Below are 140,947 nucleotides of genomic sequence, written 5' to 3' on the forward strand. Positions count from 1 at the left end.
CAATAAAGACTTGAAATATCTGATTGTAAACGTTTTAACAGCAGTTAGAATCTTATCTGCAAAAAACTGGAAAAATGAAACAATACCAAAACAGGAGGAAGTTATTCGAAAAATAATGGAGTGAGTAAATTGACATATGATGTCATGCACTGGTGAGCAGAAGCGGCGAACCCCAGTAGCTGCCGCAAAATTACAGCGAAGCGCCTGTGCGCCGAGGCTGCCGAAACCGGGTAACCTTTACAATCGGGGCCGAAGAGAAAAAAAAGCAGAAAAAAAGCACCAAGTAAGCTTCATGCAGTCTCGCTGGAGACTTTATCCGGATGAAAAGCAAAAGAAGAGTCTCGGCTCTCTTCTTCATCATCTCCCCCCCACCTCCAAGCAAAACTACAGCTCCTTCTTAAGTACTTTTGCGAGCCGCTGCGGTAGACGCTTCCAAGCCTTCGGAAGAGGCAGAAAACGAGGTGGTGACTTTGGACTTTGGGCTCCGCCGAGAAATTGGAGCCCGAAGGGGAAAGGCGCGGTGTTTGCGCTCTTCTTTCATCTCACGAGAATGGAGTTAGGCTAGACTGCTGTAGCCCGCCTCTCCGTCACCTTTCTGTGGCCATCTGGGGATAGAGACCCCTCCACCCCTGCTAGGAAGCGCTGCTGGTTGGCAGCTTTGGAACTTTGGAGAACCCCTGGCTAGGAATGCCTTGTCAAGTTGCTGAATCAGAGCGGAGCCATCGCGGGAGGGAGCGGCCGGGAGGGGGAGGCGATTCAAACCACCGCGCAGCCTCCTCCAGTGCCAGGACTAGCAGCAGCCAAACCACCGCTGCGGCCCCTACCGTCCCGCCCACCCCGTCCTCGTCTTCGCTCCTCTTGGCCCCTGGCCTTGGCTTGCCAGCAGGGGTGACTCTGGCAGGTGAGCCGCCTGGCTCCAGCGACTATAAGTCTCTGCTGGTGAGTGGCCTAGGCCCAGCCTTACCTGACCAGTTGCTGGAGGATGGCCTCTTTTGCCAGTTCCAGAGATTCGCTAGTGGTGGTGCCAGTGACATTAGCGTCAAGCTGTCCCACATACCTGAACTTGCTAACAGGGTATCTAAGATCCTGGTATTTTATGATCTTCCTTGATATAGACCTCGGACTGCTGTAGACCTCGGACGCCGGACACCCCAGGCAGGCCTACATATATGTTTCCATCGGGTACTCGGACATGGACGTCTCTACCATGTACTCAAGGGCAGACCTAATCCTCTTGCAGGAGTCCCCCCTCTCGCAGGTCTGCCCCTCTGCTCTTACGAGGGCCCACCTCGATGAGGGATACATCAATCCAGAGAGGTGAGCGAGGTGTGGCCTCAGGGGGTTTTTAGTCAAATTTTTAATTCGTCTTTTAGGGGGTTCTAGGGTGGGGGGAGGGGTAAGCCAGGCCGAGGGAGGGGCCAGCGCCAAGCCGGCAGGTGGAGTTAGTAAGGAAGTGAGTGGAGCCATTAAGGGGGGGAGTAGCGATACTCCAGAAGAGGGTCTTTTCATTCCAACGGTCGTGGGGAGGGCAGTTGCGAGGGTAGACAGAGATCACATCACCGGTTGGGAGACCGCGGTCGTTGGGTACGGCCGGTCATATGTCCCAACCCCCGCAATCTAGGTGGTCAGGATCTACAGAGCCAGGGCCTGAGGCTGATGCTATGCAATGCCAGGTCCGTTGTCAACAAAGCCCCCCTCATTAACGACCTGGTGTCGGAGGGGGAGCCGGACCTGGCAGGAATTACAGAGACCTGGCTGGGCCATGAGGGAGGTCTCCCTCTCGTGGAAATGTGCCCGCCAGGTTACCGCGCATTTCATCAGTCACGGGCACTAGGCAGGGGTGGTGGGGTAGCGGTCATTGTGAGGGAAGGTCTTGAGCCGAGACAGACCACTGGGCCACAGATAGCCGGTTGTGAGTCCCTGTGCGTGAAGTGGGGCCCAGGGAAGCAGTTGGGCTTGCTGATTGTACACCTAGCTCCTCGCTATGCATCAGCAGCCCTGCCCGAGCTCCTTGGGGTGATCGCTGAGATGGCAGTTGAAACCCCCAGACTGTTGGTCATGGGGGACTTTAACTTGCCGTCGGTAGGGGAGACATCCGAAGTAGCTCGGGAGTTCATGGCTTCCATGACAGCCATGGACCTGACCCAAATAATTCAGGGTCCCACACATGAGGGTGGACACACACTGGATCTTATTTTTGTCTCTGGCCAATGGAGGAGTGATCTGGGAGTAGGGGATTTAGCTATCACCACCCTGTCATGGTCTGATCACTCACTGCTCCGGCTCGACTTTCCAGCCGCTTCTCCCCACCGCGGGGCGGCGGAACCGGATTGCCCAAGATGGTTCCGCCCCAGGTGCCTGATGGAACCTGACAGGTTCCAGATGGAGCTCGGGCCATTTCCTGTAGCCCTGACCCACACCCAGTTGGAGGACCTAGTGGCTGCATGGAACAGTGCGGCCACTGGGGCCTTGGACCGGGTGGCGCCTTTGCGGCCTCTCTTGCGGCAGTGAACCACCCAGGTCCCCTGGTTTACCGAGGGGCTGAGGGTGATGAAGCGCCACAAGAGACGCCTAGAGAGCAGATGGAGATCGTCACGCTCTGAATCTGACCGAACTCAGGTGAGAGCCCATTTACGGACTTACCTTGTGGCATTAAGAGTGGGCAAGCGTCAGTATTGTGCCACTCTTATTGCGTCCACAGATAACCGCCCTGCCGCCCTATTTAGGGTGACCCGTTCCCTCCTCCAACAGAGGCTGCGGGAAGCCCCCTTGCAGGGCAGAGCAGAGGAATTTGGGGAGTATCTGCAGGACAAAATCGCTCAGATTCGAAGCGAGCTGGTCCCTGCTAGTGGTCTGGAAGAGACGTCGGAGGCGGGTCGTGAGGTACCATTCTGGGAGGAGTTTGACTCTGTTACTTCCGATGATATGGACAGGCTGCGTAGGCGACTGCGAGCCACCACATGTTTATTGGACCCGTGTCCCTCCTGGCTTGTACTGGCATCCTGGGAGGTCATACAAGGCTGGCTCCAGGAGTTAGTCAACGCTTCTTTGAGTGAAGGGTTCCTGCCAGCCGCCCTGAAAGAGGCGGTGGTGAGGCCCCTCCTCAAGAAGCCTTCCCTGGACCCAGCTTTATTAGCCAACTACAGTCCTGTCTCCAACCTTTGCTTTCTGGCGAAGGTTGTAGAGAGTGTGGTGGCACAACAGTTTCCACGCCACCTGGAGGAAACTGATTATCTGGACCCGCGCCAGTCCGGTTTCCGGCCTGGCCACAGCACGGAGACGGCATTGGTCTCGTTGGTGGATGATCTCTGGAGGGCCAGAGATGGGGGCTGCTCCTCCATCCTGGTCCTATTAGATCTCTCGGCGGCTTTCGATACCATCGACCATGGTATCTTGTTGCATTGATTGGAGGGGTTGGGGGTGAGGGGCACCGTTTTGCGGTGGTTCTCCTCCTACCTCTCCGGCCGAGTGCAATTTGTATTGGCAGGGGGGCAGAGGTCGACCTCGAGGCCGCTCACTTGTGGGGTGCCGCAAGGGTCGGTCCTCTCGCCTCTCCTGTTCAATGCATACATGAAGCCGCTGGGCGAGATCATTTGTGGGTTTGGGGTAGACTATCATCTGTACGCGGATGACACCCAGCTGTACATCTCTACCCCAAACCACCCCAACGATGCTATCGAAGTGATGTCCCGGTGTCTGGAAGCCGTACGGATCTGGATGGGAAGTAACAGACTCAAGCTCAACCCGTCCAAGACTGAGTGGCTGTGGCTACCGGCGCCCCGGTTCAACCAGTTTATTCCATCACTGGCCATTGGGGGCGAACATCTGGCCCCCATGGATTGGGTGTGCAATTTGGGCGTCCTTCTGGATGCCCGGCTGTCCATGGACGACCATGTGACAGCCGTGGCCAGGGGGGCCTTCCACCAGGTTCGCCTGGTGTGCCAATTGCGTCCCCTATTAGACTGGAGCGCCCTTCGCACAGTCACTCATGCGCTTGTGACGTCCCGGCTAGACTACTGCAACGCTCTCTACATGGGGCTCCCCTTGAGATGCACCCGAAGGCTGCAGCTGGTTCAGAATGCGGCCGCGCGGGCAATTTCGGGAGTCTTTAGCTACTCCCACGTAACACCTCTCCTGCGCGGGCTACAGTGGCTGCCTGTGGCTTTTCGGGTGCGTTTCAAGGTGTTGACCATCATTTTCAAGGCGCTCCATGGCACAGGACCTAGTTATTTGCGGGATCGTATCCTGCCCCATACATCCCTTCGGCCTATCCGCTCACACAGAGAGGGACTCCTCCGGGTGCCGTCCACTAGGCTGTGCCAGCGGGCGACGCCTGGGGGAAGAGCCTTCTCTGTGATGGGCCCGACCCTCTGGAATGACCTTCCCCCTGATATTAGAATGACTACTGATCTCCGCTCCTTCCGTCAGAAACTCAAAACCCACCTGTTCTAGCTAGCCGGCCTGGCCTAATTCCAGCCTTCCCACCTCAGTTTTGGTTTTAAATTTTATGATTGGTTTTATGGATTAGTTTTAACTTTTATAAATTGTACAGGGGTTATTTAATTTAATTTAATTTTAATGATGTATATTGTTGTTTGGATGGGTTTTTTTTAAATTTATACCTGTACACCACCCCGAGTCCCTCTGGGGAGAGGGGGCGGTCTAGAAATCCAATAAATAAATAAATAAATAAATAAATTTGAAATTAGAGAACAAGAAGTTGAGCAATTCTATAAGATATGGGATTTGTTTTATCAGTGGCTTAATAAAAAAAACCTGGAAATGAAAAATGTTTTATTTATGTTTCAATTGAATGAGATAAGTGATAATACAATCATGTTGTTAAATAGATTAATAACGATACAATGAAAAACTGACATATATATGAATTGAATAATTTAGAATATATTGTTTTAAAATGAAGGATAAGGATAATAATGAATCTATGTATATTTGATAGATGATTGGTGATATTATGCATAACTCTAAGTAGTGATGTATATTATAAAGATATCTTGTTGATAAATAGTTTAATAAGGAAGTAATGAAAGATTGCTACATGTATGAAGTGAGTATTTAGAATACTCTGTTTAAAAATGAAGGAATAATATTTTTGCTTGAATGTATGATGTACAAGGACAACAATGAACTTAAGCATACTTGATGGATGACTGGTGGGATTATGTATAAGATGCAGTTTGGAGAGTATTTCACACAATCTATCAAGGCAATATACCAGAAACAGACAGCACATATTACAGTTAATGGTAGCTTAACAGAATCCTTTAAAATTGAAAAAGGAACAAGGCAGCGGTGTCCCCTGTCTCCATTATTGTTTATCTTAACATTGGAGTTATTGTTGAATAGAATACGTGGGTCAGATGACCTACAGGGAATTAAGATTAGGCATTATGAATATAGAGTACGAGCATTTGCGGATGACTTGGTTGTAACTTTAACCCAACCAGGGAAATCAGTTATAGGTTTAATGAACATAATTAATCAGTATGGTCAAGTATCCAGGTTCAAAATAAATCTAGGGAAAACAAAGATGATAGTTAAAAATATGACTACATATCAAAAAGAAGAATTAGAAAGAGTAACAGGATACAAGATAGTAGAAAAGGTTAAATATTTAGGAATTTACATTACAACCTCAAATGGGAAATTATATAAGTATAATTATGAACCATTATGGCATAAAATACAGAGATGAATAAATGGAAAAAACTACAATTGTCATTGTTGGGAAGGATAGCAGCAGTAAAAATGAATGTTTTGCCTAAGTTTCTATTCTCTTTCAAATGATACCAATACTTTAAAAAGATGCAAATTTGGAAGAATGGCAGAAAGGTATTAATAACTTTGTCTGGGCGGGAAAGAAACCAAGAATAAAAGTTAAAATGATGCAATACATACGGGAAAGAGGAGGATTGAAAATGCCCAATTTAAAATTATACTATGAAGTAGTAGTTTTATCAACAATTAGTGATTGGATTAATCTAACAGAGGATAGAATACTGAATATTGAGGGATATGATTTGGTATATGGTTGGCACGCTTATTTAATATATGATAAGAAGGTGGATAAGATTTTTAAAAGCCATATATTAAGGAATGCCCTATTGCGTGTCTGGAAAAAATACCAATATAGGCTAAATGATAAGATACCTATGTGGGTAGTACCCAGACACGCGATAGAGAATATAAGTATAGAACAAAAAAAAAGGATGTAATTACATATAGAGAACTTCTTAATATAGAAAGAGGTGTACTACAGTTAAAGCATTTGAATGTATTAAGAGAGGAAAAGGTAATTCAAACCTGGCTCCAGTATGGACAGTTACAAGCTAGATGGAAAAAAGACCAGACAATTGGTATCACGCAAAATGAGGATAGTTTGGTAAAACAAATTAGGGACCAGAGTCAATATAAAAAGGTTGTATAATATACTGATAGAAGCAGATTCTGAAACAGAGTTAGTTAAAGGCTGCATGATAAAATGGGCACAAAGCTTTGAAGAACCAATAATGATGGAAACATGGGAAAAGCTTTGGGTAAGAAATGTAAAATTTACGCAAGCTCAAAACTTGAGCGAGAATTTCTATAACATGTTCTATAGATGGCATTTAGATCCCCAAAAGTTAGCTTGTATATATGCGAATTTACAATCTAAACGTTGGAGATGTGATTGTGTTGACGCTACGTATTATCTTGTATGGTGGACTTGTAAAAAAGTTAAAGCAATTAAAAAAAAAGCAAGTGAGGTACTTAGTTATATTAGACGGAAATTTTGTGATTGTATACATAATTGAAAATATGGATGCACAAACGCTTGTAACCAAACGTCATGCTGTATGTAATGGATGATAGTTTTAAATGTTGTCTTTTATGTTTAAAAATAAAAATTAAAAAAAAGAAGCCCCACCTGGATCTCTGAGCTGGAGGAAAAGGGGGGCGCAGGTGCTTCAGGCCAGGCGCTTCCTCTGAGGTCCTAGCCCTCATAACCAAGAGGCGAAGATGGTGTGGGAGGCCACCTTTCTTCCCCCCTGGGGGCCACACAGCCCCACACCTGACAGGGCTCCTGCGGGAGGGACGTCCCAGCAGAATGGTCTCCAGAGAATCTCCATCCTCCAGGCCACAGTTGGCCCAAAGGTGCTTCTTCCAAAAGGCAACTGGAATGTCTTCATATTTTTCCTTGAAAACATTTCTGTTGGATTCGGGCAACGAGAGGACAGACTCCAGACGGTTGTGACAACAGCTCTTTATTAGTTAGGTAGTAGTGATCCAGCTGAATACGGGGTCGTGCAGCTCCCCTTTTATGGGGAGCTGGCAGACCTCCCGTCCAATCAGAACAACCCCTTGTTCCCGCCCTAGTGGCAGACCTGAGTGGAGACTACAGCAGTTTATGCAAATATCTAACACCCCTCCCCTCTTAGATGGAGTGTTCCTGTTAGTTACAAAGTCCTGTAAGTATGCGGGTTTCTGCCTTGCTCGGGTGGGCCTGCGTAATTCTGGTTGTGCCTGAACGGGTGCAGGATCAGAGTGTTCTTTTTGTTCCTCCGTCCTGGTTGGGGATTGTTGATTCCCTTCACTCGGGGACTGCTCCGTTCTTACGCCGGCCTCTTGTTCCACCCTTGGTCCCGCTGTGCCGTAGTCGTCTGCGATGGGTGTGTCGGGTTGTTGTGTCAGCAATCTTTCCGATGGTATAAGCTCTTCGTTGGATGATCTTAGGTTGGAGTGTGTCAGGCGGCCTCAGAGTTGGTCGATGTGTCTTTTCCAGTTCCTACCGTCTTCCAATTCTAACAAGTAGGAACGAGGCCCGGTGATGCCTATTACCTTTGCTGGAATCCACAACAAAACTAAATAGAAAAACACTCCCAAAGTCCTTCTTCAGGATGATGGATGAAATAAACCTAAAAGATGTTTGGAGAGAAAGGAACCCCACTAAAAAACAATACACCTTCTACTCAAATAGACACTCATCGCTCTCCAGAATTGACATGATTTGGGCCTCAACGGACATATCCAGCAGCGCACTAGACGTGGAGATTGAGTCGAGCACTTGGGCGGACCACAATCCAACGACAATAGGATGGAGACAACAAAGAATAAGATCTAGATGGACACTAAATAACATGATATTGAAAGAGAAAGAATTTGTAAAGAAAATGGAAAAAGAATTGACTTTCTTCTTTAAAGAAAACAAAAAAGAAGATACGTCCTTACAGAATCTCTGGGATACAATGAAGGCCTTTTCTAGAGGCTGGATAATAGACTATGAAAGAAAGAGAAATTTAAAGGAAAGACAAGGGTCTAAGGATCTAGAAAAAGTTTACAGCACACTGGAAAAAGAACTACAGAAATTTCCACAAAAGAAAGAGATTAAAAAAGTGATGAACATAATAAAAAACAAAATGGACCTACTGGAAAAGGAGGAACTGGCACAAAAAATCAGAGGCGCTAAACAGAACTATTTTGAAAATGCAAATAAACCAGGCAGATGGCTGGCATATAAACTGAGAAAAGAAAGAGAGATCAAGAAAATATTACAACTAAGAGATGAACAAGGACAATTGCATTATGGAAATATAGAAAAAAAGAAAATTATACAAGATTACTATGCCAAGTTGTGTGAACAAGAGAACATAAAAGAGGAAGAAGTGAAACAATATCTACAAAATGCCAAACTCCCCCAAATACCAAATGATACTAGAACTATACTAGAAGATAAAATAACAATGATGGAACTAACCGAGGCCCTTAAAAGACAAAATAATGGGAAGACCCCAGGACCGGATGGCCTCCCTGTGGAATTCTATAGAACACTAGAAAAATCTTTGGCCATTCCATTACTAGAAGTCATGAATGAAGTAATGATTGAAAGTAAAATACCTAATTCATGGTTGGAGGCATATATTACATTGCTACCCGAAGAGGAGGCAGACCATACGCAAATTAAGAACTATAGACCTATTTCTTTGTTGAATTCAGATTATAAGCTATTTGCTTCTATACTGGCGGAGAGACTGAAAAAATACTTAAATGGGTTCATTCACTCGGACCAAAATGGCTTTTTACCAAAGAGGCAAATTGGAGACAACATAAGGACAATCTTGGATACCTTGGAATATTATCAGGTCTACTCTGGGAAGCAAATGGCTTTGATGTTTCTGAATGCGCAGAAAGCCTTCGATAATGTGAACTGGATGTTTATGATACAACAAATGGAACAAATGAATTTTGGTAAGAACTTTATTCAAGCCATACAAACGATATACCACAAGCAAACAGCCAAGATAATGATAAATGGAGAACTGATGGATCCAATTGAAATTAAAAGAGGCACGAGACAAGGCTGTCCATTATCACCATTGCTTTTTGTTTTAACATTAGAAGTACTAAATAGAAAGATTAGAGAAGAGGAAGAAATAAAGGGAATGACCATTAAAAAGGAAGAATACAAGCTGCAAGCATTTGCTGACGATCTAGTCTTCATTCTTGAGGAGCCATTTCAATCTGCACCAAAATTGATAGGAGAAATTGAGGCATACGGGGAAGTTGCAGGTTTGAAAATAAATAAAGGCAAAACAAAGATCTTGACAAAAAATATACCCTGAAAACAAAAAGAAGAATTGGCGGAAATTTTGGAAATGCAAATTACAAATAAAGTTAAATATTTGGAGATTCACCTAACAGCCAAATGTAGCACTCTTAAAGAAGATAATTATTTTAAATTGAAGCAACAAATTGCAATAGATTTGGCGAAATGGGAAATTCCCTAGTGGCGGACCTGAGTGGAGACTACAGCAGTTTATGCAAATATCTAACAATTTCACTTCTCATCCAAGATGTTTCTCCAGTTCTTCAGAACTGAAGGGCTCCAAGGAAAGAGACGAAGAAAGTCCAGCTGTCTTTTAAGAAGCCCATCCTGGCAGCAAGATGGTTCCCCGTTGGTCAACAGCTGGGAGGGGGGCAGTTTCCTCCACACCCACCCAACAATGCACGACTTTTGCAACTTCCGGCCGAGGCAGCCAGAGAGCAGGACAGAGGGAGAGTTCCAGGCCAGGGCTGCTCTTCAGCTCTGAAACTCCGAAGAGGGAGAGGTGGGTGGCAGCCGCTGCTCGCTCCTCATCTGCAGGCCTCGCCCTGCCCTTCCTAACCGGGAAGCTCCCCATCCCCTCTCTGACTCACAGCGGGAAATCTCTCCGGGCTGCGCTGGCAGAAGAACCTGCTGAGGCCACGTTAGCTGGAGGCCCAAGGTGGCACGTGCCCAGCCCCAGCCTTTAGGGGATGGATGCCAGGCGAAAGGAAGGCTTACCCTCCGCCTATTCTCCAGAATAAGGCAGGAGAAGAGAAGCCTCGGATGGACAGAGAAGCCACCTGGCACTAAGGAGAAGTTTCCTGACAGTGAGGGCAATCAATCCCTTGTCCTCAGAGGTCATGGATGCTCCACCACCACAAGAAGAGACTGGGCAGCCATTTGCCTGAAAAGTCTCCTGCTTGAGCAAAGGGTTGGACTAGAAGACCTCCAAGGTCCCTCCCAACTCTGCTTTCCTGTCACTGTATACTTCTGGGGGGGGGGATTCCACCCCGATGGCCGTTTTCCAGAGGGAGTGGCCCTGGCCCACGCAGGAAGATGCTTGGAGAAGGGGAGGAGGGCTTGATGGGGGGGGGGAAGGCCCCTCTGTCCCCAACACCCAGGGGGGAGAGTCTGCCTATTGTGGGAAGAAGTGCTGGGGGTGAAGGGTGGCGAGGTCTCTGTGCACAGAGATGCCATCCCAGCCTGGGTGACTCAGGTTTGAGTACCAGGATCCTGATTCTGGGTTGAGTAAGATGGGGCTGCTCCTTATTGGTGTGATGTGATCAACATTATGTGATCAACTCAACCCCTGTGACTCCAGGAGGAATAAACCTCAGGGAGAACTCACTCAACCCAGGGGAATTCTGGAAGTTGAAATCCACAAGTCATTAGAGTCCTTGAGCTGTAACATGGTGGTCAGGGAAGGTCAGCCAATAAGCCCCACATCTCTCTCTCTCTCTCTCTCTCTCTCTCTCTCTCCTTCCCTCCCTCCCTCCCTCCCTCCCTCTCTCTCTCTCTCTCTCTCTCTCTCATAGGATAGAAAAGAGAAGACAATAGAGAACAGAATAGAAAATAGAGTAGAGAATTAGAATAGAACAGAATAATAGAATTAGAATAGAATCATAGAATAGAACATAACAGAATAACAGAACAGGATAGGATAGAATAGAATAGAAAACAGAACAGAACAGAACACAGCTGGAAGGGACTTGGAGGTCTTCTAGTCCACCCCCTGCTCAAGCAGAAGAACCTATACTATTTCAGATAAGTGACTGTCCAGTCTCTTTTTAAAAACCTACAGTGATGAAGCACCCACAACTTCTTGTGGCAAGCTGTTCCACTGGTTAATTGTCTTCATTGTCAGGAAGTTCCTCCTCAATTCCAGGTTGCTTCTCTCCTTGATGAGTTTCCATCCATTGGTTCTTGTCCTGCTTTCAGGTGCTTTGGAGAAGAGGTTGACCCCCTCCTCTTCTTTGTGGCAGCCCCTCAAACACTGGGAGACTGATGTCATGTCCCCCCTGGTCCTTCTTTTCTCTGGACTGGCCAGACCCAAATCCTGCAGCCGTCCTTCGTGGGTTTCTGTCTCCAGGCCTTTGATCGTCTTACTTGCTCTTCCCTGCAGTTTCCCCAAAGTTATCCTCCTCAAATCTTCCCTTGTACTTTTTAAATAGGGGAGGGGGAGGTGGGGAGGGGAGGAAGATTATCCATTTGTATCCAAGGACCAGGCCCCACCTAAGAGGAGCTGCTGGAGGCCTCTCATTCCTGCCCAGCCAAAGACAAATGCCCAGGTGTTATGGGCATGGAAGTCCATGCGCACAGGTGCAACGGGGCTCCGAGTGGCAGGTTGGCAAATGCACCCACTCGCTGAAACTTAGGACATTTCCTCGTGTGACTCAGGTCTGCACCCGCACACACACACACACACACACGCACACACACAGAGGCTTATCTGGAGGTTGGCCCATCGGAACAGGTTTTCTCAGCTCAGATGATTGCAAAAAATAGAAAAGTACATTCCACAACCCCGGGATCAACATTATGTGCGAGGAGGTGATCCTGTCCGGAGATCAAATTTTGGCAACTGAACTGGCGATCGGCTTTCCTCCATCCGAGGCAGGGAGGCCGGACGGCTTCTCTGGGGAGGAAGCTTCCAATGGACTCCCAACATGCCCTGCTCAACCAGGGGGAGGACGATGAGATGGTAAGCGCAGCTCCCCTCCCCACAGTGGCCCCCTGGCTTCTGCTATCCTGATGCTGCCCCCCCCCCACAGTCCCCCAGCTCCCCTGGAGAAAAGGAGCACAAGGTCAGGGGCCGTTGGTTAGGGATGCTCGGCCACCCCATCACCCAGCCACCCCTTATAGCAGGAAGGCTGGCAGGCGTACTTTGCCAGGGGTTGGGTGGGGGTGGCAACGGGAAGGGAGGTTGGCATCGTCCAGGTCTGGCCTCCTTCCCAAGCAAATGCCCCTTCCCCTTCCAGGCCTCTTCCCTTCATTTCCCTGGTTCAGGCTGCTCATCCTTTGAGTAAATCCTTCAAAAGTCCCCCACCCCAAACCCCACTTGCTGCCTTTCAGCTGCATCCAGGCCCCCTTCGGTTCTTAAAAACCCCTCCCTGCCCCACTGCAGCTGCCAGAAGCAACTTGGGGGGGGGGATCTGCTCTTGGGGTGACCCATGCCTCTGTGCCCATGGGGGGGAAGGGGGCTTTTCTGCAGATGGATCTTGCGTGTCTCCCCAGGACTAGTTCTGTCTCTCTCCTTCTGGATCAGGGACGGGGCGGGGGGGGGGGGGGCTCATCTGGGAGGGGATGATTATTCTGGAGCCTGCAGGCAAGACCCAGACTGCCAGGGGATGCAGTGCAAGAGATGCTCGGCAGCTCAGGGGGGAACTGGGGGGCCTCCAGGGCTCCCTGAGCAGGGCTGTTTTCCTGCAGACGTTTTCTGACCCAACTAGGGAACCTCATCAGGGCTGGAAGGGAGTGAGATTTGCACAGAGAAAGAGGAGGAGGAGGATAGGAGGAGCAAGAGGACTGTGGGCTCTTTGCTGCTCTCTGAACCTGGTGGTTTTCTGAAAGACGTTTCATGACCCAACTAGGGAACATCTTTGGTGCTGGAAGGGAAGAGGTGGGGGGGGGGGGGGGAGGAAGAGGAAGAAGAAGAGGAAAAGGACTGGAATTCTTGGTGCTCTCTGAGCTTCGGGTTTTTTCTTGCAGATGTTTCATGACCCAACTAGGTAACATCATCAATGCTACAAGGGGGCTTGGGTGGGGGGAGAGGAGGAAGAGGAAGAGGAAAAGGACTGTGGGGTCCTGGGTGCTCTCTGAGCCTGGTGGTTTTCTTGAAGACATTTCATGACCCAACTAGGTAACATCATCAATGCTACAAAGGGGCTTGGGGGGGGGGGGAGGAAGAGGGAGAGGAGGGGGACTGTGGGGTCCTTAGTGCTCTCTGAGCTTGTTTTCTTGCAGACGTTTCATGACCCAACTAGGGAACATCATTGGTGCTAGATGAAAGGGGGGTTTGTGGAGAGGAGGAGGAGGACATTTCATGACCCAACTAGGTAACATCATCAGTGCTAGAAAGAGGAGAGCTTTACAGGGGGGTTGGACTAGATGACCTACAGTACAAGGTCCCTTCCCACTCTGTTGATCTGTATCTGATAGGCAGCTTCTCATTTGCTCAGCAACCCTCCAAAATTACAAAGGGACTGAAAAAGACGCCCTACAACAACCCAGTTTTCGCCCCTATGATTATTGCCGGTCACGTGAAAATGTGTGTGCTTGGCAACCGCTACGTACTTACGACGGCTGCTGCTTCCGAGGGTCCCTGCTGCATCCCTGGCCTTTTGCAACCTTCCCAGGCAGCCCCTGACAAGCAAAGTCAGTGTGGGAAGCTGGATCCACATAATGTCCTTGTGGTGCACTTAACAACTGCCAGGAGTTGCTTAATAAGCATGGCAAAGAAAGGTTGCAAAATCAGATATGACTCACTTAATGACTGCCTTGCTTAGCAGCAGAAATTCTGATCCCAATTGTGGTCTTAGGTTGGGGATGAACTGTACAGACAGTTATTTGCCCCGTCAGGGTTGGTGGGGGGCTTCAGGGGGTTCCTGGATTGGGTGGTTGATTGTTTGTCTGAGTTGGTAACGCCTGGATTAGGGCATTGTTTATCACTTGACTCTTTGCCAGATGTTAATCCTTGCTAATCTGGGTGTTGCCAACTCAGACACCCAATTGAAGCGCCAAGCCTAATGGGGGAGAGAACACTGAGAGGGTCTGGGGAAGTTCTCGGCCCTCCGGGGCTTCTTCAGAGGGGAAACTGGACCCCTTCTTTTTCCTCCAAGACCTTCCGCTTCTCATCCAAGCAGCTGGATGCAGAACTAAAGGAGCTTCTTGGGTGGGAAGTGAAATGTCTTCAAGGAAAAAGCAGTTGCCTTTGGAAAAAGCACTTTTGGGTATGACAGGATATATAAACAGAGAAAGCCCCCTCCCCCCCCCCACTGCTGAAGATGTTCTCTAGTTGGATCATGAAACGTCTGATCAGAGGAAACAATGAAGCTCAGAGACCAAGAAAAGTTCCCCAAACAAGGATATTTCCCCCCCCTCCCCTTCCTATAAACAGTGGTTTGAAATTGTAACAAACCCTCCTGCTTTCTTGGGGCACATAAATCATAGAACCCTAGGGCAGGAAGGGACCTCGGAGGTCTTCTAGTCTAGCCCACTGCTCAAGGCAGGAGACCCTATACCATTTCAAATTAATGGGTGTCCAGTCTCTTCTTGAAATCCTCCAGTGATAGAGCACCTACAACTTCTGGTGGCAAGCTGTTCCACTGGCTAATTGACCTCCCTGTTAGGAAGTTTCTCTTTAATTCCAGGTTGCATCTCTCCTGGGTTAGTTTCCATCCATTGTTTCTTGTCCTGCCTTCAGGCGCTTTGGAGACTAGCTTGTCCCCCTCTTCTTTGTAGATGTTTGTGGCTACCTGTTCTCTTGGGGGGCGGGGGCGGGCAGGCTGCCAAGTTCCTTCTGGATCTTCAGCTCATCTTCTGAAATGTTGGGTGATGTCAAACAGACACACAAATAAGCACTAAGCAACAGTCTTATCAAGGAACAACAATATTATTGCATTATTAATATGGATGAGGAATTATAACAACAAAAATGTATAATATGATTACTTAATATCCAGAACACACACTGTTTGATGAAAATTGGATGTTATATAAATAAAAGAAATAAAACTTGGGGGAAAAAGGAGCAACCAAGCAACTATCTATTCCTGCCAGCTTAGTGTCATCAGCAAACAGGATGCGTTCCCCTTCTACTCCCTCATCTAAGTCCTTCATGAAGACGTTGAAGAGTCCTGGGCCTAAGAGGGAGCCTTGTGTTACTCCCCCTGCTCACTTCCCTCCATGTAGACCTACCACCATTAAGGACTACTCTTTGGGCACGGCTGGGCAGCCAGTTACGGATCCACCTGGTGGCAAGGCTGTCTTCCATCCCACGTTTTTCTCCTTCTCTTCTCAGGCCGTCTTGTTACACTTAGGATGGAGTTTGCTTTGGGTGGCTCTGCCTATGACCACAGGAATGGAGTCCGGCTGCTACCCCGGCCCAGCGTGTTGTGCGATTCTCTGTTGCACTTTGTATTTAAAAATGTCGGTTTGGGCTGAATAAAATCTCCTTTGCTGAGATCCCTCTGAAATAAGTCCCTCTGGCACCAGGATGGTGTGTCTGTCAGCATTTACACCCCACCTTTACTCAGTGAGTAAGTCTGTGGCAGCTCCTCCAGCTCTGTGCTCTCTATGAAGGACTCGCTCTGCAGTGGATCTCTGCCCCCCCCTTCAATCATGGTCACTCGTCATCTCTTCCACCCTGGAGTCCCCACCCTGAGGATTTTGATTTCTGTTGCACAAAATGTCATCTTTTGTGGTTACAGAAGAATTCCCGTTTGCACAAAGTCCTAGGGAAGAAAGCAAACAGTCTGAATATTATCATATGTCTTAGAACAGAGCTCCTGAGCATAGCAAGAGTACACTAGCAAATATTTAGCAAGCGAAAGTGCTTTAAGGGAAAATCTCTTCTTCATCTGAGGTGAAATGAGGGTGGCTAGATAGATTGTCAGGTCAAGATGCCAGTGGAAAGTTTTGCCCCTCTGCAGTGCCAGTCTGACCCCTTTATTTTTGCCTTGGAGTTTTTCCCGCAATCTCACTTTGATATCTCAGCTTCTTGACCCTTAATTACAGAGCAGCGTATTCTCTTAATTCGGAGTTCCTGCCCTGGAATGCTACCGGACGTGTCCCCCATGTGCTTGGCCCTCCAGCGCATCGCAAACCTTCCGCGGACTGAGTTACTCCACTGTCCCGCTTAAGTGGAGGCGTTGAACGCCACCTGGTCCCTGTGGGGCTGGGTGGGAAGGGAGAGAAAAGGGACGTAGAGGAAGCCCTCCACATACGACCACAACTGAGCTCAACATTTCCCTAGCTAAGCGAGACCACAGCTTTGCCCCATTTTACGATCTTTCTTGCCATGGTTGTTAAGTAAATCATTACGGTTGTGACGTTAATAACATGGTTGTTAAATGAATCCGGCCTCCCCAATTCTTCTTGGAAGGTGACCAAAGGGGATCCCAGGACCCCGGGACATGGCGACCGTCATAACTATGAGCCAGTTGCTGAGTGGCTGAATTCTGATCACATGATCATGGGGCTGTTGCAACGGTCGTAAGTGTGAGAACCGGTCATAAGTGTTTTTTTTCAGTGCTGCTTTAACTTCAAACAGTCACTAGAAGAACGGCTGTTAGCCATTTCCTAAGAGTGAGCAATCAGCTCGTGGAAGGGCTGATCTTCCAAGAAATCCCTCCTTTCCTCATGACGGAGGTTCCTAAGAAGAGGCTGGAACGGAAGGGAACAGTGGGGGGCCAACCTTCTTTTGGCCCTCGGGGGCCAAAAGCAAACCCGTGCGCGCTTATCCCAGGCCACTCCCATAATTTAATGCCCCCCTGCACCGTGCCCCCTGCTGCTCTTCGTGCGGCTTTCTTGGAGAAAAAACGCCCCCCCAGAGGCCGGAAACAGCCCGTTTTCTAACTTCTGGTGGGACTGGTAGGTCCTTTTTTTGCCCTCCCCAGGCTTCAGAGGCTTTCTAGGAGCCTGGGGAGGGCGAAAAACAGACCAACACGCAAACCGGACGTTCAGGAATGAACTTCCGGGTTGCCCATTGGGCCATTTTTCTCCCTCCGGAGGCTTCAGGAGCCTTCCCTGAAGCCTCCGGAGGGCAATGAACAGCCCAACGTGCAAACTGGAAATCTATTCCCGAAAACGTCCGGTTTCGCATTGGGCGGTTTTTCTCTCTCTGGTGGCTTCAGGAAAGCCTCAGGATGGCGAAAAATGGCTTTGCGTGTCCTCAGAAATGGCTCCACGTGCCACCTGTGGCATACGTGCCATAGGTTCGCCATCACGGGTATATAAGGTCTCCTGCTTGAGCAGGGGGTGGACTAGAAGACCTCCAAGGTCCTTTCCAACTCTATTCCGATCGATTGAGGGTGCTCAGGAGTGTGCAAATGAATGTGTGCACAGATGGGGGAAACTTACTAGAGCAAGTAGTGGCCTCCCTGCCAGTTTCCCCACTGACTGTCTGTCTGCCAACTTCCCACAAGGAAACTCAATGGGGAAGCCAGCAGGAAGTTGGAAGCCGCTCCTGCTTCCGTTGCCTGTGGCCGTCCCGTCAATCTTTTTAGGTCAGGAACTCTCTCTGAAATGATGTCCCAACGGATGAGGGGTTATCTAGCTTCCCTCTGTTTCTCAACTTCCTTGCTTGGGGTCTCTTTCTGGCCTGGTGGCGAAAGTCTTGTGGCCGGAGGCTGTCAGGTCCTGGCTCAAAGCCCATCCCGCCTCTGAGCTTCCTGGAGGTTATGCTCTTATGGCCTCTTCCGCAGTCTCCAGGTTGCCCTGCTCCCTCTCTCCCTGGCTCCTCTTGAGATCCTGAGGTGGTGAGTCGGGCGATGCCACGGGCACCGCTGCCTTCGCCTTCCCTGGAGCCTCTGTGGCTTCTCTTCTCTTAGCCTCTCCGCCTCTTTCTGCAGTGGGGGGGGGGAGGGAGTTGATCCTGGGCTCCTGTTTTTCTCCCTCCCCATCACCCACCAGTAGCTCTGCATCCTTCCTTGACCTGGTGCCATTTGTCTTCCTGTCTGGGGAGATTGTCCATCATCCAAGGTCATGGTTGTCCCAAGTGGGTTTCCCCCTCCCCCAAAAGGCAACTGGACTTCCTTGGGGGGAGGTTCCCTTTGAAAATCTTTCCCTTCCCATCCAAGAAGCTTCTTCTTGGCTTCTTGGGAAAGAAGGGAAAGATTTGCAAAGGGGAAAAAGACACAAAGAAAGTCCAGCTGCCTTTGGGACAACGTGTGCTGTCAAGAGCTCTCTGAAGCAGCATTGAAGTGCTATTGCTGTTCTGAAGAAGCTGAACTGAAGAAGCCTCTTGGATGAGAAGCGAAATGTTTTCAAGGAAAAACAAAGTCTAGTTGCCTTTTGAAAAGGCACTTTTGGGAGTTTCTGTGCTGATAACTTTCCCGTACACAGAAATCCAAAACTAACTAATCAGCCAGGATTTGCACAAAGCTCTAAGCCTCTAATTCTACTCTGTGACCGTCATGGAAGACGGATTGATTAAGCCCCATAAAAGCCTAACTGAGGCCAGCAATAGCCTCCGGCCTCTCACTCACCTGGCCAAGCCGGTTGGGTGGCCGTATCAGTTACTAGCCTGATCTCCGGTTCCTCTTTGTGGTTCCCTGAGTGAATTCAGCTGCTGGGTGGGCTCTGAGTTCAGATCCAGGGTCGGTTGGCGAATAGCAGTCACCTAAAGGCACCGCAGCTTAACCGCTGATCCTTGGCAATCACTGATAGCAAATACAGTGGCCAATTTCTGGCTAGATTTGCAGCCAGCACAGCCCAGACGCAAATCGGAGGAGGCTCACCTGCGGTTCAGCACAGCCAGCAAGGAGGGGCCTCCAGGTGCATTGACTGGACTCCAGCAGAGGCCAAAGTGGCTTCCTATTGAAATGCTTGTGATGCAGAGATTTTTTGGGGGGTGGGTGGGGGGGTCGTGGGGACAAGCCAGGGGCCACCAGCCTGGACAGTGGGAGGGGCCCCAGTGGGAGGGGCCTGTGGTAGTCCCAGCCTTGGCCTTCGGTAGACATCATGGCACAACAATAGAGGTGGAAAGGAGGAGACCAGGTGACCTTCTTTTTTGCACCACGAAGGGAAGAATTTGGTTTCCGAGGACGATGCATCCAGAAATATTCCACCTGAAGGTGATCAAGGTGAGAAGCAGGTGCATCTAATGGAAAAACCAAACAGGAGAGTCGGAGGCCCAGTCTCAGATTGGAGAACCCTGCAGCAGCATTAGTACAACATGCAAAGCTGGATTGAGCTTAACCCTGGTTAGGTTGGGTGCTGTCGTGTATTGTACAAATCCAGTCCAATGCCTGATTCCGTGAATTCCACATGGAAATTAAGCTTCCTGTTCCAGAATCAGACCCAACGGCCACACAGTATGAAAGGCCCTGTGAGCTCCCAGATCTATTTTAGGCTGCTGGGAAATCTAGTTGTTGGATATACACAGGCAGTGGTGCCAAGCACGAACAAGCAGGTCCACACGTGGAGGAGGCCCAATCAAACTGAATGATTGCAAAAAGCCTCGCGCAGGAACCTTCCCAACTAATGGTCAGCCCTGGCCAGAGACAGAGGAGACTACGTGGAATTCAAGGGAGGGGGGGGACTTCATTTGTTAGAGATTCTAGGCTGATTGCCCTCTTTCGTTCCCCCCCCCTCGGGTTCTGCCGCCTCTCCTCCTGCAGGTGGACTGTCTTGAGAGTGGCCCCGAGACGCCTTTTCCCTTCTTGGGAAGGTCGGAGCCTGGACGGTGAGTGGGTGGGAAGGGCTCCCTTCACGCAAAGCCTTTCTCCCCAGGAGATCTTTGGCTACAAGAGCCGGGGCCTCCGGAGGGCCCTGTGCCTGGCCGGCTACGTCCTCTCCTGTGGGGGCCTCCTGCTTCTCTTCCACTGGAAACCCGAGTGGGGCGTCTGGGCCAACTGCCAGCCCTGCAGCCTGGAAGAGGCCGACGTGGTGCTGCTCCGGACCACGGTAGGTGCCTCCCTCCCTGCTTTCTTCTGAAGCAACCTGGCCAATTCCCTTCGTATCGGTCTGTGGAAGTCATAGCTGAGAATCCCTGCTCCTTCTGGGCAAGCCTTGCTTAGGTTTCATGCATTCTGGAGGGCTTCCCCCCCCTCTTCAGAGGAAATCTACGGCTTCTGCAATTCACAGCTACTTTCTTTGTTTGGCAAGAGATTCCTCCGTTGGGCCACCAGATCACACTGTGTTTGATTGATAGAAATCCAAAGATTGGGCTGGGGGGAAACTGAATCCCCCCCAGCATTCAAGAATGGGGGTTTCTTCCTTGTTTTTAGTACTGGGCAATAATGCTGGGTACTGGAGCCCTTCCTCCTCCTCCTCCTCCTCCTCCTCCTCCTCCTCCTCTCTTTCCCTGGCTTCCATGGGAAAAGGCACCGGCATAAATGTAATGTAAATAAATAGATAAGTAAGCAAGTGAGAGGCTCTGGATCTCCTGCTGGAGGGATTGAACCAGTCCTGCTCTAACCAAGAGAAATGTCCCTGCTGGGTCTCCCTCCTTTCCCCCTTTCCCTTCCCCAGGATGAGAGCAGGAGGCAGACTCGGAAGCAGGTGGTCAGCCTTGACTTCCGGGCCCTCTGGGGCACCAAAAAGCCCTGCTGGAGCTTCAGAGGAGAGAAGCAGTCGGTCCTACGGAAAGCCATCAAGATGCCCGACATGAAAGTGAGCCGGGGGGGGAGGGAGGATGAGGGGTGACCTGGGAGCAAGTGGGGAGGGGCTGCTGGTGCTGGGGGGGGGACACTACCAAGAGCCTCCTGCTCCTGCTGAGCAAGTCCCATGTGGCACAGCCTGAGGCAAGAGCGAGGCGCAAGGGAGCCGTTTGCAGCATTTTCCCACCCATGCCCCCAAACCCCGGAGGCTCCTGCCAACTTTGCCTGCCTTCCCTTCCCAGTTTAAGACCTCCAGGTGCCCCACTGGCTGAGGACCCAGCCAGGGTCACCACGGGGGCCTTGCCCGGGAAGAACATGGGCTGCCCCGCGTTGCCTTGTGGGGGGGCACATTGCCAGTGACCTCTGGACCCCCTGGCATTTCCTGGTGCCCTGCAGGGTGGCGGAAGGGGCAGCAGGAGCTCAGCCTTGAGGGTGGGTGTGAAGGGGGTCTGTCTCCCTGCCCCCTTGACTCCCCCAGGGGTCCTGAACCCTCTGTGTGTCCCTGAAGGACACAGACGGCCTTCTGCTCCCTGGCCTGGCTGAAGGGAGGGGAGGGGAGGCCGGCCGGGACCCCTCCCCTCCTAACGCTTTCCTGGTGTGTTGTTCTTGTAGGGGAGATATATCCAGGTACAAAAAATACGCTATATCTGGGATTTCTCTGAGAAACACTTTGCCCGAGTTGGGTGAGTTCTCCGCTTCTTGAGAGGAGGAGGAGGAGGAGGAGGAGGGGCCCCCCTCCTGCCCAGTGCCTGCATGGTCCCCTGTGGCTCCTTTCCTAGGTCGCTTCAGGACAGCAACACCTGCTACCAAATCCACCACCGATTTGGGGAAGGGCTGGAGAGGAGGGAAAAGGCGCTCAGGTAAACCCCCCTCCCCCCACCCTTCCTCCTTTGCTTGTGACTTCAAACAACGGCAGTGCTAGAAATCTTCCCCAGAAGCTTCTACGAGGTTGGATGTTGTAAATGTTGCATTTAAATATTTTCTCAAACTTGAGTCTGGCCAAACATCACACCTGCAAGCAGACACAGAGAATGAAGCATGGATGGACAGACATTTCCTCCCTCCCTCCCTCCTTCCTTCCTTCCTGTCCAGAGTGGGGGCCGGAGGAAGGACCCTCGCCCTGATCTGGGTTTGGGTCTTGGGGGGGGGCGTTCCTCCCTCTGAGCCCTTCTCCTCCCCGCCTGGGCTGTCTGGGAGGGGTCCCTCTGTCTCACCCCTCCTCCCTGGCTGCGGCTGCTGGGTGGGCTGAGGCGGCTTCCCCTCCCGTCTTTCAGGAGCTCCATCTGTGGCCCCAACGCCATCGAGATAGAAATCCGCCCCGTCTGGAAACTGCTCTTCCGAGAGGTAACCGGGCAATGTCTGTCCGTTTCTTGGGGGACCCTAGGGAGGGGCCTTGGGGGTCTCGGGGCTTTGCTCTGGGAGGTCTCAGGCAAGAGCAAAGAGGGTGAAGAGCAGAGTCGGACAATCCAAGGGGCTCCTCCTTCAGGGGACGGGCAACAGACCTTCTTCTCCAGAAGCCGGGCGCTCCCTTGGGAACTGCAGGGAGAGGACGGTGCCCACCACTTGTGATGCCCAAGGGCAGCTCTGGGTCCCTCAGAGCAGAGGCCGCTCAGCCTTGGGTTCTGGGCAGCAGGAAGGGGCTTCCCAGCACCTGAGGCCTGGCAAGGAGGTTGGCACCTCAGGTGCCTGGCGGAGGGCTAAACATCTGCCAGCAACTGGGGGGCTGGCACAGGGCTGGCTTGCTGCTGCTCCGGGTGCAGTTCAAACCGGGTTTGCAGGGCCTCGGGCGCCCCGGGACGGCCATGGGTGACTTGGGGATGCCAGCGTGCCCTGCCAACGTCACGGCTGCTCCTGCTCTTCTCCCAGAGGGTGGCTGGTCCAAGGGGCAGCGTCTGTGGGTGCTTTGAGTGCCCCACAGCTGCCCTGGCATCCCGCCTGTCTTCTCTGCCGGCAGATCCTGAACCCCTTCTACGTCTTCCAATGCTTCACCCTGATCCTCTGGTACACTCAAGGCTACGTGGAGTATTCCTCGGCCATCGTCATCCTCTCCATCATCTCCATCGGCCTCACCATCTACGACCTCCGGCAGGTGAGTCCTCCTCTGCCCCGGCCCTTGGACGGAAGAGCCCCCCCCCCATGGCTGCCCCCCGCCTGCTTAGTTCGCTCGTTTGATCAACGCCTTGCCCCCCCTCCTCCAGACCCTCCAGGCCATGCATGCAGCACCCCTCCCTCCCCCCACAACAACCCTGTGAGGGAGGCAGAGGGGCTGCTGGCTCTTCCTTTGGCTTTCTCCGGAGGTGGACTGAGCTGATGAGGGGACTCTGTGCTTCCTGGGCAGCAAAGCTTCCTTTGGAGGGATGAGCCCATTTTGGGACCATGCCCAGTTGGGGGGATCCTGCAGACCTTCTCTCCTTGGGGATCAGTGAGGGGAGGGGCTCTCCGTCTTTCTGCTTTCCCACAAGGGCCCAGCAGCATCTTCTTCCTGGGGCTGGGGTCTTTGGGGGGGGAGGCTTTTTGCATTCTTGTCTTAACTCACTTGCCTCCAATTTGCTTTGGGGGGGGTGTGTGTGTTTCTTGTATGGATAGCTAAGAGACCCACAACCTGTCCCTGGGTCCTCATGCCTCATGGAGTTGAGCAAGACCCCCGGGGGAGCCCAGGGAGCGCCTGAGGGGCCAATGCCCCCCCCACCCACAGCTTGGCTGGTGGTGAGAGGGGGAGTCTGGCCCCTTGTTTGGGTGCCTTGCAGGGGGCGGGAGGGGCAGAGATTGGTAAAATGTGGTCAATCTGATGCCCCTCAGGACCAGGAAGTGACCTTCTCTTTCTGGGGGGGGGGGCGGAAGGGAAGAAAGAGCCAGCCGTAGATTTCTTGTCCCAGGACTTTAACCTTCTCCCCCCTACACCCTCCCCCCTCCCCCCTCCCCCCTCCCCCCCAGCAATCCGTCAAGCTGCACAATCTGGTGAAGGAGCACAACCAGGTGAAAGTCACTGCCTGGACGAAAGGCGAAGGTGGGTGTGGAGACACTGCCCCCCCCAATATCCCTGCCCCTCTCCAGCCCCCCCCCCAGTCCAGCCCTTTAGAATGACTGCTGGCCCCTCGGGGGGGGGGGAGGGGGCTTCCACAGTCACTGCCTGGTCACAGTAAGAGCGAGCCCGTCCTGCCTGCCCAGAAGGCCCTTCAAGAAAGACCTCCCCCACCCTCCTTTCCTTCCCAACCTCCGGCCCTTCCTGGACCAAGTAGCCTCTCCTGGCCTCCCCCGGGTGCCCCAAGGGCCTGGAGTGGAGGCTCCGGTGCTTTCGGTCCAGGGCTGCATCCATCCCGGCTTTCTCATCCTTGCCAGGGAGTTCCACCACGGAGTCCCGCCACTTAGTTCCCGGGGACCTCCTCCTCCTGGAAGGCCAGCGCTTCTCCCTGCCCTGTGATGCCATCCTGCTGGAGGGAAGCTGCGTGGTCAACGAGGGGATGCTCACAGGTGGGTATCTAGGGGCGGTTCTGCTCCCCCCCAACATGTGGGCAGAGCAAGGAGTCTGGTGGGAGCCCCACAGGTGCTTTTACAAAAGGCAGCTGGGCTTCCTTAATTTTTTCTTGAAAACATTTTGCTTCTCACCCAAGAAGCTTCTTCGGTTCTAGAACTAGTTCAGAAGTGTAGAAGCTTCTTGGAGGAGAAGCGAAACGTCTTCGGAGGACAAAGCCAGGAAACCCTGTTGCCTTGAGCCCCTCTGGGACAGCCATGGCCTTGGAGGGCCCAGAGTCTCTGGAGACTCCGGTAGGACAGACACCGGGAGAGTCCCTGGGGGTTGGTGTCAATGCAGACGCTGTGGGGACGGAAGGCTGGAGGTCTCGGGATGGGAAGGACTGGTTGCCCAAGGGGGCACTGCACAGCTGCGGCTATCCCACCAGGAGACCCTTCCCCACTCGGGCTGCCTCTCCGCTTTGGGAGCCCCTCCTGCCTGAGACCCCTTCTGGCCTTCTTGGCTTCCTGCTTGCTTGGAGACCCACCTGCAGACAGGCAGGGGCAGAGGGTGGAGAAACAGAGCCAAGATGCCCCCTCCCCCCCCAACCTGCGGGTCTGGTGGGCAGAGCTTCACATCCCCCGCCCTTGAGTGAAGGGAGGCGCTTCTCTGCTGCCCCCTCCGCCCCTTTCCCCATCTTTTCTTCGCCTGGGTCAGACTTCGGCTCATAGGTTCCTTGGGGTAACTGCTGGTACATTGTCACACGGCCCCCATCGGCTCCGTATTGAGGAGGGGTCCTGAACTGTGTGGCTTTTCCATGGCCTTTAGGTGAGAGCGTCCCAGTCTCCAAGACCCCCCTGCCTCACTCCGACAACACCCTGCCCTGGAAGGTGTACGGGATGGGCGATTATCGGCGCCACGTCCTCTTCTGTGGCACGGAGGTCATCCAGACCAGGCGGGCAGGCCCAGGGCCGGTTCGGGCAGTGGTTCTGCAAACAGGTGAGGCCAGAAGTCCAGTCGCTCTGCTCTTCTTGGCACCGGTGGTGCGGGTCCCTGGTAGCCCCTGTGTGCATGTGTGGGATGGAGAGAAGGAGCCACCCACCACCTCTTGGAGGGGATTCTCGGTGCTGCTCAACCTTGAGAGTGTAAATAGAGCATTTGTGGGCAGTTATGGCAACTATATGACCTGTGGACTTCATTTCCCAGAATTCCTGAGCCAACTGTGCTCAGGAATTCTGGGAGTTGAAGTCCGCAGGCTGTAAAGTTGCCATAGGGAAGCAGAGTGACAGATTCTTGGACTTCAGGACCAGCAGAAAGAGATCTATGGCCTTTTGCTTTTACATTCACAACATTCCTGATGACAGATTTGGCTGGCCTTGGAGGTCTCAGGTAGATGAGAGGTTTAAATCTTGACTTTTACTCACAATTTCTTGATGAAGCCCACTCCCCAAAAATTCAGAACTCTTTTCAGTTAAGGAGAAAGTTGGATATGGGGCACATGATTATTTTTTCCAAATATTTTTATTTTTAGACAAACAAACACAAACAAAACATAAAACCACCTTCCAGTTACATACAGTGTGTTGATTGGTTACAAAGCTTTTGTGCATCTTCTCCATAGTCCTCACTTACAATTTATATAAAATCTCATATTATCAATCTAGTATATATGTATACATTATTATCATTATTAATTATTTATTGGACTATAACTATTATTACTTCATTTTATGCGAGATATTCTAAATTTTGAATTAATTTATATTATCGCATTTCATTACATCATTCTAAATCCATGCAATAGTAGTACATCTTTATATTGTATTCTGTATCATTCCATTATTCATGTTCTGTAAAATTCTCTAGCATATTTCATTTCCATATTTTTTTGCCTAACCATTGATAAAATAAATCCCATATTTTGTAGAATTGTTTATCTTCTTGTTCTCTAATTTCAAATGTCAATTTGCTCATTTCGACACATTTCATTATTTTCTGAATAACTTCCTCCTGCGTTGGGGTTTTCTCATTTTTCCAATTTACACATTTACAATCAAATATTTCAATTCTCTACTATACTGTATATTTCCAGTAAAATCCCCCATAAAAAAATCTCTGGTTTAAAGTCTATGTGTTTTTCTATCATTTTTTCCAATCATGTGTGAATTTTAGTCCAGTATCTTTTAGTTTCTGCACACATCCACCACATATGGTAATATGAGCCCGGCATCTGATGACATTTCCAACATTTTTCGTATTTATTCTCAAACATTCTTCCTATTCTCGTTGGGGGTAGGTGCCACCTGTAAAACATCTTATACAAATTTTCTTTATATGCTGTTGACATTGTCATTTTATAATTTTGAGACCAAATTTTTGCCATTTCTCTAAATCAATCCAATGTCCAAAATTCTCCCCCAAGCAATCATTGTTTCTTTAACTTGTTCTTCCTCTAGCTCAGTGCTTCTCAATTATTTTCTGTCATGCCCCCCCTAGGAAGAAGAAAACATTTCGCGCCCCCCCCCCGCGCGACTGTAAATAGTATAATTTGTCTATAAAATTGTTATAAGTACACCTCTGCATAACATAGCACACCGGTCTTTCCTCGACTCCCACCGTAGTCACATGCTTTCTTTCCTCTTTCCCTCTTACTTGTCTATCCTTCCTTCCACCCTTCCTTCCTGCCTCCCTTCCAGTTCCCTCCTTCCTCTTTCCCCCTGCCTGCCTGCCTTCTTTCCTCTTTCCCTATCCTCCTATCCTTCCTTTCTCCCTCCCTCCTTCCCTGCCTCCCTTCCAGTTCCATTCTTCCCTCCTTCCTTCTGCCTCCTTCCTGCCTGCTTGCCTTCTTTCCTCTTTCCCTCTTGCTTGTCTATCCTTACTCCCTCCTCCCTTTCTTCCCTCCCTCCCTGCCAGCAGCTCCTCCAGCATCCCAGCTGGAAGCAGCAGCACAACAGTCGCCGTTACCAGGGGCGAAGGGGTGGCGGTGGCAAGATCGGGCGACCGCCGCCCCTTTGTCCCTTCCCCAACAGACGGAATGTTGGCGGTGGAGCTGCTGGCGGGGAGGCGAGCTACCTGCATAAAGACGCCGCCGAGGGCATGGCAGAATATATCCCGGCTTGAAGTGGCAGCGCTGGGGACTGCTCAGAGACTCATCAGAGCCGCGGGCTGGAGCTGTGCAAAAAGTCTGCTTGGGCTGGGGGGGGGGGAGGGAGGGAAGCCTGGGACAGCCATGCTTCCCTCCCTCCCACCCCCGCCCGAGCAGGCTTCTTGCACAGCTCCAGCCCGCGGCTCTGATGAGTCTCTGAGCAGTCCCCAGCGCTGCCACTTCAAGCCGGGATATATTATGCCTCGCCCACGCCGCCGCCGTTGCACCCAGATGGAAAGGGAGCCTTCGCGCCCCCCTTTACGGAGCCTCGCCCCCCCCAGGGGGGCGCGCCCCACTATTTGAGAACCGCTGCTCTAGCTATACCTCTAGTAAAGATCCATATAGTTTTTAAATCACCTTTTCATCAGTACCTGTGAGGAGTTTATCTAAATCAGTCAATTTGTCATAAAAGCCTTCTATTTTAAAATCTTTATCATATCTAGAATGCATTTGCGCATATGAAAACCAATTCATCCGTATACCTGGTTCTTTCAGTTCTTTAGATTTAAGTTCACCCTTTGCATTCAATATTTCACCATATCTAACTGTTTGTTCCTTTTTATATGTTATTGGATATGAAAAAGCTTCAATAGTTGATAACCAGACTGGAATTTTAAAATAATGATGCCTTTTAATCTTCTCCCAGCTTAATAATAAAGCCTCACGTATATAATGTCTTCTGTACCCCTGTGTTTTAGCTCCCTTTTTTTAAATTAAAATTTTAAAATAAGTTTTACAATTATCACCCCCCTTACCCTTCCCTCTTCCCACGTTTCCATCACTATTGGTTCTTCAAAATTTTGTGCCCATTTTATCATACAATCTTTAACTAATTCTGTTTCTGAATCTATTTCTATCAATACATTATACAACCTTTTTATGTGCATTTGACCCTGGTCTCTGAATTGTTTTATCAAATTATCCTCATTTTGGATAATACCGGATTTCTGGTCTTTTTTCCATCTAGCCTGTAACTGACCATATTGGAACCAGGTTTGAATTACCCTTTCGTCTCTTAATGCATTCAAAGATTTCAACTGCAGTGCACCTCTAGCCATACTAAGGAGTTCTGCATATGTAGTTCGATCTTGTTTTTGTTCTATACTTATGTTCTCTATAGCATGTCTGGGCACCCCCCACATAGGTATCTTGTCGTTTAACCTATATTGATATTTTTTCCAAACACGCAGTAAGGCATTCCTTAAAATATGACTTTTAAAGATCTTGTCGGCCTTCTTGTCGTATATTAAGTAAGCATGCCAGCCATATACCAAATCATAACCCTCAATATTCAATATTCTATCCTTTGTTAGGTTAATCCAATCGCTAATTGTTGTTAAAACTGCTGCTTCATAGTATAATTTTAAGTTGGGCATTTTTAAGCCTCCTCTTTTGCGTATGTCTTGCATTATTTTAAGTTTTATTCTCGGTTTCTTTCCTGCCCAAACAAAGTTGTTAATACCTTTTTGCCATTCTTCCAAATTTGCGTCTTTTTAAAGTATTGGTATCATTTGAAAGAAGAATAGAGTGTGTTTTAGTTCCCTTGTTCCGCAAGGAAGCATGCCATCCCAACCACAAATCATGTCCTTCTAGCGTCAATAATCTAGAATTTATTAGCATTATCCATTCCTTAATCCACATCAAGATTGTTGCCTGATAATATAATTCCCAATTACGCAGGCCAAATCCTCCTCTTGTTCTAGCATCTTACAACAGTTTTAATTTTATTCTCACTTTCTTTCCCTCCTAAATATACTTCAACACTATTTTGTTTAGATCTTCAAAATAATATTTCCCTAATCTAATTGGAATTGTCTGGAAGACGTATAAAATCCTGGGTAATATATTCATCTTGATTGTTGATATTCTCCCAATTAGTGATAAGTGTAAATTTTCCCATTTTGCCAGGTCCGTCACAATCTGTTGTTTAAGTTTATGATAATTAGTCTCTTTAAGTGTACTGCGTCTTGCTGTCAAATATATCCCCAAATACTTAACCTTATTTGTGACCTGTATCTTCAAAGCTTCTGCCAATTCTTCCTTTTGTCTTACTAACATATTCCTTGTCAGATTCTTCGTTTTATCTTTATTTATTTTCAGTCCTGCTACTTTTCCATATTCCTCTTATCTTTTCTACCAATTTAAGTGCTGTTTCTAATGGATCCTCTACAATGAAAACCAGATAATCTGCGAATGCCTGAAGTTTGTATTCTTCCTTTTTAATTTTCATTCCTGTTATATCTTTTTCTTCTCTAATATTTATATTTAAGACTTCTAATGTTAACACAAACAACAGAGGTGACAGTGGGCAGCCTTGTCTTGTCCTTTCCTTATATCAATAGAATCTGTCAGTTCACCATTTACCATTACCTTTGCTGTTTGTTTATGATATATAGCTTCTATGGCTTGAATAAATTTCTTGCCAAAGCCCATCTGCTCCAACTGTAATAACATAAATTGCCAATTCACATTGTCAAAGGCTTTCTGTGCATCTAAAAATATCAAGACCCTTTGTTTTTCAGGATGAGCCTCGTAATATTCCAAAGTGTCCAAAATTATTCTCATATTGTCCTTAATTTGTCTCTTTGGCAGAAACCCATTTTGATCAGAATGAATAAAGTTATTTAAATATCTTTTAAGTCTTTCTGCCAATATTGAAGCAAAGATTTTATAGTCTGAATTTAACAGAGAAATAAGTCTATAGTTCTGAATTTGTTGTGGGTTGGCTTCCTCCTTTGGCACAAGTATAATGTATGCTTCTGACGACGATTTGGGTGACCTCATCTTTAACATGACTTGCTTCAGTTAGCTACATCATCATTATATTCCCTTCTAGCATTATTTCAATTTCTTTAGATATCTGGGGTAGATTCACTTTCTGCAAGTATTGTTTAATTCTCCCCTCATCTATATTCTCTTGTTCATACAGTTTTCCATAGTAATCTTGTATAATCTTTTTCTTTTCTCTTTCAATAATAATAATAATAATAATAATAATAATAATAATAATAATAATAATAATAATAATAATAATAATAATAATAATAATAATAATAATTTAATTTGTTGGCTGCTCCCTCTCCGCAAGGGACTCGGGGCGGCATACAATAAAAACATACATACATACATACATATAAGAATACAGATACACACATATACATACATATACATACACATACACGGAGGAGGTAACAGTTAAATATACATCACATTAATACTAATAAAAAATTAGCCATTAAAATACCCCATAGTAATAATACAATTTAAAAAGGACTGTCAGGAGGAATAGGATAAACTACGGTTGAGCCAGGCCAGATAATTGAAAAAGGTGGGTCTTGAGCTTTACACGGAAGGAGCGGAGATCGGAAGTAATCCTGATGTCAAGTGGGAGGTCATTCCACAGGGCTGGCCCCATCACAGAGAAGGCCCTGCTCCTGGGTGTCGCCCCCCGACACGGTTTAGCGGACGGCACCCGGAGAAGTCCCTCTCTGTGTGAGCGGATTGGTCATAGGGATGTATGGGGCAGGATGCGATCCCGCAAGTAACTAGGTCCTGTGCCATGGAGCGCTTTAAAGATCGTAATCAAAACCTTGAAACGCACCCGATAGACCACAGGAAGCCAGTGCAGCTCACTGCAGCTCACGCAGGAGAGGTGTTACATGGGAGTACCTAGTCCTCCCCATAATCACCCGCGCGGCCGCATTCTGGACCAACTGTAGTCTCCGAGTGCATCTCAAGGGAAGCCCCATGTAGAGAGCATTGCAGTAGTCCAGGCGAGACGTCACCAGCGCATGGGTGACTGTGCGTAAGGCGTCCCGGTCCAATAAGGGGCGCAATTGGCGCACCAGGCGAACCTGGTGGAACGCCCCCCTTGCCACGGCTGTTACATGGTCATCCATGGACAGCCGGGCATCCAGGAGGATGCCCAAATTGCGGGCCCGTTCCACGGGGGCCAGTTGCTCGCCCCCGATGGCCAGAGATGGAAGCAACTGGTTGAACCGGGGGGCCGGAAGCCACAGCCACTCCGTCTTGGAGGGGTTGAGTTTGAGTCGGTTGTCATCCATCCAGACCCGTACGGCTTCCAAGCACCGGGACATCATTTCGACGGCCTCGTTGGGGTGGTTCGGGGTGGAGATGTACAGCTGAGTGTCATCAGCATACAGATGATATCCCACCCCAAAGCCACGGATGATCTCGCCCAGCAGTTTCATGTATGTGTTGAACAGGAGTGGTGAGAGAACCGACCCCTGTGGCACCCCACAAGTGAGGGGGCTCAGGGTCGATCTCTGCTCCCCTGCCAACACACGTTGCATCCGGCCGGAGAGGTAGGAGCCGAATCACCGCAAGACGGTGCCCCTGACTCCCAACCCCTCCAGGCGGTGCAACAGGATACCATGGTCGATGGTATCGAAAGCCGCTGAGAGATCTAATAGGACCAGGATAGAGGAACAACCCCTATCTCTGGCCCTCCAGAGATCATCAACCAACGCGACCAAGGCCGTCTCCGTGCTGTGCCCGGGTCGGAAGCTGGACTGGCGCGGGTCTAGATAGTCATTTTCCTCCAGGTGACGTGGAAACTGTTGGGCCACCACACTCTCTACAACCTTCGCTAAGAAGGGAAGGTTGGAGACTGGACGATAATTAGCTAGCTCCGTTGGGTCCAGGGAAGGCTTCTTGAGTAGGGGTCTCACAACCGCCTCTTTCAAGGCAGCCGGCAGAGACCCCTCGCCCAACGAAGCATTCACTAGGCCCAGGAGCCAGTCACGTGTAACCTCCCAGGATGCCAGTACAAGCCAGGAGGGACACGGGTCCAATAAACATGTGGTAGGTCGCAGACGTCCACGCAACCTGTCCAAATCCTCAATGGCAACCGAGTCAAACTCCTCCCAGAATGGTCTCTCAAGACTCACCTCGGGCGCCTCCACTGGACCACTGAAAGGGGCCCATCCCATCCGGATTTGAGCGACTTTGTCCTGCAGATATTTCCCAAATTCCTCTGCTCTGCCCTGTAGAGGGGCTTCCCGCGGCCTCTGAAACAAGAGGGAGCGGGTCACCCGGAACAGGGCAGCAGGGCGGTTATCTGCGGATGCAATAAGAGCGGCACAATGTTGACGTTTGGCCGCTCTTAATGCCACAAGGTACGTCCTTAAATAGGTTCGTGCCTGTGCTCGGTCAAATTCGGAGCGGGAGGATCTCCAACGACTCTCTAGGCGTCTCTTGTGGCGTTTCATCACCCTTAGCTCCTCGGTAAACCAAGGGGCCAGGGTGGTTCGTTGTCGCAGGAGAGGCCGCAGAGGCGCCACTCGGTCTAGGGCCCCGGCAGTCGCATTATTCCATGCGGCTACCAGGTCCTCCACCCGGGGGCGGGTCAGGTCTACAGGAGGTGGCCCAAGCTCTGTCTGGAACTTATCTGGTTCCATCAGGCGCTTGGGGTGGAACCATCTAATACTTTCCGGTTCCGCCTCCCCGCAACGGGGGCTAGCACCAGGGAAGTCAAGTCGGAGAAGTGAGTGATCTGACCATGACAGGGGAGTGATAGTTAAATCCCCTATTCCCAGATCACTCGTCCACTGGCCAGAGACAAAGACAAGGTCCAACGTTGTGGCCCCCTTCGTGGGTAGGGCCCTGAATTAATTGGGTCAGGTCCATGGCTGTCATGGAAGCTATGAACTCCCGAACCCCCTCAGACGCTTCTCCCATCGACGGCAGGTTGAAATCCCCCATCACTAAAAGTTTGGGGGTCTCAACCGCCACCGATGCGATCAGCTCGAGGAGTTCAGGCAGGGCCGCTGATGTATAGCGAGGAGCCAGGTATACTATCAGCAGGCCCAACTGCCTCCCTGGGCCCCATCTCACGACAAGGGACTCACACCCGGATGTCTGCGGCACAGTGAACTCTCTCGGCTCTAGGTCTTCCCGGATAATCACTGCTACCCCACCGCCCCTTCCCTGGGCCCGAGGCTGGTGAAATGCTCGATAACCTGGTGGGCACATTTCCACGAGGGGTAGATCTCCCTCGTGGCCCAACCAGGTCTCAGTTATTCCTGCGAGGTCCAGCTCCCCCTCCAGAATTAGATCATTGATGAGGGGGGCCTTGTTGACAACGGACCTCACATTGCATAACAACAGCCTCAGGCCTTGGGTCTGTAGATCCTGACCACCTAGTATGCGGGGGTTGGTACAAGTGACCGGGTATGACCAATAACCCCGGTCTCCCAACCGACTTCACGTTCTTAATCTGTCCTCGCACCTGCCCCTCCCTACGACCGTTGCCCTTGATCATCTATTAGTTGTATTTTTCTCGATTCTCTTTCTTTTTTCAGTTTATACGCTAATCATCTGCCTGGTTTATTTGCATCCTCAAAGTAGTTCTGTTTAGCACCTCTAATTTTTTGTGCTAGTTCCTCCTTTTCCATTAGTCCCATTTTATGTTTAATTGTGTCCATTTTTATTTTGATGTCCTTTTTTTGTGGATATTTCTGTAGCTCTTTTTCAGGGCTCTTGTAATTATCCTCTAATGTTTTAAGAGCTTGTCTTTTCTTGATATTTCTTTTCCTTGTATAATCTATTATCAAGACTCTAGCATAGGCCTTCATTGTATTCCAAAGATTCTGCATTGAGGTGTCCTCTTTTCTGTTTTCTTTAAAAAAGAAAGCCAATTCTTTCTCCATTTTCTGTACAAAGTCCTTTTCTTTTAATATAGTATTGTTTAAAGTCCTTCTAGATCTTCTCCTTTGTTCTATCCATTTAATTGTCATTGGACTGTGGTCTGCCCAAGTACTTGTTTCTATATCAATTTCCTGTATGTTAGAGATCAATTCTGTTGACATCCAAAACATATCTATTCTAGACCATGATGAGTGTCTATTTCAGCTATGGAGAACCTTTTTTGGCTCGCGTGCCATAAGTGGGGGAGCACAGGGGGGGTTGTGCGTGGCCATGCCGCACCCATAATGCAATGTGCAACCCCCCAGTGTGCATATGTACACTACAGGTGCTCCCCTCATTTTTTGCATACTTTTTTCGCCCTCCCCAGGCTCCAGAGACTTTATAGGAGCCGGGGGGGTGAAAACAGCCTCCCCCACCCCCCAGAGGCCCTCTGGAGGCTTCAGGGGCCTTCAGGAGGCTTCCCTGAAGCCTCTGGAGGGCAAAAAAAGACCCTACGAGCAAACCAGAAGTAACTTCCGTTTTGCTTGGAGGGTCATTTTGACTGCTCCAGAGGCTTCAGGGAAGCCTCCTGAAGGTCCCTGAAGTCTCCGGAGTGCTGAAAACGACCCTCCGAGCAAATTGGAAGTCCATTCCGAACTTCCGGTTTGCCCATAGGGCCGGTTTTTTGCGCTCCGGAGGCTTCAGGGATGCTCATGAAGCCTCTGGAGGGCCTCCGGGGTGGGGGGGCAGGGAGGCTCTATTCACCCTCCCCAGGCTCCTCTAAAGCCTCTGGAGTCTGGGGAGGGCAAAAATGGCTTTAAAAAAGGGTGAACTCAGCTGGCCAGTGCGCGCACATGCACACTGGCCAGCTGACAGGGCAGCGCCTCGCATGCCCTGACAAATGGCTCCACATGCCACCTGTGGCATGCGTGCCATAGGTTCACCATCCCGGGTCTATTTGAATAGAAAGTACATTTTCTATTTTTTGCATTTCTTTCTCTCCATGCATCTTTTAAGTCTATTCATCTATCATTTAAAAAAAAGATTTTGGAAGAGTCTTTCTACTTTGCTTTATTGTTTTTTGTATTTTATAGTCCAATTTCTCATCTACTATTACATTAAAATCTCCCATCATACAAATATTAATATAGTCCAATTCAATTATTTTCATGTGTAATTTTCTATAAAATTCTTCCTGATTGTCATTTGGAGCATAAATTGCTATTAAAAGCATTTTCATATTATTGTTGATAATTTCCACCATCAAGATTCTTCCATCATCTTCTGTATAAATTTGTTCTGCTGGAATTGTATCTTTAATATATAAAACCACTTCTTTTTTCTTACTGTGTGTCAATGCTGTAAATATTTTCCCTACTTTTGGCTGTATCAATATTTGTTCATGTTGCTTTTTAATATGTACTTCTTGTAGGCAGATTATATCAATTTTTAGTTTCTCTAATTTATGAAATGTTTTCCTTCTTTTAATAGCTGAATTAAGTCCATTTATATTAATTGTAATCAAATTTTTCTCTTCCATATTTATACTGTATAAGAAGGGTTTATTGCTCTAGTAGATCTCAGTTCTTGTTGTTCTCTAGGCTCCACAATGCCACCTACCGCACCTTCTTCTTTTTCAGTCACTACTAGGCATTCCTCTTGAAGTTCAATTAATGATTCATTTTTTCCTGTCTCCTCTTCTTTCCCTCTCAAATATTCTGCATAGAATAGTTCTGCTTTCTCAATTGAATCTATTTTGTGTCTTTGTCCTTGCCATATAAACATGATATCTTCTGGTATCAGCCATCTGTAATTAACACATTTTTAAAGTAGAATTTTAGTCAAAAATTGATATACTTTTCTTATCTCTCTCACTCTTCTTGGTACTTGTTTCAGAACCACAAACTCCTTATCTTTATATTTCAATCTTTTATCTCTTGCCATCTGTAGTATTTGTGTTCTGATTGTTTCTTGGTAAATCTTATATGGACTTCTCTTGGCAGCTTATTTTTCACTGCATATCTTGTAAAAACTCGAAACACCTCGGCTATTCCTTCCATCATCTTCTCTTTGGTTGTCACCAATGCTTCTGCCAGGATTTCTACCATTATTTCTGCCAAATTTTCTCCCTTTTCTTCTATATTTTGAAATCTGAGATAAAATTCTGATCTATCGATCTCATCCCAATATTCCACTCTTGTCTTTTTCTACCACGCTCAGTCTGCTGTCAATATCTCCAATTTTCTTATCTCTTTGTTCATCCTTTTCTTCAATTTTTTGAAATTGGTGGATATACTCAATTTTTTCATCTGTTTTTCCTGTTCTTTGTTCAATACTCTCTGTTCTTTGTTCAATATTCTCTGTTCTTTGTTCAATATTCTCTGTTCTTACTTGTGTTTTTTGAATTCTTTGCATAATCATCTCCAATGTCACTTCCTTTTCTTTTTCCTGCTGCAACATCGTATGTATTGATCTTTGTCCTCCAGATGGTGAAGAAGAAGGAGTTGGTATTGAAGAGCCAATGGCCGTTATTTTTTACTCATTTCCAAACAATTGGTATACTATATGATAGCTGAGAAATACAAGGTCTTCAGGTTCTTCTATACCTTAATCTGCTTATGTGAAGAGTAAATATACTCCCAAATAACCATAAAAAGAGAAAAAGGAACAAAAAAGAGGGGGGAAAAGAACCATCAGGCCCTTGTATGCCTTAATCCAATTGATTCCAGTTCTTTAAAAAGGAGAAAAAGGAAAAAAAAACAGGTCAATTGCATTAAAAAAATATTAAAAATGAAAAAAAATGAAAATAAACATCTTCACGTTCTTCTTTACCTTAATCCAATTAAGTGGAATGAAATGACAACTTCCAGCAAAAGAAAAGGGGTGTGTGTGTGTGTGTGTGTGTGTGCATGTGTTTTATATCCAAAAGAAAGCAGAAAAGAAATACACTTTCTTTAAGAGAGAAAGAGAAAAGAATTAAAAAAACCAGGCTTCTTCTCCAAAAGGCCTCAATCCAATTAAAAATAGCTAAGTGGAGGGGGGGGGGAGTAGAAAAGTAACACCAAAGAAAAAAAAGAGTAAAATAAAAATAAAAATAAAACAAGCTTCCTGTCAAAGAGAGAAAAAAAAAAGAGAAAAACACTGCCACTATATAGAATCCAAGCTCTTTTGTTAAGTTCCAAACAAAGTTAACAATTCTCTTTCCAAGGTCACTGCAATCTTTTTTCTTTCAACTCCAAGCTTTCTTTTAGTTCCGACTCCAACCACTGATAGTATCCCAGAGGAGCACCTGTATAAACAATCTTCCATGCTCATCCCACTATCATTTTCAATACACAAGCTCGGAGTCCTTGAAATGTAACACCAGCTCTTACTTTGCTCAAAATTGTCAAACGCTCAAACAAAGAAAAGAAAAACAATGTTTCCAAGCTTCTAGGTGGCAGTATTACTTATTTTCTTCTACTTTCACTTCCCTCCGTTATATTCCAAACTAAAGGAAAAAAGAGTTTCAAAAAAACCAATAGGGCGTTGGAAAAAGAAAAAGAAAGTAAGTCTTGAACAATAAAAATTATTCCGTAAGTATTAGAAAAAGAAAAAATAAAGAGAAAAGAGAAAAGGGGAAAAAAAAACAGTCCAGTTTAAAAAATAAAAAGCGTTTGTAAAAGTTCCAGCAATGGAAGAATTAAAGAAAAATAAGACACTAAGTTTGACTCAGGCTTAAACTTGCCGCTTGACCTCTTCTGTCTTCGATTTTAACTTTACTTTTAATCTTTTAGGGTGTTCTATTAACTAATAATGAATAAAAATTATCTCACCAAATCAACACACTTTCTTTCCAGCTTTTCTTCCATTCCAGAGCTGTCCCAACTTCACCAGCTTTAATGGCTGCTCTCTGCCACCAGAAAAAAGGGCTTCTCCTGGATCTACCAAGGACTTTGCAGTGTCCCTGTGATCAGCAGGATGTGCCCTTCTCTATCACCAACTCTACGGGATAGTTTAGGCCTGAAAGGACCATCCAGCAGCAGAGATATCAACAGCAATCTTGGAGCTTTAAGATCGCACGTCGTACTATTGCGACACCAGGCCCACCCCCCCCCCACCTGGTTTTTTTTAACCATCCAGTCTGGACCCCAATCCCTCCAATCCATTGGCCAACAATTGGCTGTCCAATTTCTTCTTTAGAATAGAATTCTTTATTGGCCAAGTGTGATTGGACACACAAGGAATTTGTCTTTGGTGCAGAAGATGCTCTCAGTGGACATAAACAGACAAGATACATTCACCAGGAATCATAAGGAACACCACTTAATGACAGTCATAGGGTACAGATAAGCAATCAGGAAACAATCAATATAAATATAAACCTTAAGGATATAAGCAAAAAAGTTACAGTCCTGCAGTCATAAGTGGGAGGAGATAGGTGATAGGAACAATGAGAAGATTTAAAACTTCCAGTGTTGGAGCTCCCACAACTTTTGGAGGAAACTTCGGTTCCACTGATTAATTGTTCTCACTGTCAGGAAATTCTTCCTTAATTCCAGGTTGCTTCTCTCCTTGATTAGTTTCCATTCATTGTTTCTTGTCCTGCCATTTGGCACTTTGGAGAACAGGTTGACCTCCCTCTTCTTTGTGGCAGCTCCTCAAATATTGGATCCCTGCTATCATGCCATCCCTAGTCCTTTTCTCTGTGGGAGTATACATACTCAATTCCTGCAACCGTCTTTCATATGTTTTAGTCAAGCATCTGAAGGCCAGACAAGAAGCGACGGGTGGAAACTAATCAAGGAAGTTTTAAAGAAGAGATTATACAACCATTTATCTGAAACTCTGCTCTTCTGTTCCTCACCCTTGCTGGCTGCCTCTTTCCATGCAGGCTTCAACACCGCCAAGGGAGACCTGGTGAGGTCCATCCTTTACCCCAAGCCCTTCAACTTCCGGCTCTACCAGCAAGCCTTCCAGTTCATCTTGGGCCTGGCTGTGATTGGCATCCTGGGCATGATCTATACCATCTGCATGTACGTGATCCAGAAGGTGGGTCCCAGAAGCAGCCCCCCCTCCAAATGCAAAGCTTCACCGGCCAGCAGGAGACACGAGGCTGCCGTTGCTTCTGTTGGTGGTCTCCTCCCTCCAGCTGGCCGGCTGGGCTCTGCAGCAGCTTCTCCAGGCACACAGAGAGAGGCACAGCTCAAGCGGCAGCGTGGAGGATGGATGGAGGCACCTCCTCCGGAAGAGCCTTCCCTGCCACCCCCCATTTGGTCCTGCCCACATTCTGCTCTCTGTGGGCTTTTCCCCCTGAAAAAGAGGCCTGTGGCTGGCACAGCTGGGTTTGCCCGGATCCCCGAGGACGGGAAGGATGACGGGCATTTTCCTGGGATGCAGCTAGAGCAGGGTTGGCCAACTAAGGCAGGGGTCTCCGACCTTAAGCCTGGCGGACTTCAACTCCCAGAATTCCTCAGCCAGCTTTGCTGGGAGTTGAAGTCTGCCAGGCTTCAAGTTGCCACAGTTGGAGACCTCTGAACTAAGGCAGCCTCCCCACCTGTGGGCTTCAACTCCCAGAATTCATGCTGGCTGGCGCAGGAGTTCTGGGCCTAAAGTTGTCTTAGTTGCCCACCGTCCGTCCAGAGGACCTTCTGCCCCTGAAGTGGGGGGGTGGGGGTGGGGGGGCAGACCGGCTGAGCCCAAGCAGAGAGGCTGAATGGAAGCAGCTGCTCCTGTTCGCAATGGCTGCTTGTGTAGGGAAGCGGAGGGCTGTGTTGGGGGCCACGACAAGCCCACCAGCCACGGATCCTCCCGAGGAGTGGCCTTGGCCCCTGGCTCAGCTGCTGGGGGGCTTCTTTTCCGACAGGGTCCCTGCTGCTGGGAAGCCTGGGGTGGGGGTCTGTTCCCCCAGCTCAGCCAGAATTACAGGCAGTGCTCGACTTACAACCGTCCACTTAGTGACCGTTCGAAGTTGCAAGGGACTTATGACCATTTTTCATACCCACCACAGTTGCAGCACCTCCAGGATCACGTGATCCAAACTGGTTCACATTTATGATGGTTGCAGCATCCTGGAGTCACGTGATCTCCTTTTGCGACCTTCTGATAAGCAGACTCAATCAGGAAGCCAGATTCACTTAACAACCACATTGCTAACTGAACGGCTGCAATGGTTAGCTTAACAACGGCGGCCAGAAAGGTTGTAAAAAGGAGCAAAACTTGCTAATCCACTGTCTTGCTTAGCGACAGAACCATTGCGAGCTCAATTGTGGTCGTAAGTCGAGGACTACTTGTAACAGTCTCTTCCCTGCAGCCTTTCTTGCTTCCAATGACAGCAAACGGTACGCCAACCCCCCCCACCTCTGGGCTGACTCTGAACGCCCCCTACTTTGGAAAGAGTGCCCCCCTTCGGCACTGCCAATCATCCACTCCCCCATCAGGGCTCCTTCCTGGGGAGGGAGGGCCAGGACCCCTGGAGGGGCTCCCTGGCTCCCTCTGGCCACCCTCAGCCGCCTCACGTCCTTTCCCAGCAACCCGCCTCAGACACGGTGGCCATGGCACTCCTGCTGCTGACCGTCCCGGTGCCCCCCGTCATCCCAGCGGCCTTGACCACCAGCATCGTCTACGCCCAGCGGAGGCTGACCAGGAAGAAGATCTTCTGCATCAGCCCCCAGAGGATCAACATCTGCGGCCAGATCAACCTGGTCTGCTTTGATAAGGTGCCTGGGGGTGCAGGGCGTGAGGAGCTCCCCTGGGCGGGGGGAGGCTGGGCTGGATCCTGGGGAGCTGTTCCAGGCCTGACGAAAGTCCGCAGGACGGCTGCCCTTGGCAAGGACTCCAGAACCATCAACCGGGGGAACGGAAGTTGCCCCCAGAAGTTGTGGGTGGAGATTTTAAAGAAGAGGCTGGACAGCCACGCCTGGAATGGTACAGGGTCTCCTTTCTGAGCAGGGGGTTGGGCTAGATGACCTCCAAGGTTCCTTCCAGCTCTGTTATTATTCTGTCATCCTCCTTTCACTTCCACCCTGCAGAATTCTCTTTTCTTCAGAGCTGCTCGACCTGCCTCCCTATTTCCCTCTCACCCTTCGTTTTCATTCACAAGTGGAAATATTTGTCAATGTTTAACCAGGGATGATGTAGATTTAATGTTGGCTTTATACATGTGCACAATTTTTCTTTATCGTTTTTTCTTTTTAATAATTTTTTTATTTTAAATTTTCAAAACAAACAACACAAAGAATCCTCCTTCTTTACATATTGTAGAAAGTGTATCAGTTGGTTACAAAAGACTTTCGTGCATCTCTTCCACAGTCATCAAGCATAATTCATATTAACTCAAGTATTTTAACTCAGATATATTTATACATGTTACCATCGTCATACCTCCATTTTCATTTGACTATAATTGTTTAAACATCCTTCATCATGAAATATACCAAGATTTAAAACATAACTACATTCTGGCATTTCATTTGCTATTTCTAAAATCCTCCAATAACACTGAATCCTTATGGCCTATTCTAGCTAAATATTGATAATATTTAGTAACAAAAATTTCTAATCCTCCTTCCCAAATCACTGTTTACAATTTACATCCCGTTTCCTTATGTTGTACCCATACACATATATACGTTGTTATCATTATCCCTCCTTTATTTCACTGTATCCTATATCATAACATTCCCCCCCTAATAATCAAAACTTAACTAAATTTAACTTAGTTCTTTTTTATTAGCCTTCATATATAACCAAAAAGATTTCTAATCTTCCTTTCATGGGTACCATTCAATATTCATATCCAATTATTACTTATCATAACAATACATATGTATACATTATTATCATTATCAATTATTTATTTGACTATATCTATAGTCACTAAATTTCACTAAGTTTAACTAGTTTTAAATTATACACTTTATCTATCAACCTGTATCTTTCCAGTAGCAAAACAGTCTCATGTATCCTGCCATTTGTGGTATCAGTCCTCTAATCATCTCCTTAAATCAAATTTGTATGGACTCCTCTTAGCAACTCATTGCTTATTAAGTCACTCATGTAATTTCGATGCCCTTCTTCTGTTTCCTTAATCAGCTTGTCTTTAATTGTCAGTAGTGTTATCAATGATGTTGCTAATAAAATTTCTCTCTTTAAATCCATAAATTCTTTCGTTTTTTCTTCTTCTGTATCTTGCCATCTGGGGTAGAGTTCCCCTCCATTTAATTCCTCTTTCAGTGTTCCACTCTTTCCATCACCAGACACAAACCAATCACCATAAATATCAGCAGATTTAATTTCTTTATGGTCATTTTCCTCTTCGGTTTTTAGGACTCTAACCTCCACTTTTTCCACTTGACAAACATCTCCAACTTCTTCATCATATTTTATTGTTAGATGCTCTAAGTTTTCCAACTTCTTCTCTGGTCTCTCTAATGTGTTTGATAATTTCTGAATTTCTATCAATATCCTTTGCAGGTTAAAAATTTCTTTCTGCTGTTGAAGTTGTGCTATTATCTCCAGCTGACAAACACTGCTGCTCTGGCTTGGAAGGTTTTTACAAGATTAAGCATAATTTCACAATAAGGCCTTATTTTCACTTTTCTCTGGTTAAAGATATACCTCAAAGGAATATCTGTATGCTTTTCTTCTTATCACTCTCTATAAACAGTGAGACCCTGAAGTGCCAAGTCACAATAATCAGTGAGGAAAGTAAAAGTGTTATACAATACACAAACCTCCGGCCTCCGAGTAGCGTCTTTTCCTTTCCCTCTGTTGTTGCAATTTTCTTTCTTTCCTTTTGTATCTTTTTATATTCCAAGTTAAAATAAAAGTCAAATTCTTGAATGAGTTAGTGAAGAGAAGGGGAAAAACACCCACAGTAATGAAGAAGGAGAATTTTAGTCCATAGGTTACAAAGAATAATAATAAAAGAAAAAAATAGAAGAAGGAAACTTAATCCATTCGTTTTAAGAGGCCTTGTGGGGCGTAACCCTGGTGCTTCCTTTAATCCAGACAGGCACTCTGACCGAGGATGGGCTGGACCTTTGGGGCGCCCTCCCTTGCCAAGACCAGAGGTAAGACGTGTGGGGAGCTGCCTGAGCCCAGATTACAGAAGGCAGACAAGGGGAAGGTCCCCGGGAGCCTGGGCATTGGCGACCTTGCCCGCTGCCTTCCCTGCCACTTCCTTGGTCCTGCCAGGCCATGAAACCCAGCATTCTCCTGCTGGGGGGACCCCCGTCTGCCCAGGGAGTCAACTGGGAAACTGCCCTCCTCCTGCCTTGAGCACAAGGGAGACCCCGCTGACCCCCACCTTCCCCTCAGTTTCCAGAGCGTGCACAGCTTCTCGGGGGTCCCGTTGCCTTGGGGGCCCCTCTGCAGAGCCATGGCGACCTGCCATTCCCTTTTGCTGCTGGACGGGAAGCTCCAGGGAGACCCTCTGGACCTGAAGATGTTTGAGGGCACAAACTGGGTGAGCCTCATTTCCCTCTGGCTGCTTCTGACACCAGATGTTCTCCCGCCAGATGTCATGGGGGAATTTTGGGGAGGGGAAGAAGCTGTCCTCCTTCTCCCACTTCCTCCTTTCTGCCCCAAAATGCTTTCAAAGATAAAAAGGGCAAGGAAAGTCCAGTTGCCTTTTGGAAAAGCCTCTTTGGGAGGAGGATTGGAGGACAGGTGCATAACCCAAGTCACCCTTGCTGATCCCCTGACGCCTAACGCAATGGCCGCAGCCCCCACGTCCCCAGGTGGAGGCCTTTCCTTAGTCCTGGAGCCCCCCAACCGGATTCTTTCAGAAAGCAGGACCGGGCTCCCAGCAGGCACGACTGGATCCACCCTTCTCCTCCCCATCAGGTGCAGCCCTGCAGCCTCTGGGGTTCCTTCTAATGCTTCCGATTCTTTCTTCTCCCACCAGGAGATGGAAGAGCACCGGCCGGACGAGGGCAGAGCCGGCCTCCCTGAGTCCTGCCTCCTTGTGAAGCCGGGCCCTGCTGCTTCCCCGGTAAGCTGCTTCTTCTCAGCCCCCCCCCTTTGTCCCCCTAGAAAGTGGGGCAGGCAAGTGAAAACAGTAGAGGCTCTCCTGCTGGAGCAGCGGGTTGGACTAGATGACCTCCAAGGCCCATCCCAGCTCTGTTCTGATTGATTGACTGACTGACTGGCTGACTGACTGGTGGAAAACCAGGGGTGGGAATTCTCCGATTAGGAAAGCTTGGCGGGGGGGGGGGGGAATCTAAGCTTGCAACAAAGCGGCCAGAATGGATTCGCATTTGGAGCTGGTTTTGCAAGCAAAATGGAACAAAAAGGCAGGAGGAGGATTGAGCAACGGTGGCATTATTATTTATTATCCTTCTACTTATTTAAGCCACCCGTGTGGTCAGGAGCATCGCCCACGGCTTCCTCCCGCTGCCAACTGGCCGGTGGGCCCCTAGTGGGCCCTGAGACGCTGGGGGTGGGGGTGGGGTCTCTGTCCAGGGAACCTGGATCCAGAGCTTTGCAGCTTTAGAAGTCAGGACAAGGGCAGCGATGCCAGCAGTGAGCCAGGATTTTGCCTTCGGAGGGAGCAACCCTCCTCCCCGTTTTCAGATGAAGCTTCTCCCTCATCGGGTCTCCCAGCCCATAAAAGTTCCCTCTGACCTAGATGAAAGTTGGGTGGCCCCCCTCCTTGCGCCCACAGGAAGCTCACAGTAGCCCTCGACTTACAACCCTTCGTTTAATGAACATCCGAAGTTACGACGGCACTGTAAAAAGGGACTTCTGACCGGGTTTCATACTTACGACCATTGCCGCATCCTTGTGGACATGTGACCAGACTTTGGCCATGTGGCTGTGACCGTTGCATTGTCCCAGGGATCCTCTTTTGCCACCTTCCAGTAAGCAGACAACGGGGGAAGCTGGATTCACTTAACAGCTTCCTGATTCACTTAATGACTATGGCAAAAAACGGGGCAAAAGTCACTTAACAACGGCTTTGCATAGCAACATAAACTTTGGGGTCAATTGTGGATGTAATCCAAGGTCTAACTGTATTAGTGACTGCAGCCCATAATGGGGGCCCTGAGCAGCAAAGCTGGCAGTGCCCACGGTCCAAGGTCCCCCTGTGCCACCTTCCGAAACCCCTGGGGTTTAGCGCCAGACTCTCCCGCCAGACCAAGTTGGGAGCTGCCAAGAGACCTGGGCTGGGTGAGGCACCCAAACCACAGAGGGGTCCAGGAGAGAGAAGTCCCCGTCCCCCCCCCTGGGACACCCACCCTTCTTTCTTCCTCCAGACCCAGGCCCAGATCCAGATTTGAATTGGGCTCCTCTTCCACGGGGGCCTGTCAGGTCCTGAGCTTAGCTCACACACAGCTGTGGAAGCCCAGCCTCCTTTTCAGGAGGGGCTTGGGCAGGGGGCTGTTCTGTTGCCTAAGCCGTCCCCAAGGCAATGCTCTTGCGAAAGGCAGGGAATTCGAGAACACGTCCCAGCCCTGATCTTCCCCAGTTCTCTTGAAGGGAGGAGCGTCTCTGGGCTTGCAAAATCCTGTTACCGAAACTTATTCATCATAATCGTAGCATTGTATAAACATTCATAACTTGGGTTTTCTGCTCTGGCATCGGGGCAGGCGGAGGCTTCACTTCCCCCGCTGCCCATCCTTTTGCCAGGGGAGGATTTTAAGCGGAGCAAACGCTTGTGGGGGGAAAAGAAAGGGGCCAACCGCCCTCAGGGCTGTGGTTTCATAAGGGTGGGCTGTAAACAGAAGAACAGAGTTGGAAGGGGCCCTGGAGGTCTTCTAGTCCACCCTCCAGCTCAAGCAGGGCACCCTAAAACTTTCCAGAAAAATGGCTGTCCAGCCTCTTCTTAAAAACCTCCAGTGATGGAGTGCCCACAACCTCTGGTAGCAAGCTGTTCCACTGGTTAATTGTTAGGAAGTTTCCCTTTAGTTCTAGGTGTGATTTCTCCTTGATGAGTTTCCATCCACTGCTTCTCCTCCTGCTTCCTGGGGCCTTGGGGAACAGGCGGACCCCTTTCTCTTCTCTTCCTGGGGGTGATTCCTGCACCTGCTTCCCTCCCTTCCCTCCCCAGGCGCCCATGGAAGGGATCCTAATCCTGCACCAGTTTCCCTTCTCCTCCTCGTTGCTGAGGATGTCGGTCATCACGCAGGAACGTGGGAAGAGCGGCTTCGAGCTCTCCATGAAAGGAGCCCCCGAGACGGTGGCCAGCTTTTGTGAGGAGAGGACTGGTAAGGGAAGAAGAACCAGCAGCCTCACCCCAGAGAGGGACCCCCCTCCATGACCAGCCCCACCCTAGACAAGGGAGGAGGGGGTTCCTCTTGGCAGGAATCATCTTAACACCCCTGCAGGCCACGCTGGCCTCTGGAGCCTTGGAGAGGACCAGATGGGGTCGCAGACTTGGGGAGGGTTAGGCTTAGGGCCAGGGTTAGCCCCAGCACTAGTAAAAGCACTTATATAACGCTTTGCAACTCTCCCTAAGCAGTTTACACAGTCAGTCTCTTGCCCCCAAGCCCCCTGGTCCTGACTTTCCTGACCTCAGAAGGATGGAAGGCAGAATCAACCTTGAGCTGGTCGGAATTGAACTCCTGGCTGTGGACAGAGTCGTCCTGAAATAGTGCATTTTAACTACTGTGCCACCATGGAAGGAAAGAAGGAAGGGAAGGAAGGAAGGAAGGAAAGAAAAAAGGAAAGAAGGAAGGAAGGAAAGAAAAAAGGAAAGAAGGAAGGAAGGAAAGAAAGAAAGAAAGGAAGGAAGGAAGGGAAGAAAAGAAAGGAAGGAAGGAAAGAAGGAAGGAAGGAAATAAGGAAAGAAAGGAAGGAAGGAAGGAAAGAAATAAGGAAAGATAAGGAAGGGAAGGAAGGAAGGAAGGAAGGAAGGAAGGAAGGAAGGGAAGGAAGGAAGGGAGTGCACTTGAACATATACCCCTTCACAGTGTTTTATCTAAGTGGTTTACAGAGTCAGCTTCTTGCTCCCAACAAGCTGCGTCCTCATTTTCCCAACCTCAGAAGGATGGAGGGCTGAGTCAATCTTCAGCCAGTCAGGATCAAACTCCTGCCTACGGGTAGAGTCAGCCTGCAATGAGTTGCCCACTATCCAAGAATGGACGTTGAAAGTAGTAAACTTAGCAGAGATGGCCAAAATCTCAGCGTATCTGAAGGACCACTCAGATGAGAAGTACAAGCCCGACTGGAGAAGAGGGATTGACTATACTCAAAACAAATGCCGGACTAAAAAAATTCAGTTAGCTTATGAATGAAGGCATAAGGAATGTTAGAGGGGTAGGGATGGGGGAAGAGGGAAGGTAAGGGGAGTAATAATTGTAAAACTTATTAAAAATTTTAATAAAAAAAAAAAAAGAAGAGCGTCTGCAGGGCAGGCCTGGGGCTGGGGGTGCAGGGAAGCCAAGGGGGATGGAAGCCAGTGGGCTGCGTGGGGGGACCTCGATGACCAATGCTTGGCTGAGGAGCAACCGACCCTCCCCCCTTTTCATTTCTGGGACTCCCACACCAGCAGACGTGGCTGCAACAGGGAAGAAGGGCCCCTCCCTAAGGTCCCACCCCCTTCATCGACATGATATGCAAGAGAAGGTTCTCTCTGTACAAAGGCATAAATCAAAAGATGGGGAGGGGGGAGCAGTTAATCAGCCCCCCCCCCCTTCAGTCTTCAGTGGCCTTTCAGGGCAGGTGTTTTTCCTGAGCTTTTCCGGTGCACAAGGAAGGTGCAGGTTCCACTGTTCCTAACTGGTGACTGTAGCACAGGGTGGGCTGGTAGAGACCCTCTCTGTCTGGGGTGGGACAGTGGGCCAGAATCCGGGAAAGGAGAGTGGACCAGGCCCAGGCCCAGTTGGAGAGACCGTGAAGGTTGAAAGTCCAAGACTGGCTGGCCGAAGAACAGGGCAGAGATCCCTGCCTGGCTGGTGGGGAGGAAGGGAGAGTTAGGATGCTCCAGGCGTGGGTGGGAGATGGAAGGGCCTGTGGGGAGAAGGACCCCAAAGCCATGGCTGGGGGTTGTCCAGCCGCTCTGCTGCCTTCTGCCTCGCCCCAATGTTGCCCCATCAAACTCAGAAGCATGGAGGGTGTCCCAGAATGTTGGATGACCACCTCCTGACCGCTGACCGCAGCCTCTCTCCCTCTCCCAGTCCCGGCCATCTTCCAGGCTGAGCTGAAGCACTTCACGGCTCAGGGCTTCCGAGTCATCGGCCTGGCCCACAAGAAGCTGGAGCTTCCCCAAGGAGTGACCTTCAGTGACCTGGAGAGGTAAGCAGGCAGAGGGGCAGCTCCGGCCCTCTCTGACCTCTCTTGCAGGGGGGCTTAGGAGGGATACAGCAAGCTCCGACTCTTCAGCTCCCATGTCCATATTCTTCCTTCTCCAGACTTCAGCTCTGCCAAAGGTTTGTCTCCAAGGCAACTGGAGAGGAAGAGTAGAACCCAGAACATGGCCTCACGGGGTTCAAAGGGACCTTGGAGGTCTTCTAGTCCAGGTGACCCTACACCATTCTGGACAAATGCTTGTCTGATCTCTTCTTGGAAACTTCCAGTGTGGGTGGTGAGAATGAGAATAATTAACCGAACTACTTGCCTCCAGAAGTTACGCTCCATCAATGGAGGTTTTTAAGAAGAGGCTGGACAGTCCCTTGTCTGGGATGGTAGAGGGTCTCCTGCTTGATCAGGGAGTTGAACTAGAAGACCCCCAAGGCCCCTTCCAATTCTGTTATTCTGTATTCTATTCGGGAGAAGTAATATCAAGATCTTCCAGAGCTAAGGAAAGTTCATGAGAGTTAGAAAAATGATCAGTGGAAGGACTTGCCTGCGGGCGTTTTGGCTGCTCCAGCAGTGAAGGATTTTAAGAAGAGTTTGGATAACCATTTGTCTGAAGTTGCATAGGGTCTCCTGCTTGGGTTGGACTAGAAGACCTCCAGGGACCCTTCCAATCCTATTATTCCGCCTTCTGTATTCTGTGAGCGGAGGACCACCCACCTCGCCTCTTCCCTGCCTCTCCTTCTCACAGGGAGGAGCTGGAGTCCAGCCTGACCTTCCTGGGCCTGCTGGTCATGGAGAACCGCCTGAAGAGCGAGACCCGGCCGGTCCTGCAGGAGCTCAGCCAGGCCCGCATCCGGAGCGTGATGGTCACAGGTGTGCTGGGAGGGAGAGCCCTCAGCCGCTGCTCCCAGGGGGAGGGGGCTCGGCCTGGATTGGCCAAGTAGCCGCCCAGAGCCTTTCAAACTTGCCTTCTGGGGCAGGAATAGGCGGAGATGGCTGGACACCTTATCATGTTTCCCAGCAATCTCTTCCATTCCAGCTGCTGCTTTGGTCCAGCTGCCCCAGAGCTGCCATCTAACCACCATTTCTCTCCTCAGCCCCCAATCCAGCCCCCTCCCCTCCCCCCCTTTAACAGCTCCAACTCAGTGGCTTTTATTCCAGGAGGGCCATGAGGCCCCCTAGCCTTTCCCCACCTTCCTTCACCCCCAAAACCGGAAGTGCAGCTCTCAGGGTCAGAGCAGAAATTGGGAGCCTTTGAAGTCCCAGTGGGAGGGGGCTGCCTTGGACCTCCCCAGATCTCTCCTGACCTGGGCTGCCATGGGGAAACGCTGGACCCCTGGCCCATGTTTAGATATTTGGGCTCACATCCCCCAGCTCCTGGTTATTTTAAAGAATGTTCAGACTTTTGAGGCGTCCTTGGCCCTTCCCTGAACTTGGTGGTTGGTTGCAGCACAGATGGTGTTGCCTAATTTGGGTCATGAAACATCTTCAAGAAAACTACCAAGCTCACAGATCACCAAGGACCCCACTGTCCTCCTCCACCCCCCTCCTCCCTCCTGGCACCGATGGTGTTCCCTAGTTTGGATAATGCAGCCACCAAGCCACCAAGCTCAGAGAGCCTCAAGGACCCCTCGCTTCGACCCTGAGCTACAAATATTCTCCTCTATGGGTCGTTGAGCTTTTGCTGCTCAGGACTTGATGCTGGGCCTCTGGGAGACTTTGCTTGTCCAGTTCCTGACGTGCCAATGATGCTGACCAGCCTGTTTCCTTTTGAAGGCTGCCCCAACCTCACCTCAGTCTTGCTTGTCCCCAGGAGACAACCTCCAGACGGCCATCACCGTGGCCAAGAGCTCAGGGATGCTTCCCAGCACCAGCCAGGTGGTCCTGGTGGAAGCCCATGAACCGGAGGATTCCTGCCCAGCATCTGTGACTTGGCAGCTGCTGGAGGAGGAGGAGGAGGAGGAGTCCTTAATCATGGGCAAAGACAAGGTAGGGCAGCTGCCCCAGAGGAGAGGTGGCCCAGGAAGGTGAGCAGGAGGGGCTGGGAAGAGGAGGAGGGGGAGGTTGGTCTGGGTTGTTTGTAGGCCAGGAGAGGGGCAGCCTGGCCACGTCCCTCGTCACCTTCTTAGCAGAAGACCATGTTGGTCCCTCTAGCCCAAGTTTTGTAGACTCAAATTGTTGAGAGTGTCAGGCTCCAAAACCCAAGAAAAACCCTTTATGATCTTTCTATCTAAGCAGATTTTTTTTATTGTTCCTCACCTCTAGACAGAATCTTGCCAGGCTAAAGCATGCTAACATTCCCCTAAGGCACATGCTCCGGGAACTGTTAGGGAGGAACCGTTTTCACCGTTTTCTCCCACACAAACTCTCTGAACTAACTTGTTTCTTGCCCCCCCCCCCCGCCTCCTTCCTGGAGGTCCACCTCATCCCTTCATTTCATCACAAGTCCTGCTTTCAGAGGAGGGGGGAGGGAGGGGGACGTGAGTCTGCCCCAATGACATGGTACGGGGAGGCGGGGGGAGAGAAGATTTGGGCAGCTGCCCAGTTTGAAATGGGATTTCCTGGAGGGAGCAGAGAGCACGTTCCCTTGGCGACCTTGAGATAATTTCCTCATTGTTAACTGGCTCAGTCTCTATGCCTTTCACTCCCACGAACCTCCCACTGGTGGGGCTGGGCAGTAACTGAAGCCTGATTTTCAGGACCCCCATATCACCCTAGAGGACCCCAGTGCAAAAGAGGAGGGCAACAACTTCCACTTTGTCTTGAGTGGGGCCTCTTACCAGGTGTTATCCAAGCACTTCAGCAACCTGCTGCCCAAGGTGAGTGGGGAGGGGGCCTCCCTGCTGTGGACCCTGAGTGGGGAGTCGCTTCCCTTTTCTTTTTGATTTGCCCCCAGTTGCTTCCAGGGCATCCGGCCCCACCTGCCTCCCTGTCCTCTGGGGCCCCTTTCTGGCCAGCTGGCTGACTGGCGTCTTGCCTTCCGCAGGTGCTTCTGAATGGAACCGTCTTTGCCCGCATGTCTCCATCGCAGAAGTCCAGCCTCGTGGAAGAGTTTCAGAGACTCGAGTGGGTCCCTTCTCGTGATCCAGGGGAAAGGGGGAGGGGCTGAGAGGGTGTCCTCCCTCCCCATCTGCCCCCACTGCTGACCCCTGGCTCAGCTGCCCTTCCAGTTGTGAAGTGCTTGGCTTCCAATGACCTCTTGGGGACTCTCTTTCTTGACCGGTGCCCCAAAGGGCTGGTGTGAAAGGGTCTCCGGTCAGCCAACCAGCCCTGCCCTCTGGCTCCAAAAGTAGCCCCACGTCACAGCAAGGACGGGCAGGCAAGGGAAGGAAGTGTGTGGGGGGGAAGTATCTGTGTCCAGCGGAGGAACCAAGGGCCCCATGGGAGCCCCTTCCAGCCAAGCCAGAGGACAGGGAGGGGCTGGGGAAGGAGCAGGGGGGCTGCCCACCCAGGCTATGTGCTGTGGAAAGCAGGGACCACCTGGGACCCCAGGAAGCCCCATTGTCACCCCAAAGGGAGAGAGGGCGGGAGGGCATGGGAGGTGGACGTGGCAGGAGACGCCTGCTGTGGGAGTCTCTGCCCAGAGATATGGAGTAACCTCCTCCTCCTCTCTTCTTCTTCCAGCTACTTCGTTGGCATGTGTGGGGATGGAGCCAACGACTGTGGGGTAGGTGGGAACTCCAGGGTCTTTGGGAGGGGGGGGCTGTTCTCGTGCAGGATGTCCCCCTGCCAGCCCTGTTCCCCCAAAAGGGAGGAATCCAGGCAAAAGGAGCTTGCAGAAAATCTCCCCTTTCCAGAGAAGATTTAGACAACCCCCCCCCCCCTTTGAAGATCCCAACTCCTCACAGGAGGACCCCCGGTTGTTTTCCAGGCCCTGAAAATGGCCCACGCCGGGATCTCCCTCTCGGAGCAGGAGGCCTCCGTGGCTTCCCCCTTCACCTCCCAGATCCCCAACATCGAGTGCGTGCCAGCCCTGATAAGGTAGGTGGGGACTCCACAGGGGCCACGGGAAGCCTTCAAGAAGAGACGGGACAGACCTTTGCCCGGAATGGCATGGGGTCTCCTGCTTGAGCAGGGGGTTGGACTAGAAGACCTCCAGGGTCCCTTCTAACTCTGGGAGCTTTTTCTTATTCTGTTCTTCCTTGGAGTCTCTTCCTCCAGAGCTGCCTTGAGGAGCCAACTAGCAGGGGGGGGCACTGGGACCCCACCCCTTGGGGGGGGGGGCTGAGCAGGGAGACTGCTGCTTTCCTCTGCTGACCCTGCCCTTCCTTCTCCTCTCCCCTCCAGGGAGGGCCGGGCTTCCCTGGTGGCCTCCTTCGCTGTCTTTAAATACCTGACTCTCTACGGCCTGGTCCAGTTCATCGCCACGGCCCTCTTGTACTCGGTAGGTGCGGGGCAGTGCTGGGGATGACTCCTTAAGGGGGGAGGGGGAACAACAGCTTCCAAGCTGATGAAGACCCTCAGCCATCCGGATCTCTGGAAGTTGAGTCACGGCAACTGGACTTCTTCTGAGGGGCCCCTGCTGCTCTCTGGGCTTCCTGCTTTTCTTGCAGACGTTTCCTGGCCCAAACTGCTGTAGGTCGCATCGGTCGGCCCCCCAGTCACAATCCCGTGATGGCATTTTGCCCCTCTACACACCTGCCATGGCCAGCGGGAATTTGGGCTCAGTGTTGTCCGTATCGCTCGTATCGATCGGATCCACGTGATATTTCCAAGTTTCAAGGCAGTTTTCTGTCCATCGTTGTTTTTACGTATTGTTCTTGGGTTTTTTTGAAAAGTTTTTTTTAATTTTTTAAACAAAGACAAACAAAAAAACATAAACATATACAACCTTCTGCCATTTCATATAGCCTGTTGTTTGGTTTCAAAACTTTGTGCTTCCTTTCCATGGTCACCACTTATAATTATATATCAAATCACAAATTGTTCAATAGATAAACGTAGGTACCTTATTGATATATATCAATTCCTCAACTATAATTATTATTCCTTAATTTTAAATAGAATATTCTAAATATTGAATTCATGCATACATCATTCCATTACATCATTCTAATCTGTTTAACAATGCTAAACCCTTAATAGTATTGCATATATCATTCTATTATTCTTAAAACATAAAAAATTCTTCAATATTTTCCGTTACCACGATTTTTTATCTAACCATTGATAAAACAAATCCCAAACCTTATAAAATTGTTCATCTTCTTGTTCTCTAATTTCAAATGTCAATTTACTCATTTCCGCACATTCCATTATTTTTTGGATAATTTCCTTCTGCGTTGGCATTTTCTCATTTTCCCCATTTTTTTACAAATACAATTCTAGCTGCTGTTAAAACATTTACAATCAAATATTTCAAATCTTTGTTGTATATTTCTGGTATAATTCCCAATAAAAAAGTCTCTGGTTTAAAGTCTATGCGATTTTTGGTCATTTTCTCCAACCACAAGTGGATCTTAGTCCAATATCTTTTAGCTTCTGCTCAAGTCCACCACATGTGGTAATATGAACCCGGTATCTGATGACATTTCCAACACTTTTCTGATTTGTTCTTGAACATTCTTGCAATTCTCGTCGGGGGTAGATGCCGCCTGTAAAACATCTTATACAAATTTTCTTTATATGCAGTTGACATTGTCATTTTATAATTTTGAGATGACAATTTTTGCCACTTCTCTAGTTCAATCCCATGCCCAAATTCCCCCCCCCCAGTTTATCGTAGTTCCTTTAACCTGTTCTTCTTCTAACGTAACCTCTAGCAAGTGCCCATAGAGTTTTTTGAATTACCTATCAAAATTTTATCTAACTTTGTCATTTTATCATAAAAACCTTCCTCTTTACAATCCTTGTCATATCTAGCTTGTATTTGCATATATGAAAACCAATCCATCTTTATACCTTCCTTTTTTAATTCTTGCATAGATTTAAGTTCACCCTCTGCATTCAATATTTCACCATATCTAACTGTTTGTTCCTTTTTGGATATTATTGCGTATGAAAAAGCTTCAATTGTTGATAGCCAGACTGGAATTTTTATGTCAGTATTTGCCCCCTTTGTACACCCAGAATTTCATCTCTTGTGCTTTTCCTAAGGAATTTAATATGAACCTCCCTGGGTACATTGTGTGTCCTGGCATATGCTGAATTCACTCTATAGACCAGATCTATCTCCCATTCCATCTGCTGTTTATCTTTGTGTATGTATTCAGCTAAAATATTAGTCATAATGTCCCTTATGTTTTCCCCATCTGTTTCTATTACATTTTGAAATCTAAGATAAAAGGACATTCTCTCAAACTCTATTTTCATTTGTTGGATATCAAGTTCTTTGTTTCCCTTCTGTAAAGCCTCTACCCCCCCTCTCGCCTCCGCCACCCCACCCTCCACAAGGTCCAGTCTCTGTGAGTTCTTATAAATTTGAACTTGATTTTCTTTCATTTCATCTTTCATTTCCCTTAGCTGTTTCTTGATTTCCTCCTGGCCCTGTAAAATTTGTTGAAGCATTTGTTGAAGGTCTATCTCTGTAGTCTTAGGTTGCATCAGTTCTGTTATCTTTGACTGTGTGGCTGGACTGGATGTTGCAGATGTTGGAGCAGAAGTGGCAAAGCCAGGTTTTCCAGGAGGTGGTCTTTTTGGAGACATGGTTTAAAAAGCAAAGAGATCAGTCAGTGTAGAAACTGGGCAGCTGGAGAAGTAGAGCAGGCAGGCGAGTCCAGAAGGCAGAGGATCCAAACAGGTGGGAGTTTCTTTAGTCACTCTAGCAATAGATGAAAGTTTTTTCTCCAAAGAGTTCAGAAAATCACAATCCACAAGAGATTCCTCTGGGCGACTCGGAGACAAAGACCAGAAGCCTGAATTTTAAAGGTGGAGTCAGGTTTCACAGTTCATGAAGACAACGGAAGTGTGCCATCTTGCCCTGCCAGCTTTGGGCTCAGAGGCATAATTTTTTTTAAAAAAGTTCAAAAAGTTCTCAGATCATCAATAAGTTCTGGATCTAAGTCCCATGAAAAGCACTTTTGCTGGGGTGAGGCATCGTTAGTTGGCTCTCCCCCCTCCTCCTTCCCCTGGGGGCGAGAGCAGAATTTTAACAAGCCGCTTGTCCAAGGGGGGGGGGAATCCCCCTCCCCTCTAGCCGCTCCTCAAAGAGTGAATCCGAAAGGTTAACTTTTAGAATTACTGAAAAGTCTATCCATTCAAGAGTAAGGGGATGAAGAGAGGAAGCATCTCACCACACCGCCGCTGCTTCCTTCAGTTTTGCATTCTCCGATCGGCATGGGGCGAGACGCAGGCGCGTCCTCCAAAACTGCTCCCCGGTGGAGCAAAGCGGAAAAGCCCCCACCAGCCGCCGCCGGTGCCAGAGCCTTCCGCGAGCCGCTCCTTCGGCAGGGCGCCTCTTCGGGGCGTCCTGTGCCCCCCCGAAGACGGGGGAAGCCCACCGAAGAGCGGGAGCGGGCAAAGTCCTTGCCCGTCACCGTAGCCGCCGGAACCGGAAGTCCAGACTGGAATTTTAAAATAATATTGTCTTTTAATCTTGTCCCAATTTAGTAGCAAGGCCTCCTGTAGGTAATGTCTTCTAAAATGCCCCTGTGTTTTAGTTCCCTTGTACCATAAAAAGGCATGCCAGCCCAACAATAGATCATGTCCTTCAAGAGTCCATAATCTGGTATTCCTTAGTGTTATCCATTCTTTAACCCACGTCAAACTTGCAGCCTGATAGTATAGTTCCCAATTGGGCAGGCCCAATCCTCCTCTTGTTCTTGCATCTTGTAACAATTTTAGTTTTATTCTTGCTTTTCCCCCCTGCCATATGTACTTCAACACTATTTTATTTAAGTCATCGAAAAATTCCTTCCCTAGTCTAATTGGAATCGTCTGGAACAGATATAAGATATAAGAATCTTATATTCTAGGTAGAATGTTCATTTTAATTGCAGATATTCTCCCTATCATCAAAAGTTGTAGATTTTCCCATTTCTTCAGATCCATCACGATCTATTGTTTGAGTTTATGGTAGTTGTTGTCTTTAAGAGCGCTGCATCTTGCTGTTAAATACATCCCCAAATATTTAACCTTATTCCTAACTTGCATCTCCAAAGTTTCTGCCAACTCTTCTTTTTGTCTTGTTGGTATATTCTTTGTCAAGATCTTCATTTTGTCTTTATTTATTTTAAATCCTGCTACTTTCCCATATTCTTCTATTCTTTCTATCAGTTTAGGTGCTGTTTCTAATGGGTCCTCTAGGATGAAGACCAAGTCATCTGCGAATGCTTGTAGCTTGCATTCTTCCTTTTTAATTTTCATTCCTTTTATTTCTTTTCCTTCTCTGACATTTCTATTTAAAACTTCTAACGTTAAGACAAAAAGTAATAATGGGCAGCCTTGTCTCGTCCCTTTCTTTATTTCAGTAGGCTCTGTCAAATCTCCATTTATCATTATCTTTGCTGTTTGTTTATAATATATAGTTTGTATGGCTTGAATAAATTTCTCGCCAAAACCCATCTGTTCCAGTTGTAACAACATAAAACACCAATTCACGTTGTCAAATGCCTTCTGAGCATCCAAGAACATCAAGGCCAATTGTTTTTCAGGATGTGCCTCATAATATTCCAAAGTGTCTAAGATTATCCTCATATTGTCTTTAATTTGTCTCTTTGGCAGAAACCCATTTTGATCAGAGTGAATGAAATTGTTTGTGTTTTTTAAGTCGTTCTGACAATATTGAGGCAAACAACTTATAGTCTTGAGTCTAACAGGGAAATTGGTCTGTAGCTCTTGATTTGTAGTAAACCGGCCACCCCTTTTGGTAAAAGTGTCATATATGCTTCAGACCTTGATTCAGGTATTCTCCTCTCTAGCATCACCTTGTTCATTCCTTCTAATAAGTAATCCTTACCAATCACCTTCAAGTGTCCTCGGAGGAAGGCAGCTTTCTGTCTCACTTCCAGAGTGGCCTAGGACTCGAAACAGGCAGCCGGTATGGGGGAAGCACTTCGAATCTCCCCGTGAGCATTGGGGAGCCTTGACTCTCACAACTGTAAAACCCTCCCTGGAATTTATCTTCTCCTTTTAGCAACTGCAGATCCTGGGGAATTACCAGTTCCTGATCCAAGACATCTGCATCACCCTCGTGGTTTGCCTCACAAGTAAGCCGCTCCGCTCTTCCCTGCTTTGCCTCCAGGCTCTCATCAGCAGGCACATGGGGTGCCTTCATGCCAGCGGTGAATCTGGGGAGGTGCCGCCCAAGACACGGGTGGAGCAGCAGAGGAAAGCAGGAGGGGCTGCCCCGACACCAGCTGCTCCTTCCCACAAGGTTGCTTAAAAAGGTTGTTCTGGGTTCCCACAGGGTGATGGTTGTGGGAGAGCTGGACTCAGCACTGGGCGGAGCAGCTCCTGAGGGCGCCAGGAGGTTCCCTGGCAATCACAGGTGGAACGCACTGACTGGGTTGGCACAAAACACCTAATCAAGCTGAGCATCTTGCCTGAAACCAACTGCCAGTCTTTGCTCGCACGGTTGTGCTAAACCACCAGTTGGCATCAGGTTGGCCCTCTCTTGGCCTGATCTCAGCCAACAGAGTCCCGGCAGGACAGGCAGTGCCAGGGCTGCGTGGCTGGGCTCTCTCTCAGCCATGGGCGCCTCCAGGAGTGGCTCTGCTTGGGGCATCAAGTGGCTGGTGGCTTGCCACTCTGTTTCTCGCTCCCCCCCCCCCACCTGCAGCAATGTGGGTAGGGACTCTGCAGCAAAGAAAGCCCCCCCCCTTTCCTTGGACCACCTGGAGATCCTCTGGAACATTCTCCCTCTGTCCTCCCAGTGAACCTGACCCACGCCTACCCCAAACTGGCCCCCTACCGCCCCCCTGGACGGCTGCTCTCTCCGCCGCTGCTGCTCTCCGTCCTCTTCAACGTGGCCCTGAGCATCCTGCTCCAGCTCTTCGGCTTCTTCTACGTGCAGCGGCAGGCTTGGTACTCGCGGCTGCGGGGCCACTGGTGAGTCCACCCACCCACCCACCCACCTGGGTTCCAATGGGGGGAAGGGACCTGGCCGGCTGCCTGCCCAGCTCCTGCTCTTGCCCCTGAACAGAGAGGCTCATTGGGAGCAGGTGGAGAAGGGGAGGGGAGGGCTGGTGCTTAGGGACCCCCCCTGCCTCCCTCCTTCCAGCGGGTGCCCTTTGGGAAACCAGACCAGCTGCCCAGGCAACGGGACGGCCAATGCCACGGCGCAGGAGAGCCGCGTTCTGAGCTACGAGACCACCACCCTGTGGCCCCTGGTGACCCTCAGCTGCATCGCCTTCGCCTTCTCCTTCTCCAAGGGGAGACCCTTCCGGAAGCCCATCTACACCAACTGTGAGTGAGGGGGCCCCTCCCCCCTTCTCCCCACGGGGGAGTTCTGTGGGCCTGATGCCCCATGCAACTGCCCATCCTCCTTTGGGGTGCCCCTCCCTCGTTCCCCAGGACTGACAAGACCCCTCCCCCTTCTCCACCCCCCCCAGATATCTTCTCTGGCATGCTGTGTCTCCAACTGGGGGTCTCCCTGTTCCTCTTCTTTGCCGACCTTGAGGGGGTCTACCAGAGGATGGAGGTGAGCGGTTGGGGGGGGGGCTGCCAGTTTCCCCAGAGGCAGGGAGGGTAACCCCTACGGGGTAGAACGGGCTCCTCTGGGTGGAGAGGGAGGGGCAGCCAGCCAGGCCACCTGATGGGGAGCCTCTCTCGCCCCCTCACAGCTTCTCTGCACCCCGACTCTCTGGAGGGTATACGTCCTGATTATGCTGCTGGTCTTCTTCCTGGCCTCTTCCTTGGTGGAGGTGAGCCACGCGTCCCTCCCTCCCCAGGAAAGGATTTGGGGCTGCAGGGCTGGAAGCAGATGGCTGCTGGGGCTGCGGCAGGAAGGGGGGGAGCTGGCTTCAGGATCTCTCCTCTCGTTCAAGATGGGCTGGAGGGACTCTGTGGCCCTTGGCTGACCCCAAACACTCTCCCCCCCCCTTGAGTCCCACCAGGGCTCCCGATGGATAATCTCTCTGGGCTCTCTTGCCATCCATCCAGGCTGAGGGCTGCGTTGTCCCCCCCCTTCCTGAGTGAGAGGAGCCTCACTCACCCCCCCCCCCATGGCATTGCAATGGGGAAGGTCTGCCTTTCGGCTCTCTTTGGGCTGCTCTCTTGTCCTCCCCACCCTCACTAGGATACCCTCCCCCCAAGGGGAAGGATTGGGGCAGGAGCCTGGGAGGCAGCAGGACAGAAGCGCCCCTCACCCAACCGGGAAAGGGACGGGGGGGGGGGACAGCCTTGCCAAGGCTGGGCAACTCCCTCTTTTTCATTGCCGCTAGCAGCCCCCCCCTCTGCCGGGTGGGTGGGGCTTTGAAGCCCCTTCAGCGGCCAGCCAGACGACCCCCCTTCTCCCCCTCCAGGACGGCGTCCTGCAGAACCGGCGCCTGTGGCTGCTGATCAAAGCGCTCTGCCGCTTTCGCTCCTCCAGCCGGTACCGGGTGTTGCAGCGGCAGCTGGGAAGGGAGGCGCTGTGGTCGCCCCTCCACGGGCGAGAGTGGGCGGACGGCAGCCCGGCCTACCTCAACGCGGCCTTCGAGCGGGAGGAGCCCGCCGCCCACCCGGGAAGCCGCCCCGGGCCAGCCAGCCGCGGCTCCGCGCAGCCAGAAGGGAGCAGCCGCGGGGACTCCCCCGCCCAGCCCCGCAAGGAGACCCGTTGCTGGCAGCGCTGCTCGGAAGGGACCTTTCCCCACGCGGATGCGCCCTAGCCGGGGAGGGAGCGGCCCAAGGAGACACGCGGGGCGCCTGGACTCCTTTGGCCTCGGTCCCCGCGCCAAGTCAAGTCGCGGCTGCAGGCTCCCCTCTGGGCGCGGAAGGGAGCTCGCAAGAAGAAACGCCCGGCTCGGTCCCGCTGAGCGACTCTCATTGGATCCTTGCAACGTCCTCTGCCTGGGACGCCTCTCGCGGCTTCCATCCTCCCCCCCCCCCCGCTCCCAGGGAAGCCTTTTCCCCCGCTGGGGGAGCGGAGGCTCGGCTGGCGCGCTCTTGGGGGGCCGAGGGGGCGGCGATGCCTGGAGGGAGCGTCTCCCGGGGGTCAGCGAAGAGGCAGGAGCCGCAGCCATGCTCCGTTGAAAAAGAATTGCCTTTATTGCAACCGGCCGGAGGGAGGAAGAGGAGGGCAGGGGAAGGGGGGAAGGCAGGGTCGGCTCCTAGTCGCGCTCGAAGGCCGGGTTGGAGAGAGCGCCCAGGCTGCGCTGAGCCGCCGAGGTCCGCGATCGCCGCGCTGCGCTCCGTCTCCTGCAAGAGAAGAGCGTCCTTAGACGGCAGAAGGGCCGGAGGGGCCCCGAGAGGCAGGGTCGCCCCAATTGGGGGCTCGGGTGACGGGGCTTTTAAGGGGCCAGCTCTGAGACCCGCCCCAGAGAAAGGCCCCCTCCCTCGGAAAGAAGCCGCCCCCCTTCTCCCCCCCCCGCGTCCGCAGAGCGCTTCTCTGCCAACCCCCCCGCCCCCTCCCTGACCTGCCCGGAGCGACTCACCTGCGGGAGCACGAGCAGACCAGCACGGAGACGGCCACGGCAAGCAGGACGGCGCCCGCCGCCACGCCCAGGGCGATGTAGAGGGCGAGCCGCTCAGGCCCTTGGGGGGAGAGAAAGGGCGGTCGGCGGAGCTCGGGGCGACGGCTTTGCGCTCCACGGGGCTCCGTTCCCACAGCGCGCAAAGCCGGCTGCTCCGGGCAAAGAGAATATTGGCGGGGCTGCCTTTGGATGCCTCTGGATAGGTCTAACTTGGGCTGGGCAAGCGCAGAGAACGGATCGATTCGCTCCCCGGGGCCTGCGGGCAGACGCCGTCCAGTGTCTTATTTTTCTCCCGTAAAGGATGCCGCCCTTCGGGGGTCAGACGGCCTGGGTGTTTTGGTGTTTGGACAGAGATCTCTTTAATATTCCCATTTCTCTGCCTCTTTAACTTCGGTGAAATGCCAATAGAGGAAGTCCTCAACTTATGGCTATAACTGAGCCCAGAAGTTCTGTGGCTAAGGAAACATTTAAGAGAGCTTTGTCCCATCTTACAACTTTTCGTGCCACAGCTGTTAAGTGAATCACCACATGGGTTAGTGACACTGTCGTTCAGTGAATCTGGCTTCCCCAATGGACTTTGTTGGGAGTTCAGAAAAGCAGCTCCGTGACCCTGGCACGCTGCGACTGTCACAAGCGTGAACCAATTGCCAAACGCCTGAGTTTTGATTACGTGACCCTGGGGAAGGGGCAACCGTTGTAAGGGTGAAAAATGGTCATACGTCACTTTCCCGGTGCAATTCTGACTTTGAATGGTCACTAAATGAACTTTTTGTAAATTGAGGACTAACTGTATATAGTGCAAGTCAGATATGATGATATGCCATACGCTAAATAAATAAATGCCCCCAAGCAGCACCGCCCGCCTCTCCTTGGAGGGCACCAAGCAGGACCGCTTGGAAATGGGAGCCGAACTGACCCCCCGGAGCCCCCTGGGGACCCACCAGCCAGGGGTTGGGAGAGGGGCTCCGGGGAAGGACTTTACCTCCTGGTCCCTCCGCGCAGAGCTTCCCATGGAACCCCTCCAGGCATTCACAGTGGAAGAGCCCGGAGCTGTTGTGCCTCACGCAGATCCCGTTGTGCAGGCAAGGATTCGGCTGGCAGGGGTCGGCTGCACAGGGAGGGAGAAAGGAGGGTGGGGGGGTCTTTGGAAATGGGCAGCCCTCCTGGCTGTGGCAGCCCCCAGCCTTCCCTCTGGGGTGACGGTGGCCACAAGGGCGAGGACTGGCAGTTTGGTGCAACACCATTGGGCTTCATGGATCTGCGAAGCCCGAGTGCTCTGGGCAACATGCACATTTTGGGCAAACTGTGGTTTATTTTGGGGGTATTGGTGGTGTAATGAAGCAGCCCAGAAAATAGGTTAATTTTATCACCTCCACCTGTTTCTCATCCCTAGAGGGAGGAGGACGCTTGCTAAAGGCCGTGTGTGTGTGTGTGTGTGTGTGTGTGTGTTCTGCCTTAGGGGGAACCTAAGGAGAGGGCTGGATGCTTCTTGGAAGCCCCCCTGCCCCCCAGGAGATCTGAGGTTGCCTGGAGGGCAGGCTGAGAAGTTGTTTTATAGAGTCCAATGAGAGAGAACGCTCGTAGCTCAAGGTTGAAATGAGAGTCCTTGGGGGTCTCTGAGTTTGGTGGGTTTCATGACCCAACTAGGCAACATCACCAGTGCTGGAAGGGAGAAGGGTTTGTAGAGAGGAGGAGGAGGAGGACTGTGGGGTCTTTAGTGCTTGCTTGTTCTCTTGCAGGCGTTTCATGACCCAACTAGGCAACATCACCAGTGCTGGAAGGGAAGGAGGTTTGCTTTCACCCTATTACACTGATGATGTTACATAGTTTGGGCATCGTGATGACTGTAAGAAAACAACCAAGCTCAGGGACCCCCCCCCAGAACCCCTCATTTACAGACTCCTGTGCAGTTACCCCTCCTCTCTTTGGGGGCCCCAAGAGAACAGCCAGCCCCACATAGGACGGCTTAAAAATGGGGTTCTGATGGTTCTCTTCTCTGGAGTGGACGCAATCTCTGGGATGGGCAAGAGGCCTGGGGACCCAAAGCAGCTTGTGGGACACACTTATTAAACCCATGGATGGTTCGTGTGTGTGTCTGTGTGTATTTACCTTTTGGCGTGACCTGTATCTCACAGAGCAGTCCTTCGTAATTCTCCAGGCATTCACAGTGGAAGGTATCTGGGCTGCTGTCCAGCACACAGGTCCCATTGTTGACACAGGAGTTGGGCTCGCAGGGGTCAGCTGCAGAGGAAAGGAGGAAGACGGGGGCTTGGAAAGGGGCAGCCCTCCTGGCTGTGGCAGCCCCCCAGCCCTCCGTCTGGGTGGAGTGACAAAGGCCACAAGGGGATAGTGGCCCTTGCGGACACAAGACATTTGGACCAGAGGTGGGTTGCTAATTTACTACCAGCCTGGACATGCTCCCACGCAGGCACAGGGGTGTCCGGGCGAGTGGGCAGGGCCTCCTGCTGCAGCTAGTACCAGGCCGAACTGGCAGCAACCCACCTCTCATGTGGGCTTATATACCGCTTGGGAGGGATTTCCAGCCCCCTCTAAGCAGAGTCAGCCTCTTGGCCCCCCCCAACAATCTGGCTCCTCATTTTATGGAAAGATAGAAGGCCGAGTCAACCTTGAGCCGGTCAGGATTGAACCCCTGGTTAGAGGGGCAGAGTTTGCCTGCAATGGCGCATTCTAACCACTGCGCCACACACAAAGGGTCCTACTGCAGCTCAACGGTATCCCCCACCCACCCACTGCTCCCCCAGGAACACTCACCCTGATAGCAGCCGCGGGTGAAGTTGAAGATGCGACAGCGGAAGTCCTGGGGGCAGCTGGTGGGCTTGCAGTCGAGGCTGGAACTGTCCGTGCAGACGCAGTCTTGGCTGCAGTCATCGGCCATAAAGCGGTCCCTGACCTGGTCGAGAAAGGGGGAGCAGGAGATGGACGGGGACTCCTTGCCACTTTGCCCCAAATGGCTCCCCAGAGGAGGAAAAGGCCCAACTGGACCAGCTCCTCAGGTTTCCCAGCCCACAGATGAGCAGAGGGGGCGGGGACCAATTTCACCCAGGTGCACTGGGGATGCTTATAAAATGATGAGAAGAGGCCCCTCTCCTCTCCACAATTGCGAGGGAGGGTCTTCTCTCTCTCTAAAGGTCTGCTTTGGCTTAAGATTCTGCAGAGCTTTTCAGAAGAATGAGTAGAAATGGCGGGTGATATTGCTTGGTGGTGGTGGGGGGCTTGATGTAAGTATTTATGGATTGCGCTGGTGTTGAAAGCAGGAGTGTTGCGGTGGCCTAGAGGGGGAGCTCTCGCCTCACCCTCAGGAGGCTGTGCCTTTGATCCTAGAGAGAGGCTGATATTTCTCTCTCTGGGCACAATGAGAATAAATCTGCTGAACAAAACTCTGCCTTGGCGACAGGGAAGGGCGTCCGGCCATTAAAATACTCTCCTAGCTCCATTCGGTTGCCCAGACTTCACCCCGCAAGGGATTGTGGGGTCGTTAAAAGAGGATGCAGACGAGGCCGAACTGGTGTCAAAAGGGGCTTCCGGGTTGGAAGGATTAGCTGTTGATGTCATCGTTGCCTGGGGTTGTTTTTGCCCATTTGGGGGTTTCTTTGATGTCCTCACCAGAGCTGGAGCAAAGCTCAGGAGCTCACCCTGCCCTATGGCAGCACTTGGGTCTCAAACGTGGCCTTGCCAACCTCCAGCCCAGCATCCTCCCCACGTGTGCCACTCTGCTCCCCATTTATGGATAAAGCACAAGGGCACACATGTGCCCGAGAGTTTCAAACCCGTGTCCTGGGTTGTGAGCATCCCTAAGCTTAAAAGCAGAAGCTTCCTTCTGCCCTTCCTTAGTTCAGGTGTGGTGCCAAAGGAGCCCCCGGGGGGGGGAGTGAGACGAGAGAGCCCCCTTACTGGAAAAGATTCTCTACTGCAGGAGTGGGGACCCTCACAGAGGGTGATGGGGTGGGGGGAGGCAGGAGTGGGCCCCGTACCTTATAGTATTTGCCCAGGAAGCTGCAGCCGCAGTCCCGGAAGGGCACGCAGTCAAAGCCGCTGAGGACGTAGCCAGAGTCGCACTCGCAGCCTTCCAGGCAGGGGGAGCTGCAGCTGGCAGGGGCCGCCAGGTCGGAGCACGACGGAGGGCAGGCTGACATGCAGGGGTTGTAGTGGCTGTGGGGCTGGCACTGGACAGCTGTGGGCGGAGGAGGAGAGAAGCGCTGTGAGGTCTGGGCCAGAGCGCAGCCCTCCTCCCACCCTGGGGAGCCCCCTTCCTCTCTCCCACGAGGGTGCCATAGGGCAGAGCCTGGTGGTGCCCGTCAGCGCCCTGGGAGTGTTGGGGCAGTGACCCCACTGGCTCCCCTGCCCAAGGGAGGGCCAGGCCAGGCCTCCCTCCTGGGATGCCCCCCGAAAAAGGAGGCTGCTTCTCACGGCAGGCGGTGGCTGCCCTCCAGTCGGCCACCGAGAGGTTCTTGCTCTGGCAGCCCATGGCATACTGCTCCAGGATGGGGCACAGGCGGGCGCTCCGGTTGGCTTCTCTGCACATGTCAAACACGCAGCTCCTGCAGCAGGAGGAGAAGCAGGAGGTTGGCATGGGGGGGGGGCAGTGGGCCAGCACTGCACAGGGAGGGAGGGCCCCCTGCAGGACAGGTGGAGAAGGGAGCTCCAGCACGGGAGGAGAGGAAGTGCAGAAGGCAGAGCGGGTGGCTGGAGGGGCAGAGGGAGGAGGGGGGGGCAAGGGGGAAAAAAGGCTTGGGATGTCTGGTGGCAGGAAGAGGGCGAAGGGAGAAAGCGCACAGGTGGGAGCTAAGAAGTTATGCAGATCCCCCTGATCCCTCCTGGCCCCACAGGGGATGCGATGTGGGGGAGGGGGTGGAGGAGAAAGCCGCACTCACTGCAGGAAGGGGTCGGGGGCCTGGTGGGCCAAGCAGCCTCGGAAGGGGCCCTTGGGGTCTGCCAGGATGCCACAGGCGGAGCTGCCCCTGAACACCTTGATGTCCTCTTCGGAGCAAAGGAGGGAAAATCCCACGTCCAGCTCAGCCTCCTCCGGGGGTTCTTTGGTCACGAGGTCTCGCCTGGAAGGGAAAAGGCTTTGCAGGATCCCTTGGAGGAAGGGAAAGAGACTAGATGACCTCTAGTACCCTTCTAAGTGCATTCTAGGATTCCACTGCAGGACAGAGAGAGGTTTGTGCCTCCATTGGCCAATGCGGGTCAGTCTGAGGCTGCTGCCTAATCACAGCGCCTGGGATTGTGTGGACCCTCCTCTTCAGGGAAGGGGGGTGCTGCTGGTGGGAGGGGGCTCTGGTGGTCCTGGGAAGGACTCAGGCTGCTTCCAGGAGGAGTCCTTACCTGAGGCGGGGGGAGCCTCTCTGGACGGGGACTCTCCAGCTCTCCCCGAAGGTCTGGACGTCCTTGACCAGGGTCCCATCTGGCTTGGCAAAGTCGTTCTTGTACTTCCCATCAAAGTTGCCACAGAGGCCCTCCAGGCTCCTTTTATAGCTGTTGGGCAGCAGGATGCCTGGCCAGGGGAGGAATCACAGGATAAGAGGGTTGGGAGGGACCACGGAGGTCTTCTAGTCCAGCCCAGGAGACCTTACGCTCTTCTTAAAAGCCTCCCTCTCTCCCATAACTTCTTGTGGCAAGCGGTTCCACTAGTTAATTGTCCTCACTGCTAGGAAATTCCTCCTTCATTCTCGGTTGCGTCTCTCTCTGTTGCTTTTTGTCCTGCCCTCTGGGGCCTTGGAGAATAGGTGGACCCCCCCCCCCTTTCCTGGGGCAGCCCCTCAAATATTGGGAGACTGTCAACATGTCTCCACTGGTCCTTCTTTTCTCTAGACTGCCCAAACCTCATTCCTGCCACTGTTCTTCTGCAGAAATGGTTTCCTCCAAGCCAGAACCCCAGGGGAGCCCTGGAGGATCCTTGGTCTGCCCCCTCCTCTCCTTGGGTGCCTTCCCTCCCCTCCCCCCTCCCCCCTCCCCCCAAACCCCTACAGCTGCTTCACCTGAATTCTCCAAGCCGTCAAAGCTGACCGAGAGGCCAAAGTCCGACTCCAGGAAGATCTGCCTCCCACTCTGCTGGATGCGAAGCCCCTCGTGAGGTCGCGCTGGGGGCTCCGTGGCCACTCCATCCACCTGGGGGGTGCGGGGGAGATGGCAGCATGACCCTTGTTCTCCACATTAGGACTCAGCAACTGTCATAAGTACCTGCCAGTTGCCAATTTCGATCATGTGACCACAGAGACGCTTCAAGGGTCGTAAGTGTGAAAAATGGTCATAAATCACTTTTTCCAGGGCCCTTGTAACTTCAAATGGTCACTAAGTGATTGAGCCCTTTCACAGGCAGGAGCCACTTAACGCCGGGGGCTCCAACCTTGGCAACTTTAAGCCTGGTGGACGCCAACTCCCAGAATTCCCTTTTGCTTCGCCTTACGACCTTTCTTGCCACAGTTGTTAAGTGAATCACTGCAGCTGTTAAGTAAGTGACACAGTTGTTAAGCGAATCTGGCTTCCCCTTGACTTGGCTTGGCCGAGGGTCGTATAAGGGGATCACGTTAAGGACACTGTGACCGTCATAAATACGAGCCAGTTGCCAAGCGTCTGAATTTTGATCCTGTGACCATGGGAGGCCGCGACAGTCGTAAGTGTGAAAGGTGATCATGAGTGACTTTTTCAGTGCTGTTCTAACGTTGAACGGTCACTAAATGGATGGCTGTAAGTCAAGGACTGCCTGCATTTCCCCCTTTCTGCCAGTGGGGGGGAGGGGGCCCTTTTCTGGGGATGCCCTGGGGGGACCCTGGCACAGCAGGAGGGCTTCAGTGAGCCAAGGGGCCACCCCCCCTCCCATTTCATTCCCTGGCCCAGGTGCCCTGCAGAGCTAAAGCCGGGGAGGGGGCTTTGAAGGCCCCCGGGAGATTGCCCAGGAGCCCCCAGGCTCAGGGCTGGTGCAGGGTCTCCGGAAGGGCCCTTACCACCAGCTTCTTCTTCTGCCTGAAGACCACCGTGTGGTTGTAGACGCGGATGCGCAGCTCCTTCAGCACGGAGGGCTGGCCGGGGCCCCCCACCAGCCGGTTGGTCCCTTCGATGCTCAGGGGCTCCAGGCGTTCGGAAGCATCGGGGCGGCTCTGGGCCAGCACGTAGGTGTGCAGCCCCTGGAAGTGGTGCAGGAGGCCGTCGAAGGTCAGGTAATGGGGGTCTCCCGTGATCAAGCAGTTGCCAAACCCTGGAGGGGAAGGAGCGAGATCAGCATCCCAGTCCCCAGGCGGAGGGTTCCCGAATGGGGCTTTTCTTTCCCAGTGGCTGCTCAGCGGGAAAGACCCTCCCAGCTCGGGCTGCTCTTGGACCCCAAGGACTCCGTGGGGTGAAGACCCTCCTCCAGATGCCTCCTGGACCAGGCCTGGGCTGAGGGCTCCTTGGGGCTCTCTGAGCTGGGTGGCTTTCTTGCAGACGTTTCATTATCCAACTAGCTAACATCATCAGTGCTAGAAGGGAGGAGGAGGAGTTGGGTGGGTTTTTTGGTAGACATTTCATTACCTGACTGGGTAATATCATCAGTGCCAGCGACTACAAAACAGGAAGCTCAGAGAGCACCCAGGACCAGTTCAACCCTGAGCTAGAGATATTCTCCTTTATTGCCTTGCCTGGGTTTTCCCCAGCGGAGCCCCTAAAGGCTGGGGGGTGGAGGGTGGGGGCAGGGGACGGGGCTGCCTCAGGGGGTGGGGGTCTCCTTCTGCCCAGAGCTCCTGCTCCTTCCCCCCCTCCCCGCAGCTGGCATCCCTGGGCCCTACCTGTGGGTTTGCAGTGCAGCTTCCCGTTTTTCTTCGTATCGCAAACCTCCCCAGATTCACAGCCGAAGTCCTGGCACTTGACGGTTCCCCCTTTGCGACAGCGGCACTTCTGGCTGCAGTGGGGGGTGAGCCAGCTCTCCCCGATCTGCCAAAATGAGGGGGACCTGGGGGTTGGTTCAGGGCCACGAGGGGAGGCCCCTTCCTCAGCCTTGTGGGGCTGCTGCTCACCCCCGTGGCTGAGCGCCCCAAGGCCAGGCAGCTGGGGGCAGAGATGGGGGGCTCGGATCCCCTGCAGGCAGGAGGCCCCCCCGCTTACCTTGTGGTACCGGCCGTCCTTGTCTTGGCAGCCGCACTGGCTGAGGGGCACGCACTGGTCGTCGCTGAGCACGAAGCCCTGGTGGCAAACGCAGCCTTCCAGGCACTCCCCCCCGGGGGGCTTCTCACACAGCTCCCCCGCGTAGATGTTGCTGCAGGTGGGCGGGCAGGGGGGGGCACAGGGGGAGTAGAAGCTGTTGGGGGGGCAGGGCAGGGCTGGAGGGAAGGAGAGAGAGAGGGGGGGGCTTAGCTCTTGTTAGTTCTTTATTACAAAATTATCTCGTTTCAAAGCGACTCTGGGCAGCTTACAAGCCAAAAACCATTTAAACCCCCCAATACCAACATGCACCCGATAAGGAAGACCTCGACTTATGACCACAAAGAATGATGAGAATAGAGGCGGAAGGGACCTTGGAGGTCTTCTAGTCCACTTCTCAAGCAGGAGGCCTTATGCATGGCCCTTAAAGGCCTCCAGTGACGATGGAGCCCAAAACTTCTGTTGCTAAGCAAGACAGTTCTTAAGTGAGTTTTGGCCCATTTTGCAACATCTCTTGTCACTGTTAAGTGAATCACTACAGTTGTTAAGGCAGCAACACGGCCGTTAAGTGAATCTGGCTTCCCCATTGATTTTGCTGATCAGGTCACAAAAGGGGATCATGTGACCCCGGGGCACTGCGACCGTCATAAGTATGAGTCAGTTGCCAAGTGCCTGGATTTTGATCACATGACCCTGGGGATGCTGCAACGGTCGTAAGTGTGAAAAATGGTCACGTCACTTTTTTCAGTGCTAAGTGTAACTCTGAACGGTCACTAAACAAACTGTTGTAAGTCGAGGGAAGGTGGGTGACTCTTCCCACTGCCTCCAGTACGAAGCTCCTCCATCGGGTCCCCAGGACGCCTGGCAGGACTCACTCTTAGGACCGTCCCAAAAAGTCAGGAGGTGGGGCAGCCATTCCTTCTCCTGGAAACGGACACCCACCCACCCACCCAAAACTCCCTGGCCAATAGGCCTCCCCGGCTGGTGTGGCTGGGGCTATGCTGGGCTCAGGAGGCAGAGCAGCTGCAGAAGAAGGGTTGCCAGGCCAGGTGTGTTGCTGGCAGCTCCCTCTCTGGCCCGTGGCACAAGGCAGCCCCTGCCCACCTTTGCCCACCTTTCCTCTTCCGCCTCTGCGCTTCCTCCCGGGCCCCTCTCCCCTCCCCCCCCATGGGATCTGCCTCCCGGGCTCCTTACGGCAGAAAGTGCTGTTCCTCCACTGGATGGGCACTCCCTTGGCCTGGCAGGAGTCCACGTAGGCTTGCACCACGGCACAGAGGGTGGCACGCATCCCCTCGTACTTGCACATGTCATAGACGCAGGTCTGGATGAAGAGGTCTGGCTGCACCAGCGGGTGGCAGGGCACGAAGGCTCCGGACCGCAGAACCTGGCACTGCTCTTCCACGGAGGGCAGGTCGCCCGGGGCACAAGGGGGCCCCAGCTCTGGGCGTGTGTCTGGCAGGCAGCTGCAGGGAAGGCAGGCGTGGGGGAATTTGGCTGGGGGACCAGAGACCAGGCGGACCGGCGCCTCTGGAGCTGAAGGGAACGGGGGGGGGCCCTCCAACCAAACATTTTACAACCGAGTTACAAGCATATTATGAGTTGGAGTCAGATGCCGCTGATGTAGAATGGAAGGAAGGAAGGAAGGAAGGAAGGAAGGAAGGAAGGAAGGAAGGAAGGAAGGAAGGAAGGAAGGAAGGAAGGAAGGAAGGAAGGAAGGAAGGAAGGAAGGAAGGAAGGATAGCAAGGGGGGCACCACACACCTTGAGTCTTCAGGATCGTCCACCTTCCAGCTGTTTCCAAACTGAGTGACGTTCTTGGCCTGGGATCCGTTGGGCATCAGCAGCTCATCTTCCTTTTGGCCGTTGTAGTTCCCACAGAGGCCCTGCACCTGGAGAGAAGAGGGAGGTTCAGGGGGGTCCCTGGGTGGCAAATTCAAAATACGAACCCCAACAAACAGCAGGGCCCTGTTTCCATCGCCTGGTGCAATGGGGTGCTTCATTACTCAACTAGACAGAACTCTGATGAGGTTACCTAGTCGGGTCATGAAACGTCTGCAAAAAACAACCATCAAGCTCAGACAGCACTAAGGATCCCACCGTCCTCCTCTTCCTCCTCTCCTTCCCTCCCTTCTAGCACTGATGATGTTCCTTAGTTGGGTCATGAAATGTCAGCAAGGAAACCACCAAGTCCCGAGAGCACCCAGGACCCCTCAGTTCAACCCTGAGCGACAAAGACTCCCTTCCATGGGCGCAAGGGGAGAGCTTGGCCTCAGTCGAACCCTTTGTACCAACCCATCCTCTTAGCCAGTTGATGGTTCAAGAAACTGAGTGTATTTAAAGTGGGGGCTTCCTTGGTGGGAGGCACACGCTGAGTAAGGATTTTCTTATTTTTATAATTATTATATAATCACAAATATTATTATTTTAGTTTAGTTTTAGTTTTTTCATTTTGTTGGTTTGAATTTGTAATTTTCGTTTGATGAATAAAAAATGGAATGGAAGAAGCTTCTTGGAAGAGAAGTGAAATTATTTCAAAGAAAGAAACCCTAGGAAGTCCAGTTGGCAAAAGCGCCCTTGGGATTCCTATTGGATCTGGACCGGCCTCCCACCCGTCCACAGAGGACCAGGGAGCTGCTAAGCGGTGATATCCCAGTGGGATTCCTTAATCACAAGCCACGGTCTCTGAATGGCCATCAGATGGGAGGCGACCCTCCAGGATTGGGCAACCTTATTTGGGAATTCCCTAGAAGTCCTTGACCAGCTGTCTCTGGAGGAGGGATGCCAGGCTGAGAAGGCCTTGAGCATAAAACTCCGAAGCCCCTCGGACGGTGTCTCTGGGGAGACCCTCCAACCAGCAGAAGTTGGAGGCACAGAGCTGCGGATGAGCTTTGCTCTCCAGAGGCAAAGTTGGGTGCAAACGCAACGTATCACCTGGATGGATCTCCTTCCATCCGGGACTCACCTGGGAGAAGTAGGAGCTCGGCAGGCTGATATCCAAGTACTGATTCCCATCGTATTTCACCATCAGCCCAAAGTCAGTTTCCACCACCATGTAGTTGCCCACGTTCGACACAGTCACCGAGTTCCGTTGGGAGCGGCTCTCCACTGGGGTGTAGGCCCTCACCTTGTTCAGCTGCGGAGGGAGGTAAGGTTGTGAGTCAGCCCTGGGAGTGAAGCCAAAGGCCCACACAGGGCCACCCCAGACACTCGGGGGTGTTCCTTGCTTCCTCACTGGGAGAGCCGGGCAACTACTGGCAGTCCTCGACTTACAACCATCCATTTAGTGACTAAAGTTACAATGGCACTGAAAAAAGTGACTTATGGCCATTTTTCACACTTATAACCTTTGCAGCATCCCCAGGGTCACTTGATCAAAATTCGGACGCTTGGCAACGGGTTCATACTTATGACGGTTGCATGGGGCATGTGCTCCCCTTTTGCAACCTTCTGACAAGTAAAGTCAAGATTCACTTAATAACCGTGTCACTAACTTAACAACTGCAAGGATTCACTGAATGATGGCAAGAAAGGTTATAAAATGGGGCAAAGCGCTTAACAAACGTCTCGCTTAGCATCGGAAATGTTGGGCTGAATTGTGGTTGTAAGCCGAGGACTGCCTGTACTGGGCTCTTCCCAAAGGATTGGATAACCCTGGAAAATCAAACCAGCCATGGCTATAAATAGAGAACTAATCAACCCCTAAACCAGGGATGACAACCGTGGCAGCTTTAAGGCTTGTGGGCTTCAACTCCCAGCAAAGCTGGCTGGGGAATTCTGGGAGTTGAAGTCCACAAGCCTTAAAGCTGCCACGGTTGTCATCCCTACCCTGAACTGAAGCTTGATCAAAAGTAACTGGTGACGGACAAGAGCTCAGAAGACCTGAAGCCACCCAGGCCCCCTTTGTACCAGAATCTTCTTGTCCTTCTGGAGAGTGATCCGTAGGTCGTACACATCCACATGGACCTCCCGGAGGTAGGTGGCTCCTCGTAGGCCCCGGTCTTCGTTTTTCCCCGTGATGTTGAAGGGGGTGACCGTGCAGAGGCTCCGGGCGTCACAAGCAGTGACCAGGGTGTACAGGCAGGTGCCCAGGAAGGTGTGCATCACTTTGTCAAAGGTGTAATAATGGGGATCACCCACCACGTGGCACGATGCCCGGCCTGCAGGATGCAGAGAGACTTTGGTAAGCTTAAGGGGGCAGAGTTCCAGGTGTTCTTGGCAATCACTTAAACAGGAGTCAGCTGTGTGCTGCGGCAGCCACAAGAATCCAACACAATCCTAGGTTGCATAAATAGAGGGATGGAATCAAGATCCCGTGAAGGGTTAATACCACTTTGCAAGGCCTTGGTAAGGCCACACTTGGAATATTTGCATTCAGTTTTGGTCACCACGATATATAAGAGATGTTGAGATTTATAGAAAATGCAGAGAAGAGCAACAAAGAGGATGAGGGGACTGGAGGCCAAAACATAGGAAGAACGGTTGCAGGAACAGTCTACTCTGATGAAAAGAAGGACCAGGGGAGACACGATAGCACTCTTCCAATATCTCAGGGCCTGCCCCAAAGAAGAGGGAGTCAAGCTATTCTCCAAAGTGTCAGAAAGCAAGAGAGGAAACTGAATGGAAACGAATCAAGAAGATTGGCTTCAGCAGGAGGTTGGACTAGAAGACTTCCAAGGTCCCTTCCGCTTCTGTCACTCTGTTATCCAATTCATCTCTCTTCTTGTTTGCCTCCCTCAATGTAGCAGATCTGCCTGCTGTGGTCGACCAAACCACATCTGTCTCTGACGCTTCTAAGGAATTGCTTTGCTGTATTAGAAGATTTCCTCGGTGCCCTTGAAATGCCAGGCAGACTGATTTCGTTGGCAGTTCTGTTAATTCTCCATCCTGCCCGTCATATGCCAGTCCGACATGCTGAACTTACCCTTGGTGTAGCAACCCACTACTCCATCCTGAACAGCACAAGTCTCCTGCAGACCACATTGCCATGGGGTGCATGTGATGTTGTTGTGCCCACAGGTGCATCGATGTTTGCAGGCCTCATCAGTGAACCAACTCTCCCCCAGCTGCAGGAAGAAGAGGAGGAAACGGTAGGTTAGAAAGTCCCAGAGACCCTCAAAAAATGGCCCCTCCTCCCTCCCTCCCCCCTCCCTCCTAGGATGTTGATGGCTGCAGCAGCCCAATCCCCCTCCCCACCGGCTCAGCCCCTCCAATCTCTGCTGGCTTTCCTCGTCCCCCGTAGTCCATCTTTCATTGCCTGAGCTCCGGACCCTGTTTTGCATATCCCATTTCTGACCATTGGTCCTGAAAAGGCATTCCTGTACTTTAGGTCCCCCTCGAGCACAAAGTCCAGAAGGGGTTTCCAAGATGAAGCAACATTGTGTGCTTTCCTTTCACCCAAGCAGTCGCTTGAGCCGTCTTCGCTAACTCCATGGGGCTTTGCAGCCCTTTGTCCACTGGGGGAAGGAAAGCCTCCTCAATTGCTTTGCATAAAGTGTCCTTGCTGCTGCCAGCATAATACAGCATTGACCTTCCAATCCCCACCCCATTTCTTTGTCCAATAAGCCCAGAAGGAAAGCCTCTACTTTTATTTTTATATCCACTTTGAGAATATTTTGTGTTGTGAATCATACTCCAATACTGATTTCTTTGTTTTGTCACAGGTCCAACACAAATGATGGATTTACATTTCCAACATATATTTGAAGTGCTACACATTTTTGACAGTGGGCTCTAGATACCCCTTGGGAAGGGAAGAGCGTTCCGTGCTCCTTCGGCGTTGAGTCATGCCGGCCACATGACCACAGAGACGTCTTCGGACAGCGCTGGCTCTTTGGCTTTGAAAGGGAGATGAGCACCATCGCCCCCTGGAGTCAGGAATGCCTAGCAGGCATGTGCGAGGGGAACCTTTACCTTTATATACCCCCCCTCGTCATTGGGACAGCCCCTCAGATCATGGGATGCTGCTCTCTTCCTCCCTCCTGCTCCTTTTCTCTGGACCAGCCAAATTCAAATCCTGCAGCTGTTCTTCCCATGTTTTGGTCTCCATCTTAGTTGCTCTTCACTTTTTCCAAAGTCTCCACAGCTTTTTTGTAGTTTTGTGACCTGGATGCAGTATTCCAAAACTGGATTCTGTATTCCAGGTGAGGCTTTACTAAGGATTTACAAATCGGTCCTGATACTTCGCGTGGTATGGAGTATGGTCCCTTTGCTGTGAAGGTTTGCAGCCAAGGCAGCCAGCCCACTGCGGGTCCTCCCAGCCTCCCACCCCAGAGGAGAAAAACCCACCTGGTAGTAGTTGCCCTGGCCATCCACACAGCCACAGTCAGTCTCGGGGACACAGGTGTCTCCACTCAGGACGAAGCCTTCGTTGCAGAAGCAGCCGTCCATGGGGAGGGGGCTGCACGGGGGAGGCCCTCGGGCCTTCACACAGCTGGAAGGGCAGGAAGTCCCGCAGCTGCTGTAGTGGCTGTTGACGGGGCAGGAGACGGCTGGAAGGGAAGAGACCTCAGTCACGGGAGGGGTCTCTCTCTCACACACAGGTCCCCCTCGGCTCTAGTCAGGGGGGCCCAGGTGATTGAGGAGGGTGCTGAGCGAGACTGGTTGCCTGTTGCCCAGGCCATGGAGAGGAGAAAGGAGGAGGAAAAGGGAGGAGGAGAAGGATGCAGTGAGTGGGAAAAAGAGGAAGAGGAGGATGGGGAAAAGATAAAGAGGAGGACAAACAGCCAAAGGGAAACTGGCCGCTGAGAGCAGCTTCACCCAGTCGGAGGGGGAAGAGGGGGGAGGTTGGGCCATTGGGCTGCCCCAGGACTCAGCCCTTCTCTTTCGCAGCTGACATGAAGCCATTGGGGGAGATGGCCCCCAGTTGGGAGAGGGCTATTAGGCACCCGGTGCTGACACCCAGGGAGAGAGACCCCGGGTGCAAGGGCAGGTGTCCTGGTCTAGAAGATCCCTGCAGAGGCTGTGAGGGTCTGGATGGCGCTTCAGACCCAGAGTCTCACTTCAGAAGCCCCCCCCCCCCCCGGCTCCAGGACAATATCAAGTTTCTCTCTCGGGGTGGGGGTGGGGGCGGAAGCCTACAACCAGGGGGGTCTTCTACACTCAAAACTCCTGCTTCTTCCCCATGCTTCTGTTTTTTCCATTGTCTACAAGACATAAATGAATAAATTATCCATTCACAGGATGGATAGAAGAAAGGGAAGGAAGGAAGGAAGAAGAAAAGAAGCAAGGAGAGGACATAAAAGGAAGGAGGGAGGGAGGAAAGAAGGAAAGAAAGGACATGAAAGAAGAGTGGAAGAGAGGGAGAGAAATAAAGGAGAGAAAGGAAAGAAAGGAAGAGAGAGAAAGAGAAGGAAGGAAGGAGAGTTGCTCTTGGCTGTCCAAATCGAGTCCTTTGCTTCTCCTGAGCCAGTCCCAGGTCTCCTCTGACGCCTCCCTGCCAAGCTCCCCCCCCCCCCCGTCCCCAAGCGCAGCACTTACGACAGAGGGTGGAGTTCCGCCATTCCACGCACAGCCCAGCGTTGGCGCAGGAGGCCGCGTAGGCTTGCAGCCCATGGCACACGGAGGTCTGCTGTCCTTGGGTGAGGCAGACGTCATAAATGCAGTTCTCCAGGAAATGGGTGGGGTCCACCACAGCATGGCACTGCCCGAAGGGCCCTGGGCAGAAGAGGAAGCAGTCAGCAGGGGAGGGGCGGCATCCCTTTTGCTGAACAGGCAAAGGCAGGCCCTGGCAGGACCCCTTGCCCAGGGGAGAGAGCGTGGTGATTGGCAAGCAGACACGGGGTGGGTCTCCCCAGCCAAAGCCCTTCACCTGTGCCTTTGTCTCAGCCTGGGCCCCTGTTAAACTGGAGGAGGGACCCTTGCAAAGCTTCTGCCCCCAAGCATTAGCCCTGCTCAAGGGGCCGGTCTCTCAGCCCTCCGGCTTGCACTTCTGAGGGCAGCGAGTGGGAGCTCAGAACGAGAGAGGCAGCACTTCCACTCGGGAGCCATTCTGGAAGCTTTACCTGTTGGATCTGCGATCAGGCGGCAGGCAGAATTCCTCTGAATTTCCTCTTCCAGCTTTGGGTCACACGATTCTGGTGGGCCGGAACATCTGCCAAAGGCCAGAGGGGAGATGTGGCTCAGGACAATCCCATTAGGGTCTCCTCCTTATTGGGAGGGAGGGAGGGACACTGAGTAGCCCCCCCCATGACAGATGGGAAGCCCCTGGAGGGTCCCTCCTCTGGAAACCTCTTCTCCTAGCCCAACAACTATCAGGGCCAGGGTTAGGGAGGGAGTAAGTAAGGAAGTAAATCACGAAGGGGAATATTCATTGAACTGACATGAGGGCTCCTTGGTGCTCTCTGAGCCGAATTATTTTTTTGCAGATATTTCATTGCCCATTTCATTTCATTTCATTTATTAGCACTTATATACCGCCCCCTCTCCCGAAAGGGACTCGGGGCGGTGTACAGTCCATATTAAAAAACACCAAATAAAATACATGTATGCATAGGAGGAGGATAAAATAGGCCAAAACTGTACAGCTAATAAATAAACAATATAAGAATTTAAAATATCATACAATTTATGCACTATCCCTCTAAAAACCCGTAAAAAGTATATGCCAGGGGGGCAGACGTTGTAAATTATGCCAAACCAGCCAGTCGGAACAGGTGTGTCTTCAGTTTCTGTCGGAAGGAGCGGAGGTCAGTAGTGGTTCTAATGTCGGGGGGGAGGTCATTCCAGAGGGTTGGGCCCATCACAGAGAAGGCCCTACTCCTCGGTGTCGCCCGTTGGCATTGCCTCGTGGACGGCACCAGGAGAAGGCCCTCCCTGTGAGAGCGGATTGGCCGCAGGGATGTGTGCGGGAGGATGCGATCCCGCAGGTAACTAGGCCCTATGCCATGGAGCGCTTTAAAGATGGTAATCAGAACCTTGAACCGCACCCGAAAGACCACAGGTAGCCAGTGCAGCTCGCGCAGGAGAGGTGTTACGTGGGAGTACCTAGTACTCCCCATGACTACCCGCGCGGCTGCGTTCTGGACTAGCTGCAGTCTTCGGGCGCGACCCAAGGGAAGCCCCATGTAGAGAGCGTTACAGTAGTCCAGGCGAGACGTCACCAGCGCATGAGTGACTGTGCGTAGGGCATCGCGGTCCAGAAGGGGGCGCAATTGGCGCACCAGGCGAACCTGGTGGAACGCCCCCCTTGCCACGGCTGCCACATGGTCATCCATTGACAGCCGGGCATCTAGGAGGACGCCCAAATTGCGCGCCCGTTCCACAGGGGGCAATTGCTCGCCCCCTATGGCCAGTGATGGAATTAACTGGCTGAACCGAGGTGCTGGTAGCCACAGCCACTCAGTCTTGGAGGGGTTGAGTTTGAGTCTGTTGTCCCCCATCCAGACCCCGACGGCTTCCAAACACCGGGACATCACTTCGACAGCCTCGTTGGGGTGGCTTGGGGTTGAAATGTACAGCTGCGTATCATCAGCGTACAGATGGTACTCAACCCCAAAGCCACGGATGATCTCACCCAGCGGCTTCACATATGCGTTGAACAAAAGGGGCGAGAGGACCGACCCCTGCGGCACCCCACAAGAGAGTGGCCTCGGGGTCGACCTCTGCCCCCCAGTCAACACATATTGCATCCGGCCGGAGAGGTAGGAGCCGAACCACCGTAAAACGGTGCCTCCGACTCCCATCCCCTCCAGCCGGCGCAATAGGATACCATGGTCGATGGTATCAAAAGCCGCTGAGAGATCTAATAGGACCAGGATAGAGGAACAACCTCTATCTCTGGCCCTCCAGAGATCATCCACCAACGCGACCAAGGCTGTCTCGGTGCTGTGCCCGGGTCGGAAGCCGGACTGGCGTGGGTCTAGATATACGGATTCGTCGAGGTGCCGTGGAAATTGCTGCGCCACCGCATTCTCAACAACCTTCGCTAAAAAGGGAAGGTTGGAGACTGGACGATAATTAGCTAGCTCCATTGGGTCAAGTGAAGGCCTCTTGAGCAGGGGCTTCACCACCGCCTCTTTCAAGGCAGCCGGTAAGAAGCCCTCACCCAACGAGGCGTTCACCAGGCCCAGAAGCCAGCTTCGCGTCACCTCCCAGGATGCCAGTACCAACCAGGAGGGGCACGGGTCCATTGAACATGTGGTGGGTCGTAGCCGTCCCCGTAACCCGTCTAAATCCTCGGGGGCAACAGAGTCAAACTCCTCCCAGAGTGGACTCACAAGACTCACTGATGTCGGCTCGTCCGGACCACTGGGGGGGGCCCATCCGCTCCGGATCTGAGCGACTTTGTCTTGCAGATATTCTCCAAACTCCTCTGCTCTTCCCTGCAAGGGCGCCTCCCGCGTCTCCTGCAACAGGAGAGAGCGGGTCACCCTAAACAGGGCGGCAGGGCGGTTATCCGCAGACGCAATGAGAGCGGCACAATGCCTACGTTTGGCCGCTTTCAATGCCACAAGGTAAGTCCGTAAAAAGGCTCTTACCTGTGTCCGGTCAGATTCGGAGCGTGAGGACCTCCACCTGCTCTCTAGACGTCTCCTATGGCGCTTCATCACCCTGAGCTCCTCGGTATACCAAGGGGCCCGGGTGGCTCGCTGCCGCAGGAGAGGTCGCAGAGGCGCGACCCGGTCTAAGGCCCCCGCCGTCGCCCTATTCCAGGCGTCGACTAGGTCCTCCGACCGAGCGCGGGTTAGGGCTACAGGTAACGGCCCAAGCTCCGCCTGGAACCTATCCGGTTCCATCAAGTGCTTGGGGCGGTACCAGCTTGAACATACTGGTTCCGCCTCCTCGCGGTGGAGGGTAGCGCCAGGGAAGTCGAGCCGGAGATATGAGTGATCTGACCATGACAGGGGCATAATCTCTAAATCCCCTATTCCCAGATCACTCGTCCACTGTTCAGATACAAAGATAAGGTCCAGTGTGTGGCCGCCTTCATGTGTGGGGCCCTGAATTAGTTGGGTCAGGCCCATGGCTGTCATGGAAGCCATGAACTCCCGAGCCACCTCAGACGCTGCTCCCGTCGACGGCAGGTTGAAATCCCCCATAACCAAGAGTCTGGGAATCTCAACCGCCGTCTCCGAGACCAGCTCGAGGAGCTCGGGCAGGGCCGCTGACGTATAGCGAGGAGCCAAGTATACAATCAGCAGACCCCACTGCCTCCCTGGGCCCCATTTCATACCCAGCGACTCACACCCGGGTATCTGAGGAACAGTGAACTCCCTCGGCTCTAGACGGTCCCGTATAACTACCGCCACCCCACCACCCTTACCGAGGGCCCGAGGCTGATGGAATGCACGGAAACCCGGTGGGCACATTTCCACGAGGGGTAAACCACCCTCGTGGCCCAACCAGGTTTCCGTTATCCCTGCAAGGTCTAGCTCCCCCTCCGAGATCAACTCGTTAATGAGGGGGGCCTTGTTGGTCACAGACCTTGCATTGCAGAGCATCAGCCTAAGGCCCTGGCTCTGTAGTTCCCGACCACCTAGGCTGCGGGGGTTGGTACAAGCGACCGGGCGTAGCCAGCAGCCACGGTCTCCCAACCGACCTTGCGATCTTTTCTTGTCCTCGCATCCCCCCCTCCCCGCGACCGTTGTAATAAAACAACCCTCTACTGGAATTACTTGTTCCCTCTCCCCCCTCACCCCGCTCACTTCCTTCGTAGACTCACCTGTTCGTCTGGCGTTGGCTTCCCTCCTGGCCTGGTTATCCCCCCTCCCTTTCCTAGAACCCCCTAAAAACACAATAAAACATTTTGATAAAAAGCCCCTCAGCTTCCTTTTCTTCCACCTCTCGGGGTTCACAAACCCGTCATCAAGGCTGGACCTTGAAAGGGCCCGGGGCCAAACCTGCGAGAGAGGGGCTTCTCGCAGGTGGAGCAGGTCTAACCTCGAATAAATTGATTGAATAGTGAAAGACCCAGTAGGGTAAGGTGTTGATAAAACAAAGTTGATAGGTAATAGCCGGCAGGGCTGGGTCTCAATGAGGACCAGAGTCTTAAAGTTTAGATATTAAGTGATGGTAAAAATGTCTGGATGGTAACTTCAGCGGAAGATGGTAAGTAGTAGATGATAGATAGATGGAAATAATGTTTGGATGGTAATAATGTCAAGATGGTAACTCCAGAGGAAGGGGGGGGGGAAGTGAGAGATATCCAAGTGGCGCAAATGGTAGGAAGAGGCAAAGATGGTCAATGGGAGACAGATGGTTCAAATGGTCCCAGATGAATAAAAGTTCCTTAATGGGTGGGGGGGGCTTCATTATCCTAAATTGTTTTAGGCTGGGTAGCTGCTCAGGCCTGTCCATAGCCCCAAATGCCTGCTCAGGCTGCTCCAGCCTGTCCACAGCCCCATGTCCAGCCCCAAGTCCAGGTCTCCAGTGGCCTCAAGGCTCCAAGACATCCCTGGCCATTATTTCAGTGCCTCACCAGTCTTTGGTGCCTCTCCAGCGCTCCGTTGTTACTGCCTTGTTCCTCCCTGTGCCTCTGTGCCTCCGGTACTGATGGTAACCCTCCGGTGCCTCAGGTGGCTCTCTGGGGGCTCTCTGGGGGCTCTCCGATGGTGCCCATTCCTTCCCTTTTATTGTCCGGCTTTTCGGCTCTTTTTTGAATTTCCCGGCGCCTGCGCCGCCCGCGCAGCCGCACTGCGCCGTCGCCATGTTCGTAGGCTTCTTCCCAGCCGAATGCCGAATGCCGCTTACAATCTTCCGCTCCTTCCTGCCCTCCGATCTCCACCGATCACCCTGGAAGGCCAGAACTGGCCCAAAACAAGCCAGGGTGGACGGGCTATCAACTCTCGGCCCCCTCTGGTGTCACAGGGCCGGTTGCAGTCCTTTACCCGGTCGGGCGCTCCATAGTTCGCTCCGGAGCTCAGGAGGCGACCGCCATCGTTGGAAGCTCCTCCTCTCGCCATCGTTGGAAGCCCAAAGTAGGGAACAGCATCAGTGCAAGCTCTGTGCATCATAGCAACAGCACTTAGACTTATATAGTGCTTCACAGTGCTTCACAGCCCTCTCTAAGCGGTTTACAAGAATCAGCCTCTTGCCCCGAAGAAAAATGAGGTGGGCCTTCATTTGACCCACCTTGGAAAGCAGGAAGGCTGAGACTACCTTGTGCCGGTCAGGATCGAACTCCTGGCAGTGGGCAGAGTTTGCCTGCATTGCTGCACTTTAACCACTGCAGGACCCACAGTGCAACCAGGCTCAGACAGCCCCAGGGACCCCTCGGAATCCTTTGAATATTAGGAGCTCCCCCTAAGAGGAAACTACTTGTAGCGCTAAGAGACTCCCATCCCCGGAGTTCTTTGGGCCATTCCCTCCACTAAATGTGCCTCTGTGAGATGGAATATAGTCTGGATTCCCAGGAGGAGGGATGGAGGGAGGGAGGGAGGGAGGGAGGGGAGGAACAAAGACAGCTCAGTTCACACAGTTTGTGTGGGAGAAAGAGGGTGAAGATGGCTCCTCCCTAACCATTCCCAGAGCCTTTGCTTTAGAAGGGTGGTAGCTGGCTTTACTTTGGCAAGAATCTGTCTTTAGGTGAGGGACAAACAAGAAATTTCCTTGGAAGAACCACAATACGTTTTTCTTGATTTTGGGAGCCGGAGTCTCAGCTCAGTCTATGCCAGCAGAACCTACATGCTACTGTTGCCTGGGACAAGCCAACTGTTTCCGAGTTGAGTTGAGTCTCCTGCAGGTTGTCCATCCGGCTTTAGGTTGTCATCTCCTGGATTCCCATTGAAATTACCTTTGGAGGGAGGGAAAGAGGAAGCCCTTATTTCCATGGCCGCATTTCTTTATCGGATCAACGTTTAAGCCTTCTGCTCGAAAGGGAGGCTCCCACCCTCCCCCGGTCAGCAAAGAGCTGCAGGACCAGAAACCAAAACTCATCCAGGAGAGAGGAGGACTTTCCTAACAGGGAGGACAATTAATTCAGGGTGAAACGACTTCCCTCCAGAAGTTGTGGGTACTCCATCACTGGAGGTGTTGAAGAAGAGACTAGACAGCCACGTGGCTGGAATGGCACAGAGTCTCCTGCTTGAGCAGGGGGTTGGTCTAGAAGACCTCCAAGGTCCCTTCCAACTCTGTACTTCTGTTATTCTGACCACCAATATTTGCTTCTGCTGATTCCAACCCTTATCATCCTGCAAGAGTTGCCCACTCTTGTCCATAGAAGGTCCCTCCCATGCAGTGGGGAAATTCAATTTTTTTTACTACTGGTTCTGTGGGCGTGGCTTGGTGGGCATGGCTTGGAGGGTGTGGCAGGGGAAGGATACTGTGAAATGCCCATTCCCTCCCCACTCTGGGGCCAGCCAGAGGTGGCATTTGCCAGTTCCGCTACCGGATCTCCAGAACCTGTCAGAACCTGCTGGACTTCACCCCTGCTCCCATGTCTCACCACACAGGCCGCAGAGCAGCCCCTGGTATTTGGCTGGCACGGCGACCTCCACATACTGGTTGCCATCAAAGCGGACTCTCAAGCCAAAGTCGGTTTTCAAGATGACGTAGCTGCCACTCAAGTGCACCACTGTCTTGTTGCCTCCGATGTAGACGGGCAGGTTCCGCCGAGTGCCGTTGACCTGGGGAAGATTTCCCAAAAGAGTCACCTCCTGCCAGCCTCAATGAGGGAAGCCGAGGGAAGCTCCTCGCTGCTGTTCCCCAGGTGGGAAGGAGCCTCCGTGAGGCTCACGGGGACCCCTCTCTCTTCCTACGCTAAAAGCCCGGGCCCTTCCCAGCACACGGCTGAGTCTTTCCCACCCCCTCTGGCCTCAGGCCAAGCACCGACTCTGGGCAACTGGATGGAGGTTATTCCCTCCTCCTTGTTTTCTAAGAATGAGTTAGGCTAAAAAACGTTCCTTCCTTCTTCCTCCGAACCAGAATCCCATCCGGCCTTCTGAGCGTCTCTCGCTGCGGGAGGGAGGTTAAAAACAGCCTCCTGTGACGTGGGCAGCTTACAAAGCACAGGCAGCCCTCCAGGAAGGGCCACAGCCCAATATCTCTCGTGCTAAGTCAGACAATGGTTAAGTGACTTTTGCCCATTTTACGACCTTTTGCTGCCCCAGTTCTTAAGTGAATCACTGCAGTGGTTAAGTTAGGAATAGGTTGTTAAGTGAATCTGGCTTCCCCATGGACTCTGCTAGTCGGGTGGTTGCAAAAGGGGATCACGTAATCCCGGGACACTGCAACCGTCATAAATATGAGTCAGTTGCCAAGCATTTCAGTTTTGATCAGATGACCCTGGGGATGCTGCAATGGTCGTAAGTGTGAAAATTGGCCCTGTCACTTTTTCCAGTGCCGTTGTAACTTTGAACGTTCACTATGTGGATGGCTGTGAGACAAGGACTGCCTGTAATATAGAATGAAAACACACAACAGCTGAGCTAAAAAAACCTAACCATCCTATGCCCTTCTAGCACTGATGATGTTCCCTAGTTGGGTCATGAAATGTCAGCAAGAACCAAGTTCAGAAAGCACCAGGGGCCCCTCATATGTACAACCATCATTTTCTCCTCCGTTCCTGAAAAGGGTAAGGAGGAATGCGTCCTTTGCCTACCCAGGGCCCTCTCGGTATCTTCTGGAGTGAATTTCTCCAGATCGCTCGGAAGAAATAGCGGTTGGCCCTAGTGGTTGGCTTTGGGGTCCTGGGTCTGATCCCCCAGGTGAGCGGAGACTCCCACCCAGGAGCCCCCAGGAGGTGGGTTCCCTTACGTTCACTTTCCTGTTCTTCAGCAGGGACACCTGGCTCCCATAGACGGCCACGTGCACCGAGTGGACATAAGACACGGCCAGGTTGGAGCCCCGGTGCTCATTGGTGGTGGAGACGTCAAAGGCCTCCAGGCCGTGGGTGGAATTGGAGCAGGCTTTGGCCAAGGTGTAGGTGCAGTTGCCCATGAAGTGGTGGACCCGCCCATCAAAGGTGGTGTAATGGGGGTCTCCCGAGGCGGTGCAGACAGAGGGGGCTGGGGGAGGGGGGAACAAAAGAAAGGGTTACTTGCTGGGAGGCCCGTTCCCAAAGCAGCCAAGATGCCACGAGCGAAATGTCTATGGAGATCGTCCGTCATGCAGGGCGTGGTGGTCCCAAAGGTGCTTCCCCTCCCCCCCACAAAAAAAGGTAACTGGACTTTTTCCTGGTCTTTTTCCTTGAAAGCGTTTCCCTTCTCATCCGAGAAGCTTCCTCAGTTCTAACGGATTGCTGGGGCAACGGAAGGATTTATATTCTTTGCAGCTATTATGAAGTCAATATAAACCCTTCCATTCCTCACTAGACAGTTAGAACTGAAGAAGCTTCTGGGATGAGAAGCAAAATGTTTTCAAGGGCAAAGCCAAGAAAGTCCAGTTGCCTTCTTTGGGCCAACCTGGATGGGGGGTTCCTGTGCTCAGCCACTCAAGCCAGGCCGTCTGGGCTCCTGGGCTCCTGCCATGCGATCAGAGGTGGGCTCCTATTGCTTCGGCTGAACTGGTGGCGGTATGCCGTCCTGGGTCACCACAACCGGCAGCGACCCAGGCCTGCCACGCCTCCCACCCAGTCCCCCGGTTGGGGCGGCATTTTTAAAAAATCTTTTAATGTTCTAGGCAACTGCGCACGCATGCAAAATTGTGTGCGCCCTGAACTGGCAGCCATGCCGGCAGGAACCCAGCCCTGAATGCGGAGCACGTGGGGCTCCCCTTGAACTGCACCTGGGAACTTCAGCCGCTGCAGAATGCAGTTGTGCAGAATGCAGTTCTTCCTGGCCGCCCCTGGGAGGTTGCACACAACCCTGCTGTTGTGCAAGCTGCACCAGTTGCTGCTTTGCTTCCAGATCCGATTCAAGGTGTTGGTCGCCACCTTTAAAGCCCTTCGTGGCACAAGTGGAGGCTACCCGAGACCCCAGTTGACCCCAATGGGATTCCTCCATCCGGGCTGGCAGAAGGCTCATGCTAGGAGCCCATCGTCAGCCGTGGAATTTGGACTGGGAGGGTCCAGAAGGAGAGCCTTTTTCTGCTGTAGCCCCTCCTCTCTGGAATGCCCCCCCACCCCCCGCCCCCCACCCCCCATGTGAGAGCCGCACCCACCCTCTTGGCCTCCCGAAAGGCCTTGAAGAGAGGGGCCCCCAATTGGGGTATGGCACTTTGGAAGTGGTCAACCTCCTTCCTGTGTCACTTCCCTCCCCATCCAGGTTAGTTTTCCTTTAATTGAACTTTAAATGTATGATCCTTAGTTGCTGCTCTAATGCTTTATGGCGAATTTTAATTGAGTGTCTGTAAGCAGCCTCAAGTCCCCTCTGAAGTGAGGGGCAGCACACAAGCTAAATAAATGAACACACAAATCACGGGGGCATTGGGTCTGGCCAATCTAGGGAAGAGAAGGACTCGGGGAGGGGGGGCACATGAGAGCAGTCTTCCAGTATCTGAGGGGCTGCCACAGAGAGGAGGGGGTCCACCTATTCTCCAAGGCACCCGAAGGCAGGAGAAGAAGAAATAGATGGAAACTAATCAAGGAGAGAAGCAACCTGGAATTAAGGAGAAACTTCCTCAAAGTGAGAACAATTAATCAGTGGAATGGTTTACTTCCTGAAGTTGTGGGTGCTCCAACACTGAGATTTTTAAAGGATAGATTGGACAACCATTTGTCTGAAATGATATAGGGTCTCCTGCTTAAACAGGGGGTTGGACTAGATGACCTCCAAGGTCCCTCCCAACTTGGTTATTCTGTTATTCCAAGCACCTTTCAACAGACCTGAGGCAACTTTCTAAGAGACTCACATCAACATACCTGGAACAGCAAGGGTAGAATAAAATTGTACATGGCTGGAACTTGGTTTTCCCAGGCCCAATGATTGTATTTGTGTTGATTCTTAACCTTATTTTAAATTTTAAGTTGTTGTCATCCACCCAGAATCATAAATTTCAGATGGGCGCCCATCCACTTCCTGCCTCATCATTTCCTGCTGGAAACATGCAGCTGGACTGAGGCCACAGCTTTCCTCAGAAATCGACGCCAATTTGACAGCAAACCTTACCTACGACCGGAGGCTTCACAGTGGTAGAGGTTGAATCTGGTGGACCAAGAAAAGAAGCCAATTTATAATCAATTGCCATAATGTCACTCAGCATCTTTGCCGGGGGAGGGAGCATGTTCATAGCAAGAGAGCAGATGGATTGAGGAACAACTTATGATCTCCTGATGTCCATCTATTTGACCCGAGCTTGGACAAAAGCTGGTCCCCTGGGGACATTGTCTTCTTCAAGGAACCAAGTGGCCTTCAGGGTGATTGGCATGTGCCATCCCAAAGAGAAACCAGGTGGGAAAAACATGTTGCCTCCTGACTGGCCTTCTAGAGAGCATTACCTGGGACAGGTGTCTGTATGGGAGCGGAGGTTGATTTTAGTGGACAAAGAAATGGGACCAGGTTAGGATCAACCCTCCTGTTGTCATTCATCTCCTTAGCACAGGGAGGGTGGGATCATAGCAAAGGAGCAATATGGAATGAAGAACACCTCATCACCCCTAACCTCTACCGATTTGCCCCACAACTGCAAAAAAGGTGGCCTCCTGGGGACATTGTCTTCCCCAAGAAGTCACATGGCCTCCAAGGTGATTGGCAAGTGCCAACCCACAGAGAAGCCAAAGAGACAGATGCCAGGCAGAAAACAACATGGTGCTTCTTGCCTGATCTCCTCAAGAGGGCCTGCATCACCTGAGACAGTTGGGTCTATGGGAGAAGGTGTTGGCTCAGGTAGGCAAAGAAAAGGAGCTAAGTTAGGATCACCATTCCAACTGTCACTCATCCCTTCACAGAGCAAGAAGGTGTACTCTTCCCAAACAGCAACATGGGTTGAGGAACACCTTATCCACCCCTAAGCTCCATGAAAAAAGGAGGATCTCCTGGGAACATTGTCCTCCTAAAAGAATCACACAGCTTTCAAAATGTGTGGCAAGTCCAATTTCAAAGGACACCCGTAGGAGTAGACACATCAGGCATGTGTTACATACTACATCCTGCCCTCCCTTTTCCTCCTGGGAATCTGCAGTAGATGGAGCCACGGCTCTCCCTGAAGCATTGCAGGCAAAGAAAGTTTGAGAGTCAGTGTTACCTGGGACAGTTGGCTGTGTGGGGGAAGGCGTTGGTTCTGGTTCTGTTGGAGAAAGAGAAGAAGCGAAGTTAAGCTCAACCCTCCTATTGTCATTCATCCCTTATGTGAAGGGGAATAGGTGTTCTTAGCTATGGAACAAGAAGGGCCAGAGGATATCCTGTTGGCCTCCAATCTCCACCTATTACGCCCATCACTGGGAATCTGGCTGGTTTCAGGAACGGCCTTCAAGCGTTGCCATTTAAGGGGCAGGATTACCTGGAGTGGTGGGCTCGGCGGTTGTAGGTGTCAGTTCTGGAGGACAAAGAAAAGAAGACAGGCTTAGGATCAACCCTCCTAATAGCACTTAGACATATGTACTGCTTCCTAGTGCTTTACAGTTCTCTCTAAGCAGTTTACCACCTCTTGCCCGAGGAATTTGGGTCCTCGTTTTACCAACCCTGGAAGGATCAAAGTCAACCTTGAACTGGTGAGAATTGAACTGCCAAACTGCTGTCAGTCATCAGAATCAGCCTGAAATACTGCATGAGGTATTGGGTATAAGTTAGGACCAACCCTCCGATGGTCATTCATCCCTTCGGAGAAGGGAATTAGATGTTCTTAGCAATGGAACAAGAAGGTCCAGAGGACATCCTGTTGGCCTCCAATCTCCACCTATTACGCCCATCACTGGGAATCTGGCTGGTTTCAGGAACGTCCTTCAAGCGTTGCCATTAAAATAAATTTGAAGGGAAGGGTTACCTGGAGTGGTGGGCTCTGTGGATGTAGATGTTGGTTCTGGTAAAGAAAAGAAAGATTTCAATTTATGACGAACTCTCCTGTTGTCATTCATCCCTTAGGGCAGTGATGGCGAACCTTTTTCGCCTCGGGTGCCAAAAGCGTGCTATCACACGAACTCGAGTGCCGACCCACATAACTTAATGCCCCCCTCACCTGTGTGGACCGCGCATTTTTGCGCAAGGCTTCCTCGCCACTCCCTGCTCTGGCTGCTTCCCCTTGGATAACACCCAGTGAGGGGAGAAGTTGCTCTGCCACAAATGGGCAGAGATTGGGGTGGGGGTGGGGGGATGCTCAAGTGTGCTCCTGTGTCAAAAAACCTTCCCTTATCATTCTCCTGTGTAAAGATTGGGCCCTTTTTACTATGGCAGGTCTGAGTCCAGTTGCTAAATTCTCCTCTTCTATTAAAGAGGATCCTGGGCACTACAGTCAATAGACAAATGAGGAAGGGAGCTGCTGGCACAGGGGAAAGAAAAGCATCAAGAAAAGAAGAAAAAGCAGCTTTTCCCCCTCAAGGTGGCTGCTCTGTTTCCCCCCCTCCCCTGTGCTAGCATAGAGGATCCTGCCTGGTTGCTGCAATCCAAAGAGAAAGGAGGAAGAGAGCAATCTGCATGAGGGAAAGACAAGCAACAAGGAAAGAAGAAAAAGCAGCTTTTTTCCCTCAAGGTGGCTGCTCTGTTGCCCTTTTCTCCATTTCAGCACCACTCGATGGAGCCTGCCCCACCCCCCATCGCCCAGGTCCTCGCTTCTCCCAAGCATTTCTTTGCCTATTTAATTTCTCCTCCGTAGCATTTTTCCATCGTGTTTCTTGCCGTTTTGGACAGGAAAACAAAGTTTGTGGGACTAAAAAAAACTCCTTTCAATCAATCAATTCCAACTTTGCGAGATCTCTCCCCCCCCCCCCCGCCCCAAGTTGTAATTGATTGAAGTTTTGTTTTAGTCCCACAAACCTTGTTTCTCTGCACACGCTGGCAAGAAATGCGATGGAGCTGGAAATCAGGTAGGCAAAGAAATGTTTGGGAGAAGCGAGGACCTGGGCGATGGTGGGTGGGGCAACCTCGATGCCCTAGCACTGAAATGGAGAAAAGGGCAACAGAGCAGCCACGTTGAGTGAAAGAAGCCTCTTTCCTTGCCACTTGTCTTCTCCCCCTCCCCCTGCTGGCAACTCTCCTGATTTCCCTGAGGATTCAAGCGATCGGGCAGGATCCTTTTTAGTAGCAGGGGAGGAGGGGGGAACAGAGCAGCCACGTTGAGTGAAAGAAGCCTCTTTCCTTGCCGCTTGTCTTCTCCCCCTCCCCCTTGCTGGCAACTCTCCTGATTTCCCTGCGGATTCAAGCGATCGGGCAGGATCCTTTTTAGTAGCAGGGGAGGAGGGGGGAACAGAGCAGCCAGCTCGAGTGAAAGAAGCCTCTTTCCTTGCCGCTTGTCTTCTCCCCCTCCCCCCTGCTGGCAACTCTCCTGATTTCCCTGCGGATTCAAGCGATCGGGCAGGATCCTTTTTAGTAGCAGGGGAGGAGGGGGGAACAGAGCAGCCAGCTCGAGTGAAAGAAGCCTCTTTCCTTGCCGCTTGTCTTCTCCCCCTCCCCCCTGCTGGCAACTCTCCTGATTTCCCTGAGGATTCAAGCGATCGGGCAGGATCCTTTTTAGTAGCAGGGGAGGAGGGGGGAACAGAGCAGCCAGCTCGAGTGAAAGAAGCCTCTTTCCTTGCCGCTTGTCTTCTCCCCCTCCCCCCTGCTGGCAACTCTCCTGATTTCCCTGCAGATTCAAGCGATCGGGCAGGATCCTTTTTAGTAGCAGGGGAGGAGGGGGGAACAGAGCAGCCAGCTCGAGTGAAAGAAGCCTCTTGCCGCTTGTCTTCCCCCCGTTCCGGCAGCTCTCTCCTCATTTCTGGTTTGCATTGGGCTGTTTTTCGCCCTTTGGAGGCTTCAGGGAATCCTCCGGAGATTTAAAAAAAAACTATCGAAAAATCAGCTGGCCAGCGGGCGCATGCGCACTGGAGCTGACAGGGCAATGCCTCGCGTGCCCTCAGAAATGGCTCTGCGTTCCGCCTGTGGCACGCATGCCATAGGTTCGCCATCACGGCCTTAGGGGAAGGGAATACTAGATGTTCTTAGCTATTGAACAAGAAGGGCCAGAGGACATCATATTGGCCTCCAATCTCCACCTATTACGCCCATCACTGGGAATCTGGCAGGTTTCAGGAACGGCCTTCAAGCGTCATTATAATAGATTTGAGGGGCAGGGTTACCTGGAGTGCTGGGCTCCGTGGATGTAGATGTCGGTTCTGGTAAAGAAAAGAAACAGTTCAAGTTATGATCGACTCTCCTGTTGTCATTCATCCCTTAGGAGAAGGGAATACTAGATGTTCTTAGCAATGGAACAAGAAGGGCCAGAGGATATCCTGTTGGCCTCCAATCTCCACCTATTACGCCCATCACTGGGAATCTGGCTGGTTTCAGGAACGGCCTTCAAGCATTGCCATTAAAATAAATTTGAGGGGCAGGGTTACCTGGAGTGGTGGGCTCCGTGGGTTTAGGTGTCGGTTCTGGGGAACAAAAGAAAAAGTTCAAGTTATGATCAGCCCTCCTGTTGTCATCCTCCACTTCAGCCAAGGGAGGGTGCTTGGATGGGGAAACATGACACACTCCACAGCTTGAAATCCTCAACGGATGATGAAGCTGAGCCCAAGGGGGCAGGGGGGAGGGCACTGCAGGAACACCTTTGGGTGAAAGATTCGAGGGACAATTGGAGAATGGACCTGCTCTGGTTTGCAAGAGATTCACATGAGGTGGGAGGGTTCAGACGGACAGTGGAACCTCCTGGGATGGTAATTATCAAAAAAATGATTACTCATTTTTTATTTCCTGTGAGTTGTCTTTCACACACACACTGAAAAACAAACTCACGGTACAGGAAATGGGAAGGTAAAGCCAAGCTTTTGCATTTCCATTCTGTGCGCGCAGTCAGGAGCACAGAATCCCTGATCTGTGATCGTCCTGCACAATTCATTGCAAGGAGGTAGAAGGACAAATGCTGCTTCTAAGGAGTGGAAGAAACCCAACCTTTCCTGTCTGACAGTTCCACACAACATTCAACTTCGTCAAAAGCTGGGGAAATGTCAAGGAAGACACCACGAAGGAGCAATTGCTGGCCCTGCTTTGTTCCAAGCGGAACACGGGAGAAAAGGAAAATGTCACCCAAGGGCTCACTGGGCCAGTGGGGCTGCAGGCTGGAGAGAAGGGGAACGAGGCACAGGTGTTCCCATTGAGATCTGATCATTTGCCCTGTTGGCACCTTCAGGCAAGCTGGAAGACCCCCAAGTCGCCCGACAGCTCTACTCACCACAGGCGGTGTCCTTTTCCCAGTCCCCGAGGTCGGCCCCATTCAGTTGGCATGCAGCGGCATAGGCCTCCAGGCTCCTGCACAACTGCCCTTCGTCTCCCCCAGTGGCACACTGGTCATACACGCAGCTTTCAAAGTACGGCTGAGGAGGGAGGCTGCCATGGCAGGGGCTGAAAGGCCCACTTGAGGACAGAATCACTCTGCACAGACCTTCGAAATCTGCCTCTTGCACAGGGTCGCAGTGGGGTGGATCTATGGGTGGTCCTGGGCAGCTAGAGAGAGAGAGAGAGAGAGAGAGAGAGAGAGAGAAGTCAACCATGGTATCCTGTTGCACCGGCTAGAGGGGCTGGGAGTCAGGGGCACCGTTTTACGGTGGTTTGGCTCCTACCTCTCTGGTCGGACGCAACGTGTGTTGACAGGGGAGCAGAGTTCGACCCGGAGGCCACTCACATGTGGAGTGCCACAGGGATCGGTGCTCTCGCCTCTCCTGTTCAACACATATATGAAACCGCTGGGCGAGATCATCCGTGGTTTTGGAGTGGGATATCATCTGTATGCTGATGATACTCAGCTATACATTTCCACTCCGAACCACCCCAATGAGGCCGTCGAAATGATGTCCCGGTGTCTGGAGGCCGTACGGGTCTGGATGGATGGCAACCGACTAAAACTCAACCCTTCCAAGACGGAGTGGCTGTGGCTTCCGGCCTCCCGGTTCAACCAGGTGCTTCCATCTCTGGCCATCGGGGGCGTCCAACTAGCCCCCATGGAACAGGTGCGCAATTTGGGCGTCCTCCTGGATGCCCGGCTGTCCATGGACAACCATGTAACAGCCGTGGCAAGGGGGGCGTTCCATCAGGTCCGGCTGATGCGCCAATTGCGCCCCTTATTGGACCGGGATGCCCTACGCACAGTCACCCATGCGCTAGTGACGTCTCGCCTGGATTACTGCAATGCTCTCTACATGGGGCTTCCCTTGAGATGCACTCGGAGACTACAGTTGGTCCAGAACGCGGCCGCGCGGGTGATTATGGGGAGGACTAGATACTCCCCTGTAACACCTCTCCTGCGCGAGCTGCACTGGCTGCCTGTGGTCTACCGAGTGCGTTTCAAGGTTTTGATTATGATCTTTAAAGCGCTCCATGGCACAGGGCCTAGTTATATGCAGGATCGCATCCTGCCCCACACATCCCTACGACCAATTCGCGCACACAGAGAGGGACTTCTCCGGGTGCCGTCCGCCAAACAGTGTCGGGGGGCGACACCCAGGAGCAGAGCCTTCTCTGTGATGGGCCCAGCCCTGTGGAATGACCTCCCCCGTGACATCAGGATTACTTCCGATCTCCGCTCCTTCCGTGTACAGCTGAAGACCCACCTCTTTCAATTATCCGGCCTGGCTCAATCGCAATCGTAATTTTCCCATTCCTCCAAACTGTTTTTTAAATTGTCCTTAAATATTAATTTTTATTGGGTTTTACAATTGGGGTATTTTAAAGTTGATTTTTAACTGTCTATTGATGTAATTTGTTTCCTCCTCCGTGTATGTATGTAGGTATGTTGTGTATGTATGTACGTTTGGTGTTGTTATATATTTTTTATGTTTTATGCTCCATTGTACGCCGCCCCGAGTCCTACTTGGAAAGGGAGCGGCTAATAAATCCAAATTTATTATTATTATTATTATTATTAAAACACCCTTTGTTTGGATGCCCAAAGAGCAACGTACGTGAAACACTGTGGCTCAGTTTGCCTGCTCCTTCTGGCATGAGGAGGGTGCAAGTGGTGAAGAATTGAATGAGGAACAACTGTGTCCCCTTTAAACACTAAATCTTTGGGGTTCTCTTCCTCTAATGGTTGGCTTTCTTATCGCTATACAGGCTACTGCACAGTGGGTTCAACTGGCTGACCGATTCCGACTTCACACTCCATATCCTAGGCCCCGATATGGAAAAGGTGGTGAAAACACCCTGTGGTTCACAGTCACTTGCCTCCAGCCGTCATCTTCCACTCTCCAGCTGTTGCCAAATGTGTTGGCGTCGGTCACCAGCAGCCCATCTGGCTGTTGGAAATCATCCAGCTGGCTGCCTGAGTACGTGCCACACAGCCCACAGAGGTGTCCGCTGTATCTCTCGTCCACTTGGATAAGCAGCTGCTGGTCTCCATCAAACTTCACCCGAAAGCCAAGGGGACTGTCAACCACCACGTACGGAAGCTGTTCCTCCACCAGAATGTCTGACTGTAGCTTCAGAGGAAGGTCGACTTTGGCCCCATTCAGCTGCAGGAAGGGAAAAGGTCAGTCTAGGGATGGCAATTCCACTGGATTCCTGGGCTTACCGGGCCACCACCTGCCCCATGTCTGGTTTCACTCAATTAGCCCCCTCCTCACAAAGTTAGCAACCTGGCACCACAGGGCTGCATCTATTCCTGGGTGGCTTTTCTGGGAGAACAGCTAAATGTGAAGGGGAACCCCAGGATTTCATCCATCCATCCCTTCCTTTAGACAATTCTCCAGGGTGCCATACTCACGTAGACCTCTTTGTTCTTCTTCAGATCCAGGTGGATGTTTCTCAGCGAGATGGCCACTGAGTTGAGAGCCGTCCAGTGTGGGCTGGAGCGATGTTCGTTGCGAGTGGTGATGGAGAAGCGCTCGGAAGAGTTGCTGCAGATTTGCACTGCGGTGTAATTGCACCCACCCTGGAAATGATAGAGTCGCCCGTCGAAGGTGACATAGTGAGGGTCTCCGTAGATGTGACAGGTGGCCTTGTCTGGAATGTGGCACTTCAGGATGCCGTTCTGTACTTTGCAGACTTGGTCTTTTTGACAATTGTCTGGGAAGCAGAACAAGTGGCCGTGTTCTTCACAGCGACATCGGCCGACGCAACCTGGCTGCCAGAACGTCTCTCCTTTCTGTTGGAGAAAAGCCCAAGGAAAAGATGAGGACCCTGCCCTGTTGTGAAAGTCGCTGCAGGTTCTGTCGGGGCCGCAGATGACATTGCTGGGGAACAAACCTCATAATATTGATCTCCATCTACACAGCCGCAATCCTCCTGCGGCACGCATTGAGCTCCGCTTAGGACAAAGCCTTCGTCGCATTCGCAATCCTCCACGCAAGGCTTGGTGCAGTTCCACGGAGCCAGTGGATTTGAACACGTGGCGGGACAGGAAGTGGCGCAGACATTGTAATGGCTGTGATGATGGCAAGGGATCCCTACAAAACAAAGCAGGAACCACCCAGAAAGTGAGGGATGCTGCCCAAGGCCACACTCAAGGTGGGCAGTTTTAGGGTATTGTAAGTGAATACTCACTGCAGGAAGTGGCATTCCTCCAGTCGGGAAGCTGCACGCCAGCTCTTTGGCAGGCATCAGCGTATGCCTCCAAAGCCCCACACAAGGCCTGCTGGGACCCGTGCAGTTCACACAGGTCAAAGACGCAACTCTGGAAGAAGCTGTTGGGGTTGATTGCAGAATGGCAAGCTGCCAAAGGACCCTGGCTACTGGTCAGCTGTCCGCAATAGGCCTCGGTCTCATAGAGATCCTTTAGCTCTGGGGGACAAGGTGGTGGTGGTGGAAGGGCTTTACAACCGGGGGGGTCGTACTCTGCGTTGGGCACCTGCCAGCTGTTCCCCAGCTGATTGGAGTTCTGGGCTTGCTCTCCGTTGGGCATCATGCTGTCATCCTGCCAGCGGTTGTTGAAGTTCCCACACATGCCGCAGGTCTTGTTGAAGAAGGTGGTGGGGACCCTGATCTCCACCGAGTGATCTGTGTCGTAAGAGACAATCAGCCCGAAATCCGTTTCCAGGGTCACGTAGCGACCGTCGATGTCCACCCTCAGGGCGTTGTTCAGCTTGCGCACAGAAAGCCTGGTCAGCACTTTGTCCACCTAGAAGGAGCCAGAGACAAATTGAGACGGTATTTCCCAAGGGAGGAACCCTCTGGAGGTGATCAGGATGGGAAGAGTTGGGCTCCCCATGACTAGTTCCCCCCACAGAAACAGGGACTCTGAGGATATTTCCAGCAGAGGGAGAAGACGCATCCTAAGAAATTAACCCATCCGTAGGAAATCGCAGCCTGCCACCAATCAAAGGAGGGGCTGTTACTATTTTGTTCACACTTGTCCTTGGTCAAACTGATATTCAACCAGAGGTTAGAAAATCAGATTTCCCCACCCCTCCTTCCAATCTAGAAGCGTTCAGCAGAGAATGGGGAAGGAATGTAGCTTCCTTCCATTGCAAAGCAGAAGTAGGCCGTGAGAAACTGCTTTGGGTTACCAGCACTTGATTCTTGTGTCCTTTGAGGATCTCAATCCGGTGCCCATAAACCTCCACCAGGACCCGCTGGACGTAAGAGACGGAGGGATTCCCACGGTGTTCGTTCTTGGCCTCCACGTTAAAGTAGGGCAGCCCCGTCTCATTGGCGCAGACCTTGGCCAGGGTGTAGGTGCAGGTGCCCATGAAGTGGTGCGTCTGTTTGTCAAAGGTGTTGTAATGAGGGTCGTTGTGGACGCGGCAGACCCCGTACGTATGTGGGTAGCAGTTGGGGACACCGTTTTGGACTCCGCAGTAATAATGGTTGGGGCAGGAATCAGGAGAGCAGGTGAGCTGGCCCCCTCGACTGGGGCAGCTGCATCTGGTGGAACAGGTGTCGTCGGTCCAAAAGCTGGAGCCCGCTGGGTAGTGCTTCCCCTGGTGCCAGCACCCACACTGATGGCTTGGCACACAGGTGCCATTGTAGAGGAAGAACCCGGAGTCGCACACGCAGGCTTCCGTGCACGGCAGGTTGCATGTGGCCGGAGCATTTGGGTTCTTGCAGGTGGATGGACAGGCATTGGCGCACGGCTCATAGTGGCTGTTGAGTGGGCATTGAGGAGCTGTGGGAGGCAAGAAGATCTCCATGAGTCCAGTGCTGGAGTTTGGTTTCTAAAGGACACACTGCATCCCACAATGGACTTGGGTGTGAGTCCCTCCCCGGGGGCGGTTTCTTCCTAGATTGCGCTCCCTGCTCTCAGGATCCCAGCCAGAGATTGAGGCTATTTGCCTTCCGGGGGAGGCTGGAGTTACATTCGGTGTGTCTCCAAGAGAGAGAACGTGGCGACATCTGTGCCTCTCTCCATGGGAGAGACAGAGAAAACACCCTCCCTCCTTCCGTTCATTCCCAGACCTCCCCGTTCCCACAGATCTTTCCTGAGGCTTATGGCCGATCACAGGCTTGGCTGCCGGAAAACGTACGGCAGAAGGTGGCATTCCTCCAGGGGCCGATGGCAACTCCCAGGGACCGGCAGGCGTCTGCGTAGGACTGCAAGCTCCTGCAGAGGGAGCCTGGGTCCAAGTGCAGCGCGCACTGATCATAAAGGCAGCTTTCAAAATGCCCCGTAGGATCCAAGAGGCTATGGCAAGGTCTGAATGGCCCATTGGTGTCTGTCAGGCGTCCGCAGAAATCGCTGCTTTCGGCTGCGTCTTTCTCATCCTCCGTGCAGACGGGATCGGATCCAGAGGAACAACTGTAGCAAAAGAAACAGTGCGGTTTAATGCCCTACGGTCTCCATCCTGCCCAAAAGCTGCCATTCAGGGACAGAAGGTACAAACCTGGTGAGGTTGGCCACCTGCCAGCTGTTGCCCAAGCTGGTGGAGTCAGGCTCTGCTTCCCCATGGGGGTTGAGGAAATCGTCAGTAGGATCCCCGTTGTAGTTTCCGCACAGGCCGCAGACCTCCCCCTTGTACGTGCTGAGGAGGGACACTTCCACCTGGTGGTCTCCGTCAAACTTGACTCTCAAACCAAAATCCGTAGAAACCATCGTGTAAAAGCCGCTGGGCAAGATCTCCACGCCCCGTACTGGGGTGGAGGGGACGACGACTGGCTCCCCATTGACCTAGAAAGAGGTTCAGGCATCAGTTTTGGGGGCTCAGGAGCAACGGTGCTCTTTTGTACCCCAACCACAAAGCCAGTCCCTCCTCCAGCAGCAGCAGCTCCACCTACCGCGACCCTTCCTCCCTTTCCCAGGGTGACCCGGATGCCAAGGACGTCAACGGCCACACTTTCCACATAGGAGACGTGGGTGTGGCCCCCTCGGTGCTCGTTGCTTGCTTCCACATTGAAGTAGGGGAGCAGAGAGTTGTTCCGGTCACACAGTTGGGAGAGAGTGTAGGTGCAGTTGCCCATGAAGTGGTGCGTCTGCTTGTCAAAAGTGTAATAATGGGGGTCACCTGACACCAGGCAGGACTCTGGAAAGAAGAAAGGGAGGTCAGACACGGCCGGTGTGAGCTCATACGAAATGGGAGGACATACTTTGGACAGGAACAAGGGAGTTTTGGGCGCCCCCTTCGTTTTTAGCAGCTTGGAATGGTGCAAGGATTTCCAAGCTTTCCTTGTACGTGACAACACTCCAATTCCTGCCCTTCTCCTCTTCCCAGGACTCCAAGTCAAACCCAAAACCCATCGGAAGTGGGAAGTTTAAGCTTTGGCCTCAAAGATCCTCACCTTGGGTGGGCAGAGGTGGCTTCTGTGTGGTTGTAGGCATAGGGGTGGTTGATAAATCACCTGAAGAGGGAAGCGACATTTATATTTTGAGTACAAGGCAGGAAAGGACTTGAAATGGTTCAAGGAACTTAAACTTCACTTTGTACTTGGCCACAGTCCCTTCTCACCCTAGTAGCATTGTCTGACAAAATAGAGTCTTCAGGGACATTGTTACCAGGTGTATAGCACCATTTAACAAACATCCAAGAAGGAGGTCATAGTGAGAGAAGCTCCAACAGTTCTGGGAAAAATACTCAGCTGAGCAAAATCTTCTTCTCTTCCGAGACATCAGGACTGCACCCCAAGCCCAAGATCCATCAGAAGAGGGGAAGCGAGCAAATGATCTGCTTCAGTCTGAAAGGCACTTACCCTGGGAAGGAGTGGGGGGTGTCAGTGTGGTTGTAGGTCCAGGAGGGGATGTTGTCCACGCTGTAAAAGGAAATGACACTTGTGTTGTTCCTCTAAGATTGAGAAATGTGAAGGATCATTCAAACATCACCGAATCTCCCTGACCCATCTTGAACCCCACTTGAGCTTGTGACCAGATACTCCTTCGCAGAGGAGAAGAAGGAAGCATCTCTATCACGTGACGCACCCTCTGAAGCCACCTTTATGCTAACCAAGGTCAGATTTAAACCCTTGGGGTGGGTTCCTAGGGATTTGGGTCCCTCCTTATTCACACCAGGGAAAAGCCCAAATCATGGAAGATGCCCAGAAATGTTTCTATGATGTTATCCCCCTTCAGTGCCAAGTCCCACCTCTGGGAAAGAAATAAAGGGCGAAATCTTACACATGCAATAACCGTCCTGTACAGAGATGTCATCCACGGCCACGTCGCTGCGGAAGTCCTCTCCCCGCACTCCCTCCAGCAGTATCTAGGAACAGGAAGTCTCCAGTATGTCTCGAGTAGGGACAAATGCCATGATATCAGCCAGATGTTTGGTTGTGAAGCTGCCACTCTCGTCCTTACCTTCACCCTGCCTCGGTGAGCTATGCTGAACTCTGCTGTCTTCCAACGGTTGCCCTTGCTTCCAGTTTCCGACCAGACCAGGAAAGGTGGCGCATCATCCAAGATGACATAGAAGTGCAGCGCCATCTTGTGGGCTACGCCATACATATGATACCAGAAGCTGAAGCACATGGGCCCCTGAAGGTTACACGTGGGGCTGACCAAATGCGCCACATCCCCAGGGTGGGCATCGCTTCCCGCCAGGTAAATGAAGTAGCCCCCTAAAGAAAGAGACAGAGGTCAAAGCAACATGGATCCTCAGAGATGTGGAGTGACAGTTCCGTGCAGTCCAAGCTGCCTGGGGTTCCTTGGAGATAAGGATCCAGAGTAGCTCTCCTGGTCTGAAGCCTTGAACTTCCAAGGACACACCCTATCCTTCCGTCAACCCTCGCAAGTGCTGCAACCTCTCTCCCGCAAGACTCTACTCCATGGCCTGTGGGTCCTACATCTCCATCCCACAAGGAGGACTCCTTCCTGGAAGGTGGCCCAGATGGGAGTGCAGCAGCAGGGAAACAATCTGGGAGCAGAGAGGCGGCAACAGCTAAATATTCAGTTCTGCATATTTCAATCCCTAAATTGGAAGCCAGGAAGAAAACTGGTGTACGTGTCCAAGCAGGGGCTCAATAACATTCATCTATCAGGCCTTTAACACACCACGATCAGAACTCTCCATTGATGAGTGACAGAAAATGCCATTTTGTAATTTTGACTTTGTTTTAAAGAGAAAGATTTGCGTTTCTTGACTAGGGTCCCCTTTTGGGGGGGGGTTGTTTGGCCCTTGTTTTCTTCTTCTGTACCACACACAGTCCTATAGACTGAGTTGGGTGCTACCTAAGAGTTCAAATGAATTAAATAATTGTTCTTCTCTTGGAGATTCAATAGTTGGGATTCCTACACTGAGGAGGTCTTCGATTCCTTCAGATCAATGGCTCTTTACAGCTGTAAGATGCCACCAAAGAAGGAAAAGACCAGGGTCCCGGCCTCACCTCCAGTAGTGTGGTCATACAAGGGTCCTGTATCTGGTGAGGGTGTAGGGCCTTTGTGTCGTCTCCAGTCAATGTTGTCGGTGGACGATTGGTTCCAGGAACAGAAATCCTTCTCAAAAGTGCAGGAGAAACTGCAAGGGACTAAGGGACCTAGGAACACAAGAGAAAGGAGAGCAGGGTGTGTTGTTGGCAGGAAGGTCTGGAGATCCAGAAAGGGCTGCGAATCAACATCAAAGGAGGAGTGGGGGGAACAGGAGGCAGCCGGTGATGCAGGGAGTGCTACAGATGGAGGGTGATGGGAAATCCAGCTGGCAAAATGAGGTGGCTGCTTTGGGCAGCTCTGTGCAATGTTCAGCCCCCATTGGCCAGAACTCTCTGACTCTCCACCAGCAATATTTCCACAAAGAGAAAATACTCCAGTGCAGGTGGGAGAAGGTGATCAGGAACAGAGCTCCATGGACTCTCAATCCACAGCCGACAAGGAAAGAAATGGGACCAGGTTAGGATCAACCCTCCTGTTGTCATTCATCTCCTTAGCACAGGGAGGGTGGGATCATAGCAAAGGAGCAATATGGAATGAAGAACACCTCATCACCCCTAACCTCTACCCATTTGCCCCACAACTGCAAAAAAGAGGCCTCCTGGGGACATTGTCTTCCCCAAGAAGCCACTTGGCCTCCAAGGTGATTGGCAAGTGCCAACCCACAGAGAAGCCAAAGAGACAGACGCCAGGCAGAAAAGAACATGGGGCTTCTCGCCTGATCTCCTCAAGAGGGCCTGCATCACCTGAGACAGTTGGGTCTATGGGAGAAGGTGTTGGCTCAGGTAGGCAAAGAAAAGGAGCTAAGTTAGGATCACCATTCCAACTGTCACTCATCCCTTCACAGAGCAAGAAGGTGTACTCTTCCCAAACAGCAACATGGGTTGAGAAACACCTTATCCACCCCTAAGCTCCATGAAAAAAGGAGGATCTCCTGGGAACATTGTCCTCTTAAAGAATCACACGACTTTCAAGATATGTGGCAAGTCCAATTTCAAAGGACACCCGTAGGAGTAGACACATCAGGCATGTGTTACATACTACATCCTGCCCTCCCTTTTCCTCCTGGGAATCTGCAGTAGATGGAGCCACGGCTCTCCCTGAAGCATTGCAGGCAAGGAAAGTTTGAGAGTCAGTGTTACCTGGGACAGTTGGCTGTGTGGGGGAAGGCGTTGGTTCTGGTTCTGTTGGAGAAAGAGAAGAAGCGAAGTTAAGCTCAACCCTCCTGTTGTCATTCATCCCTTATGTGAAGGGGAATAGGTGTTCTTAGCTATGGAACAAGAAGGGCCAGAGGATATCCTATTGGCCTCCAATCTCCACCTATTACGCCCATCACTGGGAATCTGGCTGGTTTCAGGAACGGCCTTCAAGCGTTGCCATTTAAGGGGCAGGATTACCTGGAGTGGTGGGCTCGGCGGTTGTAGGTGTCAGTTCTGGAGGACAAAGAAAAGAAGACAGGCTTAGGATCAACCCTCCTAATAGCACTTAGACATATGTACTGCTTCCTAGTGCTTTACAGTTCTCTCTAAGCAGTTTACCACCTCTTGCCCGAGGAATTTGGGTCCTCGTTTTACCAACCCTGGAAGGATCAAAGTCAACCTTGAACTGGTGAGAATTGAACTGCCAAACTGCTGTCAGTCATCAGAATCAGCCTGAAATACTGCATGAGGTATTGGGTATAAGTTAGGACCAACCCTCCGATGGTCATTCATCCCTTCGGAGAAGGGAATTAGATGTTCTTAGCAATGGAACAAGAAGGTCCAGAGGACATCCTGTTGGCCTCCAATCTCCACCTATTACTCCCATCACTGGGAATCTGGCTGGTTTCAGGAACGTCCTTCAAGCGTTGCCATTAAAATAAATTTGAGGGGCAGGGTTACCTGGAGTGCTGGGCTCCGTGGATGTAGATGTTGGTTCTGGTAAAGAAAAGAAAGATTTCAATTTATGACAAACTCTCCTGTTGTCATTCATCCCTTAGGGGAAGGGAATACTAGATGTTCTTAGCTATTGAACAAGAAGGGCCAGAGGACATCATATTGGCCTCCAATCTCCACCTATTACGCCCATCACTGGGAATCTGGCAGGTTTCAGGAACGGCCTTCAAGCGTCATTATAATCGATTTGAGGGGCAGGGTTACCTGGAGTGCTGGGCTCCGTGGATGTAGATGTCGGTTCTGGTAAAGAAAAGAAACAGTTCAAGTTATGATCGACTCTCCTGTTGTCATTCATCCCTTAGGAGAAGGGAATACTAGATGTTCTTAGCAATGGAACAAGAAGGGCCAGAGGATATCCTGTTGGCCTCCAATCTCCACCTATTACGCCCATCACTGGGAATCTGGCTGGTTTCAGGAACGGCCTTCAAGCATTGCCATTAAAATAAATTTGAGGGGCAGGGTTACCTGGAGTGGTGGGCTCCGTGGGTTTAGGTGTCGGTTCTGGGGAACAAAAGAAAAAGTTCAAGTTATGATCAGCCCTCCTGTTGTCATCCTCCACTTCAGCCAAGGGAGGGTGCTTGGATGGGGAAACATGACACACTCCACAGCTTGAAATCCTCAACGGATGATGAAGCTGAGCCCAAGGGGGCAGGGGGGAGGGCACTGCAGGAACACCTTTGCGTGAAAGATTCGAGGGACAATTGGAGAATGGACCTGCTCTGGTTTGCAAGAGATTCACATGAGGTGGGAGGGTTCAGACGGACAGTGGAACCTCCTGGGATGGTAATTATCAAAAAAGTGATTATTCATTTTTTATTTCTTGTGAGTTGTCTTTCACACACACACTGAAAAACAAACTCACGGTACAGGAAATGGGAAGGTAAAGCCAAGCTTTTGCATTTCCATTCTGTGCGCGCAGTCAGGAGCACAGAATCCCTGATCTGTGATCGTCCTGCACAATTCATTGCAAGGAGGTAGAAGGACAAATGCTGCTTCTAAGGAGTGGAAGAAACCCAACCTTTCCTGTCTGACAGTTCCACACAACATTCAACTTCGTCAAAAGCTGGGGAAATGTCAAGGAAGACACCACGAAGGAGCAATTGCTGGCCCTGCTTTGTTCCAAGCGGAACACGGGAGAAAAGGAAAATGTCACCCAAGGGCTCACTGGGCCAGTGGGGCTGCAGGCTGGAGAGAAGGGGAACGAGGCACAGGTGTTCCCATTGAGATCTGATCACTTGCCCTGTTGGCACCTTCAGGCAAGCTGGAAGATCCCCAAGTCGCCCGACAGCTCTACTCACCACAGGCGGTGTCCTTTTCCCAGTCCCCGAGGTTGGCCCCATTCAGTTGGCATGCAGCGGCATAGGCCTCCAGGCTCCTGCACAACTGCCCTTCGTCTCCCCCAGTGGCACACTGGTCATACACGCAGCTTTCAAAGTACGGCTGAGGAGGCAGGCTGCCATGGCAGGGGCTGAAAGGCCCACTTGAGGACAGAATCACTCTGCATAGACCTTCGAAATCTGCCTCTTGCACAGGGTCGCAGTGGGGTGGATCTATGGGTGGTCCTGAGCAGCTAGAGAGAGAGAGAGAGAGAGAGAGAGAGAGAAAAGTCAACATTAAAACACCGTTTGTTTGGATGCCCAAAGAGCAACATACGTGAAACACTGTGGCTCAGTTTGCCTGCTCCTTCTGGCACGAGGAGGGTGCAAGTGGTGAAGAATTGAATGAGGAACAACTGTGTCCCCTTTAAACACTAAATCTTTGGGGTTCTCTTCCTCTAATGGTTGGCTTTCTTATCGCTGTACAGGCTACTGCACAGTGGGTTCAACCGGCTGACCGATTCCGACTTCACAATCCATATCCTAGGCCCCGACATGGAAAAGGTGATGAAAACACCCTGTGGTTCACAGTCACTTGCCTCCAGCCGTCATCTTCCACTCTCCAGCTGTTGCCAAATGTGTTGGCGTCGGTCACCAGCAGCCCATCTGGCTGTTGGAAATCATCCAGCTGGCTGCCCGAGTACGTGCCACACAGCCCACAGAGGTGTCCCCTGTATCTCTCGTCCACTTGGATAAGCAGCTGCTGGTCCCCATCAAACTTCACCCGAAAGCCAAGGGGACTGTCAACCACCACGTACGGAAGCTGTTCCTCCACCAGAATGTCTGACTGTAGCTTCAGAGGAAGGTCGACTTTGGCCCCATTCAGCTGCAGGAAGGGAAAAGGTCAGTCTAGGGATGGCAATTCCACTGGATTCCTGGGCTTACCGGGCCACCACCTGCCCCATGTCTGGTTTCACTCAATTAGCCCCCTCCTCACAAAGTTAGCAACCTGGCACCACAGTGCTGCATCTATTCCTGGGTGGCTTTTCTGGGAGGACGGCTAAATGTGAAGGGGAACCCCAGGATTTCATCCATCCATCCCTTCCTTTAGACAATTCTCCAGGGTGCCATACTCACGTAGACCTCTTTGTTCTTCTTCAGATCCAGGTGGATGTTTCTCAGCGAGATGGCCACTGAGTTGAGAGCCGTCCAGTGCGGGCTGGAGCGATGTTCGTTGCGAGTGGTGATGGAGAAGCGCTCGGAGGAGTTGCTGCAGATTTGCACTGCGGTGTAATTGCACCCACCCTGGAAATGATAGAGTCGCCCATCGAAGGTGACATAGTGAGGGTCTCCGTAGATGTGACAGGTGGCCTTGTCTGGAATGTGGCACTTCAGGATGCCGTTCTGTACTTTGCAGACTTGGTCTTTTTGACAATTGTCTGGGAAGCAGGACAAGTGGCCGTGTTCTTCACAGCGACATCGGCCGACGCAACCTGGCTGCCAGAACGTCTCTCCTTTCTGTTGGAGAAAAGCCCAAGGAAAAGATGAGGACCCTGCCCTGTTGTGAAAGTCGCTGCAGGTTCTGTCGGGGCCGCAGATGACATTGCTGGGGAACAAACCTCATAATATTGATCTCCATCTACACAGCCACAATCCTCCTGCGGCACGCATTGAGCTCCGCTTAGGACAAAGCCTTCGTCGCATTCGCAATCCTCCACGCAAGGCTTGGTGCAGTTCCACGGAGCCAGTGGATTTGAACACGTGGCGGGACAGGAAGTGGCGCAGACATTGTAATGGCTGTGATGATGGCAAGGGATCCCTACAAAACAAAGCAGGAACCACCCAGAAAGTGAGGGACGCTGCCCAAGGCCACACTCAAGGTGGGCAGTTTTAGGGTATTGTAAGTGAATACTCACTGCAGGAAGTGGCATTCCTCCAGTCGGGAAGCTGCACGCCAGCTCTTTGGCAGGCATCAGCGTATGCCTCCAAAGCCCCACACAAGGCCTGCTGGGACCCGTGCAGTTCACACAGGTCAAAGACGCAACTCTGGAAGAAGCTGTTGGGGTTGATTGCAGAATGGCAAGCTGCCAAAGGACCCTGGCTACTGGTCAGCTGTCCGCAATAGGCCTCGGTCTCATAAAGATCCTTTAGCTCTGGGGGACAAGGTGGTGGTGGTGGAAGGGCTTTACAACCGGGGGGGTCGTACTCTGCGTTGGGCACCTGCCAGCTGTTCCCCAGCTGATTGGAGTTCTGGGCTTGCTCTCCGTTGGGCATCATGCTGTCATCCTGCCAGCGGTTGTTGAAGTTCCCACACATGCCGCAGGTCTTGTTGAAGAAGGTGGTGGGGACCCTGATCTCCACCGAGTGATCTGTGTCGTAAGAGACAATCAGCCCGAAATCCGTTTCCAGGGTCACGTAGCGACCGTCGATGTCCACCCTCAGGGCGTTGTTCAGCTTGCGCACAGAAAGCCTGGTCAGCACTTTGTCCACCTAGAAGGAGCCAGAGACAAATTGAGACGGTATTTCCCAAGGGAGGAACCCTCTGGAGGTGATCAGGATGGGAAGAGTTGGGCTCCCCATGACTAGTTCCCCCCACAGAAACAGGGACTCTGAGGATATTTCCAGCAGAGGGAGAAGACGCATCCTAAGAAATTAACCCATCCGTAGGAAATCGCAGCCTGCCACCAATCAAAGGAGGGGCTGTTACTATTTTGTTCACACTTGTCCTTGGTCAAACTGATATTCAACCAGAGGTTAGAAAATCAGATTTCCCCACCCCTCCTTCCAATCTAGAAGCGTTCAGCAGAGAATGGGGAAGGAATGTAGCTTCCTTCCATTGCAAAGCAGAAGTAGGCCGTGAGAAACTGCTTTGGGTTACCAGCACTTGATTCTTGTGTCCTTTGAGGATCTCAATCCGGTGCCCATAAACCTCCACCAGGACCCGCTGGACGTAAGAGACGGAGGGATTCCCACGGTGTTCGTTCTTGGCCTCCACGTTAAAGTAGGGCAGCCCCGTCTCATTGGCGCAGACCTTGGCCAGGGTGTAGGTGCAGGTGCCCATGAAGTGGTGCGTCTGTTTGTCAAAGGTGTTGTAATGAGGGTCGTTGTGGACGCGGCAGACCCCGTACGTATGTGGGTAGCAGTTGGGGACACCGTTTTGGACTCCGCAGTAATAATGGTTGGGGCAGGAATCAGGAGAGCAGGTGAGCTGGCCCCCTCGACTGGGGCAGCTGCATCTGGTGGAACAGGTGTCGTCGGTCCAAAAGCTGGAGCCCGCTGGGTAGTGCTTCCCCTGGTGCCAGCACCCACACTGATGGCTTGGCACACAGGTGCCATTGTAGAGGAAGAACCCGGAGTCGCACACGCAGGCTTCCGTGCACGGCAGGTTGCATGTGGCCGGAGCATTTGGGTTCTTGCAGGTGGATGGACAGGCATTGGCGCACGGCTCATAGTGGCTGTTGAGTGGGCATTGAGGAGCTGTGGGAGGCAAGAAGATCTCCATGAGTCCAGTGCTGGAGTTTGGTTTCTAAATGACACACTGCATCCCACAATGGACTTGGGTGTGAGTCCCTCCCCGGGGGCGGTTTCTTCCTAGATTGCGCTCCCTGCTCTCAGGATCCCAGCCAGAGATTGAGGCTATTTGCCTTCCGGGGGAGGCTGGAGTTACATTCGGTGTGTCTCCAAGAGAGAGAACGTGGCGACATCTGTGCCTCTCTCCATGGGAGAGACAGAGAAAACACCCTCCCTCCTTCCGTTCATTCCCAGACCTCCCCGTTCCCACAGATCTTTCCTGAGGCTTATGGCCGATCACAGGCTTGGCTGCCGGAAAACGTACGGCAGAAGGTGGCATTCCTCCAGGGGCCGATGGCAACTCCCAGGGACCGGCAGGCGTCTGCGTAGGACTGCAAGCTCCTGCAGAGGGAGCCTGGGTCCAAGTGCAGCGCGCACTGATCATAAAGGCAGCTTTCAAAATGCCCCGTAGGATCCAAGAGGCTATGGCAAGGTCTGAATGGCCCATTGGTGTCTGTCAGGCGTCCGCAGAAATCGCTGCTTTCGGCTGCGTCTTTCTCATCCTCCGTGCAGACGGGATCGGATCCAGAGGAACAACTGTAGCAAAAGAAACAGTGCGGTTTAATGCCCTACGGTCTCCATCCTGCCCAAAAGCTGCCATTCAGGGACAGAAGGTACAAACCTGGTGAGGTTGGCCACCTGCCAGCTGTTGCCCAAGCTGGTGGAGTCAGGCTCTGCTTCCCCATGGGGGTTGAGGAAATCGTCAGTAGGATCCCCGTTGTAGTTTCCGCACAGGCCGCAGACCTCCCCCTTGTACGTGCTGAGGAGGGACACTTCCACCTGGTGGTCTCCGTCAAACTTGACTCTCAAACCAAAATCCGTAGAAACCATCGTGTAAAAGCCGCTGGGCAAGATCTCCACGCCCCGTACTGGGGTGGAGGGGACGACGACTGGCTCCCCATTGACCTAGAAAGAGGTTCAGGCATCAGTTTTGGGGGCTCAGGAGCAACGGTGCTCTTTTGTACCCCAACCACAAAGCCAGTCCCTCCTCCAGCAGCAGCAGCTCCACCTACCGCGACCCTTCCTCCCTTTCCCAGGGTGACCCGGATGCCAAGGACGTCAACGGCCACACTTTCCACATAGGAGACGTGGGTGTGGCCCCCTCGATGCTCGTTGCTTGCTTCCACATTGAAGTAGGGGAGCAGAGAGTTGTTCCAGTCACACAGTTGGGAGAGAGTGTAGGTGCAGTTGCCCATGAAGTGGTGCGTCTGCTTGTCAAAAGTGTAATAATGGGGGTCACCTGACACCAGGCAGGACTCTGGAAAGAAGAAAGGGAGGTCAGACACGGCTGGTGTGAGCTCATACGAAATGGGAGGACATACTTTGGACAGGAACAAGGGAGTTTTGGGCGCCCCCTTCGTTTTTAGCAGCTTGGAATGGTGCAAGGATTTCCAAGCTTTCCTTGTACGTGACAACACTCCAATTCCTGCCCTTCTCCTCTTCCCAGGACTCCAAGTCAAACCCAAAACCCATCGGAAGTGGGAAGTTTAAGCTTTGGCCTCAAAGATCCTCACCTTGGGTGGGCAGAGGTGGCTTCTGTGTGGTTGTAGGCATAGGGGTGGTTGATAAATCACCTGAAGAGGGAAGCGACATTTATATTTTGAGTACAAGGCAGGAAAGGACTTGAAATGGTTCAAGGAACTTAAACTTCACTTTGTACTTGGCCACAGTCCCTTCTCACCCTAGTAGCATTGTCTGACAAAATAGAGTCTTCAGGGACATTGTTACCAGGTGTATAGCACCATTTAACAAACATCCAAGAAGGAGGTCATAGTGAGAGAAGCTCCAACAGTTCTGGGAAAAATACTCAGCTGAGCAAAATCTTCTTCTCTTCCGAGACATCAGGACTGCACCCCAAGCCCAAGATCCATCAGAAGAGGGGAAGCGAGCAAATGATCTGCTTCAGTCTGAAAGGCACTTACCCTGGGAAGGAGTGGGGGGTGTCAGTGTGGTTGTAGGTCCAGGAGGGGATGTTGTCCACGCTGTAAAAGGAAATGACACTTGTGTTGTTCCTCTAAGATTGAGAAATGTGAAGGATCATTCAAACATCACCGAATCTCCCTGACCCATCTTGAACCCCACTTGAGCTTGTGACCAGATACTCCTTCGCAGAGGAGAAGAAGGAAGCATCTCTATCACGTGACGCACCCTCTGAAGCCACCTTTATGCTAACCAAGGTCAGATTTAAACCCTTGGGGTGGGTTCCTAGGGATTTGGGTCCCTCCTTATTCACACCAGGGAAAAGCCCAAATCATGGAAGATGCCCAGAAATGTTTCTATGATGTTATCCCCCTTCAGTGCCAAGTCCCACCTCTGGGAAAGAAATAAAGGGCGAAATCTTACACATGCAATAACCGTCCTGTACAGAGATGTCATCCACGGCCACGTCGCTGCGGAAGTCCTCTCCCCGCACTCCCTCCAGCAGTATCTAGGAACAGGAAGTCTCCAGTATGTCTCGAGTAGGGACAAATGCCATGATATCAGCCAGATGTTTGGTTGTGAAGCTGCCACTCTCGTCCTTACCTTCACCCTGCCTCGGTGAGCTATGCTGAACTCTGCTGTCTTCCAACGGTTGCCCTTGCTTCCAGTTTCCGACCAGACCAGGAAAGGTGGCGCATCATCCAAGATGACATAGAAGTGCAGCGCCATCTTGTGGGCTACGCCATACATATGATACCAGAAGCTGAAGCACATGGGCCCCTGAAGGTTACACGTGGGGCTGACCAAATGCGCCACTTCCCCAGGGTGGGCATCGCTTCCCGCCAGGTAAATGAAGTAGCCCCCTAAAGAAAGAGACAGAGGTCAAAGCAACATGGATCCTCAGAGATGTGGAGTGACAGTTCCGTGCAGTCCAAGCTGCCTGGGGTTCCTTGGAGATAAGGATCCAGAGTAGCTCTCCTGGTCTGAAGCCTTGAACTTCCAAGGACACACCCTATCCTTCCGTCAACCCTCGCAAGTGCTGCAACCTCTCTCCCGCAAGACTCTACTCCATGGCCTGTGGGTCCTACATCTCCATCCCACAAGGAGGACTCCTTCCTGGAAGGTGGCCCAGATGGGAGTGCAGCAGCAGGGAAACAATCTGGGAGCAGAGAGGCGGCAACAGCTAAATATTCAGTTCTGCATATTTCAATCCCTAAATTGGAAGCCAGGAAGAAAACTGGTGTACGTGTCCAAGCAGGGGCTCAATAACATTCATCTATCAGGCCTTTAACACACCACGATCAGAACTCTCCATTGATGAGTGACAGAAAATGCCATTTTGTAATTTTGACTTTGTTTTAAAGAGAAAGATTTGCGTTTCTTGACTAGGGTCCCCTTTTGGGGGGGGGGTTGTTTGGCCCTTGTTTTCTTCTTCTGTACCACACACAGTCCTATAGACTGAGTTGGGTGCTACCTAAGAGTTCAAATGAATTAAATAATTGTTCTTCTCTTGGAGATTCAATAGTTGGGATTCCTACACTGAGGAGGTCTTCGATTCCTTCAGATCAATGGCTCTTTACAGCTGTAAGATGCCACCAAAGAAGGAAAAGACCAGGGTCCCGGCCTCACCTCCAGTAGTGTGGTCATACAAGGGTCCTGTATCTGGTGAGGGTGTAGGGCCTTTGTGTCGTCTCCAGTCAATGTTGTCGGTGGACGATTGGTTCCAGGAACAGAAATCCTTCTCAAAAGTGCAGGAGAAACTGCAAGGGACTAAGGGACCTAGGAACACAAGAGAAAGGAGAGCAGGGTGTGTTGTTGGCAGGAAGGTCTGGAGATCCAGAAAGGGCTGCGAATCAACATCAAAGGAGGAGTGGGGGGAACAGGAGGCAGCCGGTGATGCAGGGAGTGCTACAGATGGAGGGTGATGGGAAATCCAGCTGGCAAAATGAGGTGGCTGCTTTGGGCAGCTCTGTGCAATGTTCAGCCCCCATTGGCCAGAACTCTCTGACTCTCCACCAGCAATATTTCCACAAAGAGAAAATACTCCAGTGCAGGTGGGAGAAGGTGATCAGGAACAGAGCTCCATGGACTCTCAATCCACAGCCGACAAGGAAAGAAATGGGACCAGGTTAGGATCAACCCTCCTGTTGTCATTCATCTCCTTAGCACAGGGAGGGTGGGATCATAGCAAAGGAGCAATATGGAATGAAGAACACCTCATCACCCCTAACCTCTACCCATTTGCCCCACAACTGCAAAAAAGAGGCCTCCTGGGGACATTGTCTTCCCCAAGAAGCCACTTGGCCTCCAAGGTGATTGGCAAGTGCCAACCCACAGAGAAGCCAAAGAGACAGACGCCAGGCAGAAAAGAACATGGGGCTTCTCGCCTGATCTCCTCAAGAGGGCCTGCATCACCTGAGACAGTTGGGTCTATGGGAGAAGGTGTTGGCTCAGGTAGGCAAAGAAAAGGAGCTAAGTTAGGATCACCATTCCAACTGTCACTCATCCCTTCACAGAGCAAGAAGGTGTACTCTTCCCAAACAGCAACATGGGTTGAGGAACACCTTATCCACCCCTAAGCTCCATGAAAAAAGGAGGATCTCCTGGGAACATTGTCCTCCTAAAAGAATCACACAGCTTTCAAAATGTGTGGCAAGTCCAATTTCAAAGGACACCCGTAGGAGTAGACACATCAGGCATGTGTTACATACTACATCCTGCCCTCCCTTTTCCTCCTGGGAATCTGCAGTAGATGGAGCCACGGCTCTCCCTGAAGCATTGCAGGCAAGGAAAGTTTGAGAGTCAGTGTTACCTGGGACAGTTGGCTGTGTGGGGGAAGGCGTTGGTTCTGGTTCTGTTGGAGAAAGAGAAGAAGCGAAGTTAAGCTCAACCCTCCTGTTGTCATTCATCCCTTATGTGAAGGGGAATAGGTGTTCTTAGCTATGGAACAAGAAGGGCCAGAGGATATCCTATTGGCCTCCAATCTCCACCTATTACGCCCATCACTGGGAATCTGGCTGGTTTCAGGAACGGCCTTCAAGCGTTGCCATTTAAGGGGCAGGATTACCTGGAGTGGTGGGCTCGGCGGTTGTAGGTGTCAGTTCTGGAGGACAAAGAAAAGAAGACAGGCTTAGGATCAACCCTCCTAATAGCACTTAGACATATGTACTGCTTTCTAGTGCTTTACAGTTCTCTCTAAGCAGTTTACCACCTCTTGCCCGAGGAATTTGGGTCCTCGTTTTACCAACCCTGGAAGGATCAAAGTCAACCTTGAACTGGTGAGAATTGAACTGCCAAACTGCTGTCAGTCATCAGAATCAGCCTGAAATACTGCATGAGGTATTGGGTATAAGTTAGGACCAACCCTCCGATGGTCATTCATCCCTTCGGAGAAGGGAATTAGATGTTCTTAGCAATGGAACAAGAAGGTCCAGAGGACATCCTGTTGGCCTCCAATCTCCACCTATTACTCCCATCACTGGGAATCTGGCTGGTTTCAGGAACGTCCTTCAAGCGTTGCCATTAAAATAAATTTGAGGGGCAGGGTTACCTGGAGTGCTGGGCTCCGTGGATGTAGATGTTGGTTCTGGTAAAGAAAAGAAAGATTTCAATTTATGACAAACTCTCCTGTTGTCATTCATCCCTTAGGGGAAGGGAATACTAGATGTTCTTAGCTATTGAACAAGAAGGGCCAGAGGACATCATATTGGCCTCCAATCTCCACCTATTACGCCCATCACTGGGAATCTGGCAGGTTTCAGGAACGGCCTTCAAGCGTCATTATAATCGATTTGAGGGGCAGGGTTACCTGGAGTGCTGGGCTCCGTGGATGTAGATGTCGGTTCTGGTAAAGAAAAGAAACAGTTCAAGTTATGATCGACTCTCCTGTTGTCATTCATCCCTTAGGAGAAGGGAATACTAGATGTTCTTAGCAATGGAACAAGAAGGGCCAGAGGATATCCTGTTGGCCTCCAATCTCCACCTATTACGCCCATCACTGGGAATCTGGCTGGTTTCAGGAACGGCCTTCAAGCATTGCCATTAAAATAAATTTGAGGGGCAGGGTTACCTGGAGTGGTGGGCTCCGTGGGTTTAGGTGTCGGTTCTGGGGAACAAAAGAAAAAGTTCAAGTTATGATCAGCCCTCCTGTTGTCATCCTCCACTTCAGCCAAGGGAGGGTGCTTGGATGGGGAAACATGACACACTCCACAGCTTGAAATCCTCAACGGATGATGAAGCTGAGCCCAAGGGGGCAGGGGGGAGGGCACTGCAGGAACACCTTTGCGTGAAAGATTCGAGGGACAATTGGAGAATGGACCTGCTCTGGTTTGCAAGAGATTCACATGAGGTGGGAGGGTTCAGACGGACAGTGGAACCTCCTGGGATGGTAATTATCAAAAAAGTGATTATTCATTTTTTATTTCTTGTGAGTTGTCTTTCACACACACACTGAAAAACAAACTCACGGTACAGGAAATGGGAAGGTAAAGCCAAGCTTTTGCATTTCCATTCTGTGCGCGCAGTCAGGAGCACAGAATCCCTGATCTGTGATCGTCCTGCACAATTCATTGCAAGGAGGTAGAAGGACAAATGCTGCTTCTAAGGAGTGGAAGAAACCCAACCTTTCCTGTCTGACAGTTCCACACAACATTCAACTTCGTCAAAAGCTGGGGAAATGTCAAGGAAGACACCACGAAGGAGCAATTGCTGGCCCTGCTTTGTTCCAAGCGGAACACGGGAGAAAAGGAAAATGTCACCCAAGGGCTCACTGGGCCAGTGGGGCTGCAGGCTGGAGAGAAGGGGAACGAGGCACAGGTGTTCCCATTGAGATCTGATCACTTGCCCTGTTGGCACCTTCAGGCAAGCTGGAAGATCCCCAAGTCGCCCGACAGCTCTACTCACCACAGGCGGTGTCCTTTTCCCAGTCCCCGAGGTTGGCCCCATTCAGTTGGCATGCAGCGGCATAGGCCTCCAGGCTCCTGCACAACTGCCCTTCGTCTCCCCCAGTGGCACACTGGTCATACACGCAGCTTTCAAAGTACGGCTGAGGAGGCAGGCTGCCATGGCAGGGGCTGAAAGGCCCACTTGAGTACAGAATCACTCTGCATAGACCTTCGAAATCTGCCTCTTGCACAGGGTCGCAGTGGGGTGGATCTATGGGTGGTCCTGAGCAGCTAGAGAGAGAGAGAGAGAGAGAGAGAGAGAGAAAAGTCAACATTAAAACACCGTTTGTTTGGATGCCCAAAGAGCAACATACGTGAAACACTGTGGCTCAGTTTGCCTGCTCCTTCTGGCACGAGGAGGGTGCAAGTGGTGAAGAATTGAATGAGGAACAACTGTGTCCCCTTTAAACACTAAATCTTTGGGGTTCTCTTCCTCTAATGGTTGGCTTTCTTATCGCTGTACAGGCTACTGCACAGTGGGTTCAACCGGCTGACCGATTCCGACTTCACAATCCATATCCTAGGCCCCGACATGGAAAAGGTGGTGAAAACACCCTGTGGTTCACAGTCACTTGCCTCCAGCCGTCATCTTCCACTCTCCAGCTGTTGCCAAATGTGTTGGCGTCGGTCACCAGCAGCCCATCTGGCTGTTGGAAATCATCCAGCTGGCTGCCCGAGTACGTGCCACACAGCCCACAGAGGTGTCCCCTGTATCTCTCGTCCACTTGGATAAGCAGCTGCTGGTCCCCATCAAACTTCACCCGAAAGCCAAGGGGACTGTCAACCACCACGTACGGAAGCTGTTCCTCCACCAGAATGTCTGACTGTAGCTTCAGAGGAAGGTCGACTTTGGCCCCATTCAGCTGCAGGAAGGGAAAAGGTCAGTCTAGGGATGGCAATTCCACTGGATTCCTGGGCTTACCGGGCCACCACCTGCCCCATGTCTGGTTTCACTCAATTAGCCCCCTCCTCACAAAGTTAGCAACCTGGCACCACAGTGCTGCATCTATTCCTGGGTGGCTTTTCTGGGAGGACGGCTAAATGTGAAGGGGAACCCCAGGATTTCATCCATCCATCCCTTCCTTTAGACAATTCTCCAGGGTGCCATACTCACGTAGACCTCTTTGTTCTTCTTCAGATCCAGGTGGATGTTTCTCAGCGAGATGGCCACTGAGTTGAGAGCCGTCCAGTGCGGGCTGGAGCGATGTTCGTTGCGAGTGGTGATGGAGAAGCGCTTGGAGGAGTTGCTGCAGATTTGCACTGCGGTGTAATTGCACCCACCCTGGAAATGATAGAGTCGCCCATCGAAGGTGACATAGTGAGGGTCTCCGTAGATGTGACAGGTGGCCTTGTCTGGAATGTGGCACTTCAGGATGCCGTTCTGTACTTTGCAGACTTGGTCTTTTTGACAATTGTCTGGGAAGCAGGACAAGTGGCCGTGTTCTTCACAGCGACATCGGCCGACGCAACCTGGCTGCCAGAACGTCTCTCCTTTCTGTTGGAGAAAAGCCCAAGGAAAAGATGAGGACCCTGCCCTGTTGTGAAAGTCGCTGCAGGTTCTGTCGGGGCCGCAGATGACATTGCTGGGGAACAAACCTCATAATATTGATCTCCATCTACACAGCCGCAATCCTCCTGCGGCACGCATTGAGCTCCGCTTAGGACAAAGCCTTCGTCGCATTCGCAATCCTCCACGCAAGGCTTGGTGCAGTTCCACGGAGCCAGTGGATTTGAACACGTGGCGGGACAGGAAGTGGCGCAGACATTGTAATGGCTGTGATGATGGCAAGGGATCCCTACAAAACAAAGCAGGAACCACCCAGAAAGTGAGGGACGCTGCCCAAGGCCACACTCAAGGTGGGCAGTTTTAGGGTATTGTAAGTGAATACTCACTGCAGGAAGTGGCATTCCTCCAGTCGGGAAGCTGCACGCCAGCTCTTTGGCAGGCATCAGCGTATGCCTCCAAAGCCCCACACAAGGCCTGCTGGGACCCGTGCAGTTCACACAGGTCAAAGACGCAACTCTGGAAGAAGCTGTTGGGGTTGATTGCAGAATGGCAAGCTGCCAAAGGACCCTGGCTACTGGTCAGCTGTCCGCAATAGGCCTCGGTCTCATAGAGATCCTTTAGCTCTGGGGGACAAGGTGGTGGTGGTGGAAGGGCTTTACAACCGGGGGGGTCGTACTCTGCGTTGGGCACCTGCCAGCTGTTCCCCAGCTGATTGGAGTTCTGGGCTTGCTCTCCGTTGGGCATCATGCTGTCATCCTGCCAGCGGTTGTTGAAGTTCCCACACATGCCGCAGGTCTTGTTGAAGAAGGTGGTGGGGACCCTGATCTCCACCGAGTGATCTGTGTCGTAAGAGACAATCAGCCCGAAATCCGTTTCCAGGGTCACGTAGCGACCGTCGATGTCCACCCTCAGGGCGTTGTTCAGCTTGCGCACAGAAAGCCTGGTCAGCACTTTGTCCACCTAGAAGGAGCCAGAGACAAATTGAGACGGTATTTCCCAAGGGAGGAACCCTCTGGAGGTGATCAGGATGGGAAGAGTTGGGCTCCCCATGACTAGTTCCCCCCACAGAAACAGGGACTCTGAGGATATTTCCAGCAGAGGGAGAAGACGCATCCTAAGAAATTAACCCATCCGTAGGAAATCGCAGCCTGCCACCAATCAAAGGAGGGGCTGTTACTATTTTGTTCACACTTGTCCTTGGTCAAACTGATATTCAACCAGAGGTTAGAAAATCAGATTTCCCCACCCCTCCTTCCAATCTAGAAGCGTTCAGCAGAGAATGGGGAAGGAATGTAGCTTCCTTCCATTGCAAAGCAGAAGTAGGCCGTGAGAAACTGCTTTGGGTTACCAGCACTTGATTCTTGTGTCCTTTGAGGATCTCAATCCGGTGCCCATAAACCTCCACCAGGACCCGCTGGACGTAAGAGACGGAGGGATTCCCACGGTGTTCGTTCTTGGCCTCCACGTTAAAGTAGGGCAGCCCCGTCTCATTGGCGCAGACCTTGGCCAGGGTGTAGGTGCAGGTGCCCATGAAGTGGTGCGTCTGTTTGTCAAAGGTGTTGTAATGAGGGTCGTTGTGGACGCGGCAGACCCCGTACGTATGTGGGTAGCAGTTGGGGACACCGTTTTGGACTCCGCAGTAATAATGGTTGGGGCAGGAATCAGGAGAGCAGGTGAGCTGGCCCCCTCGACTGGGGCAGCTGCATCTGGTGGAACAGGTGTCGTCGGTCCAAAAGCTGGAGCCCGCTGGGTAGTGCTTCCCCTGGTGCCAGCACCCACACTGATGGCTTGGCACACAGGTGCCATTGTAGAGGAAGAACCCGGAGTCGCACACGCAGGCTTCCGTGCACGGCAGGTTGCATGTGGCCGGAGCATTTGGGTTCTTGCAGGTGGATGGACAGGCATTGGCGCACGGCTCATAGTGGCTGTTGAGTGGGCATTGAGGAGCTGTGGGAGGCAAGAAGATCTCCATGAGTCCAGTGCTGGAGTTTGGTTTCTAAAGGACACACTGCATCCCACAATGGACTTGGGTGTGAGTCCCTCCCCGGGGGCGGTTTCTTCCTAGATTGCGCTCCCTGCTCTCAGGATCCCAGCCAGAGATTGAGGCTATTTGCCTTCCGGGGGAGGCTGGAGTTACATTCGGTGTGTCTCCAAGAGAGAGAACGTGGCGACATCTGTGCCTCTCTCCATGGGAGAGACAGAGAAAACACCCTCCCTCCTTCCGTTCATTCCCAGACCTCCCCGTTCCCACAGATCTTTCCTGAGGCTTATGGCCGATCACAGGCTTGGCTGCCGGAAAACGTACGGCAGAAGGTGGCATTCCTCCAGGGGCCGATGGCAACTCCCAGGGACCGGCAGGCGTCTGCGTAGGACTGCAAGCTCCTGCAGAGGGAGCCTGGGTCCAAGTGCAGCGCGCACTGATCATAAAGGCAGCTTTCAAAATGCCCCGTAGGATCCAAGAGGCTATGGCAAGGTCTGAATGGCCCATTGGTGTCTGTCAGGCGTCCGCAGAAATCGCTGCTTTCGGCTGCGTCTTTCTCATCCTCCGTGCAGACGGGATCGGATCCAGAGGAACAACTGTAGCAAAAGAAACAGTGCGGTTTAATGCCCTACGGTCTCCATCCTGCCCAAAAGCTGCCATTCAGGGACAGAAGGTACAAACCTGGTGAGGTTGGCCACCTGCCAGCTGTTGCCCAAGCTGGTGGAGTCAGGCTCTGCTTCCCCATGGGGGTTGAGGAAATCGTCAGTAGGATCCCCGTTGTAGTTTCCGCACAGGCCGCAGACCTCCCCCTTGTACGTGCTGAGGAGGGACACTTCCACCTGGTGGTCTCCGTCAAACTTGACTCTCAAACCAAAATCCGTAGAAACCATCGTGTAAAAGCCGCTGGGCAAGATCTCCACGCCCCGTACTGGGGTGGAGGGGACGACGACTGGCTCCCCATTGACCTAGAAAGAGGTTCAGGCATCAGTTTTGGGGGCTCAGGAGCAACGGTGCTCTTTTGTACCCCAACCACAAAGCCAGTCCCTCCTCCAGCAGCAGCAGCTCCACCTACCGCGACCCTTCCTCCCTTTCCCAGGGTGACCCGGATGCCAAGGACGTCAACGGCCACACTTTCCACATAGGAGACGTGGGTGTGGCCCCCTCGGTGCTCGTTGCTTGCTTCCACATTGAAGTAGGGGAGCAGAGAGTTGTTCCGGTCACACAGTTGGGAGAGAGTGTAGGTGCAGTTGCCCATGAAGTGGTGCGTCTGCTTGTCAAAAGTGTAATAATGGGGGTCACCTGACACCAGGCAGGACTCTGGAAAGAAGAAAGGGAGGTCAGACACGGCCGGTGTGAGCTCATACGAAATGGGAGGACATACTTTGGACAGGAACAAGGGAGTTTTGGGCGCCCCCTTCGTTTTTAGCAGCTTGGAATGGTGCAAGGATTTCCAAGCTTTCCTTGTACGTGACAACACTCCAATTCCTGCCCTTCTCCTCTTCCCAGGACTCCAAGTCAAACCCAAAACCCATCGGAAGTGGGAAGTTTAAGCTTTGGCCTCAAAGATCCTCACCTTGGGTGGGCAGAGGTGGCTTCTGTGTGGTTGTAGGCATAGGGGTGGTTGATAAATCACCTGAAGAGGGAAGCGACATTTATATTTTGAGTACAAGGCAGGAAAGGACTTGAAATGGTTCAAGGAACTTAAACTTCACTTTGTACTTGGCCACAGTCCCTTCTCACCCTAGTAGCATTGTCTGACAAAATAGAGTCTTCAGGGACATTGTTACCAGGTGTATAGCACCATTTAACAAACATCCAAGAAGGAGGTCATAGTGAGAGAAGCTCCAACAGTTCTGGGAAAAATACTCAGCTGAGCAAAATCTTCTTCTCTTCCGAGACATCAGGACTGCACCCCAAGCCCAAGATCCATCAGAAGAGGGGAAGCGAGCAAATGATCTGCTTCAGTCTGAAAGGCACTTACCCTGGGAAGGAGTGGGGGGTGTCAGTGTGGTTGTAGGTCCAGGAGGGGATGTTGTCCACGCTGTAAAAGGAAATGACACTTGTGTTGTTCCTCTAAGATTGAGAAATGTGAAGGATCATTCAAACATCACCGAATCTCCCTGACCCATCTTGAACCCCACTTGAGCTTGTGACCAGATACTCCTTCGCAGAGGAGAAGAAGGAAGCATCTCTATCACGTGATGCACCCTCTGAAGCCACCTTTATGCTAACCAAGGTCAGATTTAAACCCTTGGGGTGGGTTCCTAGGGATTTGGGTCCCTCCTTATTCACACCAGGGAAAAGCCCAAATCATGGAAGATGCCCAGAAATGTTTCTATGATGTTATCCCCCTTCAGTGCCAAGTCCCACCTCTGGGAAAGAAATAAAGGGCGAAATCTTACACATGCAATAACCGTCCTGTACAGAGATGTCATCCACGGCCACGTCGCTGCGGAAGTCCTCTCCCCGCACTCCCTCCAGCAGTATCTAGGAACAGGAAGTCTCCAGTATGTCTCGAGTAGGGACAAATGCCATGATATCAGCCAGATGTTTGGTTGTGAAGCTGCCACTCTCGTCCTTACCTTCACCCTGCCTCGGTGAGCTATGCTGAACTCTGCTGTCTTCCAACGGTTGCCCTTGCTTCCAGTTTCCGACCAGACCAGGAAAGGTGGCGCATCATCCAAGATGACATAGAAGTGCAGCGCCATCTTGTGGGCTACGCCATACATATGATACCAGAAGCTGAAGCACATGGGCCCCTGAAGGTTACACGTGGGGCTGACCAAATGCGCCACATCCCCAGGGTGGGCATCGCTTCCCGCCAGGTAAATGAAGTAGCCCCCTAAAGAAAGAGACAGAGGTCAAAGCAACATGGATCCTCAGAGATGTGGAGTGACAGTTCCGTGCAGTCCAAGCTGCCTGGGGTTCCTTGGAGATAAGGATCCAGAGTAGCTCTCCTGGTCTGAAGCCTTGAACTTCCAAGGACACACCCTATCCTTCCGTCAACCCTCGCAAGTGCTGCAACCTCTCTCCCGCAAGACTCTACTCCATGGCCTGTGGGTCCTACATCTCCATCCCACAAGGAGGACTCCTTCCTGGAAGGTGGCCCAGATGGGAGTGCAGCAGCAGGGAAACAATCTGGGAGCAGAGAGGCGGCAACAGCTAAATATTCAGTTCTGCATATTTCAATCCCTAAATTGGAAGCCAGGAAGAAAACTGGTGTACGTGTCCAAGCAGGGGCTCAATAACATTCATCTATCAGGCCTTTAACACACCACGATCAGAACTCTCCATTGATGAGTGACAGAAAATGCCATTTTGTAATTTTGACTTTGTTTTAAAGAGAAAGATTTGCGTTTCTTGACTAGGGTCCCCTTTTGGGGGGGGGGTTGTTTGGCCCTTGTTTTCTTCTTCTGTACCACACACAGTCCTATAGACTGAGTTGGGTGCTACCTAAGAGTTCAAATGAATTAAATAATTGTTCTTCTCTTGGAGATTCAATAGTTGGGATTCCTACACTGAGGAGGTCTTCGATTCCTTCAGATCAATGGCTCTTTACAGCTGTAAGATGCCACCAAAGAAGGAAAAGACCAGGGTCCCGGCCTCACCTCCAGTAGTGTGGTCATACAAGGGTCCTGTATCTGGTGAGGGTGTAGGGCCTTTGTGTCGTCTCCAGTCAATGTTGTCGGTGGACGATTGGTTCCAGGAACAGAAATCCTTCTCAAAAGTGCAGGAGAAACCGCAAGGGACTAAGGGACCTAGGAACACAAGAGAAAGGAGAGCAGGGTGTGTTGTTGGCAGGAAGGTCTGGAGATCCAGAAAGGGCTGCGAATCAACATCAAAGGAGGAGTGGGGGGAACAGGAGGCAGCCGGTGATGCAGGGAGTGCTACAGATGGAGGGTGATGGGAAATCCAGCTGGCAAAATGAGGTGGCTGCTTTGGGCAGCTCTGTGCAATGTTCAGCCCCCATTGGCCAGAACTCTCTGACTCTCCACCAGCAATATTTCCACAAAGAGAAAATACTCCAGTGCAGGTGGGAGAAGGTGATCAGGAACAGAGCTCCATGGACTCTCAATCCACAGCCGACAAGGAAAGAAATGGGACCAGGTTAGGATCAACCCTCCTGTTGTCATTCATCTCCTTAGCACAGGGAGGGTGGGATCATAGCAAAGGAGCAATATGGAATGAAGAACACCTCATCACCCCTAACCTCTACCCATTTGCCCCACAACTGCAAAAAAGAGGCCTCCTGGGGACATTGTCTTCCCCAAGAAGCCACTTGGCCTCCAAGGTGATTGGCAAGTGCCAACCCACAGAGAAGCCAAAGAGACAGACGCCAGGCAGAAAAGAACATGGGGCTTCTCGCCTGATCTCCTCAAGAGGGCCTGCATCACCTGAGACAGTTGGGTCTATGGGAGAAGGTGTTGGCTCAGGTAGGCAAAGAAAAGGAGCTAAGTTAGGATCACCATTCCAACTGTCACTCATCCCTTCACAGAGCAAGAAGGTGTACTCTTCCCAAACAGCAACATGGGTTGAGAAACACCTTATCCACCCCTAAGCTCCATGAAAAAAGGAGGATCTCCTGGGAACATTGTCCTCTTAAAGAATCACACGACTTTCAAGATATGTGGCAAGTCCAATTTCAAAGGACACCCGTAGGAGTAGACACATCAGGCATGTGTTACATACTACATCCTGCCCTCCCTTTTCCTCCTGGGAATCTGCAGTAGATGGAGCCACGGCTCTCCCTGAAGCATTGCAGGCAAGGAAAGTTTGAGAGTCAGTGTTACCTGGGACAGTTGGCTGTGTGGGGGAAGGCGTTGGTTCTGGTTCTGTTGGAGAAAGAGAAGAAGCGAAGTTAAGCTCAACCCTCCTGTTGTCATTCATCCCTTATGTGAAGGGGAATAGGTGTTCTTAGCTATGGAACAAGAAGGGCCAGAGGATATCCTATTGGCCTCCAATCTCCACCTATTACGCCCATCACTGGGAATCTGGCTGGTTTCAGGAACGGCCTTCAAGCGTTGCCATTTAAGGGGCAGGATTACCTGGAGTGGTGGGCTCGGCGGTTGTAGGTGTCAGTTCTGGAGGACAAAGAAAAGAAGACAGGCTTAGGATCAACCCTCCTAATAGCACTTAGACATATGTACTGCTTCCTAGTGCTTTACAGTTCTCTCTAAGCAGTTTACCACCTCTTGCCCAAGGAATTTGGGTCCTCGTTTTACCAACCCTGGAAGGATCAAAGTCAACCTTGAACTGGTGAGAATTGAACTGCCAAACTGCTGTCAGTCATCAGAATCAGCCTGAAATACTGCATGAGGTATTGGGTATAAGTTAGGACCAACCCTCCGATGGTCATTCATCCCTTCGGAGAAGGGAATTAGATGTTCTTAGCAATGGAACAAGAAGGTCCAGAGGACATCCTGTTGGCCTCCAATCTCCACCTATTACTCCCATCACTGGGAATCTGGCTGGTTTCAGGAACGTCCTTCAAGCGTTGCCATTAAAATAAATTTGAGGGGCAGGGTTACCTGGAGTGCTGGGCTCCGTGGATGTAGATGTTGGTTCTGGTAAAGAAAAGAAAGATTTCAATTTATGACAAACTCTCCTGTTGTCATTCATCCCTTAGGGGAAGGGAATACTAGATGTTCTTAGCTATTGAACAAGAAGGGCCAGAGGACATCATATTGGCCTCCAATCTCCACCTATTACGCCCATCACTGGGAATCTGGCAGGTTTCAGGAACGGCCTTCAAGCGTCATTATAATCGATTTGAGGGGCAGGGTTACCTGGAGTGCTGGGCTCCGTGGATGTAGATGTCGGTTCTGGTAAAGAAAAGAAACAGTTCAAGTTATGATCGACTCTCCTGTTGTCATTCATCCCTTAGGAGAAGGGAATACTAGATGTTCTTAGCAATGGAACAAGAAGGGCCAGAGGATATCCTGTTGGCCTCCAATCTCCACCTATTACGCCCATCACTGGGAATCTGGCTGGTTTCAGGAACGGCCTTCAAGCATTGCCATTAAAATAAATTTGAGGGGCAGGGTTACCTGGAGTGGTGGGCTCCGTGGGTTTAGGTGTCGGTTCTGGGGAACAAAAGAAAAAGTTCAAGTTATGATCAGCCCTCCTGTTGTCATCCTCCACTTCAGCCAAGGGAGGGTGCTTGGATGGGGAAACATGACACACTCCACAGCTTGAAATCCTCAACGGATGATGAAGCTGAGCCCAAGGGGGCAGGGGGGAGGGCACTGCAGGAACACCTTTGCGTGAAAGATTCGAGGGACAATTGGAGAATGGACCTGCTCTGGTTTGCAAGAGATTCACATGAGGTGGGAGGGTTCAGACGGACAGTGGAACCTCCTGGGATGGTAATTATCAAAAAAGTGATTATTCATTTTTTATTTCTTGTGAGTTGTCTTTCACACACACACTGAAAAACAAACTCACGGTACAGGAAATGGGAAGGTAAAGCCAAGCTTTTGCATTTCCATTCTGTGCGCGCAGTCAGGAGCACAGAATCCCTGATCTGTGATCGTCCTGCACAATTCATTGCAAGGAGGTAGAAGGACAAATGCTGCTTCTAAGGAGTGGAAGAAACCCAACCTTTCCTGTCTGACAGTTCCACACAACATTCAACTTCGTCAAAAGCTGGGGAAATGTCAAGGAAGACACCACGAAGGAGCAATTGCTGGCCCTGCTTTGTTCCAAGCGGAACACGGGAGAAAAGGAAAATGTCACCCAAGGGCTCACTGGGCCAGTGGGGCTGCAGGCTGGAGAGAAGGGGAACGAGGCACAGGTGTTCCCATTGAGATCTGATCACTTGCCCTGTTGGCACCTTCAGGCAAGCTGGAAGATCCCCAAGTCGCCCGACAGCTCTACTCACCACAGGCGGTGTCCTTTTCCCAGTCCCCGAGGTTGGCCCCATTCAGTTGGCATGCAGCGGCATAGGCCTCCAGGCTCCTGCACAACTGCCCTTCGTCTCCCCCAGTGGCACACTGGTCATACACGCAGCTTTCAAAGTACGGCTGAGGAGGCAGGCTGCCATGGCAGGGGCTGAAAGGCCCACTTGAGGACAGAATCACTCTGCATAGACCTTCGAAATCTGCCTCTTGCACAGGGTCGCAGTGGGGTGGATCTATGGGTGGTCCTGAGCAGCTAGAGAGAGAGAGAGAGAGAGAGAGAGAGAGAAAAGTCAACATTAAAACACCGTTTGTTTGGATGCCCAAAGAGCAACATACGTGAAACACTGTGGCTCAGTTTGCCTGCTCCTTCTGGCACGAGGAGGGTGCAAGTGGTGAAGAATTGAATGAGGAACAACTGTGTCCCCTTTAAACACTAAATCTTTGGGGTTCTCTTCCTCTAATGGTTGGCTTTCTTATCGCTGTACAGGCTACTGCACAGTGGGTTCAACCGGCTGACCGATTCCGACTTCACAATCCATATCCTAGGCCCCGACATGGAAAAGGTGATGAAAACACCCTGTGGTTCACAGTCACTTGCCTCCAGCCGTCATCTTCCACTCTCCAGCTGTTGCCAAATGTGTTGGCGTCGGTCACCAGCAGCCCATCTGGCTGTTGGAAATCATCCAGCTGGCTGCCCGAGTACGTGCCACACAGCCCACAGAGGTGTCCCCTGTATCTCTCGTCCACTTGGATAAGCAGCTGCTGGTCCCCATCAAACTTCACCCGAAAGCCAAGGGGACTGTCAACCACCACGTACGGAAGCTGTTCCTCCACCAGAATGTCTGACTGTAGCTTCAGAGGAAGGTCGACTTTGGCCCCATTCAGCTGCAGGAAGGGAAAAGGTCAGTCTAGGGATGGCAATTCCACTGGATTCCTGGGCTTACCGGGCCACCACCTGCCCCATGTCTGGTTTCACTCAATTAGCCCCCTCCTCACAAAGTTAGCAACCTGGCACCACAGTGCTGCATCTATTCCTGGGTGGCTTTTCTGGGAGGACGGCTAAATGTGAAGGGGAACCCCAGGATTTCATCCATCCATCCCTTCCTTTAGACAATTCTCCAGGGTGCCATACTCACGTAGACCTCTTTGTTCTTCTTCAGATCCAGGTGGATGTTTCTCAGCGAGATGGCCACTGAGTTGAGAGCCGTCCAGTGCGGGCTGGAGCGATGTTCGTTGCGAGTGGTGATGGAGAAGCGCTTGGAGGAGTTGCTGCAGATTTGCACTGCGGTGTAATTGCACCCACCCTGGAAATGATAGAGTCGCCCATCGAAGGTGACATAGTGAGGGTCTCCGTAGATGTGACAGGTGGCCTTGTCTGGAATGTGGCACTTCAGGATGCCGTTCTGTACTTTGCAGACTTGGTCTTTTTGACAATTGTCTGGGAAGCAGGACAAGTGGCCGTGTTCTTCACAGCGACATCGGCCGACGCAACCTGGCTGCCAGAACGTCTCTCCTTTCTGTTGGAGAAAAGCCCAAGGAAAAGATGAGGACCCTGCCCTGTTGTGAAAGTCGCTGCAGGTTCTGTCGGGGCCGCAGATGACATTGCTGGGGAACAAACCTCATAATATTGATCTCCATCTACACAGCCGCAATCCTCCTGCGGCACGCATTGAGCTCCGCTTAGGACAAAGCCTTCGTCGCATTCGCAATCCTCCACGCAAGGCTTGGTGCAGTTCCACGGAGCCAGTGGATTTGAACACGTGGCGGGACAGGAAGTGGCGCAGACATTGTAATGGCTGTGATGATGGCAAGGGATCCCTACAAAACAAAGCAGGAACCACCCAGAAAGTGAGGGACGCTGCCCAAGGCCACACTCAAGGTGGGCAGTTTTAGGGTATTGTAAGTGAATACTCACTGCAGGAAGTGGCATTCCTCCAGTCGGGAAGCTGCACGCCAGCTCTTTGGCAGGCATCAGCGTATGCCTCCAAAGCCCCACACAAGGCCTGCTGGGACCCGTGCAGTTCACACAGGTCAAAGACGCAACTCTGGAAGAAGCTGTTGGGGTTGATTGCAGAATGGCAAGCTGCCAAAGGACCCTGGCTACTGGTCAGCTGTCCGCAATAGGCCTCGGTCTCATAGAGATCCTTTAGCTCTGGGGGACAAGGTGGTGGTGGTGGAAGGGCTTTACAACCGGGGGGGTCGTACTCTGCGTTGGGCACCTGCCAGCTGTTCCCCAGCTGATTGGAGTTCTGGGCTTGCTCTCCGTTGGGCATCATGCTGTCATCCTGCCAGCGGTTGTTGAAGTTCCCACACATGCCGCAGGTCTTGTTGAAGAAGGTGGTGGGGACCCTGATCTCCACCGAGTGATCTGTGTCGTAAGAGACAATCAGCCCGAAATCCGTTTCCAGGGTCACGTAGCGACCGTCGATGTCCACCCTCAGGGCGTTGTTCAGCTTGCGCACAGAAAGCCTGGTCAGCACTTTGTCCACCTAGAAGGAGCCAGAGACAAATTGAGATGGTATTTCCCAAGGGAGGAACCCTCTGGAGGTGATCAGGACTAGGTCCCCCCACAGAAACAGGGACTCTGAGGATATTTCCAGCAGAGGGAGAAGACGCATCCTAAGAAATTAACCCATCCGTAGGAAATCGCAGCCTGCCACCAATCAAAGGAGGGGCTGTTACTATTTTGTTCACACTTGTCCTTGGTCAAACTGATATTCAACCAGAGGTTAGAAAATCAGATTTCCCCACCCCTCCTTCCAATCTAGAAGCGTTCAGCAGAGAATGGGGAAGGAATGTAGCTTCCTTCCATTGCAAAGCAGAAGTAGGCCGTGAGAAACTGCTTTGGGTTACCAGCACTTGATTCTTGTGTCCTTTGAGGATCTCAATCCGGTGCCCATAAACCTCCACCAGGACCCGCTGGACGTAAGAGACGGAGGGATTCCCACGGTGTTCGTTCTTGGCCTCCACGTTAAAGTAGGGCAGCCCCGTCTCATTGGCGCAGACCTTGGCCAGGGTGTAGGTGCAGGTGCCCATGAAGTGGTGCGTCTGTTTGTCAAAGGTGTTGTAATGAGGGTCGTTGTGGACGCGGCAGACCCCGTATGTATGTGGGTAGCAGTTGGGGACACCGTTTTGGACTCCGCAGTAATAATGGTTGGGGCAGGAATCAGGAGAGCAGGTGAGCTGGCCCCCTCGACTGGGGCAGCTGCATCTGGTGGAACAGGTGTCGTCGGTCCAAAAGCTGGAGCCCGCTGGGTAGTGCTTCCCCTGGTGCCAGCACCCACACTGATGGCTTGGCACACAGGTGCCATTGTAGAGGAAGAACCCGGAGTCGCACACGCAGGCTTCCGTGCACGGCAGGTTGCATGTGGCCGGAGCATTTGGGTTCTTGCAGGTGGATGGACAGGCGTTGGCGCACGGCTCATAGTGGCTGTTGAGTGGGCATTGAGGAGCTGTGGGAGGCAAGAAGATCTCCATGAGTCCAGTGCTGGAGTTTGGTTTCTAAATGACACACTGCATCCCACAATGGACTTGAGTGTGAGTCCCTCCCCGGGGGCGGTTTCTTCCTAGATTGCGCTCCCTGCTCTCAGGATCCCAGCCAGAGATTGAGGCTATTTGCCTTCCGGGGGAGGCTGGAGTTACATTCGGTGTGTCTCCAAGAGAGAGAACGTGGCGACATCTGTGCCTCTCTCCATGGGAGAGACAGAGAAAACACCCTCCCTCCTTCCGTTCATTCCCAGACCTCCCCGTTCCCACAGATCTTTCCCGAGGCTCATGGCCGATCACAGGCTTGGCTGCCGGAAAACGTACGGCAGAAGGTGGCATTCCGCCAAGGGCCGATGGCAACTCCCAGGGACCGGCAGGCGTCTGCGTAGGACTGCAAGCTCCTGCAGAGGGAGCCTGGGTCCAAGTGCAGCGCGCACTGATCATAAAGGCAGCTTTCAAAATGCCCCGTAGGATCCAAGAGGCTATGGCAAGGTCTGAATGGCCCATTGGTGTCTGTCAGGCGTCCGCAGAAATCGCTGCTTTCGGCTGCGTCTTTCTCATCCTCCGTGCAGACGGGATCGGATCCAGAGGAACAGCTGTAGCAAAAGAAACAGTGCGGTTTAATGCCCTACGGTCTCCATCCTGCCCAAAAGCTGCCATTCAGGGACAGAAGGTACAAACCTGGTGAGGTTGGCCACCTGCCAGCTGTTGCCCAAGCTGGTGGAGTCAGGCTCTGCTTCCCCATGGGGGTTGAGGAAATCGTCAGTAGGATCCCCGTTGTAGTTTCCGCACAGGCCGCAGACCTCCCCCTTGTACGTGCTGAGGAGGGACACTTCCACCTGGTGGTCTCCGTCAAACTTGACTCTCAAACCAAAATCCGTAGAAACCATCGTGTAAAAGCCGCTGGGCAAGATCTCCACGCCCCGTACTGGGGTGGAGGGGACGACGACTGGCTCCCCATTGACCTAGAAAGAGGTTCAGGCATCAGTTTTGGGGGCTCAGGAGCAACGGTGCTCTTTTGTACCCCAACCACAAAGCCAGTCCCTCCTCCAGCAGCAGCAGCTCCACCTACCGCGACCCTTCCTCCCTTTCCCAGGGTGACCCGGATGCCAAGGACGTCAACAGCCACACTTTCCACATAGGAGACGTGGGTGTGGCCCCCTCGGTGCTCGTTGCTTGCTTCCACATTGAAGTAGGGGAGCAGAGAGTTGTTCCGGTCACACAGTTGGGAGAGAGTGTAGGTGCAGTTGCCCATGAAGTGGTGCGTCTGCTTGTCAAAAGTGTAATAGTGGGGGTCACCTGACACCAGGCAGGACTCTGGAAAGAAGAAAGGGAGGTCAGACACGGCCGGTGTGAGCTCATATGAAATGGGAGGATATACTTTGGACAGGGACAAGGGTGTTTTGGGCGCCCCCTTCGTTTTTAGCAGCTTGGAATGGTGCAAGTTGAGTTTGAGTTTATTAAATTTATATACCGCCCTCTCTCCCCGCAGGGACTCGGGGCGGTGTACAAACAGTACATATATAAAAACAACAAGGCAGAACATGAAAACTCTAGTCAAACAGCGTAAACATACAGTCTGTATAGTACCCAAACTAATTTATAGTTAAAAACAATCTAAAACCAACTTAAAACCCCAAAATTTACAATTTAAAACCCCAAAATTTACAATTTAAAAGCCATCCAGGAAGGTCAGTAATAGGTTGTACTTGTGATTACAATTGGGCCAGGCCGGCTAGTCAGAACAGGTGGGTCTTGAGTTTCTTACGGAAGGAGCGGAGATCGACAGTAGTTCTAATATCAGGGGGGAGTTCGTTCCAGAGGGTTGGGCCCATCACAGAGAAGGCCCTACTCCTGGGCACCGCCCACCCACATTGCCTAGCGGAAGGTACCCGGAGGAGTCCCTCCCTGTGTGAGCGGATTGGTCGTAGGGATGTATGGGGTAGAATGCGATCCCGCAGATAACTAGGTCCCGAGCCATGAAGCGCTTTAAAGATGACAATCAACACCTTGAAACGCACTCGAAAAGCCACAGGCAGCCAGTGCAGCTCGCGCAGAAGTGGTGTTACATGGGAGTACCTAGTACTCCCCATAATTGTCCGCGCGGCTGCATTCTGAACCAACTGGAGCCTTCGGGTGCATCTCAAGGGGAGCCCCATGTAGAGAGCATTGCAGTAATCAAGACAGGAAGTCACCAGGGCCTGAGTGACTGTGCGAAGGGCGTCCCGCTCTAGTAGGGGGCGCAATTGGTGCACCAGGCGAACCTGGTGGAACGCCCTCCCAGCCACGGCTGTCACATGATCATCCAGTGTCAGCCGGGAGTCTAGGAGGACGCCCAAATTGCGTGCCCTATCCACCGGGGGCAATTGTTCCCCCCCGATGGCCAGGGATGGAACACACTGGCTAAAGCGGGGCGCCGGTAGCCACAGCCACTCCGTCTTGGAAGGGTTGAGCTTGAGTCTGTTGTTGCCCATCCAGACCCGGACGGCTTCCAGACACCGGGACATCACCTCGACGGCTTCATTGGGGTGGTTCGGGGTAGAGATGTATAGCTGAGTGTCATCTGCATACAGATGACACTCAATCCCGAATCCTCGAATGATCTCACCCAGCGGTTTCATGTATGTGTTGAACAGGAGAGGTGAGAGGACCGACCCCTGCGGCACTCCACACGTGAGCGGTCTCAGGGTCGACCTCTGCTCCCCTGTCAACACACATTGCGTCCGACCGAAGAGGAAGGAGGAGAACCACCACAATACGGTGCCCCTCACCCCCATCCCCTCCAGCCAATGCAGTAAGATACCATGGTCGATGGTATCGAAAGCCGCTGAGAGGTCTAATAGGACTAGGATGGAGGAGCAACCCCCATCTTTCGCCCTCCAGAGATCATCCACCAACGCGACCAAAGCCGTCTCAGTGCTGTGACCGGTCCCGAAACCGGACTGGCGCGTGTCTAGATAAACAATTTCCTCCAGGTGTCGAGGGAACTGTTGCGCCACCACACTCTCAACAACCTTCGCTAAAAAGGGAAGGTTGGAGACAGGACGATAATTGACTAACTCTGCTGGGTCCAGAGAAGACCTCTTAAGTAGGGGCCTCACCACCGCCTCTTTCAAGACGGCTGGTAGGAACCCCTCCCTCAGCGAGGCGTTCACTTGTCCCAGGAGCCAGTCTCGTGTAACCTCCCAGGCTGCCTGTACAAGCCAGGAGGGACACGGGTCCAATAAACATGTGGTGGCCCGCAGTCGCCCGCATAACCTGTCCATATCCTCGGCGGCAACAGAGTCAAACTCCTCCCAGAGTGGTACCTCAAGACTCACCTCCGGTGTCTCCCCGAGATCACTCAAGGAGACCCATTCGCTCCGGATCTGAGCGATTTTGTCCCACAGATATTCCCCAAATTCCTCTGCCCTACCCTGCAAAGGGGCTTCCCGCAGCCTCTGTAAAAGGAGGGAGCGGGTCCCCCGAAACAGGGTGGCAGGGCGGTTTTCTGCGGACGCAATAGGAGTGGCATAGTATCGATGTTTAGCCACCCTTAGTGCCACAAGGTAGGTCCGTAAATGGGCTCTTACCTGTGTTCGGTCAGATTCGGCGCGAGAAGATCTCCATCTGCTCTCTAGGCGTCTCTTGTGGCGCTTCATCACCCTCAGATCCTCGGTAAACCAAGGGGCCAGGGTGGTTCGCTGCCACCGAAGAGGCCGCAAGGGCGCAACCCGGTCCAAGGCCCCAGCCGCCACACTATTCCATGCGGCTACCAGGTCCTCCATCCGGGAGCGGGTCAGGGCTACAGGAAGTGGCCCAAGCTCCGTCTGGAACCTGTCAGGTTCCATCAGTCGCATGGGGCGGAACCATCTGAGATCTTCTGGTTCCGCCTCCCCGTGATGGGGGGAAGCGGGAGGGAAGTCGAGACGGAGAAGCGAGTGATCTGACCATGACAGGGGAGTAGTAACCAGATCCCCTATTCCCAGATCACTCTTCCACTGACCAGAGATAAAAACAAGGTCCAGCGTGTAGCCTCCCTCGTGTGTGGGGCCCTGAATTATTTGGGTCAGGTCCAAGGCTGTCATGGAAGCCATGAACTCCCGAGCTACCTCGGATGATTCACCCGGCGATGGCAGGTTGAAGTCCCCCATAACTAATAGTCTGGGGGTCTCAACCGCCACCTCCGCAATCAAGCAAGGATCTCCAAGCTTTCCTTGTATGTGACAACACTCCAATTCCTGCCCTTCTCCTCTTCCCAGGACTCCAAGTCAAACCCAAAACTCATCGGAAGTGGGAAGTTTAAGCTTTGGCCTCAAAGATCCTCACCTTGGGTGGGCAGAGGTGGCTTCTGTGTGGTTGTAGGCATAGGGGTGGTTGATAAATCACCTGGAGAGGGAAGCGACATTTATATTTTGAGTACAAGGCAGGAAAGGACTTGAAATGGTTCAAGGAACTTAAACTTCGCTTTGTACTTGGCCACAGTCCCTTCTCACCCTAGTAGCATTGTCTGACAAAATACGGTCTTCAGGGACATTGTTACCAGGTGTATAGCACCATTTAACGAACATCCAAGAAGGAGGTCATAGTGAGAGAAGCTCCAACAGTTCTGGGAAAAATACTCAGCTGAGCAAAATCTTCTTCTCTTCCGAGACATCAGGACTGCACCCCAAGCCCAAGATCCATCAGAAGAGGGGAAGCGAGCAAATGATCTGCTTCAGTCTGAAAGGCACTTACCCTGGGAAGGAGTGGGGGGTGTCAGTGTGGTTGTAGGTCCAGGAGGGGATGTTGTCCACGCTGTAAAAGGAAATGACACTTGTGTTGTTCCTCTAAGATTGAGAAATGTGAAGGATCATTCAAACATCACCGAATCTCCCTGACCTATCTTGAACCCCACTTGAGCTTGTGACCAGATGTTCCTTCGCTGAGGAGAAGAAGGAAGCATCTCTATCACGTGACGCACCCTCTGAAGCCACCCTTATGCTAACCAAGGTCAGATTTAAACCCTTGGGGTGGGTTCCTAGGGATTTGGGTCCCTCCTTATTCACACCGGGGAAAAGCCCAAATCATGGAAGATGCCCAGAAATGTTTCTATGATGTTATCCCCCTTCAGTGCCAGGTCCCACCTCTGGGAAAGAAATAAAGGGCGAAATCTTACACATGCAATAACTGTCCTGTACAGAGATGTCATCCACGGCCACGTCGCTGCGGAAGTCCTCTCCCCGCACTCCCTCCAGCAGTATCTAGGAACAGGAGGTCTCCAGTATGTCTCGAGTAGGGACAAATGCCATGATATCAGCCAGATGTTTGGTTGTGAAGCTGCCACTCTCGTCCTTACCTTCACCCTGCCTCGGTGAGCTATGCTGAACTCTGCTGTCTTCCAACGGTTGCCCTTGCTTCCAGTTTCCGACCAGACCAGGAAAGGTGGCGCATCATCCAAGATGACATAGAAGTGCAGCGCCATCTTGCGGGCTACGCCATACATATGATACCAGAAGCTGAAGCACATGGGCCCCTGAAGGTTACACGTGGGGCTGACCAAATGCGCCACATCCCCAGGGTGGGCATCGCTTCCCGCCAGGTAAATGAAATAGCCCCCTAAAGAAAGAGACAGAGGTCAAAGCAACATGGATCCTCAGAGATGTGAAGTGACAGTTCCGTGCAGTCCAAGCTGCCTGGGATTCCTTGGAGATAAGGATCCAGAGTAGCTCTCCTGGTCTGAAGCCTTGAACTTCCAAGGACACACTCTATCCTTCCGTCAACCCTCGCAAGTGCTGCAACCTCTCTCCCGCAAGACTCTACTCCATGGCCTGTGGGTCCTACATCTCCATCCCACAAGGAGGACTCCTTCCTGGAAGGTGGCCCAGATGGGAGTGCAGCAGCAGGGAAACAATCTGGGAGCAGAGAGGCGGCAACAGCTAAATATTCAGTTCTGCATATTTCAATCCCTAAATTGGAAGCCAGGAAGAAAAGTGGTGGATGTGTCCAAGCAGGGGCTCAATAACGTTCATCTATCAGGCCTTTAACACACCATGATCAGAACTCTCCATTGATGAGTGACAGAAAATGCCATTTTGTTATTTTGGACTTTGTTTTAAAGAGAAAGATTTGCGTTTCTTGACTAGGGTCCCTTTTTTTGGGGGGGGGTTGTTTGGCCCTTGTTTTCTTCTTCTGCACCACACACAGTCCTATAGACTGAGTTGGGTGCTACCTAAGGGTTCAAATGAATAAAATAATTGTTCTTCTCTTGGAGATTCAATAGTTGGGATTCCTACACTGAGGAGGTCTTCGATTCCTTCAGATCAATGGCTCTTTACAGCTGTAAGATGCCACCAAAGAAGGAAAAGACCAGGGTCCCGGCCTCACCTCCAGTAGTGTGGTCATACAAGGGTCCTGTATCTGGTGAGGGTGTAGGGCCTTTGTGTCGTCTCCAGTCAATGTTGTCGGTGGACGATTGGTTCCAGGAACAGAAATCCTTCTCAAAAGTGCAGGAGAAACCGCAAGGGACTAAGGGACCTAGGAACACAAGAGAAAGGAGAGCAGGGTGTGTTGTTGGCAGGAAGGTCTGGAGATCCAGAAAGGGCTGCGAATCAACATCAAAGGAGGAGTGGGGGGAACAGGAGGCAGCCGGTGATGCAGGGAGTGCTACAGATGGAGGGTGATGGGAAATCCAGCTGGCAAAATGAGGTGGCTGCTTTGGGCAGCTCTGTGCAATGTTCAGCCCCCATTGGCCAGAACTCTCTGACTCTCCACCAGCAATATTTCCACAAAGAGAAAATACTCCTGTGCAGGTGGGAGAAGGTGATCAGGATCAGAGCTCCATGGACTCTCAATCCACAGCCGACAAGGAAAGAAATGGGACCAGGTTAGGATCAACCCCCCTGTTGTCATTCATCTCCTTAGCACAGGGAGGGTGGGATCATAGCAAAGGAGCAACATGGAATGAAGAACACCTCATCATCTCTAACCTCTACCCATTTGCCCCACAACTGCAAAAAAGGTGGCCTCCTGGGGACATTGTCTTCCCCAAGAAGCCACATGGCCTCCAAGGTGATTGGCAAGTGCCAACCCACAGAGAAGCCAAAGAGACAGATGCCAGGCAGAAAACAACATGGTGCTTCTTGCCTGATCTCCTCAAGAGGGCCTGCATCACCTGAGACAGTTGGATCTATGGGAGAAGGTGTTGGCTCAGGTAGGCAAAGAAAAGGAGCTAAGTTAGGATCACCATTCCAACTGTCACTCATCCCTTCACAGAGCAAGAAGGTGTACTCTTCCCAAACAGCAACATGGGTTGAGGAACACCTTATCCACCCCTAAGCTCCATGAAAAAAGGAGGATCTCCTGGGAACATTGTCCTCCTAAAAGAATCACACAGCTTTCAAAATGTGTGGCAAGTCCAATTTCAAAGGACACCCGTAGGAGTAGACACATCAGGCATGTGTTACATACTACATCCTGCCCTCCCTTTTCCTCCTGGGAATCTGCAGTAGATGGAGCCACGGCTCTCCCTGAAGCATTGCAGGCAAGGAAAGTTTGAGAGTCAGTGTTACCTGGGACAGTTGGCTGTGTGGGGGAAGGCGTTGGTTCTGGTTCTGTTGGAGAAAGAGAAGAAGCGAAGTTAAGCTCAACCCTCCTGTTGTCATTCATCCCTTATGTGAAGGGGAATAGGTGTTCTTAGCTATGGAACAAGAAGGGCCAGAGGATATCCTATTGGCCTCCAATCTCCACCTATTACGCCCATCACTGGGAATCTGGCTGGTTTCAGGAACGGCCTTCAAGCGTTGCCATTTAAGGAGCAGGATTACCTGGAGTGGTGGGCTCGGCGGTTGTAGGTGTCAGTTCTGGAGGACAAAGAAAAGAAGACAGGCTTAGGATCAACCCTCCTAATAGCACTTAGACATATGTACTGCTTCCTAGTGCTTTACAGTTCTCTCTAAGCAGTTTACCACCTCTTGCCCGAGGAATTTGGGTCCTCGTTTTACCAACCCTGGAAGGATCAAAGTCAACCTTGAACTGGTGAGAATTGAACTGCCAAACTGCTGTCAGTCATCAGAATCAGTCTGAAATACTGCATGAGGTATTGGGTATAAGTTAGGACCAACCCTCCGATGGTCATTCCTCCCTTCGGAGAAGGGAATACTAGATGTTCTTAGCTATGGAACAAGAAGGGCCAGAGGACATCCTATTGGCCTCCAATCTCCACCTGTTATGCCCATCACTGGGAATCTGGGTGGTTTCAGGAACGTCCTTCAAGCGTTGTCATTATAATAGATCTGAGGGGCAGGGTTACCTGGAGTGGTGGGCTCCGTGGATGTAGATGTCGGTTCTGGTAAAGAAAAGAAAGATTTCAATTTATGACGAACTCTCCTGTTGTCATTCATCCCTTAGGAGAAGGGAATTCGGTGTTCTTAGCTATGGAACAAGAAGGGCCAGAGGATATCCTGTTGGCCTCCAATCTCCACCTATTACTCCCATCACTGGGAATCTGGCTGGTTTCAGGAACGGCCTTCAAGCGTTGCCATTAAAATAAATTTGAGGGGAAAGGTTACCTGGAGTGGTGGGCTCCGTGGGTGTAGGTGTTGGTTCTGGGGAACAAAAGAAAATGTTATAATGGACACTCCTGTTGTCATCCTCCACTTCAGCCGAGGGAGGGTACAAAGCAGGGGTGGGTTTCTGCCAGTTCTAACCTCTTCTATAGAAGAGGTTCCACAAATCTACAGTGCTGTTTAGAACTGGTTCCAGCTCCCTCCCCCCGCCCATCCGCACATCATCAAGATGAAGAGCAAGAGGAGGAATTCTGGGAGTTGAAGTCTACAGGTCTTAAAGCTATCAAGTTTGAACACTCCTGGGTTTTTTTTTTCCAAAGGGATAGGGGTGCGAGGGTCTTGTAGCTTGACAGCTTTAAGACTTGCGTGCTTCAAATGCCAGAGTTTCTGCGCCAACATTTTGGTTGCTAAGCAAGAGTGTTATTAAGTGAGTTTCACCACATTTTATGTTGGCCACGCCCACCCACTCACATTACTGCCAAGCCACTTCCACCTGGTCACATGGCCAGCAAGCCACCCCCACAAAGCAGGCCACACCTACAGAAGAGGTTCTAAAAAAATTTTTAAACCCACCACTGGTAGAAAGGATGAGGAAACCTTGCACACTCCATGATCTCCATGGCTGAGAATCTCCATAGTTTTTTAGCCACGGACTTTGGAATGAAGACCCTTTGAATAGTGTGGGAGCATGAACAGAGTTCCAGAGAAAAAATTGCAGGCTACAGAAACATTTGCACCACTCAGGTGACCCTGAGGACACAGAGAAACATCCAAGTGGCCTCAACTACTCTTTAAAATATGCAAATGACCAGCTGTCTGCAAGAAGTATCAGTCCTTCCATTCCCCACCATCCAGTCAGAGCTGAAGAAGCTTCTGGGATGAGAAGCAAAACGTCTTCAAAAGAAAAAACAAGAAAGTCCAGTTGCCTCTTGAAAAAAAAGCAATTTCGGGACAACCATGACCTGGAGAAGCTCCACAGACTTTCATCAGTGCTAGAAAAGAGGACGGTTTGCAAAATGGAGAAGAGGTGGGGGAGGGGGAGGAAAGAAAAAAGACTGTGGGGCCCTTGGTAGTCTCTGAACAGGGCAGTCTTCTTACAGACATTTCATGGCCCAACTAGAGAACATCATCAGTGCTAGAAGGAAGTGGGCTTTGGGGCGAGGAGGAGAAGGAGGAGGAAGGGGAGGAACATAACAACAACCCTGTGCTCCTTGGTGCTCTCTGAGCTTGGCTCTTTTCATGTAGACCAGTGGTTCTCAACCTTTGGGGGTCGAACGACCCTTTCACAGGGGTCGCCTAAGACCACCGGAAAACACATATTTTAGATGGCCTTAAGAACCACCAATTTTATGGTTGGGGGTCACCACAACATGAGGAACTGTATTAAAGGGTCACGGCATTGGGAAGGTTGAGACCCACTGATGTAGACCTTTCATTACCCAAATGAAAGGCAGCAGCATCAGGTCTGAGCTATGAATATTCTCTTTTATTAGTGTGTCCCTTTTTTTCCAAACTGGCCTGATGACTCAGGAAATTGGTGTCACCTGTTGAACTTTGATTAAACTCTGAACGTTGCCCGTGGAGGAGGAGGAGGAGGAGGAGGAGGAGGAGGAGGAGGAGGAGGAGGAGGAGGAGGAGGAGGAGGAGGAGGAAGAAAGGGTGAGCAACCACCTGACAGGAGAGGGAGGGAAGGAAGCCTATTGGTTTGTTTCAGCTGCTCCATGAAATTGCCCAGGCTTGTCTAGAAGATATCATAGGGGTTAAAATTTAACTCCCCAATCAAAGACTTCAGCAGTCGTCTCAGGCAGAGAAATCCAGCCACTGTCACCGATTACAACTTAAGCAAGACATTATTAAAATTATGCGGATTAGTGGCAGGGCGAGGTCTGGTGACTCAATCTGTCAATCGCCCTCGTCATCTGAAGGGAGGACAGCTGCGCAGAGGGTCCTCCCTGGAAGAAGAGGGGGCTGGTTGTCTGGGGTATTTCAGGGGCCCTGGATGGCCATGAGTGGTGCTCCGCTCAATTGGGGGGGGGGGAGTCTGCCAAGGGAGGCTGGCCAAAGCCAAGGAGTCCTGCTTTTCATCAGCCATGGGGCGACTTGGGGCGCTGCTCTCACCCCTCTTGAAAAGCCCCATAATGGCCAATGCCAGAGGGGCAAAGGCCCCAGGTGTCCTCAGGTCACTTCTTGTCTGCAGGAGCTTCAGGGGAGGACCTGCTCCCTCAGAGAGTCCTTGACTGACAACCATTCCTTCAACTGCTGCTTGACGTTCCTTCCTTCCTTCCTTCCTTCCTTCCTTCCTTCCTTCCTTCCTTCCTTCCTTCCTTCCTTCCTTCCTTCCTTCCTCCCTTCCTTCCTATGCAGTACTGCAGGCTAACTCACTGTCACTGGCTCAGGGTTGACTCGTCCTTCCATCCTTCTGGGGTGGGTAAAATGAGGACCCAGACTGTTACGGGTAAGAGGCTGACTCTGTAAAACGCTTAGGGAGGGCTGTAAGTTCTATTGCCCTTCCTTCCTTCCTTCCTTCCTATGCAGTACTGCAGGCTAACTCTTCCCATTGCTAGAGGTTCGACTGTCACTGGCTCAGGGTTGATTCATCCATCTGTCCTTCCAAGGTCAGTAAAATGAGGACCCAGATTCTTGGGGGCAAGAGGCTGACTCTGTGAAACCACTTAGAGGAGGCTATGAAGCACTGTGAAGTGGTATATAAGTTTAATGGCTACTGCAATATTTTGGTTGAAATGTTTTCTTTGAAATGTTCTGCTTTCTTTGAAACATTAAAAAATTCTCCTCGAGAATGTCCAGTTGCCTTTTGGAAAAAAAAACACCTTTTGGGGTCACCTCTGCTGCTCCTTGTCTTTCAAACCGTTTCTGGCCCTCAGCCTGGAGACTGAGAAAGCTTCTGGCCTGTAGGTGGCGCTGTAATGCTGGCTAATGAAATGTCCTTCATTTGCTGCCTTTGGCCTGGTCAACTGGCCAGTATCTTAGGTGACCTTCAACCTAGTTTGGCCTTTACTCATGGGAAGAAGAGTCCTGCGGGCTTCTAACGGCATTATATCATCTGACAGAGTTATAACTACTTCAGAACAACGTTAGAACGGAAGGAGCTTCTGGGATGAGAAGCGAAAGGTTTCCAAGAAAAAACCCAAGAGAGTCAGATGCCTTTTGGAAAAGCACCTTTGGGGCAACCATCACTCCCCAGATGCCTCTTCCTGGATTCCACGGGAGCCCTGAGTATTTTGGAGGCCCCTCACATCTCCCCCAGGGCTGGGGGCGTTTGGGGGGGGCTCCCTCCCGCCCTGCAGCCATTGGGGAACAGCTGCGACTTGAAGACTCAGGACCTCTGCTGAAAGTCACCTCCTCTGATGTTGCAATCCAAGATCACGGGTGAAGAAGGGGTCACTTACCACAAGACCCTCTCCTGACCACCACATTGTCCACGGCTGTGTCCCCATATTCCGTCAACCCCCGAATGGCATCAAAGGCCACCTGTGAGGATGGAAAGAAGGTCCAGTCAGAGCAAGGAAGGGGCTGCGTCTGCAAGGAGCAACAGGAGAAGTCTCCCTGCAGGGCCCGAAGGGAGGGAGACCCTCTGGAGCCATGGACTTCTTCCGCAACTGTCCTCCCATCCTCCGCAGCTCCAGGTGGGAAAAGCTGCCAGGTGTTAGAACCGCAGAGCAACTGAAGATGTTTCTTTAAGCTCAGACCCGGAGAATGGTGTCCCTTCCTTCCTCCCTCCCTCCCTCCCTTCCCTCCTTCAATTCCTACTGCCATCCATCTCAGTCAATGACTCTGGGTGGCTTACAATGAATGAATGAATGTGAACGTTACTATGATGTCTCTTTTCCAGATCATTAATTTTGGTTGATATATAAAATACGCTTTGTTTCTTTTGTATTTTGTCTTGTTTTGCAGGGAAAGTGAAGAATTCCACCAATGCCAACCACTTTAAAATACCACAATCTGGGTGTCACTCAATTATGCTGAAGAGATTTTTGAGGAATTTTCAGACAGTGTCTTAGGATGGTCCTCAACCTGGGGGGCTTTAGAAAAGGACTAGTCCAGTTCTAGGGGACTAGAAGGGGCCTTGGAG

General features: G+C 51.6%; 4 protein-coding genes across 4 annotated transcripts; 1 reads left to right on the forward strand and 3 right to left on the reverse strand.

The window, feature by feature from the left end:
- Nucleotides 1–12,212: 12,212 nt before the first annotated feature.
- LOC309393782 (putative cation-transporting ATPase 13A5) lies at nt 12,213–60,118 on the forward strand (the record flags this gene model as incomplete). Its single annotated transcript, XM_081956278.1, has 30 exons — nt 12,213–12,284; nt 20,036–20,209; nt 20,777–20,917; nt 21,517–21,587; nt 21,684–21,764; nt 22,179–22,248; nt 22,859–22,993; nt 23,839–23,911; nt 24,244–24,375; nt 25,184–25,354; nt 39,022–39,179; nt 40,658–40,846; nt 43,140–43,201; nt 43,449–43,596; nt 44,038–44,124; nt 46,183–46,339; nt 48,251–48,368; nt 49,120–49,244; nt 50,185–50,360; nt 51,071–51,190; nt 51,358–51,437; nt 51,996–52,038; nt 52,243–52,352; nt 52,659–52,755; nt 57,445–57,517; nt 58,184–58,358; nt 58,531–58,715; nt 58,862–58,950; nt 59,093–59,173; nt 59,774–60,118. Exons 1-30 carry the CDS (start codon nt 12,237–12,239, stop codon nt 60,116–60,118), a joined length of 3,714 nt encoding a protein of 1,237 aa, XP_081812404.1. The 5' UTR covers nt 12,213–12,236.
- A 414-nt stretch (nt 60,119–60,532) lies between these two features.
- On the reverse strand, nt 60,533–77,040 carry LOC309393783 (zonadhesin-like; the record flags this gene model as incomplete). Its single annotated transcript, XM_081956279.1, has 21 exons — nt 60,533–60,647; nt 60,884–60,983; nt 61,905–62,030; nt 63,032–63,163; nt 63,695–63,833; nt 64,915–65,114; nt 65,351–65,481; nt 65,815–65,994; nt 66,269–66,437; nt 66,922–67,051; nt 67,888–68,138; nt 68,704–68,848; nt 69,020–69,234; nt 70,250–70,518; nt 70,816–70,943; nt 72,017–72,187; nt 72,961–73,211; nt 73,976–74,117; nt 75,340–75,542; nt 76,531–76,707; nt 76,980–77,040. 21 exons carry the CDS (start codon nt 77,038–77,040, stop codon nt 60,560–60,562), a joined length of 3,408 nt encoding a protein of 1,135 aa, XP_081812405.1. The 3' UTR covers nt 60,533–60,559.
- A 39,494-nt stretch (nt 77,041–116,534) lies between these two features.
- Nucleotides 116,535–117,935, reverse strand: LOC309393784 (zonadhesin-like; the record flags this gene model as incomplete). The annotated part of the gene is made up of 3 exons (XM_081956280.1): nt 116,535–116,545; nt 116,596–116,923; nt 117,312–117,935. 3 exons carry the CDS (start codon nt 117,933–117,935, stop codon nt 116,535–116,537), a joined length of 963 nt encoding a protein of 320 aa, XP_081812406.1.
- A 9,008-nt stretch (nt 117,936–126,943) lies between these two features.
- Nucleotides 126,944–128,320, reverse strand: LOC309393785 (zonadhesin-like; the record flags this gene model as incomplete). Its single annotated transcript, XM_081956281.1, has 3 exons — nt 126,944–126,954; nt 127,005–127,332; nt 127,697–128,320. The coding sequence occupies 3 exons, from the start codon at nt 128,318–128,320 to the stop codon at nt 126,944–126,946; spliced, it is 963 nt and encodes a 320-aa protein (XP_081812407.1).
- Nucleotides 128,321–140,947: the final 12,627 nt, after the last annotated feature.

Source organism: Natrix helvetica (genome assembly GCF_964273705.1).
Source record: "Natrix helvetica genome assembly, chromosome: 5".
Classification (NCBI taxonomy): domain Eukaryota; kingdom Metazoa; phylum Chordata; class Lepidosauria; order Squamata; family Natricidae; genus Natrix; species Natrix helvetica.